Source organism: Gymnodraco acuticeps, unplaced genomic scaffold (assembly GCF_902827175.1).
Source record: "Gymnodraco acuticeps unplaced genomic scaffold, fGymAcu1.1, whole genome shotgun sequence".
Lineage (NCBI taxonomy): Eukaryota > Metazoa > Chordata > Actinopteri > Perciformes > Bathydraconidae > Gymnodraco > Gymnodraco acuticeps.
In genome coordinates this window covers 851,365-953,653 of record NW_022990368.1, presented here as the reverse complement: position 1 = coordinate 953,653, position 102,289 = coordinate 851,365, and the positions used below count along the sequence as shown (strand labels likewise).

General features: G+C 40.6%; 5 protein-coding genes across 11 annotated transcripts; 4 read left to right on the top strand and 1 right to left on the bottom strand.

Moving 5' to 3' along the window:
* The first annotated feature begins 13,878 nt into the window (after nt 1–13,878).
* On the top strand, nt 13,879–35,116 carry eva1a (eva-1 homolog A (C. elegans)). Of its 5 annotated transcripts, none has more exons than XM_034224349.1 (4): nt 13,879–14,172; nt 31,628–31,798; nt 32,512–32,883; nt 33,704–35,116. In XM_034224349.1, the coding sequence occupies exons 2-4, from the start codon at nt 31,696–31,698 to the stop codon at nt 33,814–33,816; spliced, it is 588 nt and encodes a 195-aa protein (XP_034080240.1). In that variant the 5' UTR covers nt 13,879–14,172; nt 31,628–31,695; the 3' UTR covers nt 33,817–35,116. The 5 variants fall into 5 exon arrangements, with proteins under 5 accessions (XP_034080240.1, XP_034080237.1, XP_034080241.1 ...); XM_034224346.1 differs by lacking the exon at nt 13,879–14,172 and adding an exon at nt 14,366–14,485; XM_034224347.1 differs by lacking the exon at nt 13,879–14,172 and adding an exon at nt 28,603–28,658.
* A 1,800-nt stretch (nt 35,117–36,916) lies between these two features.
* On the top strand, nt 36,917–45,881 carry xkr5b (XK related 5b). Of its 2 annotated transcripts, none has more exons than XM_034224265.1 (13): nt 36,917–37,167; nt 38,343–38,432; nt 38,747–38,852; nt 39,046–39,212; nt 40,050–40,183; nt 40,297–40,375; nt 40,637–40,806; nt 40,975–41,086; nt 41,201–41,371; nt 41,480–41,664; nt 41,846–41,908; nt 42,711–42,891; nt 43,101–45,881. In XM_034224265.1, exons 1-13 carry the CDS (start codon nt 37,059–37,061, stop codon nt 43,775–43,777), a joined length of 2,244 nt encoding a protein of 747 aa, XP_034080156.1. In that variant the 5' UTR covers nt 36,917–37,058; the 3' UTR covers nt 43,778–45,881. The 2 variants fall into 2 exon arrangements, with proteins under 2 accessions (XP_034080156.1, XP_034080154.1); XM_034224263.1 differs by having other exon boundaries at nt 41,825–41,908.
* Nucleotides 45,882–49,790: 3,909 nt separating this feature from the next.
* Nucleotides 49,791–66,429, top strand: ctsba (cathepsin Ba). 2 transcript variants are annotated; one of them, XM_034224314.1, is made up of 12 exons: nt 49,860–49,940; nt 52,756–52,809; nt 52,916–53,043; nt 53,118–53,203; nt 53,408–53,522; nt 54,047–54,162; nt 54,713–54,798; nt 63,896–64,042; nt 64,565–64,681; nt 64,876–65,004; nt 65,326–65,407; nt 65,708–66,429. In XM_034224314.1, the coding sequence occupies exons 3-11, from the start codon at nt 52,921–52,923 to the stop codon at nt 65,397–65,399; spliced, it is 993 nt and encodes a 330-aa protein (XP_034080205.1). In that variant the 5' UTR covers nt 49,860–49,940; nt 52,756–52,809; nt 52,916–52,920; the 3' UTR covers nt 65,400–65,407; nt 65,708–66,429. The 2 variants fall into 2 exon arrangements, with proteins under 2 accessions (XP_034080204.1, XP_034080205.1); XM_034224313.1 differs by lacking the exon at nt 52,756–52,809 and having other exon boundaries at nt 49,791–49,940.
* Nucleotides 66,430–68,388: 1,959 nt separating this feature from the next.
* adpgk2 (ADP-dependent glucokinase 2) lies at nt 68,389–78,272 on the top strand. The gene is made up of 7 exons (XM_034224293.1): nt 68,389–68,584; nt 71,601–71,760; nt 73,883–74,073; nt 74,164–74,260; nt 74,680–74,816; nt 75,254–75,390; nt 75,784–78,272. The coding sequence occupies exons 1-7, from the start codon at nt 68,389–68,391 to the stop codon at nt 76,330–76,332; spliced, it is 1,467 nt and encodes a 488-aa protein (XP_034080184.1). The 3' UTR covers nt 76,333–78,272.
* A 1,048-nt stretch (nt 78,273–79,320) lies between these two features.
* cgref1 (cell growth regulator with EF-hand domain 1) lies at nt 79,321–85,528 on the bottom strand. Its single transcript, XM_034224294.1, has 7 exons — nt 85,213–85,528; nt 83,858–83,966; nt 83,473–83,544; nt 81,914–81,987; nt 81,332–81,456; nt 81,046–81,147; nt 79,321–80,613 (listed from the first exon to the last, which is right to left on the bottom strand). Exons 1-7 carry the CDS (start codon nt 85,220–85,222, stop codon nt 80,347–80,349), a joined length of 759 nt encoding a protein of 252 aa, XP_034080185.1. The 5' UTR covers nt 85,223–85,528; the 3' UTR covers nt 79,321–80,346.
* Nucleotides 85,529–102,289: the final 16,761 nt, after the last annotated feature.

The window sequence follows — 102,289 nt, the reverse complement described above, 5'->3', positions numbered from 1 at the left end:
AGGCAACCCCCCCCCCCCCCCCAAAAAAAAAAGGTCAAGAACATACATTTTATATTTGTATAAAGTATTTGATAATATAGTTATTCTTTAGTTAAATATAGTGAAAACGTGTTTTTATATGAACTGAATTTCAAGGAATATCAACATATTAAGAGGATTTTATTATATTTGACTGGTTTCTGTTGGTGTCCAGCCACAGAGTAACTGAAGTTCAGTGTGGACTGTCAGTGTGCACGAATATATCTCATTAAGTCCTTCTTCACCCTCGACTGGCTCCTGGTCCACGGAGCTTCAGTCGTTATGTAACCTCACTGAGAGGCTCTGAGGGCCGACAGCAACACAGTGCTGCTGAACTCTCCTAGCACGGTGCTACGTTAGTGACATAGACGGCGTTAACTAACAGTAACTAATATTTGTAATGCTTGATTAAAAAGCCAATGTGTCACATGTAGATGAACCCCTTTAGGGAATACATCACCCTCATAATAACCATTTGTATATAACTCAGCCCATGGGCGTAGGAAGCATCCTGGGGGGGGGGGGGGGGACATTTTTAACGGGGGGGGGGGGGGGGGGGGGGAATTTGGGGATCCCCCCACGCAAAAATATATAGATTTCCTGTATTCTGGTGCATTTTAACAGGTGGTTTGATGTGGCTATACTAGCATGAGGAAAATGATGGGTACATTTTGTAATTTCATCCAGTAGTAAAGAAAGGAAACATATTTGATTATTAATTCAGAGCCGTCTTTGAATTAATAAAAAACAGTTTAAATGCCCATTTTTTTGTACATTTATATACAACAATAAATATTTGTGAGTGCATTGAGAGATATTGTTGTGGAGAGTCATTTATATATAAATCGCATTTGTGAATCCTTCTGTGAGCATTTCTTAATATTGAGACTGATCTGACTCCATACAGATGTTAAGTTCACCTAGGAATGGTATCATTGACTTAAATGTTCAAATAAATGTTGCTCTTCTGTCTATATTGGTCATATGATGCCCCTTGACTGAAATGCTTCCTGTTCAATATCCCCACTGATTTCCTTAACATTCTGGGATGAGAGTCCACATCACAATTTACTCTAAACTGTCATTTCCCTTTCATCACTCACCTCAGCAATGAACCTCTCTCCACTGTCCCTGTGTTCTGCCTCTGACTCACTCTCAAGCGCCTAGATGCCAAGAGAGGTGGTGAAGTGATCATTATTTATTGAGCAGTATACTCTTTCACATTGAATCATAACAAGTCATACTGAATGTAAATACAACTGACTCTAAAGTAAGTCCCAGTGTGTGACATTGGACATTTTGAAGACACAAAGTCTCAAGCAGTAGGTAGAATATTAGCTAGTGCTAGTCTATGTAATGTGCACAGAAAATAAATAGTTAACTGAATACTGGGATGGAAATTGCCTATAAGCACTCAGTAAAACATAAACACACACAAAAAGCTTCTGAATGATATGAAGTATAATTAAAACATGATGCACATTACCATTTTGAGAGAGAGTACCTAAATTAAAGAACTCCGAAAATAATCTCTTATCGAACTGAGGCTCCAGTAAAACACACTGACTGCGTCTCTATGGACATCATGGTGTTTACATGAGCACAGAGAGATCGGGTTATTCATGTTCCCTGTTTACATGATAAATACTAGTAACCTGGCATTTCGATGCCTTTTCTCATCTAAACTATTCAGTATTTGTATCTCTCTATCATGACATAAAGACGAAACTCCTCTCAAGAAGTGAGACGCTTTTGCCGCCGCCGCCGCCGCCGCCATCACTCTGATTAACTGCTACCAGCTGATGACTTACTTTCCTCTTCTTTGAATTTTTTTGTTCTTATGTCCATGTTGTCTGGGGGAGAAAACATATCAAACCAAGAGATCGTCAGCTTTGATTTTCGCTGTATTAACCATTTCCTGAACATTTGGCGTGTGTGCCTTACCTCCGCTACCGGCATCGCTTCATACAACAGATCTGAGCTGTCCAACTATGACAACACTCCTTGAACATGCGCGCGCTATGGGAGAATCTGCCTTGGTACAAAGTAGCAGTGAAAACATGCTATGGAGTTTCATTGATTTGGGCATTCTCTCAATAAGCAAGTGGAATGGATTTGATAGTGAAGCACTGACACAGCGCTCTACAAAGTGCGGCGAGTGGATAGACCCAGAGCCATATAATAGAAGAGTTACGACAACGGAAGTCCAAAAACGGTTATCGTCACGTGGTTCATGTAGAAGAGGATCGTTCCCCGGAAGTTCATGGCGGGCAATGTGAATGCATTGATATCAGGAGATAGAACTACGATGTTTGGTAATTATTAGTGAATAAAGGTTTTGATTTGCAATATTTATACAACAAATCGATATGTGTATGTATTTACATCAATATGTTTTAAAAAATAAAATAGAATTTGCTAATATTAAGTGATAATATTAGGATTAGTGTGAACAACTAGTTTACATGTTAGGCTAACAGTGCCTTGGTTAAAGAGCCTGTTGCTGTTTATTTATAGCTTTGAATTCTTTAAAACCAATATTATCTTCTTAAACTTGTATGGTAGTCAGGAGCATCACTTTCTAATGTTTATTGATATATTTAGAGGGAGGGGATCTAAAGTAATGCTTTAAAATTCAGATTAGATTAATGTCTACCATTTTCTTAAATTCATGGTAGTTTCAGTAATCCCATGGTAATTGAGGACACAAGTTATCTAAATGACTAATGTCATCTTTATGGCTTTCAGAAAGGACAGGAGACCGACAGGTGACTATCAAATGACTAGCAGCAGCAGCATGATGATGATGTTAAATGTGTTGTTTTAGGAACATCCATTGCAAATACATGGAATTCAATAAACATTGAATAGCATATCATGCAGTTTGTCGGTGCCTTTTCCTCCGTGTTGTCCTGGTTTACTGTGCTGCCTCCTAGTCGCCACCATGGTTTGCTGTGCTGCCTGGGGATGCTCAAATCGCTCCGAGAAAGGAGTACGAATGTACGGCTTCCCCACTGACACAGAGCGGAGGAAAAAATGGCTGGCTCAAGTCAGCAGGAGCAATTTCACGACCAACAGCAAAAAAATATGTGAGGTAATTATATACAAACACTGCATTTGCACTTTTTCACAAAACGAAAACCACACCATTGGGAAAGCTTAATGTTTTGTTTAATACAAAAAAACAGGGAAAGGCTTGAAAAACACAGAGTTGAGACTCAGGGTGCAGGGTGAGGGTCTCAGTGCAGGTATTCAGGCTCCATTGAATCCCCCTCTGGTTCTTGTGCTGAAAGAGGGAGTAACAGACAGGAGAAAGGGTTATACACACCTATATAGCACACCTATTGGATGGGAAATTGCCTTGGGGGGAGATAAGGTGTGGTCTTTGTTCCCAACAACTGAAGTTATGGAACTTTATTATTTGTGAGTTTAACAAAGTATGACAAATGGCATCAGTAACAGATGTGATATGAATTTCTATAAAGTTGTCTCACATTCTTGGTCATATTTTATATACAGTATGTAATGAGTATAACATGTCCAGTAAGTATAAAGTGTTTCCTAATACTGTGTATTCAACCACTATGGAATATGTATGTGGGCAGACAAGATTCAGACACAGTTGTTCTGTGTGTGAAGTAACCTCAAGTCACTCCGCAGGCACATTTTGATGCAGACCAGTTTGTCAAGACAAAAAAGGGCAAGACTAGGCTGAGAGCAGAGGCTATACCCACCATCTTCGTGCATCACCCTGTGGTCAAAAAGAGAAGGGCCCCTGCACCACGATTTACCCCGGGACCTGTATCTACAAAGCCCATAGCTCATGATCACAGCTATAGTGTGAAAGGTGACACAGGTATAATAAGTATGAACTCTTAGTAACAAAAGTAATATTAGTTATTTTTAAGTGGTATAATATTTAAAATGTTCGAACATTTACAGTGCCATGTCTTCTACTTACATTAGTTTCAAAGATTGAGGGAAGAAGGGATGAGGAGACTGAGAGAAAGGAAAGTGAGGGTGAAGAAAGAGAGGACATGGCTAGTGAGGAGAGACAGGGAGGGCGGACACCACCCACTCAGCCAGCAGCCAGTCAGCATACGAGGGAACCAGCAGCCAGTCAGCATACGAGGGAACCAGCAGCCAGTCAGCATACGAGGGAACCAGCAGCCAGTCAGCATACGAGGGAACCAGCAGCCAGTCAAACAGATCTATTACAACAATTAAAGAGAAAATTAAAGAGCCAAGAAGGAATCACCAAAAAAGCAAAGGCTGCACTAAGAAAAATCAGGAAGGAAAATGCAGCTCTCAAGAAAACAATGAAAATTAGGGACAAGAAATATAAGAAAACGTTTTCAAAAGACCAACTTAAGGCATTAGGCAGACTCACCACAAAGGGGATGAAATGGAGCAATGAGACAATTAAGAAGGCTTTAAAAATTCGCTTTGCGAGCGGACCAACGGGTTACAAAACTCTGCAGGACTTGAAGATTCCCCTTCCAGGAATAAGGACACTGCAAAGAAGGATGCAATGTGTTAAGTTTGAGCCTGGTGTGTTGACAGAGGTCTTTGATTTCCTAAAATTGAAGGCAGATAGATTGACAGACCTTGAAAGGGAGTGTGTCCAAGGTCAACACCTTGGATGAAATGGCAATCACACCAAGTGTGGAGTTAGACATGATTACAGGCAAACTGTACGGTGATGTGACTTTACCAGGTCACACAGGGGTGGCAACACATGCTTGTGTGTTTATGTTGGCTGGAAACACAACACGGTTGAAGCAAGTAGTGGCATATCATTACACTGGCAATTCTACCAATGGAGCAGAGTAAGGCAAGGCAAGGCAAGTTTATTTATATAGCACTTTTCAACACAAGGCAATTCAAAGTGCTTTACAAAAAATGAAAGAGATTAAGAAAATGGCATTTAAAATCAGTCATTAAAAAGAAAAGCTAATAAAATAAACATTAAAAGAAAAAATACATGGATAAAAGTTACAGTGCAGTCTAAGATATGAATAGTTCAATTAAAAGCAGCGACAAAAAGAAAAGTCTTCAGCCTGGATTTAAAAGTAGTCAGAGTTGCAGCGGACCTGCAGGTTTCTGGGAGTTTGTTCCAGAGATTTGGAGCATAATAACTGAACGCTGCTTCTCCATGTTTTGTTCTGACTCTGGGGACAGAAAGCTGACCAGTCCCTGAAGACCTGAGAGATCTGGATGGTTCATAATTTAGCAGGAGGTCAGAAATGTATTTTGGGCCTAAACCATTCAGTGCTTTATAAACCAGCAGCAGTCTTTTGAAATCTATTCTTTGACACACAGGAAGCCAGTGTAAAGACTTCAGAACAGGAGTGATGTGATCCACTTTCTTAGTGTTAGTGAGGACTCGAGCAGCAGCGTTCTGAATTAGCTGCAGCTTTCTAATAGAGTACAGGCCAATCATTATTGATATAATACAGAGGGCAGCATCCATAGGGCTACATGTGCTTGATGTCACCACCGACATGGGTAGCCCTAACCGAGCCATGTGGAAATCCTTTGGGGTGGACCCAAATAAAACATCGGTGCCACATCCAGCAAAACCAGACGGGCAGCTCTATTTCATGCCCGATGTCCCACATCTGGTAAAAAATTTAAAAAGTGCCCTTGTCCGTGGGCAGGTCTTCATAATTCCTGAGGATGTTGTTAACAGAGAGAACCTCCCCTCTAACGAGGTTTCTGTGGTCCCCATTAAGGACTTATTGACCTTTCAGGAAGGGATGGCCTTAAAGATAGCTCCCCATCTTTCAGCTGCAGCCATCGAGCCAAGTCACTTTGATAAGATGAAGGTTGGTCTTGCTCTAAATGTGTTCAGTAAGGCTACAAGTGCTGGGCTGAAATACATGGTGCAGCAAGAAAACCGCCCTCTGTCATACCTGACGACAGCGTGGTTCCTGGAGCAGGTTGATTGTTGGTTTGTTCTGATGTCATCTCGCCATCCAATTACAGCCCTGAGCAGGCTCAAGATGGAGGAGTACCAAAAGGCCATCACCTTCCTCCAGAACATCGTCCATCTGTTTCGTGGGATAAAGATAGGTCAAAAGGGAGGTTGGAAGCCTGTTCAAACAGGGGTGATAATGGCAACAACATCAATGTTGGCCATACAAGAGGAGATGCTTACACAATGACACAGGTTTGTGTTAACGTCAAGGTTCACACAAGACTGCCTTGAAAATACATTCAGCTTTGTGAGGTCTAAAAATCCTGTCCCAACTCCAGTGGAATTCCATCATGCACTGAGAATCATATCTGTGGGGCAGTTCCTCACCACCATCAGCTCTGGGAGCTACCAGGAAGACCACAGTAGCTTTTTGGCAGACGTCCTGGACACAGGGGAGCCAAAAATCACTCCATCAGTCAGAGTGGAACAGCTGATGGCGGTGAACAGAGCAGCAGCACCTGACCTCACAAAAACTGAGAAATGTATTTCTCACATCAAGTTTGCCAGCATCTGTGAAAAATGCAAAATTGCAACAGAGCACCATGATGAGAGTCCTTCTGGTGACAACAGCTTGTTAGTGGACTTGAAAGACTTCAAGGCAGGTGCTCTTTGTCGTCCCTCCCAAGAAGCCTTTGACTTCATTCACCAAATTGAGGAACTATTTAGGACCAAGACTGGTTCCTCCCTCATGCAGCTCCCCAACGCAGTGGGTGTCTTGGAGAAAGAAGCTCAAGCCCTCTCCAGCAGGCTTCCGTCATGCTGTGGAGTACAACAAAAACTCGTAAAAAGATTCATACGGCTGAGGCTGAGAATTGAGGCCAAACAAATCAGAAATGACAGAAAAAAAATTAAATTAAAAGATGGTCATTTTGGAAGCAAGAGCCAATCCAAAAAGGTGAAAAGGAACAACAGCAGCCAAGCTACCACATCCAGCAACCCCCAAACAGATCCACAGCTGCAATCATTTCCATTAGCCGTTGCAATGGAAATATTTGGACTAAACATTGCTCTTCCACCTGCCAGCACCCAGCTAACATCACTGCCCCTCCACCCGTAACATCACTGCCCCTCCACCTGCCAACATCACTGCCCTCCACCTGCCAGCACCCAGCCAGAGGAGCGCAAACAACAAAAACAAGCAAGGTGTCCCGTCATGTACCTGGAAGTTTGGGTTGGCAAAATGGAGCAAGAGAGGGACTTGAAAAACCTTGGTGGCTCTCTACTCATGTTGTTACAGTTGTCTTGGTTACAGCTCTCAAGTTTTTTTTGTTGCCATTTCCACATCTTTAGAAAATATGAAATAAAAAATTGAAGTGAAATCAACCTCTTCTCTGGAGAACAAACTTTGATTTCTCTGTCTTGTGAGTTTGCAGTCTTGCAGTTTTGCTCCTCCACCTGTAACATCACTGCCCCTCCACCTGCCATACAGTAGGTTACTAACAAGATTACTTATATAATACAGTGATAGAATACATGTTTAGTATGCTTACTTATATAAAACAGTAGTATTAAACTTACCTTGTGTTTTCACTCTCACTTAAGTCCCTCTCCCTTTGCCATCAATCCAAAATCAGCTGAGCTGCAACATTATACAGACAGGTAATAATCAACATAATCACAAGGACACAATATGGCTCTGCTAAAAACACTCACTCTTACACGCACCAAAGTTATATTTATCTAATATTTAACTCCCTCCACCCCCGCATACAATCCCGTTTAGAAGCCCCTCTTCTCTAATTCAACAACGTTGGACGAAATGACATTAAGAGAACGGAATTTACAATTAAAAGGCTGTTCAACGTGTGTTGCTAACTTGCTTCGGTATCCTAGCTTAATCTGTTATCTATAAACGTTCCCTAAATCTACTAATTTAGGGATAATCCACTGACATCCTTTAATACACATGTTAATTTGAATCAGATGTACTGATAATATCCGCAATATAAATCTTTAAACTTCTTCTTACCTTTAAAAGTCCGTCACGAACGGTCTATTATGCTGCAACTCCACAGCTCTGCTAGCCTTGGCGCTAACTTCCGGGGAACGATTGAGAGGCTCCACGATCCGCCATTGCTGTAAAAAAGTGGTCCATTGGAGTGAACGGAGATGTCGTAACTCTTCTATTATATGGCTCTGGATAGACCGATTCACGGACTTTCCACATGGTAAAAGTGGGGGGGTCTAAACCAGGGGTACTCAAATACAAATCTTAAAGGTCCAAAATAAATGTTTCAATAAGACAAAGGTCCGTTTATCACGGTCATTCAAACTTTTAAACAATTACAACAAGATTCTTAACACGAGGTTGCAAAAACAAAAATAATCTGTATGCAGCAGTTTTCATTGTTATTGTGTCTGTGCTTGACCCCTCAGAGTCGCAGTGTAAGAGCTGCACAGTTATGAATAAAGGCAGCTGCACCCTCTTTCATTCAGCATTCCCATTATTGCTTTATAAATGTATTCCCCCTTGTGTGTCCACTGAGGTTCGTCAGGCCCAACACATCTTCAACAAACTCCCCCTTTGCCTCATCATAAAAACTCACAAACACCAGCAACTGAGCATTGTCAGTGGACTCACCCACAGCTAAGGAAATGCACTGTGCATTTTTTATTCCATCACAAAGCTGATGAATCAAATCACCAGCCAGTATTTATGTTCTTCTGGTTGCTGTGGAATCTGAGAGGGGATTTGCTTGATTTGACCTGTTATTTCCTCTTTTTGTTTGCCTTCAACATGGTCTCCATCACTTCAGTCATGCATTCTTTTATACTCAGTTATTATCCAGTGGAAAGTCCTTACCTACTGGCCTAGTTAAATCAAAGTGGTTACTTTTTTTTGGCTGGGCAGTGTAGTTTTACACACCGTCTTATTTGACTTTCTCAGGACTTAAAACAGTTTTTTGGGGGCAGACCCCCTCAAAGAAAAAAAATATATTTACACACGTAAGGTCATCATCTTAATAGTTTTGTATGCTCATCCGTGAGCAGAGCATCAAGTTGACATGTCTATTACAGCTGAATGCGGCGATTACCGTTTTGTTCAGCAAAACGCCTCACAAACGTATTAAGATCAACAGCTTTAGAGCGTTTTGATTCAATGCTGAGTACAGTCAAACTGACAGTCTCTTCTCTGTCATTGTAGACCGCAAATACCTCATTCCTTCAGTGCTTGGGTCTGAATGCTTCTCGTTTTGCGCCGTACCGTTCAAAATGAAATCGCCGCCAATCGTATGTCCACGCTCGCGCCAGGACCGGGGGAGGGGTTACATGACGTGCATCTTGTGCTGCATTCACTTGCACTCGGACATTAGAGACTTTCTCTCATAAATGTCCGATGAGCCACAACTTTTCTTTCAAAACAAAGCTGCCAACTGGGGTGGCAGCTGGAGTGTCAGTTGCCACCCCAGTTGGTGAAACTAGGCTACTAGCTACAGTACAGATGGAACTAGATGAGCTGTTAACTCTTGCTCTGAATTTATTTATTTTAAATTCTCGCTCTGACTTAGACAGGTTGAAAGAGACACACACATTTTTCCCACCCGCATTCCGCGAAGACCCGCCCTACTGTGCCTCTGATTCGCAGATTGTTTGGGGGGAAAAAACGCTGACTGGATGCTGAATGTGATTGGACCAAAGCGTTGACACACACAGGTGGAACACAGTGGAACAGTCAGACATGCAGAGCGCTGTTTGCAGTGGACATAGCGGATAATTTTGACTCGTTGCGAATGCGTTGTGGCGATGTCTCACATATAATACAGAGAGATAATACATATGAAAAGTATAATTTGCTCAGAGTCCGGAGACAGTGGTGGTTCGGTCCGGATCCGGACCGGAGTCCGTAGTTTGAGGATGCCTGGTCTAAACTAATCATTTGAAAAAGTGGGGGGGACTTGTCCCACCCTCATATAATGGCTGCGACGCCCAGCCCATGTTACAGTGAATTCTTGAAGATCTTTTTCCGCATGCCTTTGGGGTGAACACAGATAAAAAAACATAAGTCTCGATAAATTGAAGGAAATGTGCAATTAAATAGAAAACTATATCAAAACATAACTTGTGTAGTATAATCCAATATTATCGAGTCATATGCTCATACTGTACTGTACACATGCATTCTCTCAAAAGTATTTCAAACACTTAAACCGAACTCACACAGGAGAGTAGCACGCCTAGCAACAATCCATGTGTTCTTAAGATGCAAAAGCTTGCACCTGGCATTTTAAATATAGCAATCTATTGATGGCAGCATTATCTTTTAGCAGGTCTCTGCAAAGAGGACAGCGTGCATCTAGTCATTCCTGCATGAATTGTCTCCCATTTGATCTTGAGGTCATGAAATGTTGATTTTTAAAACATTTTTATTTTTACTACTACTATTTTACCATCTTCTTCCAGTGTGTTGGGAAGGAAAGACCTTTATAGAGCTGATAAGTCCAATACTAAGCTAAATTGTAAACATAGTGTACCTTGAAGTACAATTAAACACTCTACTTACAGGGGTGTCACACTCAAGGCCCGAGGGCCAAATCCGGCCTGCGACCTAATTTTACGTGGCCCGCAAGAGCTTGCAAAGAATATAATATACAATTGGTGTAATTGTTGAATATTTGCTTTCAATTATTTGCCCTAGACTTCTGCTTTCAGACGTAGTTATTTAGGAAGATATTACCAGAACTGATAATAATCCAATGCAGGACCAACAATGTAATATAATACATTATTTAATATATATTATATATTTACATATGTATATTTATATATAATTAAAATTACAACCGGCCCTTGAGTGCAACCATAATGCTGATGTGGCCCGGGATGAAATTGAGTTTGACACCCCTGCTCTACTATCACTGTATATTTGTATTTTTTATCTCTTGAATATTAATTGCAAAACCTTGGGGCATTTTACTTTTATATTTATTTATTTGACAATGGGAACAGATGACCCTGCCTGTGAGTTCTCTGTTGCTACAGGCCACCTTTGCTCAGTGTAAGTTTTTGGCCAGAACAAGACCCCTCATTATTTTTTGGTCTGTGCGTGTTGGTGTGCGTGTGTGTGTTACATAAGACGGCTGTTCATGTGGTGAAAATCAAATCATTCCCATGACTGAGTCAAGTGGAACTGAGGGCCTCTCAGACTCATCCTCGCTGCTCTCCCCCTCTCCCCCTCTCCGTGTGTTGTCCCTTCTGTCTTTGTTTTTCTTTCCTTCTGCCTTCAAACGACTCTTCTTCTGCTTTACTGCACTTTTCTTTTATATTGTATCTCACTCTTTACCTGGCTGTCACCCCCTTTGCTATTTATGTCGTTTGTCTGCCCCTACCGAACCTTTATTAAGATATACATGAATACAATATTAAGAAGAGAAAAGCTTCTGTATCATGAACCTCCAACATAACTAATGACACATTAGAAGATACAAAGCAATCTTATTATTCATTTAGAGTGTTTGTGTTCGCCAGTGTGCTCGGGCTGAATGATATAATGGGACAGCCGACCTGAACACACTGTCTGTCATCTCACTGAAGGTGAACAGTGTTCCACAAGCTGCTAGCTTACCAGCTGTAAGTATTCATAACGGCCATGTTTGTTGTTTTACGTTCACTCATTTGGGGGAGTGGCTTTAGAGAAAGGCCTGAAGAGATGGGCTGTCATGTGTTTCCATATAGGGACATTTTGCAAGATTAAAGCCACTTCCCAGTGTTGCTATCTACTGCAATTGAAAAAGTGGTTTGCAATAGGCTACTGTTTTTTTTTTTCCCGGTTGTATAATTTCAAACAATAAAATTCCTCATAAAGTTACTCAGAAGTAACCTCCCTAGATTTAAAGTTAAGTTGTGCTAAAAATAATAAAAGTATGAAACATTAATAGCATCATCCTGTAAGGACTCTGCTTGAGTAAATACATTAATTTCCCCACTGAGTTGGTGCTGATGGCACTTTATTTTTCTGATGGATTTGAACTGAGGCGGCCCACACTTGTTCACCTCTTGGGTCATGAATAATGAAAGGACCTACCAGAGGAGCAAAGGCTGTACTGTTATTTAGTCCAGTGTTCCCGCCCTGCGTCTGACACTCACTACTCCTGTCCCTTGCTATTTCAGAGGTGACGTGACTGACAACAATTCCTCACAGAAAACACAGTGTTAATATTTCATCACACCAGGCTGGAGGTGCAGAAAAGGATGCATTATGTATGGTAAGTGTTGTTCATTCTGCATGCAGGCGTAGTTTGGATCTGTGTTTATTTTAATGTATGAATAACAATCCTGATCACGTGACGATGGTAGTGTCAATAAGGAATTATCTCCAATTTGCCCTAAAGGATAGTTTCAGATTTAAATGTTTGTTTTCGTACGTTTTTTTTGCGTCCACCTTCATAGAAAAATATAATAGTCTTCTAAAAGATGTGCTTTGGTTGGTCAACACTGAAATATTACTGGAAAATATTGCATTGATTGCTATGACTTTTTTCACACACATGCATGGTCTCCAGATGACGTTGGTGATTATGTGACTTTCCCTCTGGTGCTACTGGGGTTTCATTAAATGTACCAGTATTGTTGATAACCATAATAATTCAAAAAGGAAATGTTATGTTACTACACATTATGATTTTGATGATTTAATTGATTTGCCATAGAGAAACAATATTCACAATACAGAACGTTAGAGATGAATTTGACTGACAGCATTATTACCTCAAAATGGGAAATTATTTTGTAAAAGCAGCAGCCGGTTTATACTGCATCGCACAGGAACAAAAAATACAGATGTGATATATGCAAGTCAACACACACCTACAGTATATCAGAAAGAACTGCAATGTGATATTGCGATAATGTGAATTGGGGTGGATTGTAAGATTTGCAGATGACCTTCAACTATTTCTTATTAATTACTCTTTTATTTTGTGATACAGTAACCCTCTCATAGTGTAGAGTGAAGGAAAGAAATAAGTCTATTACATTTTAATTCTGCTTAGGATATAAAAAGACCATGAAGAAAATATTGCAGTTGTAATGTTTTCTCTTCAGTAACGTTGTTTTCTTTTTGACAAATGTGGGCTAAAATGTGCTGCGAAAGACTGTGCAAATATCATAAAGCACATCTAAAATTACAATTATTTTTGCGTTATATTAAAAGTAGCTCACCCTTGCTTTCATTGTATTCAAAGTGTACCCAAAAGCAGCAGTTCATGTTTGACCTAAAAGCAAAGTTGAGTGTTTTTGTCAAACACCTGTTGAGAGCGGTTGCCCTGAATAACTGCAGGAGCTTTCTCAGTTGCGTAACATCAGCACGGAAATAACCTGCCACCATGACAGGTCGGCTGATAAATAATTCATAAACAGTATATATGATATAAATATATTTTTAGAAAAGTGTTGATTTAGCACTGAAACATCATTCCCATGTTTCCATAACACGTATTCAAACACACACACACACATACACACACGCGCGCAACTTAAAATATCAAAGTAGTAACAACAACAGCAGCATGCATCAGTGTGTGTAAACATGTAGTAAGAAAGTCAATTCAGAAACATTCATAATACAAACAAAAGGTTATGAACAATGCACATTTTAGACTTTATTACATTAATTGAGTGTTACCCATTGTTACACTGATTTTGAAAGAGGCTGAATAAGTACTATTTTATCTCATGTTAAGCACCGTTTTGTGTGTGGTAGTGTATACACATGTCACATGTAGCTACATTCAAATACACGTGAAAAATATTTTCATTTTCAGATTTTAAAAATACCGAATGTTATGATGGGAGGCATTTTGTCACTTTGTCCCTCCCTCTTTTTCCCTTCCTTCTTTTCTCTCATCCTGCTACTGAGCATTCTGCGTGAAAGAAAGAGAAAGAGGCAGCTATTCTGAATTGGCGACTATGCACGAGTGTGACTGTGTGTGTGTTCTTGCTAAAGTGTGTGTGTGAGATAGAGAGGGAGGGAGGAAGAGCAGACAGGGATTTGGCCGACTTGTCGGGGTCTTTCATGTCACATTTCTGCCCTGAGGAACTGACCCCTGTCTCCCTGTGTGTGGAAAATAAACTGGAAAATCTCAAATGGAACATCAGAAAACTCCTCTCTGCAAAACAGTGTGAGCAACATCCCTCTTGCTGCCTCGGCATCAAGAAAAGAGTGGCTGAAAGGAATGGTATGACATTTTTTCAATTTGCATTCACGTAAGAAAGTGAAGAGGAGAGCTTGTATATGTGTGAATATTTGACAACTGTGGGAGGACGCAGAAGATTTATTCATTTAATTATACACCTAGTGTTTTTTTTTCTTTTTTGAGGGAAAGGCAAAGGGGAGGAGAGAGTAGAGAGCAGAGGAGTTCAGAGCAGAGAGAGGAGAGGACCAGAGCAGAGGGAGGAAGGAGAGGAGGAGGAAGAAGAGGAGACAAGAGGGGAGGAGAGGAGGGGAGAGGAGTAAACACACTCCAGATGGGATCTTGGCATTAATGAAATGTAAGTATAAATAGTGTGTTTGCACGTGCATGAGTTGTTGAGGTTAATGCTGCTGATGATGATTGTAGTTGTCAGTGTTGTTAATGATGTGAAGAGTCGTATGTTGTAGGGAGAATGACTTTATTCTCGTCCATACATCATTACTCTTTCTCCCTGTTGAATATCTTTACACTTTCCAGCTCTGTTTTTCTCTCACTCTGTCTTTATGCTCTATTTCTGTGTACAGACGGTCTCTCTCTCTACCTCTGTACTCTCTCTGCAGGTCGCGTTAGATAGTATCGGACGGTGCAGCAGCGGAGGGAAAGGACAGTGTCACATTGCATTAGAATTACACAAACGCAGGGAGAAATACGCTCAAAGTGTGATAAGCGCACGTGAACAATGTGTAGAGAGTATCTCCTGTGGTGTGTGTGTGTGTGTGTGTGTGTGTGTGTGTGTGTGTGTGTGTGTGTGTGTGTGTGTGTGTGTGTGTGTGTGTGTGTGTGTGTGTGTGTGTGTGTGTGTGTGTGTGTGTGTGTCTACAGCATGATTATGAATGAAGCAGGTGTACCATACAGTCCTCTTAATCACATGGAGTATAAAAACAAGGAGCCATTGTGCCACATAATAATTTGGCCAGACTGCGCTGACAGACAGAAAAAGTCAGGGGCATAAATATAAAGAGAGGAAGAAGGGAAAGTATCTTGCTCTTCCTGTTGGGATTTTGGATATAGTCTTTAATAATGTAGCAGAAACCAACACATTGGATGATACAAAATTAACAAAGAAAGCATGCATGTCCAATTATTGTTATTCTTCTGTGGCTGAGAACTTTGTTTAACCATCTGAATTGCCATAAAGCGATAAACCTGATTAATTTAATTTTCTTGTGTAAATTAAATTCCACATTTTGGACAATGTGCTCATTTGTATTCATGCATGTTGCAAGTAGCAGATGGATAGCTTAGCATTAAGGCTGGAAACATCTAGCCAGTCTCTGTTAAAAATCCACCTGCCTGTAAAGCTCACTTAATAACATTGTGTATACTCAGTTTCTGTTGTACACCTAACTAAAACGAATGCAGACTTAATTAATTAATACATGTATTTTAAAAGTTAAATGCATCTTGTAGGGTTTGTACAAAAAACAAGTAAGTGCCCATCCAGTAAGCGTAAGAGTAGCAGCTGCACTTGTCCAAATTTGCTGCATGTCATCCGCTCTCCTGTCTTCTTTAGCTATACTAATTAAATGCAATAAGGCCAAAAAGTAATCTTAAAGAAAAACAATTCAGTGTATTTCAGGGAGCTGTAGGACTATTTCTTGACCATGACCAGTTGCAGAGTCTCCATGAACATACTGATCCTAGACAAGAATAATCCTAGACATAAATGCTAGTTTAGCATGTATGCTAATTGTAGTTTCTTACCTGCAGTTCTGTTCTTGTACAGTTTAAGATCAAAGATAACGTGACAACTATTACAAATCCTGTAGATCCCCAGATAATACTATCATGCGACTAATGCTTTAGACACTACAGATGGGCTAACTGTCTATCGTCTTTATGCTAAGCTAAACCAACTTCCTGCTGGTGGTAGCTTCACCAGACAGACACAACAATGATTCCCAACTTTTTATCTAACTTCTTAAATTCCTCAACAATAAAGGAATTATTTTGAAAAAACGTTTTGGTTAGACAGTCACATGCATGGATTAATACAATGAATGATAAGTCCTCTCATGCATAATACAGTAGTCATGTCATCAGTGTAAAAAGCTCCTGGGATCTAGACTCTTGTCGTAGCGGCTGTAATGAGCTGGCTGAAGGCCAGGTCTCATACTGAAGTCCTTACATAACTACAGTGTTCAGCTACTTGATAGTACATTTTGGCACAAGTTTTTACTACACTTACCTGTGGAGACAGTTTATCTTTTAATGTGTCGTCTGCTCGCACTTGTTGAAATGTCGTTTGGATGCAGTTACGTAATTAAACTAAACAGTTTTTATTTAAAAAACCAACAAAAAATGAAGTAGGGTCGTTTAAATTAAAAAGCATGCTGATAATATACTTAACTGAGATTTGTTTTGTTTTGTTGTTTGAATCAAAGTCTATGGTTTGAATACTGCTTGCTTTTTGCTGCAAACACTAACCTCAATTGACAAATCAAGAAGACAAAAAGAGAGAGTAAGAGCAGGAACAGGAAGGAGGACAGTCACGTCCTGCAGCATTTACACGCAACATCCCAAAATGACCCTGACAGTTAGTGCGTTTGGAATAGCTCGCAGGTGTGTGTTGTTGGGTTGTGTTATATCGCACTGCAATGTCATGCAATCTGTGGTCATTGTTGTTGTTTCCTGCTGCACTTACTGTGTTTGCTTTTTGACATAATTACAGGCCCAATGTTTTTATTCCAATGAGTGTGTGAAGATTAGACATTAATTCATTTTACAGTGCACTTGTTTTCACTAATGTGACAAACACAATGCAGATGTGTTCTTTATTAAGATCTCGGTTTCTGCTTGCATGTCAAGAGTGAAAACAAACAAATAATGGGGCAGTTTGAAATTCTATGAGAGCTTCATCCATTTTTTATCTGTTTTTACAGCCTCACAACATGAGAGTACTACGTGAATGTTTTGGTCCCTTTTTACTTTTGCTCAATTTAAACTTTTACCGACTGCACTATTCATTATTTAAAGATAGTGTTTTCGGGGTTAAAACATTCATTTTTCAACCCAATAATCTGTGAAGTCTGGTCTTACTTCATAACGTGATTAGACCTATTTGCAATCATTGATACAATCTTTAATGGAGAAATCAGTCTCATCAACACCCATTGAGGACACAATAACATGAGATGAGTGTTTTATAGCAGTCAGCTGGGGAAATCAAAACATGTTCATGAAATTAAAAATGCTCCACAACAACAGAAAACCAATATCAGTGTCCTTTTAACCCTGCCTCACTGTTTGTACTTTCATAACATTATTAACGCTCACATCGATTTATTTCATTTGGAAGAACAGATTCAAAAGTTTTGGATGTGGAACATTATGAAATGTTAGTGAAGAATGTCAGCCGAGGGGCTTCACAAAGAGTAATTATAGAGACACGCTTTAAGCACAGAATGTCACTCATCTGTGTAAATATTGCTTAGAGTGTTACACCTTTGTAGATAAAGACAATAAACGTAATTCAGGGCAGGGGAATCTCAATATTTATTTATTTATATAGCACATTTAAAACAACCTTCAGTTGACTAAAGTGCTGTACAGGCAATAACTACAATATTAAATAACACAATGGGAGTACAATAATAAAACAATAATTAAAAACATGATAAAAAGCACAATAACTAGAAACATAAAAAAAACATACAAATATAAAAATGTAATGTTCAGAATGATGGAAATGGAATGAGTTGTTCTTTACGCACAATAAGGGGCACACTCTGGACTTAATTATCTCAAAGGGTGTGAATATCTCTAAGGTTGTGGTGACTGATGTTGCACTCTCTGACCATTCCTGTGTTTTCTTTGAGAGCTCTATTTCAATTCACAAAAATGTTCAAAAAGAGATAACCACAAAGCGATATTTAACTGAAAATACTAGGGTAATGTTTACTCAGAATTTTTCTTCCACACTTGCCCCTGCTAACATCTCAGTAAATGAGCTAGTAGATCATTTTAATTAAAAAATTAAAAATGTTATAGATGCCATTGCTCCAACTAAGGTAAAGGAAGTGTCTGGCAAGAAAATATCGCCATGGAGAAAGGCCATGAGCGTGAAAACAGAAAAAAGAGAATGTCGAAAAGCTGAACGCAGGTGGCGAAAAACAAATCTCCAGGTTCACTTTGAAATCTATAAAGAGAGACTTGGCCTTTATAATTTGGAATTGAAAAACGCACGACAATCGTTCTTCTCTGACATCATTACCAAAAACAAAAACAACGCACGTGCCTTGTTTGCTACCGTCAACAGACTAACTAACCCCCCAGTGTCAGTAGCCTCTGAATTTCTATCCACCAGGGCATGCAATGATATTGCCTCCTTTTTCACTGACAAAATTCAGAAAATCAGACAAGCAGTCAGTGCCTCTGCAAATGTGTTGTCTCTGTGTCCCCTTAACATCAATTCAAACACCATGACACAATTCCATCAGATTAATGATAAAAACCTAGAGGACATTATACAACTTCTGAAATCCTCCTCCTGCTGCCTTGATATTATTTCAAAGATGTTTTGCCTTGCATGGCCTCAGATCTATATAGTAAACAAATCTCTTCACTCAGGTATTTCTCCACAGGCCCTGAAAACTGCAGTCATTAAACCGCTCTTAAAAAAGAATAATCTAGATGCTTCAGTAATGAACAATTACAGGCCCATACCAAACCTCCCATTTCTAGGTAAAATCATTGAAAAAGTTGTTTTTCAACAGTTGAGTAATTTCTTGCATTTAAATAACTGTTTCGATGTGTTCCAGTCAGGCTTTCGTCCAAACCACAGCACTGAGACTGCTCTTGTAAAGGTCTTTAATGACATCCACTTAAACACAGACAGTGGCAGAACTTCAGTGTTAGTATTATTAGATCTCAGTGCTGCGTTTGACACTGTTGACCACAGCATATTACTAGACCGACTGGAAAACTGGGTGGGACTTTCGGAAACAGTTCTAAATTGATTTGAATCCTACTTAAAGGACAGAAACAACTTTGTTTCTATAGGTAAATACACATCTGAGTTGACAAATATGACATGTGGGGTTCCTCAAGGCTCCATCTTGGGGCCTCTTCTTTTTAACATCTACATGCTACCACTGGCTCAGATAATGAAAAACAACAAAATAAGTTACCATAGCTATGCAGATGACACACAAATGTACGTAACAATTTCACCAGGAGACTATGCTCCAATTCAAACACTGAGTAAGTGCATTGAACAAATCAATGACTGGATGTGTCAGAACTTTCTCCAATTAAACAAAGATAAAACTGAGGTAATGGTTTTTGGAGCCAAGGCAGAACGTATAAAAGTTAGCGCAGAGCTTCAGTCTGCAATGTTCAAAACAACAGATAAAGCCAGAAATCTAGGTGTAGTCATGGACTCTGACCTGAGTTTCAACAGTCACATTAAAACAGTTACTAAATCAGCCTACTATCACCTAAAGAATATATCTAGGATTAAAAGACTAATGTCACAGCAGGATTTGGAAAAACTTGTCCATGCTTTTATCTTCAGTAGACTCGACTACTGCAATGGTGTCTTCACAGGTCTCACTAAAAAATCTATTAGGAAGCTGCAGCTGATTCAGAACGCTGCTGCTCGAGTCCTCACTAACACTAAGAAAGTGGATCACATCACTCTTGTTCTGAAGTCTTTACACTGGCTTCCTGTGTGTCAAAGAATAGATTTCAAAATACTGCTGCTGGTTTATAAAGCACTGAATGGTTTAGGCCCAAAATACATTTCTGACCTCCTGCTAAATTATGAACCATCCAGATCTCTCAGGTCTTCAGGGACTGGTCAGCTTTCTGTCCCCAGAGTCAGAACTAAACATGGTAAAGCAGCGTTCAGTTATTATGCTCCAAATATCTGGAACAAACTCTCAGAAACCTGCAGGTCCGCTGCAACTCTGACTACTTTTAAATCCAGGCTGAAGACTTTTCTTTTTGTCGCTGCTTTTAATTGAACTATTTATATCTTAGACTGCACTGTAACTTTTATCCATGTACTTTTTCTTTTAATGTTTAATTGAACTATTCATATCTTAGACTGCACTGTAACTTTTATCCATGTATTTTTTTCTTTTAATGTTTATTTTATTAGCTTTTATTTTTAATGACTGATTTTAAATGCCATTTTCTTAATGTCTTTCATTTTTTGTAAAGCACTTTGAATTGCCTTGTGTTGAAAAGTGCTATATAAATAAACTTGCCTTGCCTTGCCTTTAGAAATGCTCGAAGGGAAGTGTAAATGTCTGCAAGATTTGAGAGAACCCAGCAAGTGGTGATAAAACAAACACTCTTTTCTTACAATATTAAACAAGCCTGCAACGAGTTTAGATAGCAATAAAAGAGTTGAAGAGGAATCTTCATTTAGAGTGCATCTTTCAGATCTGCATGTTCAACACTTTATCGTAAGTGTGTCAGAGGACTCACTTTGGTTTGGTATTGGTTCGAGCTTGGTCTCCGTTCAAGCGGTCATGACTTTAGAGGAAATAAATACGGAAAACGACCTAATATTGAAATACTAATAGAATAAATATCATAGATTTATAAAAGAATATATGTTTTTTCTATATTTTAATAATCATCTTATGAACCCTCAAATATATCATAATGATTTAGATGTGTACGTTATCTTCACGTACAAGATAGCAGCTGACCAATGAGCCAAACTCTTCAAAAAAGGATGTATTGTGAGATATTAAAACTCTTGTTAAGTGATATATAAAAGGCAAAGGATCTCCGTACTCCAGGACTTTAGCTCTGTTACTCTTTATACCCTCCTCCCCAGTCTGTAGCTGTAAAGTTAAATATGCTTTATGTGTTATCACAACCATCAATACCGCACACCCTCACACACTGAAGGGGTAATTCTGAGTGTGTATAGGGGACTCCCCCTCTGGGTGTGGGGCTGCATGTCTAGACACAATACTGTACACAAATATGTGTCTGTATCTCTACTCTACATTTAACCTGGGTGTTGCAAATAAGTGTTGGCAATAAATGGTGTGGTATGTTGTATTGGTTGATACTGTTCTTGTCTCAGAGAAAAGAACATAAATAAGTCCAGGCCCACAGAATATGTCTGCATCGCGACCATGTACCTTTTTCAGGTCAGTGCCTTAAAGGGATAGCTTGAATTGTTAAAAAATGGGGTTGTATGAGGTCACTATCCCTCATTGTACCACAGTAGCTCAACTAACCTCAGCTGGTTAGTGTGTTTGTTTCATTGTGTGACTTTGGGTGAATTCAAAATAACGTATGCGAAAATCACACAGTAACATAAACAAATCGAGGCACAGCAGACCAGCATCTTCTATCTCCTGAGGTTAGTCCACTAGCAAGGTCAGCTACAGTACATCTTGATTTCTATTTAAAACGTTGGTTTGGCTGATGGCAGTTTGTTGCCACCTAGTGGATCATGTAAGAGACGATGACCTGCTACGTTACCTTTACTTGACTTTCTACTAAAAACCATTTCACTTCAGTAGTTAACATGTGTGTGAAGGTTAATGACACAGGGACAAAATACAACCTCACCACAGGACAGCCAGGAGGTCATGGCAGGAAGTTGCCACTCTACAGTGTTAGCTACTAATATAACTAATGGCAAACTTGATACTTGATGCTTGTGAGAGAAAGATATAAATAACTGTTTAGGTAGTATAGGCATAATGTAGATTGACAATCTTATATTTAGTTCATTGATTTTTATAAGTGAGTCATGCATGAATAATATGCTTTGCCCATTTTTTTTAAAGTTACACTTTGTAAATTAATGCCAGAGTGGGCCCTTGTTCTTTGAGCGCATGGTGCTGTGTAGACACTTTCAGAAATCCATCCATGCTCAGGAGGATAATGTCTAGGATTGGGGTTAAGCCTACAATTTTTCTTGTAAAATGTCCAAGATATATACTATTTTAGTTTTTCTCAAAGGCATATTGTGTGTGCAGTCCAGAGGGGGTTTAATGCATTTTCTGTTTGTACACCCATGAGGAAAAACATTTGCATAAAGTTTTCCTAAATGTGTCAGACATCTATCTTTAGCAAATGTTTCAATGTTGTTTTGTCTTAATTTCCCTCCTTGTGGAGACTCCTAAAGTTGATATTATTGAAAAGGTGTAATTTGCCAATGCATACAATTAGTGCTGCGTACCGGTACAACGAACCGGTACTTGACTTGTAAAAAGTTTCGGTTCAAGTCCGGTTAAAACCGGAACGTCGGGAACCGGTACTTGGACTCGCAAAAAAACTAGCACTTACGTATATTCTGGTGTCTGTGGTTATTTAAACATTCCCCGATAAACGTTATTCAGCGTCAATAAATGAGTGCTAATCCCAGTGTGCTCAGTGTACAACATCACATGTCATTTCACCTTCGATTCACGGTTTGAAAACGTAGCATTTCGCCACATGCTAATGCTAACCGAAAGTGAAGAATTTTCAGAATAAAAGTATTAAGTTAATAGTGTGAACTTCCGGTTTTTTCAGAATAAAACTGATTTAAATTAAATAGTGTATTTAATTCAAAATTACGCCATATCAACATTGATTTTAATTTCTAACAGTATGTATATCACTATGTATGTAGTATGTACTGTATAATGTACACATGTAGAGTTGTAGAAAATACATGGTGTACAGACAGTACAGTACACTCTGACTGTACAGTCACTACAGTGTAGTGGACTCAGGGACTGTTTGGTTACTTTAGTTTGGTAAATGAAATAAATGTTTGAACTGTGTAGTAGTTCACTGTAGTTGCTGTCATAAGTCATTTGTAGACTAAGTGGCAAAAAGTGTTTTTTTTACATTTGTACTTTGTAGAGAAATCTAGACACAAGTTGGAAGGGAGCACAATACACGAGTTTGAATTTGAGTTGATTATGAGTTAATTTTCACACAACTTGACACAAGCCATGGGTTCAGGTCCGGACTTATAAGTCCGGACCTGAACCTGAACCTCTGGACTTGAGTCCGGACCTGAACCTGAATGTGAGTCCAGGTACGCAGCACTACATACAATACTGTTTGTTGTTTTTGACAACTGTCAATGCATAGCCATTGTATGAAACCATACATAATTGCTTTAAAGTATGTGTGTTTAAATATTGGCATGTGACTGACAGGGAAAAGTCCCTTGTTAAACCCTGCAGGCGAACAGCTCAGGCATGTTTGTATCCACAGTGAAAGTGAAAAACGATGTATAGAAGTGTAAGGCGTCCAACTTTTCTTAGTACTGTAATTATATTACAAATAACTCATCCTCTCTCATCACCTCTAAGACAAGTTTTAGTTATGGTTAAATACAAATGTCTATTCTTAAAACACATTTCAATATTTCAACACCGAGTCTGAATCATTTAAAATGAGCGCTGGTGGTTTCACATGAATAACACAGGGCTGTAACACCTTCAAAGAGTTCCAGGATAACTATTATCTTCATTTAAAAAATATCTGTTTTTACATCATAGGTGATTTCTTAATGTTTTTGTCTAAGACTGAAAATAACCGTTTAACCACATTAAAGGTGGGGTAGGTAATTTACTTCAGAACCACTTTTTGTTATATTCCATGGAATGCTCTTAACATCCCGATAGCAATGAATATATTAAATGCTTTGACAATAAATACATGAAAAAAATTCCTCTGTGGAAGCCGTGGCGCTGTAAAAAGCCTACCTGCCTGTCCAACCCAGTCTCATGGCATTTCGTGTTCACCAACACGATTTTTAATCTATTGATTCGTGTTCACCAACACGATTTTCCCCTTTTTTTCGTGTTGCACAGCACGATTTTAAAAGCAATGTATTTCTACTGGTAATGTGTTTCGTGCCTGCAGCACGTCTTTTTCTCCGGTCGGGTTGTGGAAGACCGGAAGCTGTGTGGTTCATGAAAACATGTTCTTACTCAATATCAAGCTACAATTACTGCTTTTATTTTAAATCGTATAATTTCGGACTTGTGTTGCCGTCTGTGAGGGAAATAAATGGGGCTCAGAGCCTCAGAATACTGAAATCTGTATTTTTTTCCTTCTAATTTGTTATTCTTTTCAAAATAACACACTGGTATTTACTCACCAATAACACACAATTATCCTTGCTTTTATTTATTGGTTTAATTCCATAATCTCGGGCTTTTTTGGCGTCCGTCAGGAACTGAATGTCAAAATAAAAATAACCGGAAACAGACGTAGGCATTTCGAGCGATTACCCAAGATCCTCAGCTATGGTTTAAGCTCGCTTATTGGATGTTTTAGCCACAATGCATGCTGGGATTTGGTGTGTATATGATATGAAATCCGGAAAACATTTTAAAAGAATAAAATAATACTTAATTCCGAGTGTTCTTGCTTTTCTCTTTGAAAGTCATCACATAACGGCATTGTAATACACGGTTCGGCTGCATTACATATTACAGATCTGCCGTAGTTCTTTATTTATAGAGCCCTGATGAGAAGACCTTTGGAAAAACTGGAAGAAATGCCGGCGAAACTGAATACTTGACATGGATCATAAATATATCAACAATTAAACAACATCTTCAATTTCTCTTCACACAATACGTCTCCTTGAAGTATCAACACTAATTCGGCTGACTTTTACATTTGATCTAATTCATAGATAGGTTATATTTACACCATAACGGTGCACAGCTGATATAAAAGGACTTGTAGTTTTTAAAGATATTACTGATTTTCTTTGAATATAAGAATGTAAATACTGAGTCTGAAATAGTATAGCAATATGCTGTAAAATTATGTGAAAGCATGAATAAAACTACACATCAGATGTTGTACATACATAAGTGTCCTACACTAATGATACAAAGTTATTATGGCTGTGTGTACCTTGTGTGCACCGCCTAGTGGTTAAAGCACGTTATTGAATTATTGTTTTTATGTGTTATATTTGATTAAAAAAATATTAAGAGTACATACTTTCATAGGGGGAAAGTAGAAGGTCTGTGAGAAAATAAAATCAAGAAGATACTATAAGTGATCTCTACAATAAAACAGTTTAGTGCAGGATGTACAAATATATTAATAGGAGGAGGTGCAAAAGAGAAAAACGAATGAACCTTTATTTAAACATTAAATAATACTTTAGATCAAGGTCTTCTTTTAAATAAGAAAAAAACTTTGGGGGTATCTATCTACAGATAAATATTAAGCCTGACAAAGTACTTAACATAATTGCTTTCCTGCAATGTTAACTATGTTGAAGCACTCATTTTAACTGATATTATACATATGAATTATACTCTTATGTATGTAGATAGTATAAGAAATGTGCAGAATATGACAGTTTAATGGTGGAGGTACACACATAATGATAGATGTCTTGTAATGCACTGTTGAGGAACATGTGACCTAAGATTTGCATTCATTGCATACACCGTAGTTGTGTATATGATTATGTCAATAAACCTTTGAACATCTTGAAATCTTGAAAGGGATGTGCAAAATAGCCATAATATACAGTCTTTAATTAACTATTAGTAGAGAATAACGAGTAATGAATATACTTTATTACTCGTTTCCATTCATGTCAATTAAAGATAAAAGTTTAGTCTTCTCAAGCACCAACTATCAAATATCACTCCTGATTGTTGGCATTTGACAATCACCTTCCCTGAATTTTACTGTAACTAAAGTCTGATTTAAGGGTTGTTTATATTTCACATCATTAATCAGAATCTGCAAAGTAACTCAAATAAGTGTAGTGGAGTAAAAATACCAGGTTAACCTCTGAATTGTAGTGGAGTAGATTTACAAAGTAACAATGAGCTGTCATGTGGGTATATATTAATGCTGCGCATTATGGACACAAGCGATGTTCACCCATTTATTAATTATATGTTTTACATTTGATAACACCAATGTGTTTAATACTGGCAACTTCTAATTGTGGGAAAAACGAAAACGTTCAGTAGAGATGTCCTATAGAACATTTTGCGAAACACAATAGCCAGCGTGTAGTTCTGGGAGGGCGTTCGATTCCAGTTTTGGATAGTCTGGCGTTCAAACAGCTGTTTGACGCTCGTTGTAACCTTGGCGCACTGCCACTCCAACATCCAATCCCAGAGTTTGAAGATTAATCACGGGGACTGTAGACCTAAACAATAGCTGGGGATTATGGATAGTGTAGTGTCTTCGGCCATCCTAAACTCAGAAATGTTGACAATCGCAATGATGCTCGAAATGTCCCTTATAGGCCTACGTCTGTTTCCGGTTATTTTTATTTTGAAATTCAGTTCCTGACGGACGCCAAAAAAGCCCGAGATTATGGAATTAAACCAATAAATAAAAGCAAGGATAATTGTGTGTTATTGGTGAGTAAATAACAGTGTGTTATTTTGAAAAGAATAACAAATTAGAAGGAAAAAAGATTTAAAAAATACAGATTTCAGTATTCTGAGGCTCTGAGCCCCATTTATTTTCCTCACAGACGGAAACAAAAATCCGAAATTATACGATTTAAAATAAAAGCAATAATTGTGGCTTGATATTGAGTAAGAACATGTTTTTATGAACCACACAGCTTCCGGTCTTCCACGACCCGACCGGAGAAAAAGACGTGCTGCAGGCACGAAACACATTAGGCTTGTTTGAGACGCGTTGCGGCTCGCCTCGAAAGTAGACGAGAGTAGCCGATCGCAGCCGGGGGAGGTCTCAAAAAGCTCGCCTGAAGTCGGACAACTCGGAGTCGGCTTCGTCTTCTTCTTCTTCTTCTTCTTCTTCTTCTCTCGGTTTTTTGGCGGATTGCAAACAACTTTAAGGTGCATACCGCCACCTCCGGAGTCGGCTTGACTCGGTTTGCATTTATAAAGAATGCACACATGTGTTTAATCGTTAATGTCAGATATGTACTAAGTAAATACATTTGTTCCTGCTCAAGATTAGATTCAACTTTATTGTTATTGCACATATTACAGGTACTGAGACAACGAAATGCAGTTTAGCTTCTAACCAGGAGTGCAAAAAGCAGTAAAGTGAAAAGTAATGTACACAATCTACAGAATAAAATATAGAATGAATTGAATGACGAATAAACTGTGAGGGGTATGAATACACTAGATATACACAGCAGCCTGAGAGCAGTATGAACAGTGTGTATGATGAATATGCTAAGATATATAAAGTATGAAAACGGTAAGCAATGCAAGTATAGTATAAAATATATGGATATTAATTTAATGATGATAAACATTGTGGAACAATGATGAAAAATGGGAATGGAAGTGGTGACGTAAAACTGACACAAAACAACAACAAACTTTTGCCCAGCCAATTGGAGAGTTTCATCACCAGCACGTGGAAAAAACCACCAATGAGCGCTCAGCTCAAGATACCAGCGAGTCGTTTCCCATCAAGCATTTCGCTTCCGCAGCCCGTGGAGAGGAACTGCGCCGCCTCGCCGCGCCTCGCCGCGCCTCGCTCTCAAGGCTGCGGGCGTCTTTGTCCCACGAGATTTCAACGTCTCATGTTCGCGAGCCTCCAGAGCAAGTCGGACAAAATGACTAACCATCATGCAACGCACGAGCAAGACGTTGATCGAAATTGCGCAGGTCTGCGCAGGTCTGCGCAGGTCTCGCTTGTCTCAAACAAGCCTAGTACCAGTAGAAATACATTGCTTTTAAAATCGTGCTGTGCAACACGAAAAAAAGGGGAAAATCGTGTTGGTGAACACGAATCAATAGATTAAAAATCGTGTTGGTGAACACGAAATGCCATGAGACTGGGTTGGCCTGTCAGCCTTCCATCTCGTGCACAAATTTATCTCGTGCCCTCATTGGTCATGTGCACGTTCGTGTGGGCTGGAGGAGGGGCTCTGTAGGAAGTCTGAAGGAAGGGGAAGATTTTTTTCGGCTGCGTACTTTCAAATTCTAGCGCACTCGAGCTGGTTTCTCCATTCTTCCTACCCTACCTTTAAAGGGATAGTGGAAATGGAACCTCAAATAGTTTCGTTTTAACTTATATACAAGCATAATTACGTACCAAAACAATCACACCTGATTAAAAAAATATAATAATTGCCTTACGCATGTTAGAAGCACTTTATTGCAGCTTCCCCGAAGTTTTTTAGAAATGAAATGTTCGACTCAGCCAAACCGGAAGTGACGAAAACTTAGGAAGACGATACGATAACAAACCATGGCGTCTATGCAGAATGAACGTGGAAGGGCAAATATACCAGACAAAGAAGAAGGATTGTACGAGGTATCCAGTGATGATAGCGAGTCAGAAACATCCTCTCGGCTTTCCTACGAAAATGTCGTTTTAGGAACTGAATCTGAATCCGGTTCAGTAAGCGACGATGGTGACAATATTGAGCCAGACGATGGACCATTACGTCCTTATTTGTTCGAGCCCGAGCCCGAGGTGATGGTTCACGGCATGGGCAATGGCGAGGATGACCAGGACCAGGCGCCAGATGATGCACCCCTACGCACAAATAATCTTGACTGGTAGGTCCCTAAGCATAGCTCACGCATCTTAAGATCACCTGTAGCCTTTACAAATATTAATCATTGTTAACCAGTTAAGCCCGAAGGTCCCTCCAGTGGACCCCTCCCACAGTTTTTTCTCTCTCACATGTCTCAGGGCTTCTTAACATTTATGAAACTATTAATGTTTCATACCCTTTTAAAGGTAAGAAACTCCGCTAACTGACAAGAACAATTGTTAGCTAGAAAAAACACAAGAGTAATACCAAGCCTTTGAATTAGCATTGAGCGAAACAATGCTAACTAATGCTAACGCTTTTTTACACACAACACACGGTAGAAATGCCCTTATTACTATCTTAACTGCACAAACAAGATATACGATTTAAAGCTGAGACTCCACAGATTCCACACATGTAATGTCATCACTGGCATGATATACAGCTAGAGCCAATCAGTCTTTTGACGTAGTAGGGTCCTAATCCTAGGCTAGCAGGCTGCCTGTCAAGTGTAGGCTGTACTCACAGTACTGTTAGTCTATCATGTCTATATGATGACTGTAGTGTACACATTCGACACTGTGTACCGGATAAATGGCGTTGTACAAAATGGTACAGGCTAATGATGCATTAAATCAACAAGAACACATAATAAAATACTCACTTCTTATGTATTCCACTTTCAATTTGAGCTAGAGACCGAGGAATCTCGAAACAATCGTCAGTAAAATGACGGGAGCACACGACTGCCGAATTACTCGTCAGCTTCGGCTCCGTGAAGTTTGCCCGTGTTATCTGAACAAATTTCACCCACTGACGACGAATGGCTGGGTTTCTTGGAAACGCATGCGTCGATACGCCATTCTCTGCATTTGCTGTCGCACTACAGCCATACAAAACACATCTATTCACCATAATAAAGGTCGGCTATTCACATGCAAATGCTATTGAATGTCCGCCATTGTTTGTGCCCGTCTTCCTATGCTCTCGTCATCACCCGAAGATTCCCGACGATTCCCAAAGTATTTCGTTTTATTGAGAGGGCGCAGTAAAATTGAAAATAAAATGAAACTAGGCGCATGAAATTAAAAAAAATTGTTTATTATGCTTATTTTTAATAAAAATACATAGCCTAAGTTAAACCCAAAATTCGCGGATTTCCACTATCCCTTTAAGGTCATATTGACAAAGTGCAAATGTTGACTCCATACAGTATGTGTTTGTTTTCAGCCTCAGATTCTCAGGCACTAAATCTTAAGGTCACTTTGCTTTTGGCATCAAGTTGAACTTTGGAACAACTGACCAGGGGCCTCATTTATAAAGCGATATACGCTCAAAAAATGGCATACGCCAGTTTCTACGCAATGTTTGCGATTTATAAAATACTAACTTGATGGGAAAACGTGCGGTCCTCCACGCAAACTCTAACCCATGCGTACGCACTAAGCACAACAACGGGAGAGACGAGAAACTGCGACACCGTTGGCAGAAGGAAGAAAGGAGAGAAATATGTGGAAATAATACCATAAATAAAATGTTACCTCTCATTTATCATATGAAGAATTCATTTTCAAACATTGATTAAAGCCAATCTTAAAATGATTAAACAAACGCCTGTTTGAGACTCCTCAGTGCACACAAAAACATAACTTGGAGAAATAAATAAATACGGATATGTTATTGAAAACCATCTCGAATATGTTGTGTTAATGTTATGAAATGTTTTCTCATAAATGATGCGGTAAGCAGGAGGACAGCATTACTTTAAACTGACGCCGTGTTGCATTTCTATAGGTTGTAGATACGAGCATGGTTTTATATACTATCACGTTTAATCGTGTTTTATGCCGTTTGCCAAGACTTGATAAGTCGCTCGTAAAACACAGGAGGTATGGAAACTAAGAACACCATATGTGGTCAATTGTACAGCTGATATAACACAACACATTAGTTGTATTTCCTTTAACTGGTGGATATAGGGTTGCTGCGGGGGGGGGGGGGGTTGAGACGCACAGGCTGCAGTGGAGACGCTGCGCACAGCTGATCGACAGCTGGGACACAAACCACCAAATACAAAAACATAATTCAGATCCAGTCGTCATGACTCCACTCCGGAGGGATTCCCCGATCATTTCTTACAGTCTCTCATCAAGGGGGGGTCTCCTGTCCACACTGCCTGAGGAAGGCTATGTGTACTGTATTGTTTTTGTCATGAACCTTTTTCGGGCCATTTATTTATCTATTTTGGTGACGATCCGACCTCCATGCTGCTACTCTGGTTCAAACTGCATCCACCAAACAATATGATTTATTTCCACCTCCCCAAAATAACCCACATCTGACACGGCGTGAGATGTCTTTTTTAACTGTTCTGTCGTCATTTCCTGCGATCTTCTTCATAAAGTCAGTCAAAATGAATGAATGAATGAATGAATGGGTGTTTCTTTGACTATTTATAGGAAAATATGGGCGTTACGTGAAGCCCGCAAAAGCTGCACCGCATTTCGAGTCGGTTGTGATTTATAAAGGGAAACCGGCGTAGGAAGTGCCATACGCACTTTCCTTGCCGGTACGCAATTTTTGGTGAATCGGGAAGTGGCGTCAAATGTATGGACCTATTTTTCGGATTTCTACTACGTAAGCAACCTTCCCACGTGAATCCTACGCACGGCGTTATACATGAGGCCCCTGATGAGGCTCACTGAATCTGTGACCTTTGTTACATCTCTTCTTACAACTCATTATAGACCTGCTTTTGTCATTTGTCTATTTATTGCTTTTATTCTTTTCTTTTGTATTCTTATTGACCTTTTTTTTTTAAGGTGTTTTCCCTTTTCTTTACCCTGTTATGCTTTCACGTCCTAAGTATTCTTTTTTAAATTTTACCTTAATTTATATTGTATTTTGTTTTTGTTTGGCCTTACTGTTTGGCTTTCTGTTATATTGCATTGTGGATATCCTGACATGCTATAATTTCTAACTTCTGTCTAGGGGAGGCATGAAGTATGAGCTCCACTGATCTCTGCAGGAGAAAACAATAGGCTCAAGTGGCTGAAATCATGAGCGCCCCGACGTCAGGAACCCCAAACATGGAGGTGAAGGTGGGCTACCAGGAGATGGCACTGCTTAGCAACATCCTGGCAGCGTACACCTTCATTGCAGGTGTGCTTCACTGTGCGAGATCATCATTATACTTTTGTTGTGCTTAAAGATAAGAGGTAAGGGAAATGCATTGTTCTCCATCCAGGGGATAATATGGATTGTCTCTCTTGGACCACTCTTGACTAACAGTTGACCTGTGTTAAAAAAATACTTAATAACCTACATTTTAAATCCTCAATTTGAAAAATTAATCAAACTGGAAAAGTGAAGATCTCTGCCAGGTGTTTCTGCCTCTCCCCTCCCGAACAAAGAAAAGGTTAACCCTAATTCATTAGTTTTTCCCGGCTCCTTAACTGTCACGATGGTGGGAAACGTAGCAAAAAGAAGATTTATTCATCCCGTATCGTGCCTTAGTTATGTGATTTATGACATATCGTGTATGAAATAAATCTGCAGATTACAGTTCTGGTTCAAAATGAAACCAAACGTTTCTATACATTTCAAGTTTTGACCAACGAACATACTTTAGATAACTATCTAATGAGCAAGTAGGGAGCAGATCTGCAGTAAGAAAACTTGTTTCTATCAGGCAGCAGGTGAACAGGAAGCATGTAGTTGGCATGTTATAAAGAGGTTACCAACAAACTAACAAAAAGACACAGGAGAGGATGAAAACTCTACAGTGTAAACTAGTGGACAGGTGATTGCAAACAACATACAAAAAGTGCAGAAGAAGAACTTTTTGGGTAACAAAAGTTTTGTTCCTCTCTTAGACCAACCCGAGAGGACAGCCTTGGTGTTTCTGGGCAGTGTGTGTGTCGGCCTTCTCCTCACACTCTGCGCCATCGTCTTCCAGATACACTGTCGAGCAGACTGTCACATCGGCAACAGTAAGCACCATCGCCACAGGACCAGGCATCATCCTCATCCTCATCATCATCTTCATCATCGACATCGCAGCTGCCCCCTCCATCCGGCCATTGAAAACAATCCAGACAGCACTGCTGTTGTTGCGGTCAGAGGCCCCGGGCCCACCGGCGACAGCGAATCAGAGGACTGGGACGAGACGTCTGACCTGTCGGCACGGAGACGAAGACGCTTTGAGAGAGCTCTGCTGAACGCCACCATGTTTACATCAGCCGAGGGTATCTTACACACAGACACACACTTATATAGTCATGTCTCATATTAAGACCATTAAAGGAAAAAGTCATACATAGTGATGTCATTATGTTACTGAAGTTAACAAAGGAGTCCAATGGGGGTGTTTAAGGCAGGGAGGAGAGTGTGTGAGAGAGAAACTCCCTATGGAGGGAACTTTGTGAGTCAAGCCTTTGCAGACTAGTTACATGCACAAAAACCTATACTATATAAGAGACACACTATAGGAAAGGGAAAACCCAAAATATAGGCCCCTTAATATATTTTACCCGTATTTGGATCCCCATCTTCCACAAAGTTGTTGCTCTTCTCCCTGGGGTCCAAACACCTTCTCTCAAATATGATGGAACTACATGGCACTATACAAATACATTTGAAAAACGCAACAGGAAAGCATTTTTCCAGAAATCATGACCCAGATTCTCAAAATAATCGACAGACCGTGTTGTGAGTTTCACATAGGAACTATCTTCTTTCTACCAAACTACTGAAATACCACCATATCAACATGCAGCAAAAACTGTGCTTCTACTTATGTTAGAGAGGCTTAACATGACAGATGTAAACGTGAATGGCGTTTTCATTCATGTTTTGGAATTATGCCTTAAAGATACTGTGTCAGTGTACATTAATACTCACGCACAGACATTTTATCTCTATGAGCACTGCTGTCATGCTCATCCTTTGAAATAGTCTGTGATGTGAAAGTTGATGGTTATGCAAATGGGAATCATGTGGCCGTGCTTTATCCCCTATGTGTGTGTGTTTGTGTATCTGTGTGTGTGTTTCTGTGTGATTTGTCAGATCTGGACCGGACCCAGAGGCTAGAAGAGCGGGAACGGATTCTCAGAGAGATCTGGATGAACGGACAACCAGACATCAGTACAGTCACTCAAAGCCTCAACAGATATTACTGACACACAATTCAACAGGATGATAGTCACAGGAATATACAGACAGGCTGGCAGATGGATGAAGAGAAAACAATTACAAGAAATACACTGGATGGAATCAACATAAACCACCAAAGAGACTCTTACAGATCCAACTATTAGTGACAGTAGTGACTCTGCTCTGTAAACAGCAGGAAAACATATGAGCTTACATACAGTCTGTGAGCTGTGACGCCTCAGCCTCAAATGCAGGATGACACTGAAGTGTTGTGAAGATTTATGTCAACAAGCAAAGACACAACGGACCTACAGAGCACACACTGCGATATGTGACTGCTGTTGGTGAAGACTGTATAGGGATTTGATCATTTTTAAACATTTTAAAGGTGCTTTTAAGAAAGATATAGCTGGTTCACAACGAGAGGCAATGCTGCCACAGTTCCTGAGTGTGTGTTTTATAATCTAGAGCTGCAACTATTGGAGGATTGAAAATAATCGCCAACTTTTAAATAATTCATTGGTTAAAATCCTGTTTTCTCAAATATGGAGATTTCCTGTTCTTCTCTGTTTTATATAACATTAGACTTGCATTACTTACATACATTGTTTTTTATCTGACAAGACATTTAATGACCTCACTTTAGACCCCTGATAAACTACAATGCACATTTTTCACAGTATCGCACATTTTAGCATTTGAACAGACAAAGGGATTAATTAATTAATCTAGACAAAAATGGGCATTGATAATGAAATTAATTCTTAGTTGCAGCCTTATTAAGATATATTTGATATTATGTTGTTGCTTATACTTGTTTTTGGGACGAAAGCTCAATGCCAAGATACACAAACATACTGGTGCTTTTACTGCTGTAAATCCTCAGATAAGAGAATACTAACAGGACGGACACTTAATGGCTGTGTTGGTTGATAAAATATGTAAGATATAACATGACGGGACTTTTAGGTGCATCTGATACTGATCAGCTGCAGTTGTTTTTGCACATGGACTTGGAACAGCAGGCTGTTTGGATCAGCCTACAGTATGTTTCTTGATTTGTCTCATTTTGAAATTAGCTGAATTTATAATAAACTGTCATTCCGAGAATTAATGAAAGCTGTTTTCTGTACATATAATTGAGTAAAGTCCCTCGTAACATTTCAATATTGTGGCTCACAGTTCGTTAATAGTTTTTGAGTGCCTTTGGGTTTGTTTTAAATACTGTATGTCTCATCTATTGTGATCTTGTTGATGGCATTTATAATAAATAGATTGATGGCATATTATTGTAGACCAATTCTGAAGTTGGCTTCACGCTTGCTCGTTGACAAAAAAATATAATTAGTATGTGTTGTATTTTCGATTAATGTCGAAAGCTCTGTTGCAATAATCTACTAATGTACACAACTTTTATGATTTGTTGTCAATGCAATCGACAGAAATAAATATATAACATTAGGCACTTGACACACAAAGGCTTTACAAATCACGAGTGGGGTATTTACTGACATACTGACTGGGAAAAAATGTGCCAAAGGCCCCACCACATATAATGCACACACTTTATACTTGTTTAGCAGGACACTTCTACGAGCAGGAGTCGTTGGACACAAAGCATGCCGGGTATCTGAGGTAATGTACAATGACAATGACCTGCGTTGACTATCGAGTATTTTCTGTGAGAATGGTCTATTTTTGGAGTTGTCTCCTCCTGGTGTTCATAAGGGACCCTGCAACACAGACCAGCCCTGCAACACAGACCAGCCCTGCAACACAGACCAGCCCTGCAACACAGACCAGCCCTGCATACACTCTGTATACACATCATGTCAGTATACAGCTTAAAGTCAAAGGGAGAGTGCCAAATGAAAAACAGCTCATTCCCATCATGAAGCAACATTTCTGTCCCCAATTCTACACTTATATCTTATTTTTAATATATTAACATGCGAATAATTGCCTAAAAGTATATATTTTATCCCATTAACACAGAATAATGCACGTTAAGAAACACGTTTACATACTTTACAGCAGACAGAGCATTTGTTTAGTGTATATGCTCAATTTTAACATTCCCACAGTAAGAATAATTTTTCCAATAAAATCTTCCAATATTCCAATAAGTCAGTCGAAAAGTCTAAAATACTCAAAATATTATATTACTAATCCATGTCAATCAAACTCTCTCTGATTCATCCAAGCAACATGTTATCATTTTTCAAAATATGTGTATATATTGGGAGTGGCTATATACAGGACCATCCTGTACACAACGCCAAATGACTATATACAGGACCGTCCTCTACACAACGCCAAATGACTATATACAGGACCGTCCTGTACACAACCCTCTGAAATGGCTATATACAGGACGGTCCTGTATATAAGCTCTCTGAAATGGCTATATACAGGACCGTCCTGTATACAAGCTCCGAAATGGCTATATACAGGACCGTCCTGTAAACAGCTCTCTGAAATGGCTATATACAGGACGGTCCTGTATATAGCCATTTCAGAGACCTTATATACAGGACCGTCCTGTATATAGCCATTTCAGAGACCTTATATACAGGACCGTCCTGTATATAGCCATTTCAGGGCTTCTGTGCAGGACCGTCCTGTATATAGCCATTTAAGAGAGCTGTGTACAGGACGGTCCTGTATATAGCCATTTGGCGTTGTGTACAGGACCGTCCTGTATATAGCCTCGGCCGTATATATTAAAAAAATAAGTTACATGTATATATCAAAGACAAATGGTACATCTGAATTTAAAGCTCGAAACATTTCATATTTAGATTGAACTTTTTTCACAGTTAGAAAATTGTTAAAAATTTGATTTAACAAGTTGTTTTACAATAATCGATGTCTTAGATGTTTTTTCACATTTCATACATTTCAAAGTTGATTTACGGTGATGTATGTCTCAGATGTGATGAAAATTAGCTTAATGTAAGGACATGTTGTTAAATATATAAAAAGCTAAACATTTAAAACCTAATGTAGGCTATATACATTCACGATTAATAATTTGTAGGCTATGAGCAAAGCTGAACATGTTTCCTAACATCTCTCAGGTGCCTGTCTGCTTCAGTCTCTCACTGCTATCGCTTTAACGGGACGGTGTGACGTTGGGACGGGAGCAGACAGAGCTGCAGCAGCTGGATCGACTCTCGCCGCGGACCAGAACATCCTCACCCTGCGGAACGCACTAAGTGTTTCTCACCGTGGATCCGACCGTCCAGGTCCACAATCACAATCCGCCATGAGAGACTACTCCTCCGCGCCGGGACATGGGGGCGCCTGCATGCCGTGCTGCCAAGTTTGCGTGTTCGCCTTTACCGCATTTCTCATCGTTGCAGAGAGGACGGCGCGTGAGTCTTACCTGGGACACACTCACACGCGCACGCACACTCATCACACACACACGCACACGTACACGCCCTGCGCAGTAATTACAAAACACCGAGTGCAATATAACTATCACTGTTTATGTTGATTATAATGTGGTGGCATGTGTCCAGGCGCGCCCTTGTTGTATGTTATTTGACTTTTTTAGGCGTGCGCGTGCATGTGGCCGCGTGCTTTTTTTTGGCCACTGAAAGGATGTACAGTGTCATTGTGTGAGGGCTACAGCGGCTGCAAGACAGATGCTCTCATATTGTACAAGATACAGGGTTCTGGATGTCCTTTGGTGTGTAAAATTTGACATGTGTGTTCACTTCAGCCGTGATGAATTATAGAGTCAGAGTCTGCAGTCAGCACCAGTGCGCCTCTTTCCTATTTACACTGCATAATATGAAATCCCGTATGCAGCAAAACTGCAGACTCATGGTAGTGATTCCCAGAGTTCCTTCAACAGAATTCCTGAGGGGAAAAACACAGGAGCCATGTTGTCATATTTCAGCGCCCTTTTTTTTGAGGTGCATGAATGGATGAGGGGATGGGCGTACCCCATGATGGGACCTGCTGTGCCCGGACAGCCCTTCCGTTTGGCAGCTAAAACGTTTCAGATTACATGGGTGGAGGCAGAGCTGCAGAGCTCAGGGTGATGTGTGTGTGTGTGTGTGTGGGGGGGGGGGGGTCTGTAAATGAGTAGAGGAGCCAGCATATTGTTGTCAATAAACATTAGATGGGATGCAGGACGGAGGTCATATGAAAACAAAATACAACATTCTCTATGTTCTGGCACGCTGATGATGACACTTATTTCAGCACTGCAACATAAGCAGCATCTTACAAATCACTGATACACACTTGGCTCTTAGTGTATCGGAACATTGTACAATAACAAGAGAGCTATTATCCTATTACTGAACATTAGTGATATTACGCATGTGATTTAAAGAGCTGATCTGTTTTAACGGCTTGCAATTATGTATGAAGGCAAGCTTTTTCCAAATATGCACAATGTGATATACTTATTAATCTGAAATGTCTTTGGGATTCAGTCCGTATTTTGTACGTGTATGTATGTGAGTACTTTTGGGATTTTGTATTGTAGTTATCCATAGATTTAAGCCTTTGTGTGTGTCACCTCTTTCCCCAGTGATCTATTGCTTTGTGTACTATCTGTGGGTGGGTCACAACTACTGCTATGCCCATCTTTCCGGCTTCACTGCACTGTTCCTGCTGCCAGGTGAGGTAACAATAGCCACAACAACATAATCAACAACAACAACAACAACAACAACAACAGCATATCCTTCCTATATTTACAAGAGAACAGGGGGTCCTCAATTACAGAGACCAACAAGAAATGTAATATGATAGATAGATAGATAGATAGATAGATAGATAGATAGATAGACAGACAGACAGACAGACAGACAGACAGACAGACAGACAGACAGATACATACATACATACATACATACATACATACATACATACATACATACATACATACATAGTTAAAGGTTATATTTATATTTGTTTCATTCGGTTTCCCAGGTTGGGGTCCTCAGTGGCTCAGTTATCTGTGGTACCTGTGTGATGGACGCATCCGCAGGAAGTCTCTCACCTGGACACACATACTGCACCTGGGTATCTTCAGAAGGTGGGCAAACCCCAATAACACCAGTTCTAACTAGAGAAAATTGTACAGTTTTCCTGAAAAAATCTGACATGCTGAAAGTGTGTTTGTGTTTGATGACTTAACGATGTACAGTATATGGAGGCATTTCCTCTTCCTCTCTGTTTGTTTGTCTTTTTAATATATCTTCTTCTTTATCTACATCTGGCCTCCACAGGCTGTGGGAGTGCATGTGTCTGCAGGACTATGATTTGTATGGAGAGATCATGCAGCAGGCTGACGTGTCCGCCTTGCGTCTGTTCGAGGCGTTGGTGGTGACCCTCCCTCAGACGCTGCTGCAGACCTATGTCCTCATCTGCACTGATATAGGAATCAAATCTCCAGGTAATGAGAGCCTGAAAGGAAATGTACAAGTCAGGTGGCCCAGTAGATCTGCATAACATAATCAGAACAAAGTTTAGAGCATCAATGATTCATATTTGTCTGCGCCAGTGACAGTCAAAGCCAGAGTTATTATGTTTTCGGGTAATCTATCTATGAACGTAATATCTCATCAACGCCTTAAGGAAAGTTCTTCAAATTTCAAAAAAGTGTATTTAACTTGGAAGATAAACTGATTTATTTTGGTCGTCAAAGTTAAGGTCACTGTGACCGCGCAAACCACATTTTTGGAAATAACTTTTAAGCTAATTATGAGATTTTACACAAATGTCGAGTAGGATAGTATGATAAGGTGAGGACGGGCCCAGAAAGGGAGTGACAAAAGTATCATTATGCCTATTATAAGTCTGTATACAGTACCATCAAAACTATTTTGAGGTAGTCAGAATCAGAATCAGAATACCTTTATTAGTCCCACAGAGGGGAAATGTGCATCGTCACAGCAGGAAAGAGCCACAGACACCTTAATGCTACATATATTTTAAAAAAGTACTAAATTATGATATAATAAAAAATATAATAAAAAAAATAAAAGTAAAAAAAATACTTTTCAAAATACAAATCCTGTAACAGTTCTTAGGATTTAGCAGCCAGGTATATATTACACAGTAAAGTAGTACCTTTAAGGTATAATAATGTTACTTTAAAAATCAACCAATTTCTCTGCCATCTATTTCCAGTGTTTAAATTGAACATGATGTAGTGTCACATTATATCAAAGTATTCATATTTGTTATCCTCTCTGCCTCCTTCCTCTTCCCTCTCCCCTCTCCCCTCCAGCCTCGGTGTGTTTTGTGGTGTGTTTGTTATCTCTTGCCTGGGCCTTGGTCCTTTACGCCCGGGCCTGTTTACTCATCAGACCTGGACACCTACAGATGACCCCCGCTGCCATGCTCTGTCGACTTGTGTGGAGGGTGGGCATCTTCACACAGCTGTCCACCAGACAATAGTATACACACTAAGTATGATTGGCATATGCACATGTTTGGTTTTGTTTGTGTAACGGGTATATTTTCTTTGTCTGCAGATCAGTATGTTAGGATCTCGATTTGCGATCCTCATGCTCTTCACACGTATCTTCAAACAATGGATCCTGGGAGTCATTGGTAAGTCTCATTGCCAAAGCTTCATCCCAAAACTCATATTTTTTCTGGATAATAACATGAGTTTAAAGCTGTAGTTCCCCTCAAAAGCTGAAATATCTATTTTTTCTGTATGGCTATTCAGTAAGAGTGAACAAATAATTTAAGTATTTAAAGACGTTGAATCTTGATTGACCTCATCTTCTCAGGATGTGTCAATAAGTGTGTTTATTTAAAAGTTATAAAATGTAATTGGTTATGTGTGCGTGTGTGTGTGTGTTTCAGGTGTGCATTGGTTGGGTGCAACTTTTTGGATGGTGTCTCAGCAGACTGACATCATCCGTTCAAGTAATCGATGGAGACTCTTCAACCTTGTTCTGGGAGCTGTTCATATCTTCCTTTTCCTCAATGTGAAGTACGGCCAATCCAGATACCGCATGGCTGGCTTCTACCTGGTATGTGTGTGTGTGTGTGTGTGTGTGTGTGTGTGTGTGTGTGGTCAGTTCATGCGTGTGTGTCGGAGCTTTTGGGCAGGGCCATCGAGAAAATTAAGAACAAAACAACACATAACATTTGTGATGAAAGTTAACCACCCCCATGTTTTTGTTTTTATTCTTCTTCAGGCCATGTTCATAGAGAACGCTTTTCTTCTTCTGGCCTTCTCGTGGCTGTTTACCATGGTGTCCTGGGACACTGTGGGGATCCCAGCTGCAGTGTTCTGTAGCTTCCTCATTGGTGAGACACACGGCTACACTATGAAAATACTAAGACGTTTTTACACACACTTGCACGCCTCCATTTCAAGTCATCTCTGTTTTCTACTATTTACCTGTTCCCCCCTCTCACCAGGAGTCATAGCGTTGGTGATGTATTATCGTTTCCTCCATCCCAAGTCCTTTGAGATTTTCCAGAGTATTCGCCACAGGGGAATAGGCGGAGCCTGTGCTGAGCGTGGATCTACGCTATCATTGGAGGAGAAAGTCACGCCTACTTTCCATCGCCATGCAACAACACTGACCGGTCTGTTTATCTATGTATCTATGTATCTATGTATCTATGTATCTATGTATCTATGTATCTATGTATCTATGTATCTATTGAATATCCTATGGTTGTTAATCTAATCAGGAGGCGGGACCCTTATGGATCTCCCTATCCAATGGGAAGGCTGGAAACATCACCACTGGCTGCTGATTCGCTTAGCCATGAAGACGGGGGATGTGTCTAAGATCTGGTCGTCGTATGGCGAGGGGGGATTGGCCGGACTGATGGGTCTGCCTGAAGAAATCCACTCCCCTGATGTACATCATCGGGTGTGTTGCGTTTTTTTTAGCAATTACATTAAGTAGTGAGACGGCAATAAAAACAGTTTCAGTGGAAATATATCTGTCCTATCTGACATGTGAATGTGCAATGTATATTAATACTACTTAAAAAGGGTTTCTCATTGTAATTTGTCCTGCGATTTGTCAGGGTCCACTTATTCCGCCGCAGGTTCCTCAGATCTCACAACCAGCCCCTCAACCGGCTCCACCTGAGGTCAGCCCGGCTCCACAGGCAAGATCTGGGTTTCATTTATCCCTCTTTATCAATTACTCACCTGTGTTACATTGAATTTGTAAAGAAAAGTTATTGATGAATTGATGTAGATGGTGGCCATGTAAAACATAAGCAAACGAAATAATGATAACCTCGTAGAAATATTTTATAAAATTCTTTCAGTATAATCCAAGTCTCATTTATTTAGTCGTGTGCTAATAACTACATCAAAAACAGATGCATTTTTGCTAACGGCTTGAGACTGTTTAAATGCAAGCATATATATATATATATATATATATATATGGAGGTGTGTGGCGCAGTGGACTAGTGCGTTGGTGTTCGGATCAAGGGAGCACAGGTTCAAACCCCACTGTAGTCAGCATGTCGTTGTGTCCCTGGGCAAGACACCAAATTGCTCCTGTGGGGATTGGCTTTGGATAAAAGCGTCTAACAAGTATACATGTAATGTAATATACAATTGTAAGGTTATAGCGAGTAATTGATTGATTTGGTCATTATTTTGGAAGAAATATAAATTGAACTGATAATATAAATTAACATAATAGTAGATTTATACTCAAAGCCACTACTGTATGTGTAGGATTTGGTAATGCAGACACATACAAGCTAAAAAGCTAAAAGCAACACAAAGACTACACCAATTTTAATGAAATATCAGTGCAGCTATAATAATCACAGTGTACCGTATAAAACCGTTTTAGAACCTGTGTCAATCAAGGGGTCAGCCATCACATTTGCAAACAGTGTCTCTCAGTGTGTCTGCAGTCTGAGGCTCAGCTCTCTGTCTCGTCCTCAGGTGCTAGCGGACGTCCCACCTCCAAAGCCGGCTCTCTCAACTGTCATAGCCAGACCAGTTAGAAAAGCTCCACCTACAACCATCCAGGATTTGAGACATTTCCCAGAGATCGCCCCTTTCCAGGAGGTCATCATGGAGGAGTCTGCAGAAGAAGAGTCCAGAGCTACACCATCAGAAAGAGGTTGGTTTTAACACTTAAGAGTGGCAGGGCTGTTAATTCACTAAATTGTTGCTAAAGTTAGAGTATATCTCTCTGGTCCTGTATGTCTTATTTTTTTTAATGATATGATTGATACATGTAATTTGCAGTCATTTTATCTCAAGCATGATTTGACCTTATGAGATGGGTACTGTTTTAAACACACTTAATCTTAACTTGATTTTTTTAAGGTGATGATGACTTTCTGAGTGCTGCTTACGCCTCGCCCTCACTTTCCTCCCCGCTGCAACCAGACAGCTTCTGTCACATCGACAGCAACATGTCCCTGACCGAAGCCTCGTCCTCCGTAGCCTCGCTGGACATCAAGACTCCCGTCTGGTCACCTGAGCGACGCTCCTCTCTCATGATCATCAGTTCCCCAGATAAAAAACCATCGCTCCCCGGAGAGTCCAGCCACACGCTGTACTTCAGCGCGGATGCTCAGTCCCCCTCCAGTGGGAGCTATCTTGGCTGGGGCTCTGAATTATCGCCCATCTCCACTTACAGGAGTCCTTACCGGATCAGGGAGGCTCGTTTCATCCCTTCCACACCACGTCTGGAGGCTCGAGCCAGGGCTGAAAGTCCAGGTCCGTCCTCTGTGGTTATCACCCCTGCCACTCCTGGTACAACACCGGGCCCGACCCCAGGAGGGACCCCTGGAACATCGACCCCTACCGCTTCAACTCCCGGTACTACAACACCCGCTGCTTCAACCCCTGGTACTGCCACACCTGTAGCTTCCACTCCTGGTGCTTTGACTCCTGTTGCGACCACACCCGGTGCTCAAGTCGTTCCCCTCACTCCGGTCCTCGCCCACGCTCGCAAACAGATGGTGCAGGTGGTGGACAGCAGAGAGAGGTTGGTGTAAGGAGGATGGGGGGTGAAGGGGAGGATGTGGGCAGTGATGTCTTTTTTTTGTTAAGCAGTTATGATATACATAAATTCATGCATCTTGGCTATCTATCTAGGGGGAGTTCAAGGAATACTTCAACCCCCAAAATTAACATTTGTATAACAATTATTCGTATGCCTCAATTCTTGAAGAGTCAAAACCCTTAATTTAAGTTAACAGGGGTTGCGTTTAACAACAGCAAAACTGTATCAAAACATCCAATACAATTAAAGTCTCGTTTATCAAGTCAGAAACGTATTACTTCCCTAACACATGCAATTTTGCTAAACCTTAATTTTAGTCCAGGAACGCTTCTTGGCCATGCCAGTCCGAAGAGTTTATAGGGAAGTTTGAAATGAAAAGGCATGAAAAGGTATGAAAGTGCAGAAGCATTTCTTCAATAATTCAAGCTAACACAGGGGGACTTACAGGATACAAGGGTTACATAATAGAAAATAAGCGTGCATTGGTATCACACTTGCCAACCACAGGAAATTATCTAAATTCTCAATAATAGTACCTCTGGCTTTGCTGTGTGTATAACGGTCTTTAAAAAGGGAAGCGATGCATTAGGACCGTGTTGCTGCACATTACTGCTAGATGGTTGGTGTGCCTGCAGGAAGGAGGGTGATGTAGGAAACTCTTTGCAAGCTACTGTGAAAAGGCTAAAGGGGAAGCATCTGGTGAATTTAAATGTATGAGGCGAGGCACATGGTCGTCTGGTTCCTGCCGAGGCAATCACAAGCCATTCTAAATATTCAGTCCTATAAAACCATTAATACAAAAAGATGGTACGCACTACAGATCATTATTAACAGAAGATTGAATCTCGTTACTCATCAAGAGAACACACAGATTCAAAGGTGCTAATGAATGTGGGGCATGCTTTCATTTAGATTATAAACCCTTCCGATTTTTGGGGAAAATAACCATAACAAACCGCAGGCAGAGTAGACAGCTGAGATTTGCTTTTTTGTTTTACTTATCATAAACATTACGAGCATATTAAATTATGAGCTGTGAGGAAATCAAATAACATGATAAAGTCAGAGACTTTTTGAATTAACCAGGTACTTTAAAATAGTTTACAAACACCAACATGCTGAATCTCTTCTAACTCTTCTCGCAAATGAATCTTTCTTTTTTTATTCTGATATAATCAAACTAATAATCTGCAATGAAATATCAAAATACTGCAAACCTAAAGCTTTTACGATGATGTTGAACATCCCGTCCAGTATTCAGGAAGCCACTCATTCATGCCACGAGTTATTTCCTGTGTCCACTACAGTACACTACACTACAGTACAGTACAGTACAGTAAAATACAATACAGTACATAACACACAGTAGTGACACAAACTCTTATTGCAATCTGTTAAACAGTTAATCATCTATTCACTGATGTAAACATCCAATAAATGCTCGATTTTTTCTTTGCTAATTTTAATTGCAAACATTTCAGCTGGCACTTTACAGCAGAAGGGTGCAGCTACAGTATCATGATGTGTGTAGACTACACTTTATAACATTAGAACATTAAGGCTTTTAACTTGATTATTTATTTATTTATTTATTATTGTGATGCTTTGAACTATTTATAGTGTAAATTATAATTATTCACATCTGTGCTCCCGGGTGTATCTGTGTGTTTTTGTTTTCTTCTTGTATGTTCCTGCCTGTGTACATGACATAAGCTGCTGCTCATAACCAATTGCCCCTTGCGGGATTAATAAAGTTGTTGATTGATTGATTGAGAATATGTAAAAGAGAAATTGTAGTAGAATATAAAATATTGAAGGGATATCAGATCCCATTTTATTACATGCCTTTCTTTGTATCCGTATCATTTCTTTTTAAGTTAATGATGGCTTGTTTTATGATATCTATTTTACAAACAAATATTTTGTTTGGTATTACATTTTACTCAGTGATTCTTCTCATAGCATTCAGAATTATTTTGAAAAGTGCAACTTTTAAAATGTTGCTGAACAAGAAATAATTTACTCAAATGTACACAATACAGAGGAGAACCCTATTTTAACAAAGTTTAAATATAATATGTACAGTGGGGCAAAAAAGTATTTAGTCAGCCACCAATTGTGCAAGTTCTCCCACTTAAAAAGATGAGAGAGGCCTGTAATGTTCATCCTAGGTACACTTCAACTATGAGAGACAGAATGGGGGGAAAGAATCCAGGAAATCACATTGTAGGATTTTTAATGAATTAATTGGTCAATTCCTCGGTAAAATAAGTATTTGGTCACCTACAAACAAACAAGATTTATGGCTCTCACAGACCTGTAACTTCTTCTTTAAGAGCCTCCTCTGTCCTCCACTCGTTAACTGTATTAATGGCACCTGTTTGAACTCGTTATTAGTATAAAAGACACCTGTCCACAACCTCAAACAGTCACACTCCAAACTCCACTATGGCCAAGACCAAAGAGCTGTCAAAGGACACCAGAAACAAAATTGTAGACCTGCACCAGGCTGGGAAGACTGAATCTGCAATAGGTAAGCAGCTTGGTGTGAAGAAATCAACTGTGGGAGCAATTATTAGAAAATGGAAGACATACAAGACCACTGATAATCTCCCTCGATCTGGGGCTCCACGCAAGATCTCACCCCGTGGGGTCAAAATGATCACACGGTGAGCAAAAATCCCAGAACCACACGGGGGGACCTAGTCAATGACCTGCAGAGAGCTGGGACCAAAATAACAAAGGCTACCATCAGTAACACACTACGCCGCCAGGGACTCAAATCCTGCAGTGCCAGACGTGTCCCCCTGCTTAATCCAGTACATGTTCAGGCCCGTCTGAAGTTTGCTAGAGAGCATTTAGATGATCCAGAAGAGGATTGGGAGAATGTCATATGGTCAGATGAAACCAAAATAGAACTTTTTGGTAAAAACTCAACTAGACGTGTTTGGAGGAGAAAGAATGCTGAGTTGCATCCAAAGAACACCATACCTACTGTGAAACATGGTGGTGGAAACATCATGCTTTGGGGCTGTTTTTCTGCAAAGGGACCAGGACGACTGATCCGTGTAAAGGAAAGAATTAATGGGGCCGTGTATCGTGAGATTTTGAGTGACAACCTCTTTCCATCAGCAAGGGCATTGAAGATGAAACGTGGCTGGGTCTTTCAGCATGACAATGATCCCAAACACACCGCCCGGGCAACGAAGAAGTGGCTTCGTAAGAAGCATTTCAAGGTCCTGGAGTGGCCTAGCCAGTCTCCAGATCTCAACCCCATAGAAAATCTTTGGAGGGAGTTGAAAGTCTGTGCAGCGACAGCCCCAAAACATCACTGCTCTAGAGGAGATCTGCATGGAGGAATGGGCCAAAATACCAGCAACAGTGTGTGAAAACCTTGTGAAGACTTACAGAAAACGTTTGACCTCTGTCATTGCCAACAAAGGGTATATAACAAAGTATTGAGATTAACTTTTGTTATTGACCAAATACTTATTTTCCACCATAATTTGCAAATACATTTTTTTTAAATCAGACAATGTGATTTTGTGGATTTTTTTTTCTCATTCTGTCTCTCATAGTTGAAGTGTACCTAGGATGAGAATTACAGGCCTCTCTCATCTTTTTAAGTGGGAGAACTTGCACAATTGGTAGCTGACTAAATACTTTTTTCCCCCACTATATATAACTCTAAATGTATCTCATATTCTCTTCTAAAGCCCACTTTACTCACCAATAGGTTTGTCCTATCTTTTAGTTGAACCTCCTATCTTAGTAAAACTGAATTCACAAGTGACAAACAGATTCATTTGTTTATGAGAAAATGCAATTTCTTACTGAAAACTTTGGTTGAACATTTTGATAAAGAAAGAAACAGAGAACATTGTAAGGGGCAGTGGTCTTTAATAGAACTATTGCAGAAAGGGAACATCCTGGGTAATGTGCTGCTATGAATGTCAAGCTTGGTCGATGCTAGTATTATGTAACGTTATGAATATTATTAATTTTAATATGTGAAAGCCGAACAATATAAGTCTCCCATGTATATTTGTCTTCCGTTTTTATTTACCTATGCTGTATTATTTTTAATTTCTTAACACATAATAACTATAACGTAAGCTCTATATCTGACAATGAGCAGTTTGGTAATGAAACATTTTGGGAATATAATTTGTGGTTTATGGAACAATGTACAGAGAAGAACATCCTGAAACTGTGAAAAACTGTTATCCATATACCTGCTGATTGACAAAAGAGTCACTGCATGTTACTCCTTCATCCAAAGAATTATATCGGTTTCTTTAGAGAAAGAAAGCACTCGCTGTAACTTCATACACACACACACACACTTCATAATAGTTAACACACATGCTAGAATGTATGCGTTCACAAGAGGAATAAGCTAGCTAATGAAATGTATCTTAGTGCACTAAAAAAAAGAATCTACGCACACGCTTCAGAGTGCAGCGATGCCTTGGCTTGATCGTCCTGACTCAGCGCTTTGCCTTGTAGACACTCAGTCGCTTGTTAATAAAGTGTGTATTGCTTTATATAATACCAATATGCTTTGCTCTGTGTACCTGGTGTGTATGATCATCTTTGCTTGTCTTTCTACTTTGTTTTATTTTGTATTCTTTTTTAATTCCCTTCTTTTATATTGATCACATGTACTGTTATGAAATGTGTGGAGAGCCACGGTGCGGTGTGTCAAGGTTTCACATGTGAAATTGTTTTAGAGACAGCATTGTTTTCAATGACAGATTGAATAGTTTGCTGATTGATTGTAACGTCACTTAGACACTGGAAGGCCTCCATTTATCAACATGCATCACCTCACCTCTACAAGGATCTCCACAGTACTGTGGCTGCTGGTAGTGAGTCATTAACTGTGCTATTGATGTGGCAAAAATAAAGTCATTAGTCATGATCAAAGAGGGTTTTTTTGTGTTTTATTGATGGTCCTTGATTCATTTACAATTAGTGATGTTTCATGTATGTGTTTGTGCTTACACAGATAGGTGGAAATGCATAATCCAAGTGTAAAGTATACAGTGATAATAGTTTTCTTTGACCATTTTGGCATAAGATGAGCTTCAATAATGAAGGTGTTGTTGGACCAAGAATCAGGTAATGAAGCAGAAATCTCCCAACCAGGCTGTAAATATTTGAGTTGATATTGTGCTTTGAATAATTAAGTCCAATATAATTTTATATATTCTTGCATGACATGTTTTAAGCAGCAGCTCATCACACAGGTCAACAAAAGCACCCCACCTAAAAAAAGGATCTGTTTATTTGCCACTTGATTAAAGTTGGTGTGCTGTGCTTATTATATTTTTCTCATCTCATCATTTTTAAAGTCAGATGACAGACTCTTAAAAGGAAGAGAAAGTGACCTGGGGATCAGCATGTTTTCCGTGGTAAGTGATTCACAGCATGAAACAGCTCAAACGGCCAAAAATTAAAATAAATAGACAAATACAGACAAATACAATACGATATTATACTCTCACTTTACCTATAATAAACGTGTTTTGCTTAAGGTTTCATTATAGCTCTTTTATCGTAACATTTCTACCAAATGAACTAAGGTGTGCTACACCAGTCTTCTTTTAAAATAAAACGTCAATTTTTTGCATGTGTTGTGTGTTAATGGTTAATATGTATATTTTTTATTATACTCTATTATACCTTACAGTCTACCTTTTAAAGTCGAATCAGATTCACATTTCATTAATAATAATGATAATCCTAACATTATTAATTACTCTTCTACCATTACCACCACCACCTAGCGTTCAGACTGAAGTAGTGCAGCTTTACTCCATAACGCTCTCTTATCATTAAGGTTTTACCAGTTAAATCCAGATTCAGATAATTTGTCTGGATATGTGTCTTTGAATGAAACATTTCTGATGATCTTACAAACCAAACAAGAAACCCAAATATTGGAACAAAAAACGAGAGTGTGACCTTTTCAGCGCCGGTCACATGAGCTGCATTCATGTGACCGGATCACGTGGTACCAGTGAGAGTAAATAAAAGAGGAGGACCATCTCGTAAATGAATCACAGTTTGTTAACCTGAGACAACTAGAGACAAGAAGGGATCCTGGAGCTAAAGATTTAAAGTTCACACAGCTGACACACGAGCTACAGGTAAATTATTTATTTTCTTGTCCCTTTGTCCTCCACTTTTTACCACCGGTTCTCAGTTAAGATAGTTTGTTTACACGGTGAGTAAGCAATTTGCTAACATAGCTAAATGTGCTAACACATCTATTCATGATTAAAGGACACATGGTCGGGGAATATTGTGTAGGCAGCACATGCAAATAAATAAAGGCAATAACCTAAAACCTGATGTTAAAATGTATATGAAACCTAATACTAAACTGGTGTCACATCAATGAAGTGGAAAGTGAAACTGTTTTGTAAGGGCTGGAGGCAGCCATTCTGTCCTCTGCTTCTACTAGACAAACAAGATAAGCTGAGACTTGTTTTACAGATGTATTAACATGTCAGAGAAAGGGGGAGCATACTTTTATGGAACTGGAATAGATTGTCCTTTTTAAATATGGACTCGATTAAAACCATCTCTTCTTTGCAAAATAAATTGGAGGGAGGACATGAAAAAGTGGTACATTTGCAATCACAAGCCAAATTGTCATTGAGTAAATCAAGTATTTGATTCCCTTCCTGTTGGCAGGTCCTCAGCACTGTGACAAGGAATAATGGATTTGTTTAATCTGTTAGCAGAACAATCGAAAACTAGATTTATAGTAAAGTGTTACAGATGTATCAAACTGTGGGTTAACTAGATGATCTGTATGTGCTGGTAAGATGAGTGGTGTGTCTGTGTTACTTTTTATGTTCAAGAAATTATGTACTTTTATAGTAATCTGGCTCCAATTCCAGCTAATTTTGCAGAAAAATATAATAATTGTATATTATAAAAAGTAACGTAACAGAATATTGCTTGGTCCCACATACAGTAACTGAGTATCTCCTAATTTTGACACTTGAGTTTGGAGTCTTTCTCTTCAGAGGTACCAATAGTGATCAGCATTATTCTATGAAAGAAGACTCAACCCTGAGTGTTGTAGGACTCGTCATGTGAAGATCATTGGTTCCACGTATTAAGGTCGGAGGTGGAGAGGAAATAAAATCATTTTCTCTGTGGCTTTGGCTCTGACTCACCCATTTCTGCCTGTATCACTTAAATCTACCTCATAGAGGAAAATGCACAACCCCCTCACCTTTTTAGAAAGCTGTTTGTTACTCATCAAGCTCAAAGCGGGGCTGCCAAAAATGTTGAGATGCAAGCAATGTGTCCTTGCAGTCTTGATTTATGTAGCTTTTGTGAGTTGTGCTATGACAACTGTTGAAAGTCATGAGACTGATTTTGACAGATCAGAAAGCTGAAGGTTCACTTCCCCCAAAAAACTCTTCGAAAGCATATTTTTATCTGCTCAGCAGTTATGTTTGTGATTGAACCACTTCTCTAAAAACTAAAGATGTCCTGTCAACTGAATTTCTGTTGAGACCCACAGCTTTCAATAATTTGCACATTGTAAATCGCTTTGCAGATCATCCATATAGTTCAAAGCTTTAGAAAAGATGTATGACTCTGAAGTCCCCACAACCAATCTGTACCCACAATCTAGTGGTAGATAATGAACTTCTACCGATCAGAAAACGACTGTCCATTTGTTGCATTCCATAATCAGATGAAGAGTAGCTTGTGGTATTAAAGAAAGCTGAGCACAGAAGCCTTGTTTAGATTATAGCAAAAAGAAAAACAAGTGGTTTAAGACCTCACTCTGAAAGAGGAATATACAGTCTTAATTCCCACTGTGTACTTTTTGCTGTATATATTTCATTGGCCTCAGTCATGTGTCATTAAACCAGTTCCTCTGAGATTCATATTTCCTCTGTAATAAAAAAACAGGACATTCTTAAACAGGTGCGCTGGTGACCGAGACAGACTTGTGTTTGCCAGGGCAAATCTGAGTGTGGCATGAGACTGATTTCAAATGCAGTGATTGGTAATCTTACCTGGAACAAAATAGGGTGATACAGAAACATTATCTCAATGCTTTTTTTTTCGCTTCTCAAAGTAATTTGTTCTTCGTGAGTACTGTTTGGCTCACCTCATCTGTTCATTAAGAGTTTGAGGCTGCATGTTAAGCCACTCCCTATATGCACTGGTATTGATTCTTAGCACACTCCATGCCTCATATTTAATAGCCTGCATTATGTTTTCTAATGGATCCATGTCTGGAGCCGATCTCATCTCTCACCAGTGCACTTCACCTCTCCTGTGTACCTTTGAGTGCAAACTTGGACCATTACCAGCATGCTTTTATCTAAAAGACTACATACATTAGCATTCACAAGGTTTTTTTTCTGCAGAATGAGGATGGTTTTTTAAGGGGGAACCGAAACCCTGTCTGTCTAGTGTTGAATCTAAGGTATTGGTTACATTTACAGAACTATATTGTAGATGCCTGCTGATGCAGCGTGTTTAACCATTGGAAAGATGTGTCAAGCATGACTGAAAGTAAGAGGTTTTCTCTGTGTACACTGTGTGTGCATATTCCACTTGTAGCTGCAACCAGAGTGACGAAGTCTATCCAGCTGTGGGAAAATGTTTCTCTTTTTATAATCAGAAGTTTCAGGAGTCTACGTGACTGTGTTCAAGCATATAATTGGATCATATTGATTTACAATCGACACCGAATTTCTCCATAGTTTTTATAAACTGCTCCCTTTATCTTACTGATATAGCCTCTGACCGCTTACCCTTTTCTTATCGTTTTCTCAGTCAAATGTTCTGACTCACTTGGGGCTAGATGGGCTCCTGCATGTTTGTTCTTATAGCTTTCTTTGTAAGACATTGTTATCCCTTAAGCCTACAGCCTTTACTGTGATTGGTTCAGAGAACAAAATCTAAATGGATTTCTTTTGCCAGGAAATGCATTAATGAATTTGGGACATCGCTGCAGACTATAGTTAATCCAGAATGGTATTTTGCATTCAAATATTTGTATATTGCAATCAAGTGTTGCTACATTTGTAAGCCCTTATTTGTAATGTTGAACAAACACTACTCTTCACTTTGTATTTTTCAGGAACAATGTGGCATGCAGCCTTCCTGTTATTGGCTACCAGCTTGTCTGTGAGCCTGGCCGCACCCCGCCTCCTTCCACTGTCCAGTGAGATGGTCAACTACATCAACAAGATCAACACTACCTGGACGGTGAGTTTCTTTTTTGTTATTTTTATTTTCTTGAATGCTGTTTTACCCGACTAAATCTCCTTCTTCTCCTGCAGGCTGGTCACAACTTCCATAGTGTCGACTACAGTCATGTAAAGAGACTCTGCGGTACGAGGCTGAATGGACCTAAACTGCCCGTCATGTGAGTCTCATTAGTGAAACAACTTCAGATTTCATTATGCTCTATATCCATATGAGTATTTGCTGTGTTGTACATCCCTTAATTCTCCATAAATTGTGTACGTTACAAGCAGTATAGACCAACACTCCTACCCTACCTGCCCACCATAAAACTGTAGTTGTAAGTTGTAGTACACAGTCATACCTGACTCTGTTTCCTCTGCAGGGTTCAGTACTCTGGAGACATAAAGCTGGCTAAGAGCTTTGACTCCAGAGAGCAGTGGCCCAACTGTCCCACCCTGAAGGAGATCAGAGACCAGGGCTCCTGCGGGTCCTGCTGGGTGAGGAAAAAGATGTGACCACATTTAACTTGGGTTGAAGGCCAATACTTTTTTGAAGGAAAAGATTATTTTAAAGGCATTTACTCATGATTGTGGCTGTTGTTTTGTCGGAGCGTCACACAAACACCTACAGTATAAAAAGCTTAGTGTCAACAAACATGGATTGAAGCAGGATTCTTAAACAAAAACATGTTGAACATTTTAGAAATGATAACATCATTATATTTTGGACTTATTGGAAATGTTAAGCCCACACATGAGAAACAAGCCTATGCATCTACCTATGGAGTCTGATTCTAGTATAATACTAGTATTATTAATGCAGCCTTATCTTTTCCTGCCTCTGTGCAGAAATATCAGGTTTAAATGGGATCAATAAAAATGCAAAAAAATCTCCTCAGCATTTGATTTATTTTGTTTCATTATTAAAATCAAATTTGGGAAATCGGCAAATGACTCACTCGAGCCTTAAAATAACCACCAGATTGTTTTTGGCCTGTCTGTGACATTTTTGCATCTACCAGGCGTTTGGCGCGGCAGAGGCCATTTCCGACCGTGTGTGTATCCATAGCAACGCCAAGGTCAGCGTGGAGATCTCCTCCGAGGATCTGCTGACCTGCTGCGAGAGCTGTGGCATGGGGTGAGGATCACTAACGTGTGAAAAGTTTTTATAATTTAATGATTTGTTGTGACCTACTGAACTACTACCTATCGAACCTTAATTCAAAGCTCAGTAGCAAACCATGTGGTTGGAAATTTGAATTACTGGGTATGTACTGGTAGAAGTGAATGAATCAATTCAAGATGGAAGGTGCATTTATTTATAGGAATGCAGCGGTTCAAGATGAAGACATGCCAACTACTCCCAAACTGACTTTATTAAGTGGATCAGGTATCTGCCATGACAGAACTGCTCTACAGGAAATACAGCAGCCCCAATGTTAGCTTACTGTACATAAAGATGATTCTAGTGACATCCACACACTGAGGTAAACATGTTTTGAAGTGAGCTTTGACTCAGTACTGCAGCTGCTGATACTAAGAACTGAGGTGAGATGTAGAATTCAGAGTCTGTTTTGGGTGAGGGGAAAGTTGCCTCCCTAATGTTTGAAGCAGGGAGTGCATAGTGGTTCATAATATCTATAAAAGTGGAACATTTAAATGTTAACATTATTTATATTTTTATTTAGATGTAATGGTGGCTACCCTTCAGCTGCCTGGGCCTTCTGGACCAATGAGGGTCTGGTCTCTGGAGGTCTCTATGACTCTCACATTGGTGAGTTTTATGTGTGAGACTCCCACAGTGGTATGGTACAATTATTGTTTCAAATATTTTAGTGCATTCGTCAACTAATTGTCCATTTTGGTCTTAGTCAACTAAGATTTCTTCAGTATGTTGGTCATAAATTTGTTTTTTTTATTCAGAATTTATTTCCAATACGTTTATAAGCCATCTCTGGTGATCATAAGGTTTAAAGGGGACCTATCATGCAAAATGCACTTTTTGATGTCTTTTATACATAAATATGTGTCAGGGAACTCGCAAAGTGTCAGAAAATAAAACCCTCTCTCTTTTCCTCCGTACGCAAATCTCTAAAAACGGGAGCTGATCCAGATTTACGTCATATCGGATGGTGGACCCACGGCACTATCAGAAACGTCGCTGTATCAGAAACAATTCCCGACGTGTTTTGGATGTAATAGTCTTTGTTTACATTAGCAAGCATCGCCAACACTCAGAGCTAAGATGTACTGGAGAGAGCATGTGTAAGAAACAGGATATAAAAAGGAACTCACCTTGTGGTAAACCCGCAAGAGAGAAAGCCTTTGAGCTCAAACTGTTTCAGAAATAATCCTTGATCTAATAATCCTTGCGTTTCATCACCGCAGCATTTTCAATTCAATTCAATTCAATTCAAAACCTTTATTTATACAGATAAAACCCATTGAGATCATAGACCTCTTTTACAATGGTGACCTGCTTCAATTAGTTCCAAACATTAATACAAACATGACAGAACATTATATGATACTACAGTTTGTATACTAGTAGCATTTACAGACACCAATATTTTCTGATTGTATAGCGTCTATCCTAGCTTTAAAAACATGAAATGGAATCAAACTGCTTAGCTTCCATTCCTTTTGTAGACTGTTCCATGCTAGCGGCGCTGCGCATCTAAAAGCTGTATTTCCTAATACAGTCCTAGCAGTTGGCACATGTAATACAACCACAGCTTTAGATCTCAGGCAGTAGCCATTTACAATACGCTGTGAGATCAGGGAACAGATGTAAGACGGAAGTTTCCCTAACATTGCTTTATAAATAAAAAGATACCAGTGATTTAGCCGCCGTGCAGTAAGTGAAGGCAACCCTGCCCTTGTATACAGGGTACAATGATGAGTCAAAGTCTTACAGTCTGTCACAAACCTTAGTGCACTATGATAGGCGGCATCTATCTTGGTGAGGTAATTGGCCGGCGCATTCATATAAAATAGATCACCATAGTCCAGCACAGGTAAAAAGGTCACAGTGACTAGCCTTTTCCTGGCCTCAAGAGAGAAACAGGACTTGTTTCTATAAAAAAAAACCTAGCCTAACCCTCAGTTTTTTAAGCAGTAGCATTTTAGACAGTATCTGCCAGGTCCATGGATGTATAATAAGAACTGGATACAGCATCGGAGGCGGGATCTCGTTCTTTCCTATGAGAGTTGCTCATTGGCGCATGAAGGCAAAATGGCCCAATTTGAGAGAGCGAAACGTCACAGATGATCCGTCATGCCTAGCTGTCAGAGCAGAATAACCCGTATGTGCAATCATAGAGCATGCGCCCCTTAAGCCCTGCCCCCCCAGCGCCCACTCTCGGCTCACTAGAATGAATGGAGAGAAAATAAATCTAGATTCGGCTTTTAGTGCATTTTACAACTTTAAGGACTTACATTACATTACATTGCATTTAGCTGACGCTTTTGTCCAAAGCGACTTACAATAAGTACATTCGACCAGGAAGACACAACCTTGAAGAAAACAGAATCATATAAGTATATCAGGTTTCATAGAGCCAAACATTTCAAGTGCTACTCAACTGGCTTTAGGTAATCCAGTCCTTTATTAGTATAAAAGTGCTTCGTTAATCGTTCTAAACGCTCGAAGTGGAGTCGAAAGAGATGAGTTTTCAGTTTGCGCCGGAAGATGTGCAAGCTATCTGCCGTCCTGATGTCAATGGGGAGCTCATTCCACCATCTTGGAGCCAGGATAGCAAACCCAGGTGTTTTCGCCGATGGGAACTTGGGTCCCCCTCGCAGCGAGGGCGCAACGAGTCGTTTGGCTGATGCAGAGCGTAGTGCACGCGCTGGGGTGTACGGTTTAACCATGTCCTGGATGTAGGAAGGGCCAGATCCATTCGCAGCACGGTAAGCAAGTACCAGTGTCTTGAAGTGGATTCTAGCAGTTACCGGAAGCCAGTGAAGGGAGCGGAGGAGCGGAGTGGTGTGGGAGAATTTAGGAAGGTTGAAAACCAGACGAGCCGCTGCATTCTGGATGAGGTGCAGAGGTCGGATGGCACATGCAGGTAGACCAGCCAGGAGGGAGTTGCAGTAGTCTAGGCGTGAGATGACGAGAGCCTGGACCAGAACCTGAGTCGCTTTCTGAGTCAGCTGGGGACGTATCTTCCTGATGTTGTAAAGCGTGTATCTGCAGCAGCGGGTTGTAGCAGCGATGTTTGCAGTGAAGGACAGGTTGTTATCTAGGGTCACACCCAGATTCCTTGCAGTCTGAGTCGGGGAAACAACTGAGGTGCCGATGTTGATTGTCAGGTCAAGAGTTGGACAATCTTTTCCCGGGAGGAAGAGCAGCTCAGTCTTGTCAAGGTTGAGCTTGAGGTGGTGAGAAGACATCCACTGAGAGATGTCAGCTAGACAAGCAGAGATGCGTGCGACGACCTGGGTCTCTGAGCGGGGAAAGGACAGAATTAATTGGGTGTCGTCAGCGTAGCAGTGGTAAGAAAAACCATGCGGGCTAATGACTGATCCGAGCGAGTTTGTGTACAAGGAGAAGAGGAGGGGACCAAGAACAGAGCCCTGAGGGACCCCCGTAGTTAATTGACAAGGGTCGGACTCAGACCCTCTCCAAGTCACCCTGTAGGTACGGTCTTTCAGGTATGAGGTGAGGAGGGAAAGTGCAGAGCCTGAAACTCCAAGTTTTTGGAGAGTGCGAAGGAGGATCTGATGATTCACCGTGTCGAATGCAGCAGACAGGTCCAACAGGATGATGACAGAGGAAAGGGATGGCAGTTTTGGCAGTGTGCAGTTCCTCCGTGACAGCAATGAGAGCAGTTTCTGTGGAGTGACCTGCCTTGAAACCAGACTGGTGCGGATCCAGAAGGTTGTTCTGATTGAGATAACAGGAGAGTTGTTTAAAGACAGCGCGTTCAAGTGATTTAGACAGGAACGGGAGGAGAGAGACAGGCCTGTAGTTTATAACATCAGACGGGTTGAGAGTGGGTTTCTTTAGGAGAGGGTTTACTCTTGCCTCCTTGAGACTGTTTGGAAAGTGACCAGAAGTTAGAGAAGTGTTGATGAAACGGTAGAATATCAGGAGCGATAGTCTGAAGGAGGTTTGAAGGGATAGGGTCCAGAGGACAGGTGGTAGGGCGGGCAGAGGTAATGAGGGTAAGAACCTCACTTGGAGAGAGAGGGGAAAAGGAGGTTAGTGTGTTGGTGGAAGGAAGGTCTGGTGACCCAGCGGTGAGTAAAGGTGAGTCAGAAAAAGAAGAGCGAATATCATTAACCTTTTTTTCAAAGTAGGTAACAAAGTCGCTTGACAGAAGTGAGGAGGGGGGAGGAGCTTTTGGAGGGTGGAGAAGATGGAAAATAGTTTTTTAGGATTGGAATAGGAAGATTGGATCTTATCTTGAAAGAAAGTGCTTTTTGCCTGAGAGATCGAAGCAGAGAAAGAGGAGAGGAGAGCTTGATAGGTTAGGAGGTCGTCACGGTGTTTGGATTTCCACCATTTCCGCTCTGCTGCCCTAAGGACGGTTCTATTAGCACGCAGTGCATCATTTAGCCAGGGAGCCGGAGGGGACTGACGAGCCTGCCGAGATGTCAGAGGACAGAGCGAGTCCAGAGTGGATGAGAGAGTAGAGAGGAGAGTTTCTGCAGCAGAGTTTGGAGGCAGTAGTTGGAACGAATCAGAGGAAGGGAGGGCTGAGAGCACCGACGAGGCAAAGGTAGAGGGAGAGAGGGAGCGAAGGTTACGGCGGACAAGTGTAGGATGGGGAGAGATTAGTTTGTTATGTTTGGAAAGGGATAGAGAGAATGAAATGAAGAAGTGATCGGCTGTGTGGAGCGGGTTTACAGAGAGGTTAGAAGTAGCGCAGTTCCTTGAGAATATGAGATCAAGGACATTGCCAGCTTTATGAGTCGGTGGGGACGGAGAGAGTGAGAAAGCAAAGGCGGTTAACAGAGATGTTAGTTCGTCTATCTTCCCCATCTGGAGGTTGAAGTCTCCGAGAAGTACAGCGGGAGGGCCAGTTTCAGGGATGTGTGAGAGGAGATGATCTAATTCCTCCAAGAAGTCCCCCAAGGCGCCTGGTGGACGGTAGAGAACAACAATGGTTAACTGTATAGGATGGGTTACTGTGACGGCATGGAACTCAAAGGTGGAAGGAGTAAAGTTAGGTAGCTTGAAGAGGGAAAAGCTCCATTTGGGAGAGAGCAGGAGACCAGTGCCACCTCCTCTGCCAGTGGGTCTGGGTGTATGGGAGAAGGAATATGCAGTGGAGAGAGCTGCTGGGGTGGATGTGTTGGATGGAGTAATCCAGGTCTCAGTGAGAGCAAGGAAATCCAGAGACTGCAGGGAGGTGTAGCCAGAGATGAAGTCAGCCTTAGGAACAGCTGACTGGCAGTTCCACAGGCCACCTGAAACTAGATGTTGGATCTCAGTGGAGCACGTGGGATAGACGAGAGCAGGCCGGTTATATCGATTACGAGATACACGGGGCCAGTGATAATTGCGAGAAGACACATGAACAGGAATGGAGAAAATACACATGATTATAGCATGAGGGGCTAAACAACAAAATTAAAAATTAAAAACACCAACGATACTTAGCTCAATCAAAGTAGGATTTGCCTCCTCTTTGCCTCCCTCGTGACTCCTGTAGGACTCTAATGTCTTTGTCAGTCTTACTCCTGTAGGACTCTAATGTCTTTGTCAGTCTTAGCCTGTCTGCCGCTGAAGCTGACGCTCCAGGAAAGAGCTACCCGAAATGGACGCCTGATTGCTCAGTTCTCACAGCTGAAGTTAATTAGTTAACTATCTACAGCTGATGGGCGACAATAGACTGTCCCTGCCTATGTTAATAATGCAGGCTTGAGTGCTGAGAGCTGTAAAGCAGGTTTCGCCTGAGCAGATCTGAGATTTAAAATCTCTCAAAAGCGATTTAGCCGTTTAAGCTACAGTAACAATTATACAGAGTCGAATAAATGAAACCGAGAAGTCTAATTAAACAAGAATATAACTTACAGTGGTTGCTGCGTCAATAGGTAATGTTGTCACCGGGTCCAGATGCACACTGAGTTCATCAGTTTCTAAATGCGGTATTTAAATGCTTTTTGAGCTAAAGGATGACTGAGTCACGCGGTTCTACTTCACGCAATCAATAGACTGGCCCTGCCTATGTTAATAATGCAGGCTTGAGTGCTGAGAGCTGTAAAGCAGGTTTCGCCTGAGCAGATCTGAGATTTAAAATCTCTCAAAAGCGATTTAGCCGTTTAAGCTACAGTAACAATTATACAGAGTCGAATAAATGAAACCGAGAAGTCTAATTAAACAAGAATATAACTTACAGTGGTTGCTGCGTCAATAGGTAATGTCGTCACCGGGTCCAGATGCACACTTAATAGGCATTTTCACACTGGACTACTTTTCCCAGGAACTAGGCTGATTGTTCTTGGGATTTTGTTTTCACACCAAAAAGATCTGGAACTAGAACCTAGTTCGCGCAAACCGTTTCACCCCAAGATAGTTCCTGCTAGAGAGGGGGTACTTTCCTGGGGAGTAAATGGTTTGTGGGTGTCGGCCACACTAACAATTTGTGATTGACTGGGCGAATTGCAAACCACGCCCCGTAAAACTCCAAAAATGTTTGTGAAGCCGCCATTTTATTTGCGCGCATTTTTAGCATTAGCCCAGTGCACCAACGGAGAGAGACACTAACTTATGGCAACACAAAAGAAAACATGGGAGCGGTGGAGTGATGAGGAGGTGTCGGCGCTTCTGGCGATTTACTCTGAAGACGCTACCCAGCAGCTTCTACTGAAGCCAGTCCCCAACTCCGGGACTTCGGGTGGCAGTATACGGCGTGAAGTTGTTTGCGGCCTGCCAGTAAACCCAAAGCAGAAGAAGAAAAAAAAGTGACGTCAGCGGCTTCAGTTGCGTAATCCTCAAGCCCCCAGGAAGTGCGCCGGACTCAGATGAAAATATTCGTGGTGGCCAAACGGCGGTACTACACTTCTGTTTGGTTGCCAGGCCCGGAAACACTTCCCATTGACTTACATAGGGAAAGAGTGGTCTGTAAATCGTTGGATAATTTTTTTTAAACTAAATAAACAACCCAGTATGAACACTTGTATAGCTCTTATTAAAAACATTCGTTCCTCAAGTTGTGAAAATGTGCTAATAACGTTATTCTGAGAGTTATTTCCCTCTGCATTATGAACGTGCATCTAACCCACGGGACCGCGCCGCCTGGCACGTTCATGTTACGTGTTCAGCATGGTCCCGACCAATCAGAGCACACTGTGCTCACAGGGAGGGTGGGGGCTGGAGCTATTGGAGCTACAACGAGCCGTTAAAGGCAGAGAGTGAAATTCAGTGAATACACGTAGTTTACAGAGATGCTGTTTGAGAAACCAATGTGAGTTGCGTTTATCTTTACCCATGGATGAACAATAAGAACGAACCCATATCGTCTTACTGCCATCCCACGGAGCTGTAATAATGGATATATTGCACATGTTTGCTGTAATTCATTATTATACTACATGGGCTGTGTGATTAAATCTTGTACCGTAAATGTTGTATTAAATAAAGTTAATATTACCGACGTTATTAACGTCCCTGTAGCTTCGTATTGCACTAAGAAGCTTATTGCACTGTGTATATATATATATATATATATATATATATATATATATATATATACACAGTGCAATAATAATTTCATGCTAAATGAAGCTCTGTTGCTTGGATATCACTAGATCCTGTTACAGCGTAATATAAGTACATAACGATTGATGTGCACATTAGCATAATTACTAGCTAACTGCCACCTCGTTAATATCAAATCCATCATAATAACAAATCATTACCATGCTGTCATCAACGCGCGGTTCTGTAACTTACGTGTACGCAAATTGACGTGCTTGATGTGAACGAGCATTTTGGTTAAAGTTGCGCATGCGCTAAGCGCACATACGGGTACTTCTCAGGCATGTCGGGTAATCTGTGACGTTTAGCTCTCTCAAAAGTTGGGCCATTTTATCATCATGCGCCAATGAGCAACTCTCATAGGAATGAATGAGGCCCCGCCTCCCACGCTGCATCCAGTTCTTATTATACATCATGGTAATCCTCCCTCAGGGACTTATTCTGCTGTGAACGCGATCTACAGGACAGTTCCAGGGACTAAAGAGTTAGTTACCGGGAACTAAGTACCGCAAAGTACTTAGCCGCTTTCACACTAAGTACTTTGCCGTACTTAGTGCCAGCACTTAGTGCCCCGGCACTTAGTACCCCGGCACTTAGTACCCCCATGGAACTAAGTACAGATCGCGTTCACACCGGAATAAGTTCCCTGAGGGAAGATTACGCAAATGAGCCGCTGACGTCACTTCGTCTTCTGCTTTGGGTTTACTGGCAGGCCGCAAACAACTTCACGCCGTATACTGCCTCCCGGAGTCCGCCGGAGTTGGGGACTGTCTTCAGTAGAGGCTGCTGGGACTCCCAGCAGCCTCTACTGAAGCCTTCCGAGTAAATCACCAGAACGCGGACACCGCCTCATCTCCACCGCTCCCATGTTTTCTTTTGTGTTGCCATAAGTTATTCTCTCTCCGTTGGTACGCGGGGCTAATGCTAATAATGCTAATGCCAGCAAATACAATGGCGGCTTCACAAAACTTTTCAGAGTTTTACGGGGCGTGGTTTGCAATTCGTCCAGCCAATATAAATTGGTACTTTTTTTTCTCCCCAGGATAGTACTACCACCTCTCTAGCAGGCACTAAAAATGGGGGGTAAAAGTTCCCGGCACCAAGTACTCTTTTTGGTGTGAACGCAAAATAAGGGGTACTAAACGGGAAAAGTACGGGGTAAAGTACTCCGGTGTGAACGCGCCTTTTGGTGTGAAAGCGGCTAATGATTCTAATAAGGGCTATACAATAGTTCATACTGGGTAGTTCATTTAGTTTAAAAAAAATTATCTGCTGATTTACAGACGTCTCTTTCCCCATGCTAGTCGATGGGAAAAAGGTTGGGGGTCGGGTGACGTCACTGATACGTAAATTGTAGTACCGCCATTTGGACACTACGAATTTTGGGCACAGTGTCCGGCGCACTTCCTGGGGGCTTTGCCAGGTCCCGCATAAGCTCCGCCCCCTCTTATTTAGAATTTCTTTTTTTCAGTAAAAAAATAAAAAAGCTCTATACCCAGAATCAGCACTTTTGTAACAGGAAGAGAAATGGAGTGCCACAGTGACTCATCCTAAAACCCCGAAGTAAACTCCTTCCGGTTCCTTCGACAAAAAAAGCAATGCAATTTCATGGTCTGTGGTTGACACACACTTAAGAGACGGATCACGTTTTGTTCAGCCGGATAATGTCCAAATGTCTACCCTACTTTTATAATTATCTAGTCGCCAGAAGCAAAATGCTAACGTTATGCTATAAACTAACTACAGCAGGGTCGCTGCTTCAACGTCACGCCAACTTTTCATGAGCATGAGAAACTAACCCGTTATCCAGACTTTTTTTTTCATGTCCCTTTTTAGGGGCTCCGTAATTAATCAACCTTTGACTGCAAAAAAAATGGTGTTAGGCGAATCAGAGTTTTGTTTGCGGAAAATCACCCTAGATTGTAAAAGGGTGATAAAATGTCTTATTGTAATTTACAATTCCTCCTCTTCATTGAGGAGTTGCATGTTTGCTAGATTGTGTTTTTGTTTGGAATATTGCTTTAGTGCGCCCTCTGCTGTTTCAGAGAATACAATACAACAGTCTGCTGGGCATTAAAACGACTTTAAAGATGGCACGCCATCTTTGGAAGGCCAACTTCTCATGAGATTTTAAACGAAACTTTACTCTTTATGGCTACAGGTTGTCGGCCCTACACCATCCCCCCCTGTGAACACCATGTGAACGGCAGCAGACCCTCCTGCTCTGGGGAGGAGGGGGACACCCCCAAGTGCGTCTCCACTTGTGAAGCTGGATACACTCCCAGCTACAAAGCAGACAAGCACTTCGGTGAGAGGGGCAGAAGGGATTAGAGCGTAGCATACCAACATTAGCTATGTGTCTTCTCATACTCTACAATATGTAGCTTATTAAATAATAAATGAAATATAAAAATGTAACTATTTTGCTCTAACCCAATTTTATTATTTATTCATTCCAGGAAAAATGTTTCTGTATTATATTTTGTTTTAATAATTGTATGTGATCCAATGTTCTCCTGATAAACACAGTATGAAAAAAGGCAATTATTTCAGTTGTAAACAGACTTGGTTAAAACATGATTTATTATTTGAGATACCAGATTGCTACAAGTTAATTGATGTTTTGTTTTAGACAAATGAATTAAATCTGGAATGGAAAACTGTTACAAATGCGTAACTAATGGGACTACATTTACACTAACTGCCTTACAAATGAATGTGTTAATTAGATCTTCGATAAAGACATGTGAAACAATGTTATCTAGCTTTTGATGAACATCCCATTTGTATGCACACATGCAGCACAGGACTAACTCAAAGTGTGTTGCAGGTAAAACTTCTTACAGCGTGCCGTCAGAGGAGGAGCAGATTCGAGTTGAGATAACCAAGAACGGCCCAGTAGAGGGAGCCTTTACCGTCTATGAAGACTTCCCGCTGTACAAGACTGGTAAGATGATGGTCACCAGTAACGGTTATAAGCAGTACAAACACATGAGAACTGAGTATTTGTAGCACAGGGTAACACTGAAGGCAGATTTTGCTCAGTGATTCTGTAAAATGTTGTTTCTGACGTATTTTAACTCGCACTCTTGCTGACCCTCCGCTGTGTGTTGTTTCTTGGCTATTTGTTTTCCGTCTCAGGTGTGTATCAGCATGTGTCCGGCTCTGCTTTGGGGGGCCATGCCATCAAGATGCTGGGCTGGGGAGAGGAGGACGGCGTCCCCTACTGGCTCTGCGCCAACTCCTGGAACACTGACTGGGGAGATAATGGTGCGCAAAGATGCATGTTTTATACTTAACTTGTTTTAATCTAGGTTGGTCAGTATCCTAAAACAATGTCCTCATCCCTTCTTATCTTCCTTCTGTGGACAATAAAGTAAAAATATATATATATAGTAAATCAATTTCATTACTATGTAGAACTTTTTGAACTGAATATACCTACCTCTTGTGTATGAGACACAAAAGCATATATCATATACTGTCACACTACTACTATTTTCTACTTAAAACATGGCATTTCTGGTGTTTAGCAAAACCAATTATTTTTCAATTTGTGTAAACTGACCACTGCTGTGTTTCTGTTTTTAGGATTCTTCAAGATCCTGCGTGGATCTGATCACTGTGGTATTGAGTCTGAGGTTGTGGCTGGGATTCCCAAGTAAATGCTGAGGTGAGACAACAAAAATCGACATGGATCAATACAAATGTATTCTATTTATATAGCTCTTTTCCCAAGTGGCTTCAGATATTGGCTTTGAACAAAGAAAAAGATCTCTCTGTTGCAACCTCCTTAATTCTAAACAGTGGAGCATTGATTTGTATTGTTGCATGAACCTCAAATATCTTGACTGTTTACCACCCCTTTTGCTCCTATGAAACGCTGTTGTGTTTATAAAATCCTACACAAAAGTGTAATAGCTTCTGTGGCTTGACGTCTGTGCCTTTTTTGACTGCGTTTTTTCTCTTGCAGGTTTTTGGCTGCCGTTTCCAAATACTCATGATCACTAAAGTGGAGACGCTGAACTCACCTCAAATGTAACTTGTCTCACAGCTTTTAGTCCTTTCTTCTAGATGAAGCCAACTGATCACCTGCTCACATGGCATGTGGTTTTCTTTTGTGCACAGGCAGAGACCTTCACCTCATTTAGGTGAAATAGCAGGAGCACAAATTAGCATTCTTGAATTGAAGGTTTTTTTTGTGACCGAGTCGTTGTTTTACAGCAAGTTAAATAAAAAATACTGTGCATTTTTAATTTAATCAGGAGATTTGGAGCAAACTGTCACTGTTTGTAGAATTTGTTTTTGTTCCCTTGTGGACACATTTTTATTATCTAGCACTGGTGGAACGTGGGAGCATCTTCAACTATTCAGCCATGATTGAAAGAAATTACAATACCCTGCCTTAACACAGCAAAGAAAGGTCAGTTTGATATGAATGTGTCTAATTTGTAATGGTCACAGCTTTCATACTTTGATATTTGTATTCAATATAATTTCTCAATGCCACTCCATAATGTTAGGATGAACTCCTTGTGTGCCTGTTAGTGTTTTTACATATTAAGCATTGGTTGACAAATTGTCTTTTTTTAAATGGGGTTGATAATGGGGTTTTTTATTGTCTGCCGATTGGATCTAAAATATGTGCGCCCAACTGTATGTTCTGAATTAAATAAATGAATATTTGTTTCCCAATATGTGTTACTCTTTAATATGGTTGCTGGCTTTTAAATCAATTTGTTTTTTTATCTGAATTATTTGCACCCGTGATGGGCATTAAATCACCAAGAAAGTGTGGGTCAAGCAGTGATCTATAATGTCATATATAAGTCCAAACTATCCTGATGGTTGATCATAAAAGTTTGTTATTGCTGCATCTAAAAATACACTACTTTGTTCAAGCTTATTTTTAATTTAAACGTCTTTTTAACGTCATACACATGTTTTGATTGATTTAATTGATTGATTGAAAAGTTTATTAACAGCTTGTATATTGGGTACAGTACAGTACAGCTCAAAACATACAATTGTTAAGGGGATGCAGACCAGAGAAAGACTTTCGTCTTGTTTACATCAGGGTCCCCCATTTCCAATTCATCATGTCATTTAAGACATATAAGACATATTTGACATACAGATGGCTTATTTACAATGTACATACAGGTGTTTTTTTACATACAGATTGCTTATTTACAAATTTCATTTTAGATTTCGTTCTAATACATCCTAACCGGACATTTAAGACATACCAAGTCTACAGATATACAGTTAGTAACAGAGTCTAAAATGCGAGTATATACATAGATGGGGGGGGGAAGCTGTCCATTGAACGACAGGTTGAGATTTGTACCATTACCGGGGCCAGTTTTGCAATGCTCTCCCCCGAAGGTGCTCTTTAAGAGAGGTTTTGAAGGTAAGTATAGTTTTACTTTCCTTTACAGTTGTGGGAAGAGCGGTCCACCTTGATGTGGCATAATTGCGAAACGTGTATTCCCCCTTTTTTGTGCCAAATCTGGGTTTCACATGATTTGTGGAGCTCCCTCTGGTGTTATGATCATGGTATTCCTTGACCTTTGGGAAGAATGTTGACATGTACATGGGTACCATAGAGGTGTAGTGGATCTTGTAGACCAGGCCCATTGCAAGTAGCTGTACTCTGTCGTCTACTCTAAGCCATCCTAGGTTGTCAAATTGGGCAGAGGTGAGGTGGGTTCTAGATGAAAGGTCAAGCAGTAGTCTGACCAGTTTATTTTGCGATGTTTGACGTTTTATTTTTAGCGCCTTGGAGGTGCTATGGTACCATGACATTTTACCCTGCAAAGCATGTTCTCAACAAGTCTAAAGATGATATACATTTAACTTTTTGCACTGCTCGACATTAAACCTGCCTCATCTTGTATGGCATTGTAAATATGTCTTATAATGGCTGAATGGTTACATTGTACATGTGCGTTGTAATAAACATTTGTTGAGAACAGACAAATGTAACCATTCAGCCATTATAAGAAAGGATGATGTGGATACATTCTATTTACATTTTAAATGTAAAACCGCCCTTTAAAAAAAAAAAAAAATTAGAATCTGTTTTACACACATTGAACTGTACAAGTTATTACATTTTTGGAGAAAATAAAGGACACGTGGGACCTGCTAAGCATTTAAATTAAACATTGGCGATGCGTATGAAACATTCCCCTAAGTATTTACTTGTTCTATTCTATTTAGGTGTTTATTTTTGCCGGTTTTGCCCCTTTGACATCTGATTTCCATTCTATTTGAATATATGAAAGTTGCCCTCACTTACGCCTTGCTGTCAGCGAAAACAAACACTCTCCCTTCGTAGTACAATAAGTGTTGTTTTACACACAGGCGTATTCCCTTAACAAAACTGAAATCGGTGCGTCAGTAAACAACAGAACACAAAAAATAAGCTTTCTTTACAAAAAGATCATAGAAATACGTTTTTTTACAGATACTGAATCACAGTTGAAGTGGCGACGTTTTAAAACAATAACAGAAATTAAGGATTCTGCTCAGTCTCCGCCCAGTTAGGTCCCACCCGGAACACTCCGGCGAGTAAAACAAACGAACTCAACGCACGGCTTGTTATTTAACCGGCGGTGTGAGCAACCGGATCTAGTAAGACAGCGAGCGATGGAGAGAGAAGGAAGGGCTTCGTGGATGAAATATGGGCCTGTTGTGTCCCTGTTTGTGGTTATTTTATCCTTCTGGTTCCGGTCACCCCAGAATGAAGTACTGGACGACCGGCTGGACACCGTCCTGTCCTCTCTGCTCCGGGCTGAAGGAAAAGTCGGGGTGAACAACGTGGCCCGACCTAAAGTGGCAGTGGGTAAGTGCAGGTGATGTTAGCTAACGCTGCCTAGCCTAACATCAGTTAGAGTCTAAATACGGAGTCTATGAGTTAATAATCATTGATGTAATGAATAGCATGCACGAGCTCGTATTGACTGGTTATGCTCCAGGTTAAATAACGAAACATGAATTGCTCCGTAACACAGCAGAACAAAACACATATCATTCTAACCATGTATACCAGAGGTGGAAGAAGTAAGTAGATGTTGTACTTAAGTAAAAGTACAAATACCAGAGTGTAGGAATACTATATTACAAATAAATGTCCTGCTATCAAAATTGTTCTTCAATACACTACTTGAGTAAATGTGCCTAGTTACTTTAGACCACTGACTGACACAAGGGTAAACATTAGCTAAAGGGGTCATTCCTAGGTTTCCAGGGTCCTTATTACGTAAAAGATTGTACATTATGGGAATGGTGAAAGGGAAATTGAAGTTTCCAATGCACTTTGAACCACTTAAGCCTCTGTGGAGATGTCAACGTCTAGAGGCAACACATTTGTTATTAAGAAGTACAACATCAGTGGGCTTTAAAGAGCTATGGTTTGGGTGATTTTCACACATTAACCCAAACTGGCTTGGATATTTGACCAAGGCAATTTAAAACAATTCTGAAAACATAAAACAATTTGAAAGGTCTCCTAAATGTGTAAAGGATATTGAGCTGGCAGGCATGGGACCCTGGGAACATGTTTACACTATGAAGTTAACCTAGCTACACATTTCCCTTTTTCTGCTAATATCTGGAGGTTTGTCAGCAAATGAATGACTTAGGGGAAATCAATTAGATCTTAGCGAGTGTTGTATGTTGAGTGTAGTTTGGACAAATAGGGAGGTTACAGAGGGTTGACCATTAATGATTAGCACTTTTAAACATCAGTTCAGAGATCCTCCATCCACCATCAGGAACATTGCTGGAATTCTTCACCTGACAAGCTGCTTAAGATAGTTTACAGCAAACAACATTATTTGCATGCTGGCCCGTCTTTCACTATCGTGATCTAATCCTAAAATCTTGTCCTTTGAGCCTTGTTACGACCACACAACAGAAGTGATCCCCTATCAGTCCAACCTTTACCCAGTTCAACATGCTTAGCCACGCAGTCATCGCTTACATTGTTATTATTCAGATTAAATATATAAGGCATAACAAGTTGCATCTCATTATAATGTTTCTTAGGTGCTTCACTGGTCTGTTGACTTTCAACCAGAAGCACAGTAAATATGTAATTTGTGCTGATCTTATGACCTAATAATATGCACAGGTCTTCTTGTTTATATTATGGAAAGCAAATTATCTAAAGAGCAAAGCAGATGGTTAGCAAAGTGCATTGCAAAGCAAACAAAGCAGCAAGAAGTTAAGCTAAAGTCAGACTAATTTCAATATGTAAAACCTATTCAAATGTTAAATAAAGTGAAACAAACTAACTTTTTCCATTGCCTTTTCTCCCAGCTTGCTAACTTAGTCAGGCAGTCTGGGTTTTTGCTAAGCGTATTGGCCTTGGTTCAGACTTGACAGAAAATATTGTCGATGAAAGCTATGCGCTGATGACTCGTCAGCCCGAACTGTATCGATGTGTCGGATCCTTTGAAAAATGATGCAGCTCAGCAGCTGCGTGTGAGTACTCGAACATGCTCAGTTTACTCAAGCTGCTCACTGCCGATCATACATTTGTCTTTGTTCATCTAATGTTCAGTTTGACTGCAGTCATAGCACTGCAACTAACATTGTTTATTCACCTGTGAATGATATATATATATCCTTTATTTAACCAGGTAAAAGACTTATTGAGATTAAAATCTCTTTTCCAAGAGTGACCTGGCCAAGAAGGGCAGCATGTACGAAGTTACAACAGATAAAACACAGACAAGACAGGCAGACAAATACAGCTATAAAACACAAATAAAATGGCACATTAGCCAGTCAATATGCGCAATAAAACAAACTATTAAAAATCATTAAAAACTGGCAACATTTAAAACGATTTTTTGATATACGAGCACTCACATCTACCAATGGTGTCGTGTTCTCTGTCCTTTTAAGATGGACCTGAATTCCCCCATAGTGATTACATCTGAGAGTTTCAGCTCCTTCTGTACATTGTTCCAAGCTGTGGGGGGGGCAGCATATTTAAAAGCTGTTTTATCCAGTTGTGTTCTCACTGTAGGAACCAGCATCTGAATAAAATCTGTGAATGATCTTCTGGAGATGAATGGTTTTGTCAATGACACGTCAGAAACTAGTGAAACATGTCCATCCCTCTAAAGCAGTGTTTCTCAAACTTTTTCGTACCAAGGACCACTTAACCAATAAAAAAACACTCGCGGACCACCTAACTCCACAAATATCCAAAAACACATCGTTTTTCTAGAACAGATTACAAATCGCCTGAAAATGGTACAAACAAGCGGCAACATGTGTGACAAAGGTGTTGCACTTGGCTATATCATACAATCGAAACTTAAGCTCGCTCCATTGCGGAGATATTCCCGCGAGAGTGCGGAAAACTTACATTTATTCATTTATTTCAAATGTGAAATGTTACCAATATACTCACGGACCACTAGGGGGCGCTCACGGACCACCAGTGGTCCGCGGACCACACTTTGAGAAGCACTGCTCTAAGTCCATGGAGGTTTCTTTAACCGTCTTGTTTTATCAGTCCAAAACCCAAAGATATTAATTAAAGCTATTTATTCCATTTAGATGTTTAATATGATATAAACGAGCAAAGAAAGAAACATACTTTTTGTTAAGAGTCTGAAAACAATATTTTGTGCCATTTTTGCATGAATTATAGCTATTAATCATTAATTAGAATAGTTTTTCTTTATTATTTCTTTCAATTAGTTTACCGATAAGTCGAATTATCCTTGAAGATTTGATGTTGTAAAGACAGTGTAGGTCATCTCTTTATCTTCTTCATTTTGACCCTAGATTTAGAGTTGGAAACCTGATTTCAAACATGTATCTCTTTTCCTCCCCCACAGGGTTTGGAGGCTGTGTGGACCTAATAGTGGACGGGGTTTCGTTGCTGAATAAGATCGGCCTCGCTCACACAGACCAGCCCCTGCACCACGACCTCATAGAAAATGAAGTGCAGCTGGCTCAGAGCTTCGCCTATTTCTTCGCACCGGGAGCTGCCGCAGAGTGAGTACAACTTTTATATAATTCTTGATGAATTTAAGTCTGTTTGTGACAACAGCAAATATACATAAAACATCCGTGAGCAAACTCTCACACTCCAAGGCTCATTTTTCAAGTCGTACTTTAAGCTCACTGTTTTCCAAACGCATGCACTTTTGCTAAAACTTGACTAATGAATACATTCTAATTGAATAGGGAACATGGAGTAGATGGAAACTTTGTCAGGAGTAAGACAAGTCAAGAGTAGATTTAAAAGAAAACAGTTTCTTTGTTGCGATGCATACCTCAGGCTGCCTACCTCACATGATCTTTCACAAACACTGCGATTTCACCATGAATGTGAAAGGGTTTATTTGCACATACATATTACATTACATTTTTATATGTCATTTTTTAGACGCTTTTATCCAAAGTGACTAACATACTCAGTACTGTGGGCAATCCCCACAGGAGCAATTTGGGGTGAAGTGTCTTGGGACACAACCTCATGCTGACTGCGTGGGACTCGAACTTGCTACCCCCCTGATTCGAAGTCCAGCACTCTATCCACTGAGCCACAGCCGCCCTGTACATATAAATAAGTACAATGAAACACGCTATGTTTTTCTTATAAAATACACATACTAGATAGACTCCTTCAGTGCTTATGAATTGTTCTGTTGCTTTTGATGTTTATCAGCCACTAAAGTTTTACATTTGATATGCCGTTGAACTTATTTCCCCTCTCTTCTCCTGTTTTGGCTGTGAGCCCTTGTTCATTGTCAACACTTAACGGCAACATGCTTAAAAAGTGTGTGTGTGTGTGTGTGTGTGTGTGTGTGTGTGTGTGTGTGTGTGTGGTGTGTGTGTGTGTGTGTGTGTGTGTGTGTGTGTGTGTGTGTGTGTGTGTGTGTGTGTGTGTGTGTGTGTGTGTGTGTGTGTGTGTGTGTGTGTGTGTGTGGTGTGTGTGTGTGTGTGTGTGTGTGTGTGTGTGTGTTGTGTGTGTGTGTGTGTGTGTGTGTGTGGTGTGTGTGTGTGTGTGTGTGTGTGTGTGTGTGTGTGTGTGTGTGTGTGTGTGTGTGTGTGTGTGTGTGTGTGTGTGTGGGGCCTGGTTTGTTCTGTGCACAGAAGAAATTGTTGGGTGTCTCTGCCAAATGTAGAGAGAGCCAAACCACATGTGTGATAGTTTTATTTTCTGTGCCTAGCTTTTACTTCTGTTTCTCTTATGTCTCCGTCATTGCCACGAGTACTGCAGATTATTTCACATTTTAAAATGAGTCGTATGTCTTCAGAAAGAGAAATATTTTTAGAGGTACAGATAAGCATGAATATACAAGTTAGAAATATCTACAGGTTGAACCAGATTATGGTTGTTTGTGTACCATGAGGCTCCATGAACACGACTCATGCTTCTTTTGTTTTCCATGTGATGGCTTCACTCAGAATGACTCGGCAGAAATATTTCAGCTATTATTACAAGGGTGGCACATTGCTTACGTAGTGTCAGGTGTCTCATAGCAACAAGGGGAGCCATTTCCTGTATATTAAACACAGTCAAGTATTGAAGAGGATTTTAAGTTGTCTGTTTTCTTTTTCTGAGTATACATTGGTTTTCCAACAACTTAACTTGTTCACAGATGTTCAGATTCACGGGTTCTGCAACAGACCTGGTGAACAGGTTTCTCAGGTTTTAGTTCTTGGACCAAGGCACATTTATTTAAACGGCATATTTCAAAAGCCTGTGGCCTAAGGTTTTCATTGTCATATCTACAACGTAGCTATGCACACATGACAATAAAAGCCTTGAAACTTGAATTCACAATGCTTTACAAATGAATAAAATAACTACGACACGATAAGAAAAATATGAAGTTTTGAGAGGGAGGTGTGTGGTGCAGTGGGTTGTGAGTTGGTATTCGGATCAGGAGGTCACAGGTTCAAACCCCACTGCAGTCAGCATGTCGTTGTGTACCTGGGCAAGACACTTCACCCCAAATTGCTCCTGTGGGGATTGCCCACAGTATTGAGTATGTAAGTCGCTTTGGATAAAAGCGTCTAACAAGTAACATGTAATAATAATAACTGAGAGGGAATTGTGTTGGTTCTTTCAAGTTTCGACATTGTTTAACTTCTTTCTGTCTTGCAGGCGTTTTGTGCTAAATGACACTTTCTTCAGCGAGCTGGTGGAAGCGTCTCGTGACCTACCCGGCAACAGATGGGCAATAGGCGGCAATGCCCCGGTGATGGCTGGCCGCATGGCAACCGAGGGATGTGATTTATTGCTAGGGGGGAGTTTCAGCCCCGAATTCACTGATGTCCTGTCTGAACACATTGCAGGTACAAACACACACACACACACGCATACAGTACACTTCTGTGCCTTCAGTGTACTAAACCTTCCTGTTCTGAATCCCTCTGTGTTTCCAGTGGCAGGGAACATAGTTGAGGAGCCAGACATTCATCTGATCCTGGAGTATCCGTCTGGTGCGAGCTGGGGTCAATACACGTCACGTAGAGCCAACAGGTATGTGTTAGTGGAGCGTTCGGTACACACTTTGAGAAGCTGCAGGGAACTGTATATGTGAGAGTATTTAAACCAGAGGCACATTTTCAATCATGCACAGGAGACTGTGTGTGTGTGTGTGTGTGTGTGTGTGTGTGTGTGTGTGTGTGTGTGTGTGTGTGTGTGTGTGTGTGTGTGTGTGTGTGTGTGTGTGTGTGTGTGTGTGTGTGTGTGTGTGTGTGTGTGTGTGTGTGTGTGTGTGTGTGTGTGTGTGTGTGTGTGTGGTGTGTGTGTGTGTGTGTGTGTGTGTGTGTGTGTGTGTGTGTGTGTGTGTGTGTGTGTGTGTGTGTGTGTGTGTGTGTGTGTGTGTGTGTGTGTGTGATATGCATATTAATGTTACCCTATGCAGTATTTGAAGCTCACTGTTTTTCCCTCTGTAGATATATCGTCCACAGCGATGACCATAACCCCTACTTGGACTCCATGGCTGCTTTTGCAGAGAAACTCAAAGGCTTCGACCCAGATCTGCTGGTGGTGGGTGGGCTGCAAATGATGGATAACTTCCCCTTCCAGTCAGGTAATTTGGTGAATAGGCATGTAATGATATAGGATTTAGATTTTCAGAATAATTTGATTGTGGTCAGTTTTCAAACCCGCATCATTGAAAATGTCCTCACATGAGTTACTTGAAAACAATCTCCAGCTCGCTATCAAGCTAAAAAAAAAACTAAAAAAAACAGTCTAATTAAAAAATATAAATAAATACAGCGATGATGATGTAAGAAAGAATAGAATCTCACAATGTTGCTTCTAAGTTCATCAAATCCATTAATTACTATCCTTACTTTGCGTTATGACTTATGTTTACTTCATTTAAGAATGTTTCGTTTGTTATGTCTGTGATACAAGAGAAATAGGCGTTCATTATTATTAAACATTGTTCCCCATTACTTTGTGATTGTTAATGTTTGGGTACCTTTCTTCCCTTTCCCTTCTTTTATTTCTCGATTCCAGGTGAGCGCGAGGCTCTGCTCTCCCGCCTCGCCGACCTCCTCTCCTCCTCCTCTCCTACGATTGGAGTCCATTTTGAGATGGCCAGTTTTGTAGAAGAGGGTATAATGGAGGAACTTTTTCACTACGTCATTCCCCATGTATGTATAACTGCTGGTTAAACTTTTCAAATCAACACATTACTTAACATTGAAGGCTACTAGAACAATTACACAAACACAGGGTCGAAAAAGGAAATAAGGGAAATAATAAAAAGGTAAAAGGTGTTTTGACAAATATTTCCAGGTAGTTTGAAACTGGATTTGCTTAGTCAAATGTATTGAATACATTTCTAAACAAAATGTGCCCCCCTGCATTTGTATAGTTCCTCTCTTCTTTTCTTTTATCTGTTTTGTATGATTATTTTAGCTTGCTCCCTATTTTCTTGCTGTATTAAAAACACATTTAGTAAAGAGAAGTTGAAGGCAGCATAGGAAGATGCCAGCTCAGTTAAAGGCTGACCAGTAATCTAACTCGTCACTCTGTGTTCCCAGGCCGACTCTTTAGGCATGAATGAACAGGAGCTTCCCAACCTGCTCAGCCTGCTGAAAGACTCCAACATCACGGTGTTGTCAGACCCTAACCCTCGTGTAGCCACCGTCCTCGACCAGATGAGGGAGGTGTACCGCATCGTGAACCTCCGCTCAAAGGAAGACAGCGACACAAGCAGCGCTAAAGCGAAGCCGCTGACTCGGCTCCACGTCCACACGCTCGCCTTTCAGGCCATGATCGTGACCCACGGCTCCAAGTGGAAGAACACCATGTCGGCCACCGCCAAGGCGTCTCTCACGGCTAACCGCCACGTCTGCGGCTCCGATGACATCGACCCCAGCAAGGCCCGGCTCATCATGGACGACTCGTTCTCTGTGAGCCAGCGGGAGGGCAGCGTGCGGATCCCTCTGCAGGAGAGCCGGCCCGTCAGCTGCTGGGACGAGGACGACTACGAGATCTGCGTGGCCCCGGTGCTCGTGTGCACCGAGGTTTACCAAACTGCAGGCGGAGGAGACAACATCTCAGCCGCCGGCCTGGTGCTGCAGATCTAGAGAAGGACACTGTGTGCTTCATCTGTGTGTAGTGCTCTGTGAGCCTGGACACTTGATCTAGGTGTGATACAAAGTACCCAGCAAACATGGGTACTGATTGTAAAATGTTTCAGGCTAATGCTGTCGCCCTGGCAGCTCCTGGTGGACCAATAGGAAAAGTGAATATCAGTTGTAGGAGTCACATGATGTGGTTATTAATCAGGTATGAGCCTGGTTGTTAGGGGGATGCAGATAAAAACAGGTGAAGTCAAACATTACAGTTTAGTAAATTGACTAATCCAAACCAGACTATCTGCAGTTAATTCTCAGTTAGGTGTGTGTGTGTGAGTTTACATTAGGTTGCAGGGCACTATCGCTAGTTTCGTGTTTGTTTTATTAACGTTGGGTACATATATTAATATTTGTACACTGTCTTTGCCGGAGTGCAAAGCCCTTTGGCATCCAGATTATTTGTTACAACTAAAACTTTAAAAGACACACTGCCCTGCTCTGTCCTTTTTATAATTCTTTGACCGCCCCTGCCTTGCAGCATACGCAGTTTCAAAATAAGGCTGAAAAGTGAGCTTCCTTTTCTAAAGGGGATTGTCGTAAAAAACACACTTTATCAGTGCATTTGGGTATCTTGAGTTTTGAGAGTTTTTGTGTCCTTCCTTCATCAGAACACAAAGACTCAACAAGCCCTTTATATGTGGCTCCACTCCTTACACTGAAACAGGCTCATTAGAATAAACCTGCCCTAATGTATACCATAACGCATGTAAAGATGCTCTATTGGAAACGTAAAGTCCAAGTATGAAACTCAGCTTAATATGTCCCCTTTAAAGGTCACATCCGAACCCTTTTAATGAGAGCCTCCTCCCTCTCCTATCTTAGGATTTGAAATAAGAAAGCTAGAGGTTATCACCTCCTGTTCTTCCTAATATATGTGAATACTGGTCTGGGTGTGTTTGATTTGTTGTTGATTGTGATTCTTATGTTGCAGAGTACTAATGCAAAAACTAGACCACTTTAGGTAGCTGGATATGATGTCAAAGACCTCCTTTCTACCTCCATGCTATTTATGTTTCTCCACTTTCCTCTCTTCGGTGTACTTTGACAAACTTTTCTATCATCTTTCATTTATCTTCTTGTGTTTATTTATGTTTTTAAGGACCAAATAACCAGTGTGGACTATCCCTGATAACATTGCTGCTAAAGAGGCGTTACTGGTAGACACTTCTCATGTTCTCATATTATAATGCTGCATACTGTGACACAGTCTCCTCTCTAGTTGTTGTTGTTTTTTATCATATAGTTAATCCCCATTGGCCTAAATAGAAGTGGCCCCTGTCTCTAATTGGCCATAGACGTATACAGAGTAGAAATCCCTTTCCTTTGAAACCATATCTGACTGAAATGGGAATAATGGTTCACACTGTATCCATATAAAACATTCCTCCACAGACCAAGCTTCCATAAGTATCTTCACAAGTGGAATATTTTCTTTCTATACAACATGCTCCCCTTTTCACTGAGGAACACGCATATTCATGTTACAGTGCAACGATTAGGAGCTAAAGAAACCAGTCAACGTGTTTCCTCTGTATGTCAGCACTGTACTCGTGAATGCTGTTTTATTTATGCTGTTTAGTGATAAGGGAATGTTTAATACAGACTTTTTCTATACCTGCAGGCTTATGTTTCATTTCCTTTGTCTTATGTTTCATTTCCTTTGTCTTGATTGATTTGAGGATGAGTAATGGCTCACGTTTTACTGTGAAATGAATTTGTTTAAAGCAGAACTTCAGCATGCATTCATGTTCAGATAGAAAACTGCTTGTGTTTGCTAACATAACACTTAGTTTTAGATACGTCCTGTCATCCAAAGCTGTGTGTAACGTTTTAATGCATGTTAACTATTCAATGCAGAACCACTTCAGATAAAACGCTGATAAAGCACTCGTTGCTTTGTTATTTTTTCATACCTGGGCTCATGTTTCACGTCCATCTTGGCTCAAACTGCAGTTTAAAATAATACTGTGGACAAGCTATCACTTGATTTGTAATTTATTTATTTTTAAACTCGAGGAATAGGATTTACAGCGAGTGGGATCGTCACGTCATGGCATGGCTTCTTCGTCTCTCTTAACACTCCATTAAGCACATTTCATGTTTCATTTTATCCATTGGCTGCACATGCTATCTGAACATCTTGTTGAAGGAATAGATGACCTCCTCCTTATCATACCACTACTGGGCCTAGATGTAATCAGCTTACTCAGCTAATAAGGAATCTGCAGCTTGAGAAGGGTTTGGAAAAACACTATTAGATGTCGTTTGACAGTATTTGCAGGTCTCCTTGACTCTTTAAAATGATTCTTACATATGTGAAAAACATAAGGACTAAACTGCCTTTACTGCAGAGTGTATACTTAAGAACTCACTTAGCAGCTTCAGGCACATAAGAGCACAAGCTTTAAAAGAAGTGGCATACATTATTTAAAGAAGTCTGATGTTTGATTTGGAAAAACATGAATGATTAATAAGTGTACCGTGGTCGTCTTTGCAGATTTGAACACACAACTCAACTGTGAAATACAGCCTCATATCATATATAAAAGCAATTTCAAGACTTGTTCAAGTGACAAGTCAGTCTTTTGGTTTTAAACAACTTCCCAATTATGGAATCAGACTTAAAGAATATGATGGTGCCAATCTCCCTGGAAAACATTCAACCTCACTATTTACCTAAAGTTACATGTAAAGACTGAGGATTGGGGTGCTGAGCTCACTGAGAGATGTGTTAGGACTTGTTTGATTCACCTGGCTGCAGAAAAACGAGCCAGGTGTGCGATTTCCCTCATAAATTGAAATGTCATTTGGTAGGCTATATACCATTTTACAACAAAAACTAAATGTGTCAGTTAATTTTCCTATAAAAAGACCTTATCTTGTTCTTAGAAGTTCAACACATCTTAGTAACTGGAGACAGAATTTAAAAAGCAGACGATAAATGAAATGTTTGCTTTATTTTTTAATCTGTATGAATTCATAAATGGTTAAAAAGAGAACATTTGAACAAGTTGGAAACCCTTTCATACTGAAAACACATGTCAAGTTTTCAGATAGAGACTTTGCATTGCAGCTAATAACTAATGTCATTTTAATGGGGACTTTCTAACTTCCCAACCTTTACTGATTTGATGGTTTCCAACTCCTTCAGGCACATGAAATCATCAAAAGTGAACGCTTACTAGATTAAGTGCATAAAAAGAAAATGGAGACTTGACTGATACTGCATAATATGGTGCTTTTCTCCATCAAAATGGTCTAATTGTATTCAGTAAATAAACTAATCATTGCGAAATTCCCAAGGAAGAGCGGATTTAATGTCATGGCACATCAGTGTGTCTTAGCATATTGCCAAACGGTAGTAAAAGAGAGCAGTGTAACTAAATAACAGTCCTGGTGGCTCAGTCATAAGGCCAATCAGTGTGAACATGAACAAACTGGTCCTCTAAAGACAAACACATTAACATTAAAACATGCTCCTTCTTTCAGGTATGATAGAAAATGCTTCATAAATACAAGTGAAGAAAACAAAATTCACATCTTGTGCTTTCCAAATTATTTAAAAAAAGATGACCAACTGTTGCACTTGCATGTAGAATAAAATAATATGTATAAGTACTTTGCCTAATAGGGATGGCTTCTGTTTTACTAATATAAATAATACTGCTTTTTATTTTTTAAATGTAGTCATTTTCTCCCTTTTCCAGCTTTTTTTAAGTCATTGTTACTCGCTGTAGAAAACAAATGCAGTGAGAGGGAACTTTTCAATACATTCCTCGTTGAAGAGATTTCAGATTCTGATCTCCTCAGCCATCTACGTGTAAATCCTCAATTGAATTAGAAAGTGTAATCGAGAATTGTAATCGAGATAAAGATCATTTGTAGGGATAAAGATTCAGAAGTCCTCTCAGCGGAATTTTGGTATTTTTTCAACAGAAATCTTGCGGTCCACAGTTTGTGTGTTCACATCTCTGGTTGTCCCTGATGAACGGGGACTTTGTGGTCCTGCCCATGTTCTGCAGCTGGGGCTTCTGGGATCTGTTGTCCTTGCTGTTTTTTCACTTGATTTATGAGCTCCTCTTCTTCTGTCTTTACTTCCTGTTGAGGTTTGTCTTCATCTTGAAGCTGCACCTCCTGCTGAGCCTCCTCCCTCTGTTCTGCTCCTCCTGCCTCCTCGTCAGTCCCGTGGTCTGACAGCTTCTCCTCGGCTGCTTTGTTGTTGCTGGAGTCCTGTGGTGGAAATGTGAGTTTAATTATACTGTGAATTTTTCAAAACATGTATCAAACAAGCGTGTGATCTTTAAAGTCTATGAGTTAATTATAATAAAAACCTGAGACAATATTCAAAAAGCTGAAAAAAGCACTTTTTGCTTTATTTGCATGAAAAATAACTTACATTATAAAAGTAGTTGGAAATTATTTTTCTATAGATTAACTAATCGACTACTCCACATAATCAAGGCAGCTGTGATTTATTTGTTAATTTCCGGAAAAACTGAAAAAACATAACCTTAAATCATGAAAACATATTTTCAGTATACTCCCTTAGTTACAATTAAGTTGTATTTTGTCCACTTAAGTACTTGCTCTCTTGCCTTGTCAGTGTCTTGGAGGCAATGATCATGACGTTGCACAAGAAACAAGTGTGTGACTGTGCAGTACCTGTGTGTGAGGTAATGAAGGAGACAGCAGCTCCGACGGGGCCAACAGGCCGTCCTGGTTTAGATCGTGAGTCTGGAGTAAAAAGTCTACCATAGACACTACCTGTACTCACACACACACACACACACACACACACACACACACACACACACACACACACACACACACACACACACACACACACACACACACACACACACACACACACACATAAACACAGGTCAGATAAACAGGCTAAAAAGTGTGAAAGTGGTTTATGTACAAGTAGACAGGCTCCCCTCCTCACCAGCACATTGGTCTTTGCTCCAGGTGTATGATGGGAGTTGTAGTCTGAGAGTAGTTTCATCATCTCCAAGCCATCCAGGAGCTCACTGCGGTCGAAGTCATAAAGACCAAACAGGAAGAAAACCTCTGAGACAAAGCAGGAGAGAACTGACTGTTATTACCAAACACACACGTGATATCCTCTGCAGTTATAACACTCAAACTGTATATACACAAACACAACTTCAATAACCTTTATATGGTGGTTTTGGACACTTTGTAATCTCTGCTCATCGTATAACTTTAGATTAATCTAATAATCATTTCTTTAAAGTCTTGTGTCACTCAAGTCACTCCAAAACCCAAAGATATTCAATGTAATATCATAAAAGAGAAGAATCAGGAAATCTCCATATTTTCAAAACAGTATGTTCTGACATTTTTACATGAAAAATAACTTAAACAACTAATTGATTTTAAAAACAGTTGTCAGTTATCTTCAGTCGACTTAATATTGCAACTCTACCCGATAGATTTTCAGTTTTATTATAAAAAAGTATTTATATGTGGTAATGAGCGTTACACACAATGTGGGATTGTCTACCTTGCTCCCAGGTGCTGATTTCGGGTCCTCCTTGGCTGTCCTTCAGACTGGATTGAATGTAACTTTGCAGCAATCTGTGCAAAGAGTGGACGTCAATTTATCAGTCAATTATTAAGAGGCAAACTTTAACACTGAGGGGACAGATTGGTTCAACCCTAACTCTTTGCAAGTGAGATCACAATATTATTGTTATTTCTGTTGTTGTTGTTATAATGTTTTAACGTGTTCCTATTGAGTCTTTCAGACTTGTTTATATGGAAAAGAAGAGCGGCAATACCATGTTTCGTTCTCTTAAAAATTATGCTCACAGTAGAAACATTTTAAACAACACATGTGCAGCAACTCTCCCAGTCGAAGAGGGCAGAATGTGTGGGTACTGGTTGTAGAATAAGTCGTAAACACACTGCCTAAGTACCTAATACAAACCCACTTAAAAGAAAATGGAACTATCTCTTTAAGCTAACACGATGGTAGAGTAATATACATATACATATTATTATTATTAGCAAGGAGAAAGAAGCTGCAGCCACATCGTCACAAACAACGTTCTCTTCGAGATACAAAATCCACAAAGTGGTTATCTTTCTCTTTGCTCCTCAATTAAATCAAACCTGTGACTCCTTATTGGTCAGTTCAGACTACTGTACAGAGTGTATTTGTAACGTATGTGACCTGTCACCTACATTATCTCCATAAACAAAAAGTATTTCATAAGGACAGCATAAAGCAGTGTTATTGCACATGTGATCTTATCAGTTTATGGTGCAGGCCACATCATTAGCACAACACAGCAGCCGAAGTCCACAGAGTGACAAGGCAGCAGCTACAGTCCACAACAGCTGACTGCAGGTTCAACACATTTGGATCAGTAGTCACACTAATGAAGCTCAGCGCAAGTTCAACCAGGAAGACCGTCTTTAGTCATTCATTCACATATTCCCATTTTACTACTCTCTCTCTCCTCTCAATCAGTGATCGGGGGCGTCACTCCCCAGCTAATCACTTCGCCTCTATTCCCACAAGCCTATCATTGTGCATTGCTAAACCTTTAAATCTGCTCTCTCCCCTTCCTCACAGTTGTCATTTCAGGTGACTGAACGCAGCCCTCCTCAACCCCTTCCACCTTCCTTTCTTCCAAATCCAGGGTCAAGCTTGAACCCCTCTTCTTCAGACCGACCTCCATCAATCCCTTCCCACCTTCACTACCACCAGTGTCTAGACCCCAGGGGGGGATTAATCGGGTCGGTTTTTCCCCTCCCGAATGATACTCCCGCACAACGGGGTCTAATCGCCAAACACCATTACATTCATCTGTGTATTTCCGGCAATAAATATATATTGTTACGTATAAAAAACGTCTCTCCTGATTGAACTATCAGCAATGCATGACTGTTAATATATTTCAGCTACGGGAGATATATTAAATCATCCTCTGATAAAGTTTTACTTTCAAGCTGCATTTGAAGTGACATACTAAAGGAACGTTAAGAAAGCACTTAATAGACTTATAATTAAAAAGTGTATCGTATGTGTGTGAAACATCATCTTGTTTTACTCACCTGCGGTCCTCTTCTCCAGAGCCAAAGGGATTGGCTAGCGCTGCTGAAGGGGGGGCGGGCCTCGACTGCTTCCTCCCTGAAAGACAAACAAATATAGATGCAAATAAATGTTTTCTGTTTCCCTTTGCTGGCATTAAAAACAGAAACATTCATCATTTGTCACGTCAAAGGTCTGCTTAAAATAACCAGCGTCATATATAAAGGTGTCCATTCTGATATTGCAACCCCCCCCCATAGTGTGCAAATGTAAGTCTTTTGACCATAAAATAGTGACAAATTGAAAATGTAGACATGAAATATATTGTATTATATATATACTTGAAAGACACAACATGTTCTGTTTTGGTATGTGTGAAAAAAGGCAACATTTTGTAGATGGAGTAACCTTTGTGTCGCAGGTTGACCCGGTGCAGCCTGGCTCAGGTGAGTGAGCAGCAGGAACAGAGACAGGACACACAGGGTCGTCCTGCCCAGGTGAGACTCCATGAACACACCTACAACACACAGCCACGTTATAACCTCATCACATCTGCACAGAATACAGTCATAGGATACCATCAGGAATGTGTCTGCTCAAAAGTCATAGATTTACTGAAAAACATGACCAGAAACGCTAAAATATACAAATACTCCTTCTTTAAGACATCAGAAGTGATAGTTTCGTGATGCTGTACAAAGTGGAATTTCCCCATGGCTAATGCTAATGGCTATGTGCCGAAATACTTGTATACTCTTAATCTCATAGTCAATTGTGTTATTAGTTGTGTCAACTTTTCTATGTATCACCTACTGTACTCCCTATCAACATACACCACTCATTACATGAATGTTTAACTGTGTTACAATCCTGCAGACTTTTCAAGACACATCTATTTTCAGCTCAGCACACTCTGTCAGTGAGTATGTCCATGATGTGTCTACAGTGGGAGATGCAAAGGTAAATGATGGCTAGGGATGTGTAACGTAAGTAGTTTTATCCTCATAATAAAAAGAATAGTAACAATAATAATAACAAATATCACTAATAAATATTATTTACTAAGCAATTTACATCCAGAAGAAGAAGAAGAAGAAGAAGAAGAAGAAGAAGAAGAAGAAGAAGAAGAAGAAGAAGAAGAAGAAGAAGAAGAAGAAGAAGAAGAAGAACAACAACAACAACAACAACAAGAACAACAACAACAACAACAACAAGAACAAGAACATCAAGAACAAGAACAAGAACAAGAAGAAATCAATTTGTTAAAAATATTTGTACAAAGCCTGCATCTCTTACAGCTTATGAAGTATTCTCTATTTTGGACCACGTGTAAAATAAAAACCTTCCCAGCCAATTGACATGAGCCTGTGTGACAAACCGGCTAACGTTGCTGCTTCTATGTGAAGTAGCAGTGATGCTAACAAAGCGAGGCTCACACTCCTCTCCCCTCACTGCAGCATTATCACAGCCTGAAGTGGAGCACAGTAACATAATACACACTGAAGATCTCTTATAAACTGTTATTGTCTTCCTTCCTGCTTTGACGTTACAGCCCTGAATAAAATACAAAATAAAATAAAAGCTATGTGTGGCGTAAAAGAGTATCAGTGAAAGAGAGTACGCATAACAAAATGTAGCCTACATTACATTTAAGAGAGCTGAAGTAACATACGCGTATGGAAACCCTCATTTAGTGATGTTAATCATTCTGATAAACACAAGCTGTGCTACTTTAAATCTCTGTTCAGTCATTGAGAACTTACCTGTCTGCATAGTTGATGAACGGTAAAGCTTTAGTCCGGGCAGGTTAAAGGTTCACATCTGGAAACCTCTGCCCTGCACCGCCCTGCTCGCGCGCCTCCCGGTCTGCACTGCGCAAGTGTTTTGGTCAATGACAGGGGCCACGTGGAACAACAGTCGTGTCAGCGAGTGTGCGCAGGACCCTCTTTGTGCTCCTTTGTATCTTCAGTTTCCAGTATATTCAGCTCCTCTCCGGGGTTTCCGCCGCGCCACGTCCTCACCGACACACAGATTCCGGTAGTGCGCGAGGAGCGTTTTAGAGTGCTCACAGCTGTGATTCACATTCAGTCTGAGAGCTGTATTGCAGCTACAGAGGAGGAGAGCAACTGAGTGGGTTTATTATAGGACTGTAGGCTGCGTCTTAAGTACTGAGATAGGCAACTTGTAATTTACCTTTTCTTTATTCTGCTACCAGGGCCGTTTCTAGCTTTTTGGGGGGCCCTATGCAAGATGCTGTTTGGGGGCCCTAGTTTTGACAGTTTTTTAACTACAATGGGGGGGATTCCGAAGCCTTTAAGATGATCTGTGGAGATGCATCAATCTGTTACATTTTAATCGGAAAACAGGCTAATTTCACGAAAACCAAGCAATTGAATATTACAAAAAATGATATTAAAAAGGTAAACAATAAGGCTCCTCTATGTCAATAAATGCAAGAGATGCAGCATTTTCTCAACAATGTTTAATTTACATTTGTCATCTTCCTCAGGTCACTCATTGGCTGACAGCCCAACAATGATTTGGACTTTATTACCCCAAAAACACAAGCCACAGCTTTGCTATCATTGCAGTTTAGTCGTGTTTATATCCTACATTGGATTTTTAAGCATATAATGCTTCACCGAACACAGGAGGGGGCTTGGCTGTCTGCAAATAAAGACGGCTCATTTTAATTCTCCCCAAATATATTGAGGCTGAACCTGAACTTTGAATTCTCTGCTCCCATCATAATCTTGGCGATCTTGTTAAAATTGTGAATGCAGAATTAGAAATACTATGTAACTGGTTTGCAGTTAATAAATTATCCCTTAATGTGGCCAAAACAAATTACATGTTATTCAATACAAAGTCTGAGAGTAGAAATGACTGCATTATACGGATTTGCAATACCGAGATGGAAAAAGTTTGTGCATGTACATTTTTAGGACTGCTTGTTGACGAAAAACTCAATTGGAAGCACCATATAAATTATGTACAGACTAAACTGTCAAAAACAATAGGTATTTTGTATCATACTAAGAACATTCTTGAAGAAAAGATACTCTTTATAACAGTCTATTTCTCCCTTACCTTTACTACTGCTCCGAAATATGGGGAAACACGTACTCAACAAATCTACAAAGAATAATAACATCCCAAAATAAAGTATTACGAATAGTCTGTGGTGTTGGTAAATATGAACACACAACTCTCTAACTAAAAAAACTCAATCTATTAAAATGTGTTGACATAGTACAGCTTAAAACAGTACTGATTATGCACAACATTTTCCTTAAGAAAATGCCTAATAACATTCAAAAGCAGTTCCAAACCACAGCGTGAACATATGAATGTAAAAAAAGTCACTTGAAAATAAGTGTTCACAATGTTTATATGCAATTATGCATATATTATTATTATTATTCATTTGCCAAGTACATGTACCTATGTATATATTTATATATAGTATTTTAATTTCCAAAAAAAGATAGTTGAAACTGCTATTGACATGTGTAGAAAATGACCCTATATCTAGTTTTCATTTATTGTTTTCCTGCCCTAACTTTTATTTAATTTGTTCTCCTGTTTTCTTTATTTCTTTGTACTCCTTCATTTCTATACGTTTTTGATGCAATAATGCCGCTGTATTAGGATGATGCACGGGAGGGCTACTTTCCACAAACTATGCTTCAGCCCTCCCGCTTCTACTAATTTTGTTCATCTTTGTGTGTATGAATTAAACTTCTTTTGTTTTTCGGATGAATAAAAAAAACAAAAAAAAACAGCTTGGGGGCCCCCTAGTGGCATAGTCCGCCTATAGGAAGAAACGGCCCTGTCTGCTACTTATTTTTGCTCCACTACTGAGGCAAATATTGTTCACTATACTCCACAGCATATCAGAAACTTTATTAGCTATTTAAAAATTCAAAATGTAATCACATACAATACTAAAAATAATAACAACGATAATAATATAATGATGATAATAATAATAATAATAATAAAACTAATAATAATAATAATATTAATGTCACGTACCAAAGAAATGGTGAAATATATCGTATCATGTGAAATTAATAAAATATTTAAAATTCACAAACAGTTAAATTAAAATGATTTAAAACGTATGTATGCAAAAATAAGAACTCCATATACTACTTTAAGAGAGAGCAAACAATGTAATATTGCAAATACAAACGCCTAATTGTAACCCAGTGTGTGCCATGAAGTATTTGCCTCTTTCTTTCACAGGTACACTCAAAGCAACAGTATACGCACCGCACGTTCTTCACCACAAGATGTCCCTGTAACTCTGATTTATCCTGATGGGCACTGAAATAACGTGTAATAGCAGAACACGAATGTAGTCGATTAAAAAACACGTTATTTATTAACTTTACTTTGTCACAAAAACATAACAAATGGTTGTCTTTTCCTCTAGTCCAAGTTGTTTATTCAGAATGATGTACTAAAGTAATTATTCCACTTAGAGTTTCCTACACATAGAGATTAAATTAAATGAAAACGTTTAATAATATTGTTAATTTGAATGTTGACAAAACGTTTGACATGTTTCAATATTTCCTTTGGTTTCCTTCTTAAGTTAAAATTGCTCAACTAAAGATAAACACACACGCACACACAAGTATTATGTCATAGCTGTGCACTATAATTGTCATGCTGATGTCCCACTGGCTCCCAGGGTGTGTCTTCCTTTGATCCCACAGCACTGATGATGAATGTTTTGACACATTTAAGATCTCTTCATTGGTCCCAAAGGGGACATTTTACTTTACCAACCTCGTGCTGCTGTCTCCAAACACTGAAACAGTGGAAAATGCAGGTCTCTTTTCAAAGGTTTTAGAGAGAAGCTCATTGTTTATAAACTATGTTACAAAAACTGTCAAAGTATGAATAATGCATGTCACAAAAAAGTAATAACAAGTATACAGCAGCCTCTCTCATAACTGACATTGACATACAATGATCATTTTTTGTGGAGGAGTATTTTTCTTTAAGGGAAAACTGAGTAAATTCAATATTTCAAAAATAAAATGCTTTATGTGATAAATAATGCTTGCTTTCTTCAAAAATAAAACTCATCATGTAAATAGGGTAAAATGTTCAAGTCTCAAACATGGAATAACAGACACACACACACACATACACACACACACAGATTAAAACTCATGTTAACAATTACTGGATAATCCCCCTTCCTGTAAGTGAACGTTAGGATGTTTGTGTGTTGTGGAATAATGAACTGACAGTGCTCAGCCACTCAGTGAGTCACACATGGAGATGATTGTGTGTGTTTGTGTGATTGTGTGACTTTGATCTGGTTCATGCGGGTTATGAAGTTGTGACTATTCTTTCCCACTCACAGGTCTCAGATCTTACTGGGAAAGGACAAACACTTCCCTCCTTGACACAAATGTGTGTGCAGCCGCCGGTCTGAAGTCAGTTTCCCTGCATGTTCATTGATTACATTTCTACTATAGTTTTTGACAGACTTTATTAATTTGTCATGTTTAATATAACACGCTTTAAACATTGATCTGTATGTTCATATGGGTTGGTCAGTGGGGCATTCTACCGAATTAGCACAAAGTGCGGTCCCACAACAAGAAAAACTATTTAACAAAACAATTAAGTATTCAGACATACATTTACTAAGAATATGTTATGGTCTATTTAAACATAAGGCATAGAGATAAGCTTAATATATACAAAAACATCATTTATAGGGTACTTTCTATTGGAAAGTAGCTGTCCCCAACCCTGACATCTACATTTCCATCCATCCATCCATCCATCTTCTCCCGCTTATCCGTGGTCGGGTCGCAGGGGTAGCAGTTCCAACAGAGAGCCCCAAACTTTCTTTTCCCTGGCCACATCAACCAGCTCTGACTGGGGGATCCAAAGGTGCTCCCAGGCCAGTGAAGAGATATAATCCCTCCACCTGGTCCTAGGTCTACCCCTTGATCTCTTCCCAGCTGGACGTGCCTGGAACACCTCCCTAGGGATCTACATTTCAATTTCTGTAAATAACACTTAAAACATTTTATTTTATTTTGTTGAATTGTGTATTTAGAAGATCTTTATGATTACATTCAAACAGAAGTTGGAATATTTAGATGTATTGTGGGTATCATTTTTTAATAAAAAAACTATACTCAAAAAATCATGTCCCCAGTTTTCATGTCACTACCGAAACACAAGGGATTTTAGTCCAATGGCTGAGCCTGGTTTTTAGCCACACCCCTGCATTTTTGACAAGGCAGTGACACTGCATCCCTGTCCCTCATGGCTGAATGGCAAGTAGCTATATATCCCATACTTTTGATATAAATTACATTACATTATTGTAAGTCGCTTTGGATAAAAGCGTCAGCTAAATGTAATGTAATGTAATGATATAAATCTGTTCCAAAATCTGAAAATCGGCGTGTAACCTTAAGAATTGACACTACAATTGACATTATCTTCAATTAAGTAAACTTTTTGGGGGTTTTATGCAAAGTATTAGGTTTTTATGTGTGTAAACCTCTTCAAAGACGTGTATGCTAGCCATGTATTTGCTATAGCATTCTTTAGTTATGCTCAATTTTAGCTAGAATCGTCACTACCGAAACATATGGTTACGTTTCGGTAATTGACATGATCGTTGCGGTAGTGACAAAATGGAATGGTAAGCAGGTAAATCCCACCATTTTGAAATAAAGTTTTAAAGTCTGAAAATCAGTGTGTTACTTTAAAGGTCTCTTATTATACTATTGTTAGTGTTTTGCACAAAATACCAAACAGATCACCCATTCTAGGCTCATTCCCCTCTATTTCAGCCTGTTACTAAAGTGCTGATTCTGGGTGAGTAGCTTCAAATATTCACACTTCAACATAAGGCATGTTATGAGTTAAGAGTAAGCAATAAGGTTGAGGGAATATGAATGATACAACCTTGAGAACAAAATACTGTGGTCATTACCGAAACACTGGATGTTTTGTAAAAAATTAAGTATATTGAGTTATCAACTAAAATGATATGATACTGATTGGTTTAATGTATGTTCTATTTCAACAATCATCAACTCTGGAATCAATATTATCATTATTATGCATTTTACAAAGAAAGTTTACATTATGATTAGGATTTTTATGAATTGTATAAATTGAACTTTGAAATTTGATTAAAGTACACTTTTATTAATTTAATTGTGAAAACCCTCAAGAAATATTTGTTAAAATACTATTTAGAGAATGGAAGGTAAAACAATCTTAACAGGTTAATATAATGCTTTTTTACTACAGTGTTTGTACTATGTTTCGGTAGTGACCATTTTTGGTAGAGGAAGAACATTCCAATACAGTCTGAAAATACCATATAAAAATGTACGGTTCTTTTACTAGATATGTGTAATTTAGATATGGTACAAAATATATATGGACAAAGTTTTGGGGGAAAAACATAGAACATTTCAAAACATTTCCAACCTGACTTTGGTCCAATTTGGTAGAAAGGCCCATATAACACTGACAGTCACTTCTAATAGAACAATTACATTACTTCAGCAATGAGTAACTTCCAAATGGAATATACATATATTTATAAAGACATTTTGCATAGAACTGATTTTGAAAATACTTCAAAATATCAAATCATGAGTTCAGCTGTGCTGCAAAAGCTGATCTGAACATCATACTGCTGTAAACACAGGTCTATAGCTAAAGAACCACTTTATATAAAACAAGATAACATAACTTTCATACTATGAAATCAATCACTGCTTAACAAATACCACTATTGTTGACGCAACAGAATTACTTTTTCCCCTTTGAAATAAATTAATAAATAGTTAAAATTAACATTTAGCTAACACTCCCTGGCACTGAATAAGTAAAATATAATTTTTGTATAAATGGATTAGCAGCATGTTTCAATTCAATAAGCCTTCCTCTGATTCGTTCCAACTCCTGCCTCCAAACTCTGCTGCAGAAACTCTCCTCTCTACTCTCTCATCCACTCTGGACTCGCTCTGTCCTCTCACATCTCGGCAGGCTCGTCAGTCCCCTCCTGCTCCCTGGCTAAATGATGCACTGCGTGCTAATAGAACCGTCCTTAGGGCAGCAGAGCGGAAATGGTGGAAATCCAAACACCGTGACGACCTCATAACCTATCAAGCTCTCCTCTCCTCTTTCTCTGCTTCGATCTCTCAGGCAAAAAGCACTTTCTTTCAAGATAAGATCCAATCTTCCTATTCCAATCCTAAAAAACTATTTTCCATCTTCTCCACCCTCTTGGACCCTCCAAAAGCTCCTCCCCCCTCCTCACTTCTGTCAAGCGACTTTGTTATCCACTTTGAAAAAAAGGTTGATGATATTCGCTCTTCTTTTTCTGACTCACCTTTACTCACCCCTGGGTCACCAGACCCTCCTTCCACCAACACACTTACCTCCTTTTCCCCTCTCTCTCCAAGTGAGGTTCTTACCCTCATTACCTCTGCCCGCCCTACCACCTGTCCTCTGGACCCTATCCCTTCAAACCTCCTTCAGACTATCGCTCCTGATATTCTACCGTTTCTCACCCATTTCATCAACACTTCTCTAACTTCTGGTCACTTTCCAAACAGCCTCAAGGAGGCAAGAGTAAACCCTCTCCTAAAGAAACCCACTCTCAACCCGTCTGATGTTATAAACTACAGGCCTGTCTCTCTCCTCCCGTTCCTGTCTAAATCACTTGAACGCGCTGTCTTTAAACAACTCTCCTGTTATCTCAATCAGAACAACCTTCTGGATCCGCACCAGTCTGGTTTCAAGGCAGGTCACTCCACAGAAACTGCTCTCATTGCTGTCACGGAGGAACTGCACACTGCTAAAGCAGCCTCCCTCTCCTCTGTCATCATCCTGTTGGACCTGTCTAGTGCATTCGACACGGTGAATCATCAGATCCTCCTTCGCACTCTCCAAGAACTTGGAGTTTCAGGCTCTGCACTTTCCCTCCTCACCTCATACCTGAAAGACCGTACCTACAGGGTGACTTGGAGAGGGTCTGAGTCCGACCCTTGTCAATTAACTACGGGGGTCCCTCAGGGCTCTGTTCTTGGTCCCCTCCTCTTCTCCCTGTACACAAACTCGCTCGGATCAGTCATTAGCCCGCATGGTTTTTCTTACCACTGCTACGCTGACGACACCCAATTAAGTCTGTCCTTACCCCGCTCAGAGACCCAGGTCGTTGCACGCATCTCTGCTTGTCTAGCTGACATCTCTCAGTGGATGTCTGCTCACCACCTCAAGCTCAACCTTGACAAGACTGAGCTGCTCTTCCTCCCGGGAAAAGATTGTCCCATTCTTGACCTAACAATCAACATCGGCACCTCAGTTGTTTCCCCGACTCAGACTGCAAGGAATCTGGGTGTGACCCTAGATAACAACCTGTCCTTCACTGCAAACATCGCTGCTACAACCCGTTGCTGCAGATACACGCTTTACAACATCAGGAAGATACGTCCCCAGCTGACTCAGAAAGCGACTCAGGTTCTGGTCCAGGCTCTCGTCATCTCACGCCTAGACTACTGCAACTCCCTCCTGGCTGGTCTACCTGCATGTGCCATCCGACCTCTGCAGCTCATCCAGAATGCAGCGGCTCGTCTGGTCTTCAACCTTCCTAAATTCTCCCACACCACTCCGCTCCTCCGCTCCCTTCACTGGCTTCCGGTAACTGCTAGAATCCACTTCAAGACACTGGTACTTGCTTACCATGCTGCGAATGGATCTGGCCCTTCCTACATCCAGGACATGGTTAAACCGTACACCCCAGCGCGTGCACTACGCTCTGCATCAGCCAAACGACTCGTTGCGCTCTCGCTGCGAGGGGGACCCAAGTTCCCATCGGCGAAAACATGTGGGTTTGCTGTCCTGGCTCCAAGATGGTGGAATGAGCTCCCCATTGACATCAGGACGGCAGATAGCTTGCACATCTTCCGGCGCACTCTGAAAACTCATCTCTTTCGACTCCACTTCGAGCGTTAGAACTATTAACGAAGCACTTTTATACTAATAAAGGACTGGCTTTCCTAAAGCCAGTTGAGTAGCACTTGAAATGTTTGGCTCTATGAAACCTGATGTACTTATATGATTCTGTTTTCTTCAAGGTTGTGTCTTCCTGGTCGAATGTACTTATTGTAAGTCGCTTTGGATAAAAGCGTCAGCTAAATGCAATGTAATGTAATGTAATGTGTTGAGTGCAATGAAAATATAAATTGGATTTAAGTCTTGGTCTTTTACATGGACAACATTATTTGTGACAACAATATTTAACATGCTGGTACTTCTTCTTCGAGTCCGTAGCAATCTCAGATGTCGTTCTGCCAGTATCGGGCACAGGCCACAGCTGATGGGGTAGGTTCTGCCAGGTCTTCTGGACTGCACCTGGGGGGCATCGGCACATTCCAGTAGGTGGGACATTGTCTGCACTGATCCACAGCTGCACGTGTCTTCTGTGGTGTAGTTCCACACTTTCATCAGTGCTTTGCACCTCCCCTGTTCCACACGCAGTCTATTAAGTGACTTCCAGGTTGACTAGCCAAGGTCATGGCTACTAGCGAGGCTTTCCGTTGGTGTGATTCCTCTGTCCAGCCATTCAAGAGCTTGTGTGTCATTTCTTTGCCATTTATCTTCCCAGATGTTGGTCCTTGCTGCTTGTTTGGTTGTCTGGAGGGGCAGGACTGTCTGCACAAAACTGGCTCTGGATCGGATCCTGCATGGGGGTGCTACGTGGTCATGCAATGGGTGTCTGATGTCTGTCTCCTGTGTTCTCCGTTCATCTTGAGCGATACCTAGTCGTCTGATGTGCGGGGGAGAGATGCCGGCTAGCGCATAGAGGCACGGGACAGGTGTTGTCTTAACGTATCCCGTGATGATGCGGCAGGTGTCATTCAAGGCTGTGTCGACCAGTTTGGTGTGACGTGATCGGCTCCAGCTTGAGCAGGTATACTCTGCTGTAGAGAAACACAGGGCCATGGCAGTTGCACGGATTGTTGGTGGATCTGAGCCTTTGCACAGGATGTTGTTGCGGGTGTTGACGTTGGCTTTGGTGTTCTCCAGGTGTTTCTTGAAGGAGAGTGTCCTATCCAGTGTAACACCAAGATACATGGGATGCGTATGGTTGGACAGTTTGTGGCCATCCCAGGTGACGCTCAGTTCTTTTTTAGCGTCTCAGTTCCTCAGGTGGAAGCTGCATAGTTGGGTTTTTGATGGGTTGGGTTTCAGGTGGCTGTTATTGTAGTAGCTTGACATTTCTTGGAGGGCACTTTCAAGGACAGGCTCAATCTTCTGGAGGTCTACTTGTTGGGTGGTGGTGATGCAGAGGTCATCTGCGTAGATGAAACGTTGGCATTCTGGGGGTAATGGCTGGTCGTTTGTGTATATGTTGAACAGGTGGGGGGCCAGTACGCTACCTTGTGGGAGGCCGTTCTTTTGGGCTTTCCACTTGCTCCTCTGGTCATTTAACTGGACGTAGAAGCGCCTGTTGTTGAGGAGGCTTTTGATGACTTGACACAGATTCAGGTCATCAGTCATGTCCAGTAGTTTCCTGAACATTGTACGGTGTTGGACAGTGTCATAGGCAGCAGAAAGATCTATGAATGCTGCTCCAGTTATTTGTTTTCCTTCAAACCCATCCTCAATGTGTTGGGTGAGGTTGAGTAGCTGTCCAGCACAGGAGCGGCCAGGACGGAAACCAGCTTGGTCTTTAGTCAGCTTGGTGTCTATGAGTGGCATGAGGCGTTGGAGTAGCAGCCTCTCGTAGAGTTTGTAAGTGATGCAGAGGAGGGAAATGGGTCGGTAGCTCTTTGGGGATGATGGGTCTTTGCCGGTTTGAGGATTGCAACCACTTTGGCCTTTCTCCAGACAGGAGGGATGGTTTTTTGTGCCATACCATGTGTTCAGCATCTCCAGGAGCCAGGTCTTTGCATTAGGTCCCAGGTGCTGTTTCATTTCTGCCAGTATGTCATCAATCCCTGCTGCTTTTCCGGGTTTCAGCTTACCCATTGCAGTTTCGAGTTCTTCTATGTCGAAGGGTTTGGTGAGAGGGCTGGCCGGTTGTGGTTGGTCTGATACCACTGTGGTATGGTGTTCTCCTGTGGATTGGCGGCGGTGTTGGTTACGGCCGTTGGCCACCAGCTGTGATGCAACCGAGTTTGCTGTGATTGTTGTGATTATGGGTGGTGTGGTCTTCGCCAAGACGGCGGATTGTAGCCCATGCCTTCCTGCTGTTATTTGTCATATTGGTGTTCTCTATCATTTCCTTCCAGACTTTCCTTCATTCTTCCCCAACTTCACTGATCAGGGTCTCTCCAAGTTCCATGGTGGTAGAGGAGAAAGGGTCCTTGTAAGGGAAACTTCTGTAGCAATGGAGAGTCAGGACTCAGAGAGACACAAGGAGAGTTGGAGCTTTGATGTCAAACACTGATAGTTTATTACGAGTATCGGCCGGAGGATTCACATCACAAGTCACAGCAGCCAGAGGTTCTGCCTGCACGGGAGAGTTGCCACGTCAATTCTGAAGAGCCTCTCTCTCTCGATAGACCTTTTAACTAGTTTACAGAGAGTTAATCAACATATTGGGGGAGATAACGTAAACATCTGGGAACACTGGAGATAGCCCCAACATCTGGAGACACTGAATCACTTGTCTGACCCTTAGGCTCGAAGCCAGCGTTATCACAATCATAAACCATTTGTGACCGAGAGTTGCCCGGGCATAAACTGGAAATATCAACATAATAGCTGAAGCAGCCCATTCCTTAAGGGAGATAACAGATGTCAGGGTTGGTCATAAACGTCAAAGGGCAAAAGATTAGAATTCTAGGAGTAAAGGAGAGTTATTCTCTAACAGTCCTTATTATATTCCTCATAGTAGGCTTTCAGCAGGTCGCTGGATGTTTCTGATAGCCCAGGAATATACTGTGTCTGGCATCCCCTGGGTATGTGACGTCTGGCTGACCTTTTTACCAAGTCTGTGAAGTTGGAGTAGTTATTGGGAAATGGTGGTATGTCCTATTGGAATGACAACCAGTCGGCTTTCTGTAGGTTGAACCTCCTGCGGAATGGGACGGTGGTTGCTTGGAGAGCGGATCTAACGGTGATGGCAATTGGCCGGAGCTGGGTATGGGGGATAGGGTCCAGGACTTCCTTCTCAGTTCTGGATGCGATGTCACTGCTTACACAGGTGAGGTCTGGGTTGTATCCTCGTTTCCATCTGGCGCTGTGGAAGGATTTGGGTAGTTTAGCGTTATGGATTAGGGTCAGGTGCTTGGACTCAAGCCAGGTCTCAATTTCATCTCCATCTTGGTTGTTGTTCTCATAGCCCCATGATGTACTGTGGGCATTGAAGTCGCAGATGCTGATATGGAATCTCCTCTTGCATCTTTGCGGTTGCAGGTGGTTTGTAGACTGATGTGACAGAGACATTTGGGAGGGCAACTGCGATGGTTTCCATGTTTCCTTCCGTAGTGTGGGTCCAGACTTCCTCAATCTTGAGGTTTGGTCTACTGAAAATAGCTGATCCATACTGTCTGTGTCGGGTCTCAGCGACCAGTTTCATTCCAGGGATGGTAGGTCGGTGTTGTGCAGGGCCGATGTGGGTTTCCTGCATGCAGAGTATGTCAAAATGATTGGCCATCGTTGCCAGTATCTCTGCCTTGCATCCGGAGAAACCTTCGATGTTGATTGAAACGATTGACAGTGCGGGTCCAGAGAGGGGCAGGTATCTGTTACGCTGTCGAGATCCGGCAGGCATCTTCATCATTTGATTGCGTAGGTAAGTATACAGAGATTGGCCTACTAGCAGTATCAGATTACATCCTCTTGGATGTATATTTCATTCAACCAGCATTTCCCAGGCTGCACCACGGGAGGTTTCTGTATGTGCAGCCCATGCTGGTACTAAAATGCATGCAACTTAATGTTTAGAATCAGTTGTTTGAGATGAACCCCAGCGGCACTTTTGACCGCAGCCGGTGGAAACCACATTTTACTGTTAGTAGAAGTCAAAATGAAAACGGCGGCTACTTAACTTACGAAGGTCTTGCAGGAATGTGAGGTGACATGGAAGCAGGTTACAGTAGTTAGTAGTGATACTGTCCTTCAACCACAGTTTCAAACAGATGGAGTTCAGTCAGACAACTCACGTGTTCCTTTAACATGTTTATTAGAACAATATAGTTGAGTTTGGCGACTAGGCTCGGGCATCATCACTCCATAGATATACATAGCACGATGAGTGATGATTAAATAACTAACCCCCGAGCCTACAGGTGGAAGCTGGGGTGGAAGCTGGGGTGGTGGGGCAGGCAAGCAGCAGCGACGTAGAGGTAGCTGCAGCAATAGCAGCAGCAAGCAATGCATGGAGAGAGATCTGGCAGGTTAAATAGAGCGGCGTATTAAGGAGACTCTGTTTGGTTGGTTGTAGAGTGGCAAGGGGGCGTTATGTATGAATGCAGCATAAGTGCTCGAGTTGACTGCCTGAACTAGCTCACAGGCTTCGCCCCATTTCTCCACTGGGATCAACAAATATCCCAACATGAAAAGATCAGGGATGTTTGAACTGACCTTCTGCCGCACTCAACTGGTATAGATTACACAGTGTGTGTGTGTGTGTGTGTGTGTGTGTGTGTGTGTGTGTGTGTGTGTGTGTGTGTGCGTGTGTGTGTGCACGTTGGTCTGTGCAGTTCTATTGGTAATAGTCCAATCATCCGGTTGAGTAAAACTCAAACACATCTGTACAAACAAACAAACACATACACACACACACACACTGATTGCATTGTGTTGTGAACAAATCTCTTCTTATTTCAAACAATTTCTTCTGCTATGCGGCTTCTATCTCAATTTTACTTTACACATTTTTTCCTGCGCACCCTTTTTGTTTCCATTTCTTCTTACCCCATGCAGTTTCTCTGTTACTCTATTCTCTCACCACTGCTTTTCACCCCTCAATCCAATCTTTAACAACTTAAATGAGACTACAAACGTTAGTTGTGTGTGTTTTTGTGTGTTTGTATTTCATGGTATTGCATTTCATTTAGAAAACACTTTGCCTTCTCACGCACAGCAGGCCAACAGGTGCCAGTTTGAGGCAGACATGATGCAGAAAATTGGACCGTTGGGCAGCGACTCACAGATCACACCACACAGAATGTGCTGTTATTGTTAACACGAGTCTCCTGTTGCCCCGACTGTGTTTGTGCTGTGGTTAAATAGAAACACCAGAGTAACCAGCATAATTAGTCTGACCATGCTGTGGGACAATATGGCTTCCAGTCTCAAATGCTTGTGTACTGTCGAAGGCAATAAGTCAGTGGTCACTTGCAGTTAGCCGTGAAGCTTCCCGTTCATTTTCAAAAATGTTTGAATTTTGTGCCACATTTAATTGCACCCACCAGACAACAGCTCCAAAAACCAGTAACAACATGTAACATAATGTACGTTCACCTTTAAAATCTCCAGCTGTAAACTACGAATGGTATTTTCCGATGGCTGTTCCCGCTTCCCAGCAGCATGTCACGCAACTGCATGGCTGTGTTTGTTTTTAGCATAGCCCAAGTGCATTCATATGCATACTCGCACAAGTCTGTACATTGGACACATACCCCCTGCACACTCACACACACACATACACTGTTCCTATACAGAAGCCCTTATGTAACAAGGATTAGGTTCCACTGTCTCCTGGCCCCAACAGTCCAAACTATGCAAACTATTTTTAACCCTGGACCTCAATATAATATCAACAGACGCTTACCGTAGTAATGGCAATATTAACGGCCTCAAATAACAACAGCAACAGCCATTGTCCCTTCATCGACACACATCTGAGGCCGCAACTCAAAGCTTTGGAACTATTTTAAGACCCTCAGTGAGTCTGACTATAAGTATTAGAGCTGAAGCTTTTTGCTTAGTCATAGTAAACAATCAATATGAGCCCACAGAACAATCACAAGTGTTGAAAAGTAGTGATGTTAGCTTGAGTGCCACAGTCATGCTACATAGTTTACGTTATAATGTGGGAAGTGAGAGTAATAATGCGTGTAAATTGAAAGCAAAGATCGATGTTGGATGGATGCATGTAGAGAACATAACATTGAAATGCAAATGTCTTCACTGGGCTCAACATCTTTCAAGTTTGCACAACTTGTAAGTTGAACACAGGCAGCTAAACCATGGGAACATTTTTGTATTTTTAAGTCAATGGTTTTCATTTACAAGAAGAAACTTTATTTTGCAAGATTGGATCAAGCTCATTGCAGCACAGACACTGCAGGTAAACACACACATTAGTGAGGAGTTGCTACGAACATGATTTCAGCATTTAAATCGTTTTTTTTCTCCGAATACGCCCGATGTCAGGACTCTTATGATAATGTAGTGAGACTGGGCTAAAATCAAGAGTATTTCCTTCTTGCTAATTATGAATCCAAAGTATAATTGGATTATAAGGTAATCTACTGCAGGCATGATAAACTTTAATTTGGGAAATTCTCAGTTTTTCTCTGAACATTATCCCCCTCCACTAGCTACATAATTGTCATTGTTATTTTTTTACCTACAATGATCATAACAGTACAACAGCTAATAAAACCTTCGTGACAAGGAGAACATGTAGTAAAGAAAACAAGTTAGGTTCTGTTGACTCCAATTGGGGCAAAGTGTGTCCTATTAGCAAAAAGTTTTGCTTGACCTGCAACTTACACACACAAACACACACACCACACCACACACACACACACACACTTCCGTACGAGTTTGTTTGAAATAGTTGCTGTCACATTCCACAAGCCAAGTCCTCGGGGTTCAGGTCATTACAACTGGAAAACCAGAGGAAGCACTAAGTCTATTAGTGGCACACACACACACACACACACACACACACACACACACACACACACACACACACACACACACACACACACACACACACACACACACACACACACACACACACACACACACACACACACACACACACACACACACACACACACACACACACACACACACACACACACACACGCATGCATGCACGTGCACGGTTGTGGCATGACCACCAAAACAGAAAGATATGGACACAAGATGTGTGCAATTTAGTTTCCTATCCATGTGAATATGATTTAAGTGTGGGGGGGGGGACCTATCCTCCTCTAGGGGGGTCCGGGGGGCATGCTCCCCCGGGAAGATTTTGTTTTTTAAATGTTGAAGTTAAAAGCATCAATCTGGTGCACTTTGAGAGCAACATTAGGAGATCTATGGATACATCTCTCAACACCCAGATGAAACAGAACTGTAAGAAGATTTTCTTTATGGATATTTTACAAATCACTCCCCTTTCAAACTGTATTGTTTATTAATAACGACTTTTTTTACTGTCATATAGTATTTTATACCTGTTTACTTTATTCTCTTATTTTTTTTACAACTATAATGATCATATAAAGATGTGCCTTTACCTCACTGGTTGTAGAAAAAGCTTCTTATATTCGTTAGCATAGCTAGCTAACCAGATGCTAATAACAACAACAAAGTTATTGACTGTATGACAGATGAACAGATCGCCACTGGGCTTACAACTAAAGACACAGCCACGCAAAAACTGCGGCATGTGTACAGCTCCTTATGGGTACTGACATTTGTGAAGTCCCGGCCAGAGCGACGTCCTGGTGCTCTCCGGCAGCTCTAAACCCCTGTCGGACGAGACATATACCACGTGATGACACGTTAGGCTCGTGTTGTGTTCAAGGACCCTGACCGTGGCCTGGAAAAACAGGCACTCGCTTGTTTAATTCTTTTGCGGTCTAGATTTCTAAAAAAAAAAAAATGTTTGCGTGAGTTAGCTCGAGGGCCGTATCAAATTGTCTCGCGGGCCGTATTCGGCCCGGGGGCCGGAGGTTCCCCACCCCTGTACTAGACTGACGGAGAGAGGATGTTTCTCTAGCACCCTGGCAACACATACTGTATACTGTACTTCTTCACACACACACACACACACACACACACACACACAACACACACACACACACACACACACACACACACACACACACACAACACACACACACACAACACACACACACACACACACACACACACACACACACACACACACACACACACACACACACACACACACACACACACCACACACACACACACACACACACACACACACACACACACACACACACACACACCACACACACACACACGAGAGGGCAGTTCCGCTCCACGGTCACTTAATTGCAGGCTTATGTCCAGCATTTCTCCACAGGAATCTGAGGGGGCACCACACTGTCAGGACCAATGACCTGTTAGAGAAACCATGCTGATCAAATACAACTTCATACACATCCATTACACAGGTACACATACTGTAGGTGCACTGCCCTACTGCACACAGATGGAAGAAAGCGATCGTGAAGCATCAACAGAAACTCATTTTCAAGGTTGTGTTGCTGTGGTATAGTCAGGAAAGGGCATTACCACAGCATTTCATAACTCCACCTACCAACACAGTTCTCATAATTCATTACATCTCACTTGTTAGAGGCTCACCAGTGCTCCCCTTATCGACGATCAGCGCACTAATCCACTGAGCCACAGCCTCCCAAGTCAAAGGTCTGTGTCAGACCCATTGAAATATTTATTAACTTCAAACCAAATTCAATTTATTGACCTGGAGGTATAAATACATTTGACAAATTACCTGATTTACGGTAAGAGAGTTTTTTATTTTGGGCAGATACTGTGTGTTTCTGCATGAATCAGACAAATTAATATGAATACATGTGC

What these genes read in the sequence shown, in the direction of transcription:
- eva1a (XM_034224349.1), top strand. Translation starts at nt 31,696, where the DNA reads ATGAGCGCCCCGACGTCAGGAACCCCAAACATGGAGGTGAAGGTGGGC. An exon ending in AGCGTACACCTTCATTGCAG is followed by an intron (nt 31,799 to 32,511) that starts GTGTGCTTCACT and finishes TTCCTCTCTTAG; the next exon opens with ACCAACCCGAGAGGACAGCC. An exon ending in CATGTTTACATCAGCCGAGG is followed by an intron (nt 32,884 to 33,703) that starts GTATCTTACACA and finishes GTGATTTGTCAG; the next exon opens with ATCTGGACCGGACCCAGAGG.
- xkr5b (XM_034224263.1), top strand. Translation starts at nt 37,059, where the DNA reads ATGAGAGACTACTCCTCCGCGCCGGGACATGGGGGCGCCTGCATGCCG. An exon ending in ATGGATCCTGGGAGTCATTG is followed by an intron (nt 40,376 to 40,636) that starts GTAAGTCTCATT and finishes TGTGTGTTTCAG; the next exon opens with GTGTGCATTGGTTGGGTGCA. An exon ending in AGCTACACCATCAGAAAGAG is followed by an intron (nt 42,892 to 43,100) that starts GTTGGTTTTAAC and finishes GATTTTTTTAAG; the next exon opens with GTGATGATGACTTTCTGAGT.
- adpgk2 (XM_034224293.1), top strand. Translation starts at nt 68,389, where the DNA reads ATGGAGAGAGAAGGAAGGGCTTCGTGGATGAAATATGGGCCTGTTGTG. An exon ending in CCGACCTAAAGTGGCAGTGG is followed by an intron (nt 68,585 to 71,600) that starts GTAAGTGCAGGT and finishes CCTCCCCCACAG; the next exon opens with GGTTTGGAGGCTGTGTGGAC. An exon ending in ACGTCACGTAGAGCCAACAG is followed by an intron (nt 74,261 to 74,679) that starts GTATGTGTTAGT and finishes TTCCCTCTGTAG; the next exon opens with ATATATCGTCCACAGCGATG.
- cgref1 (XM_034224294.1), bottom strand. An exon ending in TCTGGAGAAGAGGACCGCAG is followed by an intron (nt 81,988 to 83,472) that starts GTGAGTAAAACA and finishes CTCTTTGCACAG; the next exon opens with ATTGCTGCAAAGTTACATTC. An exon ending in CTTCATTACCTCACACACAG is followed by an intron (nt 80,614 to 81,045) that starts GTACTGCACAGT and finishes TTTCCACCACAG; the next exon opens with GACTCCAGCAACAACAAAGC.
- ctsba (XM_034224313.1), top strand. Translation starts at nt 52,921, where the DNA reads ATGTGGCATGCAGCCTTCCTGTTATTGGCTACCAGCTTGTCTGTGAGC. An exon ending in TCTCTATGACTCTCACATTG is followed by an intron (nt 54,799 to 63,895) that starts GTGAGTTTTATG and finishes TTATGGCTACAG; the next exon opens with GTTGTCGGCCCTACACCATC. An exon ending in CACTGACTGGGGAGATAATG is followed by an intron (nt 65,005 to 65,325) that starts GTGCGCAAAGAT and finishes TTCTGTTTTTAG; the next exon opens with GATTCTTCAAGATCCTGCGT.